This window comes from Lathamus discolor, chromosome 3 (assembly GCF_037157495.1).
Source record: "Lathamus discolor isolate bLatDis1 chromosome 3, bLatDis1.hap1, whole genome shotgun sequence".
Taxonomy (NCBI): Eukaryota; Metazoa; Chordata; class Aves; order Psittaciformes; family Psittacidae; genus Lathamus; species Lathamus discolor.
In genome coordinates, this window is record NC_088886.1 from 46,577,311 (window position 1) to 46,711,815 (window position 134,505).

Consider the following 134,505-nt stretch of genomic DNA (forward strand, 5'->3'; position numbering starts at 1 on the left):
AACGAAAAAACCCTCAAATGATTGCTTTTGATTTTGAGTAAATTTGGTCCTCGCACCTCTAACAAGAACTGTATGTTTCTAAACAGCAAAACAATTTTTTTTGTGGCAACACTATGCAGTATGAACCCAGTTGTTGCTCACAAATTGCGAGCCGCTGAAAGTTGCACTGGTAATTAGTGAGCCATGACTCTCCAAAATCCATGATATGTCAACAGTAAACTGTCATCTCTGTATGTGTATGCATGTACACATTATTGTGATGTTTAACTGAAAATATGTGTTCGAGGTCCTATAGTCTCAATACTTGCTTTCAGACCACCCACAGCTTATGCACACAATGTCTAAAAGATTATTTAGCTCTTTTAAGGAGGACTATGATCAACATATTAATTCCCTGGGCATGGTGGAGCTCTCTATAAAGGCTAGAGTTCATCTTCTCTGAAGTCACAAGCCCATGAGGAACAAAGACCATGGAGAAAATTCCCGTAGGAGCACAGGATCATCACAAGGTTCACTCCTTAGTTTGGCCACTTTTCCTCATTATTTCTTGTTTAACACAAACGTGCAGCAATATGTGTTTAATAAGGACAAACACAACCAGGACACTTCGCATCATAGATGTCTCCCTTTAGGGAGAGGATAACAGACATGTGTGGCAGATGGTTGTCATATTATTTACCATTCTACTGGAAGACACTGAGATATTCCTACATATGGTAGGATAAGCTATGAAGGGAAGCACTACTACCATGTAAAATGAAAGAGGGAGATGCCATTACTTCATGCAAGGCCATTCATTTTTCTCTTCTCTAGATCTGGCATAGTCTCACGTGCTCTTTTCCACTGACAAACCAGCACAAATCAACTGCAGAGAGAGAATTGTCTTTAAAGAAGTGACAGTTCAGACCTCTTGCCTACTGACTTGCCAAATTCTGTGGCCATTATTTGCTTTGTGTGAATCTTCCCCAGCTACTCAGGCATAGTCTGAGACTACTGAATTCCAGACAAGTACAGCCTGCTTGATGATAGCAATTCTAACCACTGACCACCTGCTCAATGCAGACTATAAATCTACAGCTTATTTTACAACTTGTTGGCAATGTTAATTTTTGCCTATTATTTTACTTACTTTACCAACTCTAAACCAACTCTCAAAATAAGGCTAAAAAACCTGTAACTTTACATCCCACCCAGATAATACATTAATATTATTTCCAGCAGTTTGACCTTCTCTGATCAGGGATGAGTGACTTGTGGATGGGAGGAGCATTTTAAAAGCTAGCTATGCCTTTAGAAGTAATTAATAAATAATGTTTACCAAAGGAAGAGATGTGTTTACTGTACAGTCAATACTGCTTGATCTTCGAGGAAAACAACTTGTAAAGAAGGAGATTAAATGACTCATTTAAAGTTGCAATATGGATTTTTCCTATTCCCAGGGAATAGGAATTTCTCTTATGACTGATACATAAAGTTCTGGACATGTACACTTGGTTGCTAAATCTGTATTTATTTATTTATGTATTTTATGCAGACAACAGATCTGAAAGTGAGTTTCTATCTTTACTGCATAGATATAAGTATCCAGAAACAGCCAACCCGTATCTCAGTTTCTGATAAAGAAAACCCTCTAAAGCAGAGCTTTTTTCCGGGTATCAGTTGCAGTAACAAGGTACAACTGTTGTTATAGAATCTTATTAGACAGAAGATGCTGCTTTATATTCAGGTCACTTATTTGCAGAACAGTTCTGACTGGAAAAAATGTTTGGAAAAGGTGGAATGCTAAACTTGCCTTTTTTTTCACATTCGTGATGGCTGGAATTTCAATGATTAGCTAGACCATTCTGCCACCTTATAAGGGACCCATGTTTAAACTTTTTTCTCACAAGACCAGGATTTGAGTGGAGTATTCTGGGCTGTTGCGAGTCTGGGTAAATTTGGAACGGTAAGTAGAGTTAGCCTTGTTCAAACTAGCTCAAAGCTTGGTATTTTCTCTATACCAGTAATTTGAACTGAGTTTAGGTGGTGAATGTTGGGACGTTTTAAGTCCAGAAATAACGCCTGGTGCAAATTGAAATTGAGAGTTAAGACTCTGTGAGGATATTTTGGAGATTCAGTGTAGGATGATGATTAGGTCCAAGATTCTTGTTTTCCTTAAATTTCATAGACCTCTTCACTTTCGGAATGACGCTCTAGAATAGGGCAGTGCTTCAATTTGCTTACCCTAAGTAACTCCACTGGCTTCCACACAGGTGGGGTGAGGTACTTTTTAGCAGCAGCAAACACTTTTCTGCACTGAGATTGGCAAGTTTATGATGAAGAAATTTTCTTTCTTACCTTTCATTAAAGTTGTAAGTAACAAATTACGGTGTAAACCTTTTCCGAAACAGAGACAAAAGTTTCATAATTCTAACACTGAAAAATAGTATCACTTTTTCTTGCTCAGTGAAAACATTTTATGCAAGAACCAATCAAAATACAAAACTACAGCCAAGAAATCAAATGTTAAATCATGCTGACAATTGAGTCAATTTTGCATAGTTTCACTGAAATCAAGGACATGAGCTACTTATTTAATTATACTTAAACATATATTAGTATGCTAAATAAAAAGTGCAGCCTAGGTTATATAAAATAGAAATAGAATTTCTGAGACAGCTCAGCCATTTTTTTTATCATTTAATTTTTTGATTTTTTTTCCTGCCAGCTATTTAGTTCTGATATTTCTTCAAATACTTCTTTCTTACTTTATTCTCAAGAAACACTTCTTTCTTAGGAAGCTGTAAACAGGGATTTGAAGAAATTTGCTGACAGATACCAGTAGGCCTTATGTGAAAAATCTTTACTTACCTCTGGTTTAAAAAATGTAAAAACACATATGCACCCAATCAAGAGACGTGGAAGTCAAGCCCTGTTATTGACTCAGGGTTAGAGTGTAGTGTTCTTGTCTCAACTGTATTTAATACTAGTTTTAGCTAAGCCTGAAAACGCAGATAACGTAAATATATAAAGAACACCGTTTCTGTAGCGCTACCGCATGAAACTTTTCTTCTTAGTTACATTCTTATTCACACACCTGAGCTCATGCACTGTTGCCAATAAAAATAATCAGAAATCAGCCTGGAGCAATTTCTTAATGGAGGTGAAGTTTCCTCAACTGGTTGAGCAGTGAAGTTTTGCTATTTCCATCTTAAATTTTAGATGTTGTCTATGTCTATGTTATAGAGGGGAAAAAGATATTAGAAAAGGTTGTACCATGCTAGCTAGCTCTCCTGAATATACAGTAAGACAACCGACTCAAGTTTTAATTAAGACAAAATACATTAGTTAGTGGATTACAGTCAAGGTAAGAGGGAGGCAAATTTTAAAAACACAGACAATCTTGTCTCCTTTGCCAGTTTATCACAGACTTTTTCCCCTGTATGATGTAGATGCACCTTTTCATTCAGGTTTCGAATGAACGAATGCAAATTCATTCACTATAGGACAGCTTAATTTAAGCATTACTTTTTATCACTAATCAAGCTTAGAGTCTAGTCATAGACCATGATTTCAGATAAGCTTGTTTTTCTAGTCAGCAGTAGCTAACCTAACTGAAGGGTTCCTAATTGGTGGGCAACTCAAGATCCAAAAGCAGGGTCCAGAGAACCAAGCACAAAGCAACAACTGAACAGCTTTGGGAAAAACAGCCACAGGCAATCATAAGACACCAAAACCAGAAGAGAAGGTGTGCACAAAACAACTGATTCCCAAATCTACAGACTATATTGATTTCCTGCCATAAAAAAGTTTGATAACTAGTCCAATTCAAGATAATATAAAAATAATTCTGCTTTGCTGCAGTGGCAGATTAGCTCATTTCACTCTTACCTGGAAATAGGAGAAGGATATGTAATGTGCTCACAGCAATACGCAACCTGATGAGGTTTTGTTGCTCACCTGCCAGACCAAGCTTAAATCTTGTAAGCAGACTGATACCCAAAGAATGCCCAACATAGTACCAGGGTAATTACTGCACATGCACGACTCTACTTGCAACTCTTCTGAATGACAGTGTGTCAGTCTTGGGGTAACCGTGGTTATGCGACACTTTCCGAATGCATAGAGAGTGCTTATCTCATTTCCTATTCCAGTTTTACCGTGAGTGTATGCATTCAGCCTCTGTAACACCTTTTGTTGCTGAATTTTAGGACTCTGGTCAGAGATGTAGCCATACTGCTGAGAGGTCACAGTTTTGGAAAAAAAAATCTGTCTTCCTAAGTAGATTAAACAAAAGGAAACTATTCTTCACATGAAGAATAGTTAAGCAGAAGAACTCTACTGTGGGATATAGTGTATGCTAAATATTTACAAGTGTTTAAGGGAAAACTGGTGATGTCCATGAGAAGGAGAATGTTACTAGATACATAGAAGTTCTCTCTGGCTCAGGAAGTCTCCAAGCTGAAAATGGTGGGAGCCTGGGGGAGTGCTTGTAGGGAAGTTGTACTTGTTCATTTTGCTCCCCACAGTCTTCCCTAGACAATCATCCATATTCAGTCACTGTTGTGATGTTGGGCTGGGTAGGTCTTTGGAATGAAATGAAGGCTCTTATGTTCTTGTTCTGTTTAGACTGGGATTTCTTCACCTTCCGTTTTCTTAAGCTCTTGTTTCAAAAACTAGGTTCCTCCCAGAGGCTTCTACATTTAACTGTTGGATATATGATGACCATTGGGTATACAATGACTAGTGTATTATCAAACTATTTTACAGACTTATGCAGGAAACAATGAAAAAGAGTATCTACAGATGTTATTCCTGGACTTTATTTCAGACAGTATACACAATAAAAAGTTATGCATGTGCTTTTCCAAAACTACAGAAAATGGAGCTAGCTGGTAATGAAAGATTCAACTATACAGTGTCTACAACAAAAGCTAGACGTGCTTCTTGTTTTGCACAGTACTTTAGTTCATTATGCAATTTTCATTACTATCACAGTAATTCTGCCTGAGAAGTGTCAAAGTTCAGTTTAGTTGTCCCTGGCAAAAGACTGTTCAATTCATTCCACAACAACAGTTGTTTATTTCTCCTGCTTCCTAATAACATCAGCTGCTTTCAGCTCTGTTCAATGATGTAAATTAGTTATTCTACGCTAGAAAGTCAGTGAGAAAATTGGCCTTTGTTTGCAGCAGCCTCTTCAGCAGGAACCATTTGCCAGAGATCACAAGATGAGCAGCTAATTGTGGCTTTCTAAAATGCCTTTCATTTTCTCCACTACAGAAGTTCTATTTCTGCTTTGCTTAACTGATAAACAGTAGCAGAACTGTTCCTGTAGAGATGGGGTGTGCTTCAATGCATTGATCTGAGCTTTCTCAAGAGCTCAGGCATTTTCCTATCGGAGACCTTGCTTCTTTTAATTTGCAGATATTGAAGTCAGCTTCAAAACTTTAAACTCAGCATGCAATACTTATTAGATTTCAAACAGGGCATTATATTTCAGAAGCATTTTTGGCTACTATAATATTAAGTGGCATGTTTTCTAAGGGTGATAACAAATCTTCATAGTGGGGGAGGTCACAGTATATTTTAAGCAGTTATACAAGTCAAAGAAAATGGGTGCTTCCATCCATGCCACAGCACATCTCTTATTTAAAACACTATTTCTATACAGACTTTGTCAACTTGACAACTTTGACAATCAAAGTATAGGTCAAGCCCAGTCAGGATGACAAAAGTGACTGCAGAATGGTGTTGAGGATAAGAGATGCCACAAAGTCTGACAAAGTAGGGAAACTTCAAGTACCTCCATACTGACTGGATAAAGCTCATGTGGTGGCATGATTCAGAGCTTTAAGTAAGTTTAGAAATAACCTTTTAAATAACCTCAGCAAACTCATTAAAAATTATTCTCAATTCAGCATGAGATCAGGTTCAAGATGAATCACAGAAAAATTGCTGTTTGATGATGACAATATAGTCAATTCTAGTAACACTGTAAGAGAGAAAACACTTCAGAACTCCACCATGGGAATATTGAAGTTTATAAAGGAAATTATGGAAAAATTGAAATCATAGTTAAAAGAAAATTCAAAAGAGCAGCTACAAGAGTAAGGTGATTGCACACAGCAGAGAGGCTATTCAATAGTACTACATTAAGGCTCTTGGGTCACAGCCACCTGACAGAAAAAGACTCTGAAAGTAGCAGTAAGAAGAAAGACTGTGTGGTTAAACATCTAAGTAAGGACTGCTATTAAAAATAAAAAAAGACATTTCCAATTGTGGAAGATATGGTCAGATGAAGAACACAGAAAAAGGAATTAATTCTGTCAAGTTAAAAGCATATTAAAAGTCTTTTCCTTGTTGGCATAAAGTACAACTTGCTATACATTTAAAGACTACTAATAAAAACTTTTTCAAACATACTGAAAGCCAGAAGCCTCCCAGAAAGTTCCTGAAACCAACAGATCACAAAGATATAAACACTTGAGAAGATAAGCCCGTTTCAGAAAAGCTAACGAATTCTTTCCATTTGTGTGCAGCACAGAGGAGGTCAGGAGGGTTCACTGCTTAAGCCAGTCTGCCCAAGGAATGAGTCTGAGGAACTGCCTCAAATCAAAGTGTTAAAGAGGCTGCTTTTTAGCAGCTGTGCTAAATGAACAGCCATAAATTGGCAAGACCAGAGAGTTTTCACCCAGGAGTTCTAAGAGAACTCTAGTACGTAATTTTGCCAAAGTACTACAGCACATAACTTGTCACATAAATCTCCCTCACCTGCAGAGGGGTGCAGTTGGCAAGTGTATCACAAATATTGTAAAATGCCTCAAAGGTGTTCCTGCAAATAACAGACCAAGGAGTTAATCTTCTGCTTATGTAGGCCAGTAAAATTATATTGTAAAGGTCAGAATCAATAGATACTTGAATAAATATGATTTAATGAGGAAAATTAGTGAGCTTTCCAAACACAAAGTAATGCGTAGTAAATCTTTCAGAATACTTTGAAGAATTCAGTGTATTAATAATAACAGCCAACTAGGCATACTAGGATTTTCCCCCAAAGATGCTGACTTATACTTGCAAATGGCTTTGACAGCCACTACCTTCCTGTGGTCTCTCTGACTTTGCTATAGGATAAAACAGTATCTTTCAAGAATTAGTAAGATTAAAGTGGCAGAAACAAAGATTTAGTTTTCAGATTGAAAGAAGTTATAAGACAGGTCCTCTAAGAATCTGGGCCCTGTGGTATTTCACATTCGCTTAAACAATCTGAAAGGTGAAATGGAGAGAGAAACAGAGCAAGAGTTTGCTGATCCTAAAGCAAACAAAAAAGTTAAGTAAATCTTCATCCTGGATAGTTAAAACCTGAGCCTAACTACGAAGGACCACATATTTCCCAGTTAACCTAATTAGGCCATTAAATGGAAAATAGAATTTATTGTCTATTAAAAGAACGTAATGCATATGGGGGAAAGCAGCTTTAACTGCTCCTGTGCAGTGATCATCTTTGTGTTTGCTGTTAGTATTCATATCTGTTATCCAAATTCTGCTGCGGGTAACACCTAAAATAGCAGATAGATTGTCAATACCCAAACAACTGTTAGAACTTTTTTAGCATAAAGAGGTAGAAAACGTGTTCTGTTCAAAACCTTCTGGCCACATTGCACATGATATTTAAGTCAGCATTCTATTCCTTTTTTAAACTCCCCTATCTCAAAAAGGAGATGGAAGAATTAGAAAAGGAATTGTTAGGCATTTCAGGAGAAAGATCACCTGATATATGCCTTGTTTTGTTGTTGTTGGAGGTTTTGGATATGGTTTTGACATTGGTGGTGGTTTGGTGCTTTTTTAAAGTAATATTTCAACAAACCTTTATTCCCTCCAGTCAGAAGTTATCAAAGCAAGGAAGACTGATTCCGGTTCTTCATGGCATTTCCTATAGCCTGCTTTCAGTTTTCTGGATTATGCAGACAGGTATGGCTGGGTCCAGAGTCCTGGTCTGGCCAAATGCATCTTCCAGGGGAAGGTTGGTGTGTGTGCATGTATGTGTGTGTGTGTGCAACAAAAGGAATTTCTCTTTTTTCTTGTTCTTAATTTGGTTTTGATTTTTTACCAGATTCCTACATTCCTGCTGACTGAGCAAACGAAAATACAAGTTTCAGACCAACACCTCTCTCTGACTCAATGCACTTTGAAGCAAATAAACATGCCTCATCTATTATGAGATTAATAAACTCGCACTGCATTTAAGTAGGTACTCACGGCTCTTTGATATAATCTGGGAATTTTATTATTTCTCAAAAAGACAAGAGATTCATTCCCTCATCTATTAAGCTTGAACAGGTTCTAAAAGGCTCTTTTCACCGTACCAAAGTGTTACTTATGACTAGGGCAGACAGCCAGAATCTGTAGCCTTCTGAAAACATTTCTGTAGTGGCTGCACTGTTGACTTCCCTGGGACTCGCAGATATTTTGTAAGGGGAATGAATGCCTTTATATATAAACAAAGATTTATGAGAGGTCCTCAGCAACACCAAAACCAGTACATTTCAAAGGTTACCATCTTTAATACACACACTGCAACTCACCCTACAGACTAAAAGTAGTTACCACCATCTCTGTGGCAGCGGTTACCACCATCTCCAAACAAACCAACTCCTGGAGCATTTTGGCATAAACAAAGCAAGCAGTGAAAAATACCAGCCAAAATAATCTTGGAAATCACAACAGCACTGTCCACAACAGCTCTAGCTCTCTGAACAAGGTCAGTAGTTCTAGTTCATAAGCATCTTTGGACAAGGAACAACCACAGAAATCTTCAGTAGGGGAAAGGGAGCACAGCCTTAATTTTGGAACTGCAGCAGTACAGCAGATACACAGATAACTTGTGCTTTCCTCAAATAACTTGGCAACAGGCTTTCTAGCTGTCCACAAGCAGCTATCCCTGAGCCACATGACATCACAGCCCCATCAAATCCCACTTAGAGAAGTACCAATCCATGCAATTCTTCCCAGACCCAAGACAGCTGTTTGACCACCACCAAGACTGAGGAAAAAAACCCCAGGTTTATTATGGTCCTCAGAGACGATTTTGTCATCTCATTCCTGCACTGTGAGCGCTCTCATGCTGGAGCCAGAAGCACTCAGAAATTTGATCAAAACCTCAAGAACCTGGAGCAAGCTCCTTCCTTCTCCCAAGTCTCCCAGTAAATCCTCATCTCAGCCAGCTCCAAGCTGCAGCACAGGTCCTGTGACTGAGCAATAGCTCCTCTTAATCTGAAGTTCTGTAAAGCATCACTTTTCCAAACCACCAATAGAATGAATCAAAACGCACCAGAGCTTCTGAAGTTAGTCCTTTTGCCAGACTGCAATTTTATTTTACCTGCAAACACCACTATAACAGAGGTAAAGTAACACAGAATACACCCAGCTCAGCTCCCTCCCACTACACACCAAAAACAAGAACAGGAGACAGCAAATAAGAAGAGTCTTATTGCTAAAATATGCCTCAGAGCACTCAAATCCTTGATGATTGGTATATCAAATCAGATTTGAAACACAAACAGCACAGCTTCTAGGAAACAGCACCTGAAATTTGCCATGTGAAGGCACAGTTTCATAACCAGCTGGTCCACGCAGACCATCAAAAAGATACTATTTTCCTGTTGGCTAATGTTCTTCGGAAATTTAGGGGATTTGCCCAGGGAACTTCAGAAAAAAGAGCAGTAGTACAGGTTTCCTCAGCCCAACTCCAGCCCCATTGCCAAAGACTACCTGGGAGGGCTGCCACCAGCCTGGAAAAGCGGCTCAGCTAATCACACTTACTAAAACTCCCGCTCATTGTCTTAGCTGCATTCCCATCAACATCATGCTGAGCATTCAAACAGAGTAGATTAAAACCATGTATCAGATTCTGTTCCCAAAGATGGCAGATCCAATTACTCATCTGTTTTTGATTTCCACAGCTGCTCATCAAGTTTCTAACCAGAGCACAGATGAATTTTAAGCTACCAACTTAAAACATTTTCCATGTGGTATCCAACTACACAGCTTGGATTCTTTTTGTTTGAAGCTGGAATATTCAAATATTTTTAGGAATAGCACGTAGGAGATAAAAGTTAATTTCCTCAAAATTCAAGGACGAAGCACAGTCTAATTAATCACCTGCCTCAAAAAATCTGCACAACTAGTTATGACTAGTGTGCCTGAAATCGTTAAAAGTAACGGACTCTCCGAAGCGTCGCTGCTACATGCCATTGCCGTATATATAAAACCACCATTACTATCTGAAGATTGCAAACCCCCCAAGTTCACCCATGCTTAACTTTTTTGCTCAAACAACCTTTTTTTTGGCTGAAATTTCCCATTTTTGGATGTTGAGGCAGAACTTTCTGCAAAGTCTGAGAAAATTCGTTTCAGCTCTTTCAGAAGAAAGATGTGGGAAGGAAATTCCTCTCTAACAAACAAATAACTACAAAAAACAAACAAACAAACAAACAAACCACAACAAAACCCACAAAAAATGCCACACACACTCAACTAACTGCCTACAAAAATACCCCTCGTAAGGTATGCTGAATACAACAGCAGCATCATAGGCTACTGAAAGTTCTTGCACATTCTTCAGTAAATACTTTATTATTAAGACAAATAATAAGATTTTGGCATCTTTGTGGTGCTGGGCCTCACTCCAAGGATATACATTTCAATTTATTTATACCCAAATTATAAATTACTTTAGAAACCAGCTGACAGCATATTCTCTCTTAAAAGAACATGATACTGCAGTACTGCAAGAGGAAACCGTGAAGCAAAAAGGTTTGCTGTGCAGCTGCTGGACTAAGGTAAATTCCACCAGGCTTAGTCTATTTTATCACACCGTATTAAGAAACCAAGAGGTGAGACAGGAGACCTGATAGAGAGCACTGAAAGTCTTTTGCAGAAAATAGGAAAATTCCTATTACCCTCTTGTCTTTACATACATCCAGAGGAGTGAGACTTTTACAGGGCAGAAATCTGGATGAGGACGGAGGCTTCCTTGGAATATACCAGGGAGGTTCCCCAGCAACACTGCATGTAGAGGGTCAGGTCAAAGATCCATCTAATCTGATGATTTTTCCCTGCAGCAGCTGGGATGCCTAGTGAAAGCAGCACAAGTACACAATAATATTTCCCTAGTGTATCCTCCCAGATCTGAACTTCCTCAACCAGGGACTATATCCACTGTTCAGGAGTCCTTCATGGATTTTTTCTTCCATTGATTTGTGTAATCATGGTTTGAATCACAACCTTCAAAACATCCTGTGGCAAGGCATGCCATCATGTAATTGTGTTTCTATGGAAAAAGGAGTGGGGTTTTTGTTTGTTTTAAAGTTGTCAGCTGATTATTTCATTTGGTGGTTATAGCCCTTGTGTCATGAGAAACACTGAACATACCTCCGCTAGTCACCTTTTCCATACCTCCTTCAATTTTATAAACTGCTCTGATCTGCCTTTCCCACCCTCTGCCTCATATCACATCTTCTGAGTTTAAGAATTGCATGTCACCACTTCCTACAGACTTCTGAACGCTACAAGGGGACCACAACCACACAGACTAAGCAAGCCAAGAACAAACTATGAAGTTAGTGTCATGACAATGCTTTCTCTTTCATTGTCCTAGTATTTTTCCTAATTTTAATTTTTGCATTTTTATTACTCTTTACCACTGTACTGTGAAAAACTTACTTTTTACTCCCAACACAATCTCGGTGAGGAATTCTGAGTGTGTGTTTTGGGGCTTTTTTTTTGTGGTTTGGTTTTTTCTAGAAGTTCTAGTGTTCTAATGCAAGTCAGACTGAGAGTCAATTATTGGGATCTTACAAAAATTAGATATGTTTGAGGTAAAGGCTGCGTGAGCCTCTGCTCTTCAGCATACCCATATGTCTACTATTATTTATTGTCATTGTCTAATAGTCTTCCTCTGTGGAAAGTTATCCTTGCCCATCTTAAGCTTCCCATATCCCCTTAAGAACTGACAGACATCTGCTATCCCTTTGGCACCAAGGCTCGTGTAAATCATATATTATGCACCCCAGTTAACAGCTCAGTTATTTCATATTTGAATTCCTTCAAAACACCTGGGTTACACCATTTGGACTTATCCGTTTGTTACTACTCATTTGTATGGGTTTGTTCCCAAAGCTTCTACTGATATCACAATTTGAAAGCATCACAAAACCTCTGTGAGAAATAGTTCAAGTCGGACCATGTCATACCAGTGCACGCACAAGAAAGAGCGGAGATTGTCCCACAGAAAAGGGTACACAGAGAGGACTTGGAGCCATGGTGATATATTATGCAATTAAAAGACAACATTAAACTTAGAAGTGTAAATGCCAAATTTTAAAGAGTCAAAGACCTTTCCCTCCACCCACACAAATATTAATGCTGACACCACCAGTTACTACTCACCAGAGGAAATTTCCAAGCTGTCCGGTAAAATTTTTTGCTAGTCCTCATGCTATAAAAGTTTGACGACTAAACATTACATTTTGCTATAAGCAATACCTAGGATGACCACATTACTTGGGGCTGGGGAAAGTACAGAACAGACTGGATACTGTATCTTTCCAAAGGTAAGCAAACAACAATCTGGATTGTCCATGGGGTGGGGGGGATGTTAAAAGGTTGCTAAGCTTGAACGCTGCATTACCTAAAACAATGTGGCAAAGCCAAAGACCACACATTTTCAAGTCTAAATGTATGTTGTAACATAAATGTCTTATAATAAAAAGGGCAAAGTTTGTTAAGATTATATAATGGTTATTTCAGACAAGGTGGGGGAAAAATGAACTCAGTTCCCACAGGCACCCTTCTTTTCCCTACACCCTATTCCTTCCACCTCCCCCTATTTTTCATTTAAGTTCTCTCTGCTTACAAAGACATCATAAGATTGTTTCTTTTACTTAGTCATAGGGTTTGGATGGAATGAACCAACAACCAGGAAAATAATTATGGTTATTGCAGAGTTTTTATTAATGGAACAGTTCCTCTTAAGAGCTCCCATTTTCCCAACCCACACTCAAGTTCAACCCATGCTCTCCCGTTCAGTGCTTTTGCTGCCATTTAACTGATGTTTCAGTCACTTACTAATACTGGTGTTTAAGTTACTTACACTGGTAGGTATCATGCTCCTCCTGGACAAGCACAGCCTTTAGCTCTGCCTTTGTATGAGACTAAATAAATGCCTAATGAGGACAACCTAGCCAACAGGTAATTCTTGAGTATCTAGAAACAAGAAAAGCTTGAAATTTTAAGTGGGGTTTAGCCCTTAGCATACATATTTGCTCTCCAGATGTCATAGTATCCCCGCACAAAGCAAAACCACATTCAAGCACTGTCCCTCTTCCTACTTCCATGGGCAGTAATACCTAGTCTCCAGAGAAAGGTGACTGCCAGGAAGGGCAGGAAAGAATGTGTTGCCAGCACTGAATAATCCTTTTTCAATTATCATCTTAAGGATCACAAGTAGATCCATGCAAGCAAGCAAATAAACCCCACACAAACAAACCCCCAAACTATCTCCACATGCAGAAAACTGCATAATTTCTCCAAATCTAGAAGTCTCAACTCTTCGCAAAACAACTTTTTGCTAAGGTGAAATGACATTTGTTTGCCCACAGGGGAGGCTGGGAAAGGGAGGATTTCACATCCTCTGACTTATGTTGTCAGGTTGAATTTGATCTTACCCCCATCATCTGTTCAGACAGTGAACACAGAGCTCCAAGGGAAAGGGAGACAGACAGTTCATGAGAAGAAAAAGGGTCTTTAAAAGAGGAATATCACAGAATATTCCATCCTATCAGGCATGTACATATGCCAAAGGTATTTTCCATCCTCATCCTGATATAGCTTCTTCTAAATCACTGCTTCTTAAAAAGCACTGTCTCCTGCCCTATTTCATAGTCATCTTCCCTGGTGGGTTTCTAAAACCTAGAGCTCCAAATACATTGCTTCATATAAGGGTTCACAAAACCCAGAGCTAAAACTACAGCAACTCAGCATTAACCAACATCATATCTACAAGCAGAATCTATCTCCTTTATCAGAAGGGCTGTAAAAGACAACCATCATGGGGCACAGAGTGGAACAACCAACCAGACTTATTCCTTCTCGTTTCACTCATGCACCAGGCCTGGTGAACAGAAGGCTTACGTTTGACTCCACAAGCATTACAACAACCTGAAGAGCTGCCATTACAGGCTCCTTAGAAAAGACAGGCCTGGCAGGCGGGGAGGGGGAGTTGCCCTTTATGTTAGGGATAGGCTGGAGAGTATGGAACTCTGCCTGGGGGCAGGTGAGCAGTTTACAGAGAGTTTGTGGGTCAGGGTTAAAGGGAAAACAGCTATGGGAGACATTACTGTGGGGGTCTGTTACAGGCCGCCTGATCGAGGAGAACCTGTGGATGAAGCACTCTACAGACAGATAGGAAAAGCCTCATGCTTGCAGGCCCTTGTTCTCATGGAGGATTTCAACCACCCTGACATCTGTTGGAACGATGGCACTGCACGGCACAAGCAATCCAGGAGGTTCCTCGATTGTGTGGAAGACAACTTCCTTCTGCAAGTAATAGAGGAGCCGACAAGGAGAGGTGCCATGCTTGACCTTGTGCTCACCAACAGGGAAGGGCTTGTTGAGAATGTGGTACTCCAGGGCAGCCTTGGATGCAGCGATCACGAGATGGTCGAATTTGAGATCCCCAGGACAGTGAGAAGAGCGTGCAGCAAGCTCACTGCCCTGGACTTGAAAAGAGCAGACTTTGGCCTCTTCAGGAGCCTGCTTAGTAAGGTTCTATGGGATATAGCCCTGGAGGGCATGGGGCCCCAAGACTGTTGGTTGATATTGAAGGATCACCTGCTACAAGCTCAGGAGTGCTGCATCCCAACTAGAAGGAAGTGCGGCAGGAGGGCCAGGAGACCTCCTTGGGTGGATAAGGAGCTGCTGAGGAAAATTCAAAGGAAAAAAGAGGCTTATAAAAAAATGGAAGCAAGGACAGGCAGCCTGGGTAGAGTACAGGGATGTTGTCCGGGAAGCTAGGGACCAGGTTAGGAAGGCTAAGGCCCAGTTAGAATTAAACCTAGCCAGGGATGTTAAGGATAACAGGAAGGGATTCTACAGGTACGTAGCAAACAAAAAACAGGCTAGGGACAACATAGGCCCCCTGAAGAAGCTTTCGGGAGAACTGGCTACACAGGATTTGGAGAAGGCTGAGGTTCGGAATGACTTCTTCACCTCAGTCTTCACTGGCAGAGATTCCGACAGCACCACCCAAGTCTTGGAAGGTAGGGACTGTGAGAATGAAGACGTTGGGCCCACTGTAGGAGAGGATCTGGTCTGAGACCATCTTCAAAATCTGAACGTGCACAAGTCCGTGGGACCTGATGGAATCCATCCGCGGGTCCTGAAGGAGCTGGTGAATGAAGTTGCTAAGCCACTGGCCATCGTATTTGAAAAATCATGGCAGTCAGGTGAAGTTCCCAACTACTGGAAAAAGGGAAATATAACCCCTATGTTCAAGAAGGGGAAAATGGAAGACCCGGGGAATTACAGACCAGTCAGTCTCACCTCTGTCCCTGGTAAAATCTTGGAGCACATTCTCCTGGACAGCATGCTAAGGCACATGAAAAACAACAAGGTGCTTGGTGACAGCCAGCATGGCTTCACTAGGGGGAAATCCTGCCTGACCAATTTGGTGGCCTTCTAGGATGGGGCTACAGAACTGATGGACAAGGGTAGAGCAGTTGATGTCATCTACCTGGACTTGTGCAAAGTGTTTGACACTGTCCCACACAACATCCTTCTCTCTAAATTGGAGAGATATCAATTTGATGGATGGACCACTCGGTGGATAAAGAACTGGCTGGACGGCCGCACACAAAGAGTTGTGGTCAATGGCTCGATGTCCAGCTGGAGACCGGTAACGAGTGGTGTCCCTCAGGGATCAGTGTTGGGACCGGTATTGTTTAACATCTTCATCACTGACATGGACAGTGGGATTGAGTGCGCCCTCAGCAAGTTTGCTGATGCACCAAGCTGTGTGGTCCAGTTGATACGCTGGAGGGCAGGGATGCCATCCAGAGGGACCTTGACATGCTCGTAAGGTGGCTGATGCCAACCTTATGAAGTTCAACCACGACAAGTGCAAGGTCCTACACCTGGGTCGGAGCAATCCCAGGCACAGCTACAGGTCGGCCAGAGAAGAGATTCAGAGCGGCCCTGTGGAGAAGGACTTGGGGGTGCTGGTCGATGAGAAAATGAACATGGGCCGGCAGTGTGCGCTCGCAGCCCAGAAAGCCAACTGTATCCTGGGCTGCATCAAAAGGAGCGTGACCAGCAGGTCAAAGGAGGTGATCCTGCCCCTCTACTCTGCTCTTGTGAGACCTCACCTGGAGTATTGTGTGCAGTTCTGGTGTCCTCAACATAAAAAGGACATGGAACTGTTGGAACAAGTCCAGAGGAGGGCCACGAGGATGATCAGGGGACTGGAGCACCTCCCGGATGAAGATAGGCTGGAGAAGGCTGCGTGGGAACCTCATAGCAGCCTTCCAGTGTCTGAAGGGGGCCTATAGGGATGCTGGGGAGGGACTCTTCATCAGGGACTATAGTGACAGGACAAGGGGTGACGGGTTAAAACTTAAACAGGGGAAGTTTAGATTGGATATAAGGAGGAAATTCTTTCCAGTTAGGGTGGTGAGGCCCTGGAATCGGTTGCCCGGGGAGGCTGTGAGTGCTCCATCCCTGGCGGTGTTCAAGGCCAGGTTGGATGAAGCCTTGTGTGGGATGGTTTAGTGTGAGGTGTCCCTGCCCATAGCAGGGGGGTTGGAACTAGATGATCTTGAGGTCCTTTCCAACCCTAACTATTCTATGATCTTACAGCTCTACAGAGACTAGTCAGCAGTGAATGCGTGACCAAGCTGTTGCATCAGCAGTGTGTATTCCTGTGGCATGCACAACACACTTCTCTATCTCCCTCCACTGAGAGCCCAGCAGTCAGGCTAGGAACTGAGCAATCAATGAAAAACTCAAAATACCTTTCTATTCTAACCTGGAGATAAAGAAAGGCATCATCTAGCTCCTTTCATTAGCACTAAGACTTAGACCTTAAAATATGTTGGTGTGCTTAATTCCTATTGAATTCTTCATAGTTTAGGCATTTAAATACTACTATCAGTCTTGATTGACTTGGGTGATCTATAAGGTATTTTTGGACATTTAATCAATTCTGAGACATAGTACAATAGGAGAAAAACATTTGTAGAGATAGTTCAGTTTTAAAAGGCAACAGGAGCTAGCAACCCTAGAAGCAGCGTCTATGCCAATAATAGGCAGCAGCACCAATGTACCTGTTAACGCATGCTGTTTTTGAACCCTGAAGTATAAAGCTGCTGGGGTATTTTGTTATTTTTGCTCAGACTTTCCAGCTAAGAAAAAGTCAGACAGGCATAAACTACAAGAATCTTCAAAGCATAGCCATAAAATATACCAAGTGTCTCAGAATGCACAAATCACATCACACAGGTCAGCAGCATATAAAAATCTATGTATACTTAGTCTACTATGTGACTGCACAATTAGGTTGTGGGTCATTATTAAGACTAAAATTAACGGCAAGATTTTTGTATAGTCAGAGAAAAAACAATGGAAGTGTAAGGAGCTTTAACAGACAGGAGTTCAGAGTGCTCTGGGGTTAAATTAGAATGTTAAGATTAGAGTTACATTTTTAATGGCCTGATAGCACTGCAGAAAATGCATGTTAGTGTTCCCTACCATTGAAGAAAGAAAAGCACCAGGAAACCAAGAAATCCATTCTCTCAACACCATCTTTACGTTGCATAGATCTGGGCTTTCAATACCCCCTTATTTATGGGGAATACTTGAGGCATTTTAAGAGGGTATCTGGCATCCACATTTGTATATACCTGACAAGTGAGAAAGGTGCTTTTCATTGCACAGAGTGAACCCGATTGCTCTCCTCAAGCACTGAATGTCTGCAGTGCCTGCTTTGCTACTCACACGCAGTGACCCCATCCCACAAGAACAGGAAAACGCGGTCCTTGTCAGATGCACATATCAATCAGAGACACACTTGTCAGGCCCAGCAAATAGAATTCTTCAGGAGTGCTGCACATGAGCAGAGCTATTAAGCAAACACTGGTTTTGGGGCAATTTTAGAAGTACTAAACTAGCATATCAGGGACCTATAGCATAGCCTACTCTTAGGGAATACCACTTTGAGTGGCCATTCCCCGATTCTGCTTTGAGCTTACACAGTGCACAGTCAGTGTATCCTGCTTGTTTGGCACCACTTATACCCACAGAACAATAAACTGTTGGAGCTATTCAGAGCTTGGATATCACAACCACCTAAATTCAACCCCTTTGCTCACTGGAGAGCTTTCCCAGAGGACCACACAGAACCTGTCTCAGCATGACATGGTTTGCAGTGGTGCCAGGACATACCAAGCACTTAGCAAACAGACCCAGACAACATGAAAGTTGTGACCAAGGGCAGATTTCAATATCCATTGCTATGGTAGTCTAAGCAAGCCAAGAGCTTCTAAAAATAACCTGACCAGCAATTCCAGAGTCTTTGTGGAGGCAGAGCTCCTTAAATTTTGTCCTTAAACAGACCTGAAGGTTTTGACTGTAGTGGTATAAACCCCTTTTATAGCAAAGACAGCTATTTAGGTCCTTTATTCACAGGCATATGTGATGCAGAAACCTAAACAATCCTCCTCACTTTTAAGCAATGATTTCAGTCACACTGAGGTCAGTATGCTTCAGTAATTACTTATGACTTGCACTTCTAGGAAGTGACCCACTTTTGAAGATGGCACATCACAAGGAACAGCATCCCTTTTGGGTGCAAGGGACTGAAAAGGAACTTAAAGGCTTAGACAATCTCCATAATACGGTGAAGCTAAAAATCAGTTCTTAATTCAGGCAGTATTCTTCCCACTTTTAAAGTTCTCTGTCTAAAACACCTTCATCCACAGGCCTACCAGTGGGCTAAACTCTAGCAGTGGTACGCACTACCTGTGTTCACTACAAGTGCGACCACCTTTTTTTCTCCCCATGACTTATTTTTCAGTGTATCTACACCTGTGAAAGGTGAAACTGAAAGTCATAGCTTATTCACATAAGCATCCATTTGCACAGCCAGTAGAGCTTGCAAGTCTGGCTCATGCACAGCAGTGCTTGTGCAAGCTATTTTCTTCTCATGGAGATATATTTTACTTCCTCACGTGTGTTGAGCCTTTAACGTTTTTGAGATAGACACAAAGGTCATTCATTCTGTTTCTATTTGTATCAGCTCAAGAATTTCTGCCACCAACTTTTTCTTAGCTTAGTAGCACTAGATGAAGAAAGTTTCCTTCCACTTCTGCAGAATACAAGGATGCAAACTGCACTAGCACAGAGTAATCCCTTTAAAGTCCAGTGTAATACTGTAACATGATTATAGAAGAAAATTTAGCAGCTTACATCATCAGTAACACAATACCTGACCCATTCTTGTAAATATTTTAATAATAATCTTTCTCTGTGTAAGCATTTTTTCCCCCTAGATATGTCTGTAAACTTTGGAAGCTAAAAATAGCTATTACCTGATAGACCAGAAGAGGCATCCAGAAGAGTACAGTATCTCTAGGAATACCTTCTAATGGATGCATGTGGAAGAAAATAAAAGGGAAGCACAGAATACTACTTGCCCATAATAGTCCCTCAGCATCTTGACATTTGTTTCTCAGCACCTTTCTCAGCCAGACCACAGTAGTCAGTTTAATAACTTCAAATCTTCATAAAAATCTGACTACAAGAATAAACCAAGGAATGTGCCCCTATCACAGTGGGATTTCAGCTGAGATTATGGTTCCCAGAAACTATGCAGTGCCTAAAAATGAGAGGGAAAACTAGGCATACAAGTCAGGAGGAGCACAAGGACCTGCGTTGCACCTGGCCTCTACAAGAAGCATTAGTTTCCCAGACTGCAAGTAGTGGCATCTACTTCAGATAGGGACAAAATACCAGCCAGGGACGTGCTATCATTACACAGTGAAGGGGAAGGAAGCAGGGAGGTCACAACAGCAGCAGCCAGTTTTACTAAATCATCCCTAGCACACCTTGATGCCAGCTTGTACCTGCATGAAGCAGCAGCTCTCCCATCTGCAGGTATTCAGGGACAACAGGGTAGCACTGTACTCACTCACATCAACAAAGGCAGTACTGCATGCTCCTTTTACCTCCACATGCTGCTCCAGTGCTATGGCAACACGAACAACAAATAAAAAGCAAGGCAATATGAACTTTGAGCAGAATTAGCCATTTTCATGACTTCTGATGAAAAATAGCTTTGGAATATATATATTTTTTTAGTAAATTTCCACATTTCCTTGAGCTTCCTTTGCCAGTAAATCAATAGATCCTGAGACTTGGACTCTGCCTACTCATTGCTTTTCCCAGGCAGATCCCCAGGTAATAATTATGCCTTGAAAGTCTCTTTTCCAGGGAACTTTTCGTTCATCTTTTGTAAAAACAGGGCCCAACAAAGGCCAACCCACTGATTATGACAGTTCTTTGCAATTTCTCCTTCCAGTTCCAGGTGCAGGCTGCTGCAAGCCTGGGAAGCAAAGCAACAGGAAGAACCCATTAATGTGCCCCATAGTTTCCAAGGAACACATATTTGGAAAATTAAGCTATGAATTCTTTCCACCTTCAGTTTGCCACATCGTGGTGTCTCTGCTCTTTGTGCTCCAGAAGGCTTTTACTTGCAACACCTCCCAGAGGCAACATGGACTAGAGACTCAGGAAACTTGTGCTCTGCTGCAGAGCCACCATTCCCACGGATGCTGGTGTTCCATATGAAACACCAGAACAAAGCAACATATTTAAGTTGCCAGCTTAGTTCTCAGGTCACCCTTCAGGTTTTTGATATAACCATCCCTGCTATAAAAAGGTGTTGTTCTTACCGCACATGATCATACATAGAGATGAGCACACACACGTGCATATACAAACATATAAGTCAAATCTACCCAAGAATCTGAAACCCAACTGTAACACCTTTCACAGACTTTTCTGCTTAGAACATTTAATGGCCTTTCAAAGACTAGTGAAAAAAATTACACACAAAGCCTCTGTCCAGGTATAACGATGATGATAACAGGGACTGTCAAAGAAAAGGAGCTCCTGTCAGTGAGCTTGCATGTCTTTCTGACTCTCTAAAAAGCCACAAACAAACAAAAACATCACAAACCCACTCAAGTTTATCTTAGACTTCTGGAAGCTGGACTTAACCTAGCTCAGTTACAGCAGCAGGATTATTGTTCTTGTGCTGTGGTGTATTCAAGTCTACGTCCTGCTCCCTCCTTCCCTATGCTTCACTGCCCAGCTGAAGCGAGCCCCAGAGATTTAAGTGCACCACCTGGAACGTGTTGGTCACATCAAGTATCGAAGCAGTGAGCCATACAGCTCAAAAGCATGAGCTCTTCCTGCTAACACACCAGGCTCTCAAACAAATGCATCCCACATGCATGCATCCTCTGTGAGCAGGGCACAGCTGGGGCTACACACCACATAACGCTCCCACACTCTGGTTCGTAGGTCACTTAGCAAATCTGGAACATGCAACTGAATGCAGCATTTGGATGTGGTGAGTCATATCACAGTTTCAAATCGTGGGTTTGCAGCACAAAGAACATATTGCCATGCAGAACACTAAAAACTTCCCAGCCACCCCAGGCAAACCAGCTGTAGAATCTAAGTTCCACAATCTCCTAGGCTTGACCCACCCTAAAGAAGACATCAGGATAACTCATTCTACTCCTTCTGAGCAGTCCATGAGGTGGAAAGTATGTTTTCCTCATGTGCTACAGACCTTGGCAGACAAACGTTTCTAAAGCTGAGCAGGACTGTGAATTTGCAAAGCTCTTGTCCCACAGAAATAGGTTATTACATGTTAAGGTACTACAATACATGTCACGACTCTTGAAGGTTTCTGCAGAAGAGCCTGACTTCTTTCTCACTGTAACATGCTATTTCAGTCTACATAAAACAACATTGCAAAAGTAGGATACAAGCAAGAACCAAAAACATACCCTCCATAAAGTCACACCTTCCTCCTTTCCATCTTCTGAAAGCAAACAGGAAGGGTCTGGGAGAAGATCTTAAGACCCTGAGGGCACTAATAAGCCTTCAATGCCCTCACCAGCCTCACCTGGGGCCTCATTCACACCTGCATCCACGGCCGAGGAGCTCCCTCCCAGCCAAGGTCAGGACCATCAGTCCCTGAGCATACCGTAGGAACAAGCCCACATTGTTGTTCCAGGGCCCGAGTCCAGCATCCACAGCCTGGCCCAGAGCTGTGTAGGGACTGGTGATGCCAGCCAGGGCTGCCCTGAGGGGCTTGGGGAAGGCTCCCAGAGGCTGGTTGGAAGACCCTGGAATAAGAAAAGCTGTTGTGGCCTCTGGAAGGGAAAAATAAACAGGGTCTCATCTGTTGATGTTTTTTCTGAGCCATGTGTCTTAGTTAAAATCTTCTGTTCAGATTGATCCCATTAAAATACCCCTTTGACTACCTTGTTATTCTAGGCTTCATTTGGATTAAAAAAACAGCCCTGTGCAATCTCTGTGCTGCATGTGTCAATGACTTGTCCAACAGGGTTTGTACTTCTAATCACACAGGAATATTAGCTACACAGGCTAGCAGGTAAATGCACTTAGTGAACTGACATTTCTGTAGTGCCATAGCACTGGGGCCTGTCAGTGGTCTGCAGCTCATATGGCTGTGCATTTACAAGAATATCTCCAGTGCAAGCTACTGCTTTTCCTTTGCCTGTATTTGTTTGCAGAGAAATCCTGGAACTGCCGATTATCCTGGCTCCTGCACTCTCTCTGTCAAGCAGCAACTAAAGAAAGCCACACATCCATTTACACATGCAAAGCCAGAATATTACATGTTTCCCTTCAAACACCAGCACATCCTAACATACACAGGAACTAGAGTTCAGTGGCTGAGCATTAACCTGAAACAAATCTGAGTTAACAAATGTGAGATACCAATTAATAAATACAAAATACTACACAGAATTCAGGCAGACACCCATGTGTAGAGGGGGAGTGATTAGGCACCTGTTACTTCCACTAAGGCTAAAACTGTGTAGTAGTTTCATTTATATGTAAAATACCCCAAATCATGAGCTGTGGACCACCTTAGGATCTCAATGAACTGCTCATATCAGATACATACTGCACACAGCGCGAATAAAACAGTTCTGCTCCTGACACGTAGAGATGATCTCTGTCTCTTGTTAACTATCAAGGACAGATCAGGGGCTGTTTGTTTAGATCAGACGCTACTTCTGTTGGCTCTGGTTCTACTTCTTATTTTTTCTAGTGATCAGACTCAACTTTGACAAGAGGCTGAGGTGTTTCAAAGCCAAAATGTCTCAAAGAAGACATTTTCATCAGCTTGAGAAGATCCCTTTTTGTTCTGATCGCTACAGCTTCATCAAGCTATAAGGGGTCAGAACTTGTAGAGGTGACCTCAAAATGAGGCAGCATGTTGTAAAAGAGAGCAGATTTCCTAACTACTTCTCTCACACTTTCACTTGTGTGTTATGCCCTGCCATCAATTCACAGTCATGGGTTCCACCTCCTCACAGGTCATAGGTGCTCAATCTTCTTTCTAGACTTGGCAGCTCAGATCAATGTCTTCCTTTCTATCCCTTGGCGAGATTGAGAGTCCTTGTCCTTCATACGGGGATGCGGAGTACATAACCTGAAATATAGTGTCCTGTTTTCTTTACCACCACGTTCTGGGCCATTCTGCCTCTTCCTTCATTATGACACTGGACAGACAGACCCTGCAGGGATGAACAGTCCTCTTAAAATCTGCTTGTGAAGTTTCCATTCAGTCTTTACCACACCTGTCATGGGCAACAGGGATCAGATTGGATAAGGGAGAAAAGATGTTACTGCAGCACTATTAGCTGACCCAATTAGCTAACTAGAACAACCTGTAGAGGTGCATCTGAAATTCAAGCCTTCTTACAGGTTATGGCCAGTATTTTCAGTTTTCCTGACTTTGAAAGGAATTTCATTTTTGCAAGTAAAAACAGATGCATAAAGAAATGAATAAAACTGCAGAGACCATTGGGAACAATCTTCCTGCACTAGTCCAACAGCCTGTGCTTAACAGTTGGTGTTTCCTAGGACTTTTCCCCTGGCACTGTCCATTGCACCTTCACTACCAGCTACTAAGAAAAAGACAGGACATATTCTCATCAAAACTCTTAGGTCTGTTTCCAGTTAAGGGTGCAGTAAAATAATATGTCATTTATAAAACCAGATGGAAAAACCCAAAGAACAATTTAAAGACATGCTGGTTTCTTCTCAGAAGGATAAATGTCAGCCTAGCCCCACCTCTTTTTCTATACATGGGACACACTGAGAAGAGGTCAAATGGTTCTTTCTGTCTCATGAGCAGAATATTTCCCTTATGCTTACACTATAAAAAATGGTAGTAGCAGCACCTTTAACAAGCACATTGAAGTGGTGAGATCCAGTTACTCTCTGCAGGTTGTTTTTAAATCACCACATGACTAATACCTGCCTAGAGTCCATTGCCTACATGACCCGTGTCACACACCAGATTACTTTGTCCCATCTCCCTGTTTACTGCATCTTCCCTCCTACACTACAGGCTCTGGGAGCTGAGCTGCTTTCTTTATCCCTTCCTGCAACAGCTAGCAAAAGATGCCCAACCTTGACAGATTCATGAGAGTAACTGCATTTAGTCAAAGAGATTATTTAGAAAGTCAATGTTTCCTCACTAAAGTAAGCAAAACCAACACAGCTTTGACTTGAAACACAGTCATTTCAACAAAACATTTGCTTCTTTTAAGCAGCAAAAGAGAGGACAAGGTATTCAATTCCCTGATCAAATCCAAAAAGCAATGGGTGCAGGCTGATTTCTACCCAGGCCCTGAGGGAATCCACGTCTCATATGAGAGTACTATGGTTGCCAGGCTACAGGACAGCCAAATCTTACAGTGCCCTGATGTTTTTGTTTTATACAAGTTACGGTCAACGAAGAAGGAACTGAAATCCAATATGTTTGTGCCTCTGTGCGTTTGCTAACCACTGGGCTAGGGAACATTTGTAATTCCTTTTTCTCTAGCTCAGAAAATACGTATTTTATACTGTGCAGACACAGGTCCAACTGCGGGTGTACAGCCTTTTTCTTCCTAAAACACTCAAAAGTGCTTGTAATTTAGTGGGACTGGATTATCCAGCTCCACCCAAGAATAGACTGGAACTGGCTGAGGGATTCCCAGTTTCTGGGCAAATGCGTTAACCCCTGAGTTAAGTAAAAGGGAAAAATGACTGTGGAGAAAAATCCACTCCCGGAAAAAAATAAAATCCCAGGAGTACTGGTTAGAGAATTTGACCTGAATTCATAAATAGTTTTGGGATGACCTAAATATAGTTTTCCCAACAAACTCGCTATTCATCAAGACTTTTTCTTCTGATTTTGCAGGCCAATGGGCTCATTTGCTGTACCTCACTATAGATATTAAACGGTAAGCTTAAGAACATGAGGTTTTCTTTTTATACAGCTTGGATAGAAAGGAGCTGCCTACGGGCTTCCTTAGTCCACACTTAGAAAGCTGCAGTCTGTTTTTCTAGCATGGCCATCATCATGAAATTATCATCTTGAATAACACAAGAGAAAAAATTACCAGAGTAATCTTCAAGAACAGCATTCTCCCAAATTAAAGGACACAAAATGCCTGACAGAATTGCCCTTTTCGTAAGTCATTGGAAATACTAAAACTCCTGAGAAAAGAGGAAGACATGGTATCATCCTCAGGAAAAAAGCAAAGTGAAAGGGCACCTCATTAGAGTGAGGTTTCACAAATATCAATGAGGCAAAGCTGAAGCAGACCTCAGTCTATGGGAAGGAATCTCTTTTTGATTGAGACCATGGCTGTGATTGCCACTACCACAGACTGACCGCATCCCTCCTCACCCCAGGGGCATGGCCACCATGCAGTACAACCCCACTAACAGGAGGAGGCATTCACCAAGCTTCTCCGCACTCATTTTTATCCTTCAAAAAGGAGCTTTGTGAAGGATGACTAGACGTCAGAGCTATTTGAGGCAGCAAACGATGAAATATCCATTCGATATCCATTTCAGCAGGCTTTTCAGAGCTGGAAGGCAAATGCTATTCTGCTAATAGGGCTTGACAAGCCTAGCAACCATAGACGTTACTCAGAGCAGGGATATGTAATTAAGCAATAAAGTGTACTGTGCTGCTGCTGCTGCTGGGGAATAATGAAGAGCCTCAGGGGGTATGAAAAAGTGTACAGATATGAGCAGCAGCACCTGAAAGGTGAAATTATGGAGAAAATCACAGGCTTTGTTATTCTTCTTGTAAGCATGGCAGCTGGTGGGCCCTCCACCCCAGCCTGGCCTGGCGAGACCTTCCCTCAGCCTCATGGGGAGGGGTCTTTCATTGCCCCTCATTGTGGTCTTGGGTCCACCACTGGCCCCAAGCTCCCTCAGTGCAAGTGGTCTCAGGTGGAGACATTGGGCTGCTGCAGGACCAAAGGCCCACTGTCTCAGGCTCCGGCCCATAAAAACAGAGGTTCCCCATGGATCTTCTGCATGCCACTTGCTACGCTTGCTCAGAGGCAGCAGTTCTCATTTTATGGCTTTTATCACCTGATAGTTTCTTCTGAGAGTCAATCAGTGTAATTGTTTTTCAATAACTTCCAGTCATTCAACGCATGTAAACAAAATAGCTGGCAGGCTGCATGGAAACACTATGTGAAGGCAACCGCGTGGCCATGACATGTGTCTGCAATGGCTTTATTCATCCCTGACAGAATAATCCCCCATGGTGGGTGGAAAGGGGTGTTGGGTCACCCCCGAGCCCCCAGCCTGCCCAACACAGGGCAGACCTCTGCTGCTGGGTGGCCCGATCCCTGCCTTGCTGAAAAGGACAAACAAAAGCATCTGTGAAAGGCAGGTTAAAGGCAAGCTGGAGCTTAACTCACCCTCAGGGATAGATGTGACTGAAGGCAAGGAACCTGGTGGAAATTGGCCAAAAAAACATAGGTTCAGTGTGGGGAGACACCGCTGACATGCCTGAAACACTGGGGAGATCCAGGGCTACTAGAGCTTTCTTGGGGCCATTCATATAGGAATGACCTCCGGTGAAATGAACCAAAAGCAAACCTCCTCCGTTATCAGGTTGACAGGAAGCATACAAAGCTAAAGAAAGAGGGTTTATTTTACTATTCTACTTCTACTACTACTATTATATACAGAAAGATCCATGGTGCTGGGGAGGGTGGGAAAGCCCATGGAAACTGGAGTACTGTGGGGAAGATGTTGGATCAAAGGTAATGAAGAGTTATGTGTACAAGGATGAGTTGTCCTAACAAATCTTCAGAGTTTCTATTTTAAACCACTAACCAGAGAAACCCATTCCTAAACAAGCAGTCTGTGGCATTACAATACTAGCAATTCATTTTTCAGCTCTGTCTGTGCTTTAACATGCGCATCCCACAGTTGCAAGGGGAAATAGTGAATTTCAGACAATCTTCGGTAATTAGGGGAACAAGGACAGTAACTGTACATGTTAGCTGCATAGGTAACCTCACAACACTCGGGTATATATGAACTCGTTATTTCCCCACACAAAAAATCTCACCAATAATGAACGTTGTGAAAAAGAGCAGGAGAGCAGGGGGAAAACAAAAGGCTGACAGAGGCAGCTGACATTAGAGCAGGGTACTGCTTTCACTGTGTCACAGCTCAGCTGACTGTTTGCAACCCAGTCTTTCCCTAGAGCTTTGCAGCATAGCCACTTTTATGGACCCATGCTTAAATGGAACAGTTTGGCCTTCAGATGCAACAATAGCTTACGTGCAGGACTCCCTAAGAGCGCAGGTCCCTGGAGAGGAACATGAGGATGTCTACAGGAATGAGCTGGCTGTGGCCCTAAGCAGCAGAATAGATTTGTGTAATCTTATCCCTTATAGACCAAAGAGAGGAGTTAATCACTTTCCAGGCAATGCTTCAAATTGGATCACTAGGGATATCTGAGAGGATTCCAAAAGAAATGTTCCTGACGGCCATTGATGTGTTCCCAGTGACGTACAAGATGCACACGCACAAAGAAAGCAGCAGCTAGCCTGGAAAAAAATCGGCTTGTGTTCAAAGGTGCACCTAAAGCAAATTACATCACAAGGGACTCATTAATTTCCAGGACAAATAATGACTCCCTCTGCCCTTCCACGTGTGCTCCCAGCAAAGGGGTGCAGGAGCTGTATGCAGGGCATGTGCACAAGCCCGGCTTCCACCCTTGAAAACTGCAAGGGGCCACGCTCTGTTTCCATAACACTTTTTGCATGCTTATTTTTATGGGTCTCCTGATGACAATCTAAATCCTGCCTGTTTTTCAATAAGCCATTAATCTTCCAGATAGAGTTCAGGGAAGTTGCTGTGTAGCAATAAAATGCATGCTTCCAGAGCCCAGAGGGAACAAAAAGAAAAAAGTGAAAGGGAGTGACATTGGTTTTGAGAAACAGTTTCCTGGCTTGGAGGGGTTGGGGGCATGCAGGGTTATCTCCCCATATCCTACCTGGAGCCTGCCCTTCTCACCAAACCCTGATGCCACTTCATCTGTAACATTTGTGAGAAGGTCTACCCTTCCAAAATCAGGGTCAGTACAAGAAAGGGGCTGGTCGCCCTCTGTGCCTTTCACTCTGATGGCCCAGGAGACTTTTGCCAGCTGGGACTGTGCTTTGGTGAGCAGGTAGGTACTGACCGGGAGAGAATCAGTGCTCATCACTGCTCCCACCAGACCTTGCTTAGAGATCAGTGATGAGTGGGTTCCACTGGCTTCCAACCAGCCAGCAATTTCAGTAGCTAACTCATGTCACCTAATTTACTTGCTGCCATTTTCACTGACTGAAGCATAAAATGTCTCCTCTTTGTCTTCAAACTACTTCCTTTTGTTGTGCCAAGAGTAGCAATGTCACAGAGCCAGTGTCGCAAAAGCCACCAAATCCCCATGCCAAGCTTGGGAAGTCATGTCCTGAGTTTGCATTTGAACTGGTGACCCACAGCAGAAGTAACAAATTCTGTACCCCACTTTATAACAGGAAAAAATAACACAATCCTTTGTGCTCTGCCCTCTAAAATTGATGTTAACCATATGTCAGTGTGTATAGCTGTTAGGAAAGCACGTACCGTGCTACTCAAAAAAGATGGTAACAGTCAGCATTAGAAAGTCACAAGGAATAGAAACCATCATGTTCAGCCTGACTTGCATGCCCTAAGATATGTGTTCTATGCAGAAAAGAAAAAGAATATAAAGGGAGGCCTTAAAAAATAACTTCCCTGGGCTACAGTTCTCTAGAAAAATGGTGGTGAGGGGGGCAAAATAGGCACATCAGGAACATACATACAGATAGAAGTCTATTTATTGGACTCACCCAGTTCAAACTGGCACAGCTCTCAACAGAATAATGAGGGAAAATTCACTGTCTGTCTAGACATCATAAATACAAGGACTCAAAGAGTCTAATACTTTTACTCTAAACTCCTGAGTCTGTGATCCTTCCCTGGCACACATGTATCTCACAAATATTACTATACAGGACAATTTTAATCCCAAAGCTCTGCCTATTCCATATGAACATGTTTTCTTTTTTTCCATATGAATATTATGTTCTCATTGCTCCTGATGCTAGTACTTCACAAGGCAAACTTAAGGTCATGGAAGAGAAGCTGTGGAAAAAATTGTTTTGACTGACACTAAGAATCCTGTCAAAATTTTATGTCTTTCGTGAGTCTTAATATAATAGTAATGTGTAACTGAGTACGTAAGTACCCACCCAAACACTAAGTACTGTATCTACAGATCACCTGCTATAGCAAAAATCTTGAGCAGCCAGCCCTAAGGCACTTGCTTGCCACTGACCACGGGTGATGGCTAGCTCTGTCAACAGCCATCTGCACCTCCTGAATGATGCTCCCTGCAGAGGCAAGCTGCACTGTCCTTTTCATCTGTCATTTCATTCTTGATGCATATTGGAGAAAAAAAATACAGTGAGAATCCATTGAAATACACATCCTGGCCAAAGCTTAGCTAATTGGATGTGGCCAAAGTTAATTATGCTTAACACTGAACTGCTAGGCCCCAGCCAGCAGAGATTTTGCTGCAGATTCCTTTGGTGAAGGCACAGCAAACAGTTCTTCCGTAAGTAGTGGTAGGTGCTACCATCACATCACCCATGTATCTCGCTGTCATTTCTTGGCTAACACTCACCCTTCTAACCAAAATCAGCTGCATCATTAGGTGTAGAATGATGCGCAGTTTATTAAAAGTAACACAGGGTGAGCCCACAGCCCCAGACTTCCCACAGTGCTCTCATGCAGTGCTGGGGGTAGAAAATTACATCTGCAGAAATGTCCCGGTGGTGCTCAGGCTTTCAGCAGTCCCAGCACCACTCCATGCTTCTGCAAGCATCAAGAGCCTTCCCTGTCTTTCAATGTGGCCGAAGCACAGTGCTAGCACACTGGAAAGCAATCACTGACACTCATTAGCCTGCTGTTACTGCGAGGGCCAGCAATAGCAACGGGTTATTTTGTAGCATCAGGTATTTGTAAGGAAAATGATGAGATGGGGTTCCATTAAGGCCTTGAAAGAGGCACCCTGAGGCTTGTCTGTGTAACAGTCAAGGGCAGTCTGTCTGCTACTACATATAACTAACGTTAAAAAATAGTAGCAGCAACACTTTTTCTCTTCCTCTCTTCGCTTACAGGAAACCTTGCTTGATCAGTTTGTCACGTTCTGAAGAAACAGAAGGCGTATATACATATTTAGAGGTGCGCAGTTTATATTTCCTCCTGAAGAGAAAGGAAGACCAGTCTGCTGAGTATTCACCAGGATGGAATTCAAAATCTCTTGCGAACATTGTGTGCCTCACTTCCTCTTGCCTTCACTGTTCAGCTAACATTTTCATTGCTGGGATGAGACACAGCTGTTCCAGGGAGAGCTAGGCTGGGAACAAGCACCACAGCAGGATTGCTTCAGGCCCAGCATTTATAGGTAAACTGCAGGGGATGGAGGCGTCATATACTGGCCATGACTAAACAGCTGGAGTTCACATCAGAGGAAGTTCTTTTAATTGTGTGGCTCCTTGTCCACGAACAAAGATTAAAGACTCATCTGCCTTTTCACACTTCCTGTCAGAGCTCAGGACCCTGAAGCTCTCAGTGTAGTTACTCTCACATCAGCCTTAGGCAGTGAAGATGTGCTCTTCTTTATAGTTTATAAATGAGAGTCTTAGCCAAAGCAAGTAATTTTCCAGAGTACCACAGTGAACCTGGAGCGAAAGAGAAAACTCAATTTAGCCTCCCATGTCACAGGGCTACTGCTCTGCTCACCATCACCTCCTCTCCCATATCAGCCAGGCAAAAAGGCCCTGTTATGTGGTTTCTGTTGACCTGAGGAGATCAAGTAGGAAGAGCTGTATTCTTACAGATAGTCACAGATGCTAGCAGTTGTCATTTGTTGCCAGTGGCTACCCTAGCACTTAATCGTATTAAGGAAGACAAAAGAGTTTATTGTTCCTAGGTGGGCAAATGCTTTGTCTTTCTCTAAGAGTCACAAGCATTTTGTGTCTATCAAGAACACATCATATTCTCACAGATGGGAATATAAGTAGCATCATCTAATAATCAAGTGAAGCACAGGACAGATAAACAGATTAGCCAGGGAGAGAGATGGGAGCATAGCCTGTAATGCACCGTTCAATAGCCTTTATTATCCCTCTTCTAGTCACTTATTTAGATGGCAAAAGCCTCAGTCTAACCTGGCCTAATACCCAAACCCGAATCGAAACAAAATTAAGCTTTAAAAAAACGTGCTGCTTATTGATTTTGTATTATTTACAATTTTCTGTCCCAGCTGAGATGGATACAGAAGTGTCAATACATTAAGAAGGTGACTCATCTCACGGTTATTTTTGGATTTAAGCAGTAGGAACTGCAGAGGTGTGTGAAAATGGAATGAATACAAAAGCAAGTCAACCTAATACACAGAGGCAAATATGATCGGTGCTTTAAAAACAATAACATAAGCAATTTCATTAAGTTTTATGCCTTTCAGATCCCAAACTCTTATTTTAAATCAAAAATGCAACTGTGACTGCAGCGAGAAATCATCTTTGTACGAGAAAAATAAGTCCCAAAAACTTTGTAACATGAGCATGATAGGTTGACAAGCATAGGAGGCCATGGTCCAGCTTTGGCACAATTACATCTAGTGCAACCCACCATACTGACCATACTGTCCTGCACCTCACTTTGAGTACCTCTGAGAATGCTCATCTACCATCTGACAGGGACTCCCACCTCTGTAGGGTCTTGAAAGCTTGAGATTAGAATTAAAGGCAAGTGGTTTAATCTTCTGTTGTTTGAAAAGGCTGTGACTGAAGTGCAGCCTGTGTTGGCGACCTGTGTGCTTCTTGTCCTCAAGCAGTACACCTACCCTTGTCCAGCATCATGCTCTGAGGACTTAGAAAACAAAATGACTGCTAGAGTTTATCCATTTCCTTCTTTTCCAGTCCTGTGAGAATTACTTGATTACTTGAGTAGGTGTGGGTGCATGTCTGGGAAAGGGACAGATCCAGGAGAACCCACTGCTAGAGGGCCAAGATGTGGAAAGAAGTGTTGCAATGAGTTGCAACGCACAAGGCTCCTGGCCTTAACCAGTCAATTATCATTGCCCTCAAGCCAAGATCTATTAGCTTTGGATCTGATTTAACTCAGTTCCTGAAGCACACTGGAAATGTCTGTCATTAGAAAAAAAAAGAAGTAAATACAATAAATACTAATTATTACCTTTCACTCCTCAGTAGTCAGAAGGATTTTGAAACAAGCCTAATGGGGGGGGAATTTTATTCTTTCTATCTGTAGCTTTTCAATATTAACAATGCTTCTTTTATTTTGGAATAATAGCTACCTGGTAGTTCTGGGTCACCGGGCTATCTTCAAGGCACCCTTGCATTCAATTGCACATCCAATTAACTTTTACAGCTAAAACATATTTTTGCTTCTTTTTTTCCCCTGCTGCCATCAAAATACTAATTTGAGCAAAGACAAATGCTGTAGGGCAAAGACACATACATACCAAACTATCAGGCTTTCTCTAATCCCATGGGTCAAGGATAGCTGCATCACAGTCTGCAAGAAGGTGGTCACATCTTCATGCTTACTAGCTCACTTCAGTGTAGCTAGACACCAAAGCACACAGTGTTTCCCTTTATAGCTCAATTTAATACAAGAAGCTTGGAATAAGCTAGCTTTTTGATCCATAAAGCAGCACTGTAATTGACATTTCATTCTGGTTTTCCTTCTTATCATCGGCGCTGTCAGAAGTCCCTTGAATCATTATTGCGGCAATGGAAACACCGAAACACTGAGACAGCAGCATGGGTAAATGTGGAAGATACAACATTACTGACCCACTATTCCAGGGCACTGTGAGTGTCCCAGGAGATTAAATTGCTGGAGGGAAACTCAGCCTTGCTGATGGGTAGCTTTAGATCCATAGAAACTTGTGAATAGGCTCCAGAATTATTATTAGGGGGTGAGTGAAGAGAGCAGAGCACAGGGGAACAACTTTTGTGGGAAAGCAAGCAAACACAACTTTATAGCACCCGGATTTTTTAAACAACCTCAAATTACCCCATGCAAGTAGGTCTCAGACAGTGTCTGTGACCCTATACATACTGCCACAGCTTGATGGAAGTGCAAAGCTGGCTCTAAACATTTCTGCCCTGCGTTGGGAGCCAGAATCCCAAAACCTCCCCTATCCCTAATGTTGGATATGACACAACAGGGTCAAAACTTGTGACAAAGCCAGCTACGTACCAAGGCCAGGTACTGGAAATCCAGTGATAACAGAGACCCATGTCAGACACTTGCTCATAACCTTAAACCTAACCAATTTGCTACAATGCAAATTTAAAACCAAAACTCAAAACACAGACTTATCAAGAGGTTGGGTAAGTGACAAGAAAGGTTTCATAGCAGCTCATCAGTTTTGCCAGCCTCCTCAACGGCTCTGCAGCACCACCAGCTCTTTGCAGGAGGACTCTGGGTATCCCTGCAGCGCTGCCTGCACATGGGCAGGAGCTGAGCACTGGGAAGTTGCCCAGCACAGAAGAGCCAGCGTAGACCCAAAGCATATCTGGAGAACCTGGCTCGGCCCTGTGTTCAGCCCACAGTTAAACACCAGGAATCATTTCAAAAAGAGGCTAAGGATCCTGGAGAAATTTTGCCCAGTCTCACTACTGTAAATCCACTTGAGATAGTGAACAAACATGGAGACTTTTCCAGGAACCGTGTTTCTTTATTTAAATAAAAAGTAGTGCCAGTAGAAACAATCAATTTTAAATACATGAGACAATTATATACAACTCAACGTTAGGAATTATGTACATCAGGTTTTTACAGATACAAATACATTTATACCAAAAGTAAAAGGACGAATGAGAAAGCAACGGAAAATGTGACAACTCGCGCATGTCAGTCTCATTTGGAAAGTTTCAGGATTCAAGTGATTCCAGGCAAAGCGCCAAACTTAATTTGGCTTCTTTCAAACTTAAAACAGTCCCTTTTGGAATAAATCTACCGAATAGCTTTATATGGTCTGATCCAAAGTTCACTGAAGTCAATGGAAAAACTCCCACTGCCTTCGGTCTGAACTGAATCAGGCCCTTTCTGAGCACAATGGAGCCTTTGTTCTGTTGTGATTAGGCAGAGACAGTGATATCTGTGCAGGCTACATCATATTAACTCTTTGAGCCAAAAGCGGAGCTCTTCCTACTTAACGGCAGAAGTACATTAGGATCTTGCCTCAGTATGTTTCTGCTGTTCAGCACTCATATTTTTCAAGCTGTCTCTCAAGCTCTACTGCAAATGGGAAATCACAGAGCCATTATAGCGCAGGAAATACGTGGAGACATTCTGCAAACATCTTGCTGTGCAAAGCTTTAGATTCAGGCTCTTCAGCCCTCATGCTTCAGAAATAATCCAAACACTGTAATAAGTTATTATAAAATATAAGGTACAAGTGAAATAGTATTTTTTTCATGTTCACTCTTACTTCTTTTAACAGTGCAATAATTTAGTAACTAATTTCATGAGCATTTGAAAAAAAAAATCACAGTACCATTAAGTTAGGAGGGGGAGTTTGTGGTGGTTTTAAAAACTAGTTACTAATGACCTTATAGAAAATGCATGTGTCACATGCGAGCTGTTAAAAAAATGTAATGGTAATGCAATGTTTATCTACACTGGCTTAAATAGAGCAGAAAGTCTAGATTCTTTAACAATGTAAATGGGTACAGTTGTACTGACCTCAAATGGAGGATTTAACTGCAACGGAGAAGCACAAAATCTTATGCATGACCTCTGAAGTCAGGAGGACTCAGCTGATGACTTCAGTGGGGCCAGGATTTCTCCCTTGCTAGGTTAAATTCCATTCTGAATTCCACCTATTTTTCAAGGGGGCGTAACAGAGCAGCATTTGTTCAAGCCTTTCTACATCTTACACCTTGTAACGAAGATCTTTTAATGTCTTCTTTAACTTACAGATGTATGCCTTTAGTGATCAAATGTACACATCTTTAAAATTACAAAAGACAAAAACAAAACCACTCTTCCTACCAGAAACTCAGTCAAAGGCTATATTGCAGCAGAAGCTGGTGAACCTGACCCAGCCGGTACAAGTACAACTAAAGCAAAGATAGATATAATGGCATGGATCTGAAACTGGGTTTTACAAACCTCCCAGGAATTTGATGCCCTTTTTCTTTTCTTTTTTCCTATTTTTCTTTCATTCTTTCTGTGCCTGAAGTCAGTCTCCAGCCATGATGCAATCTTCCTTCAACTACAGCATAGACAGATTTTCAGCCTTTGAGGCCTCTGAGCAAATCTCCTGTTGGCTGTGGTTTGTTATAGGAAAAAAACACAGTAAATGTATTTCTAGTCTATCACAGTTTTGTGTGAATAAACATTATCCATCATCTCTAACAACCAGGCACTTGCATTAGGGTAACTTCCCTAAACATTCCCCAGATATCTGCAGAATTCCAAAATATGAAGGAACATGCCAGTAATAGTTACCTTGTTACAAAATATATATATTCTCCTTGTTCTTAGCTTTTATGGTAAGAAATAATAATGGAAAAATTGAAATTAAGCATCCCAATTATGTGCAAGTTACACTTTGGAGTTGGGTACCACTGCTTCCTTGTCCTGCCAGCTCTCAGGAACACCTTGGGCCCAGAGGCACAGATACCTGGTTCAGAGTTCATTGGAGAACAGGAAAGTAGAACCAAAAGTTCTCAGTGGGAGCTCCACTCATGCTCTGGCAGCTGATCAAGGGAGCCCTGCAAGTGCTAGGAATTCTTATGGATGTTTTCCGCAGATCCCTCGCTGCTCTCATTGAGGAGCGTTTCTGACACTTCTCCCTGTTCAGCATCCAGCACTTCCTCCTGGATGGTGAAGTGCACATCTGGAGAGGAAGATTCAGAGCTCACACTGCTGCCTTCCATTGAGCAGATGGCACAGGACAGGGATGGCACCATGCTCTCCTGCAGCATGTTCAGCATCATGGGGATCTGGACAGATTTCAGCCCTGATATGGTTGGTAGAGGCTTCACAGCTTCTCCCCATTCTCTCTCCTCATCTTTGTAGAGCAGAAGCAAATTGGACTTCTTCTCTTTTCTTTTTGATTTCATGTAGCCAAGCATTATCCCTATCAGGAAGATCCCATAGAAAGACATGACGATCAGAATGTAAAAATACTCATTGTTGCTGCTCCTGTCTGTGTTGCGGGATTCAGCATCAAGCATGGCTTGGGTCACGTTTGCATGGTCCATCTTCAGCATGGGGAAGCTAAAGCCTGGAGGAGAATGTGCATGCATGTGTAAGGTCAAACTTCAGATCAAAGATGCAAAAGAAACATCTGAAAAAAGATACCCCAAATTATTCCTTTCTACCTGTAATTTGTAAGCTTGCAAAACACACACCTGACTGAAGCTTGCAGTCTATCTTAACTCTGCTTTACTACTGTAAGTGAATGAATTGTTCTTCAGACACAGAAAACATTAGAGGAAAGAAAATGCATATTAAATCACATAAGAGTTCTGTGCTGAATGATAAAACACCCAGCCCACACGATTAAAGGGAAAAAAAAAAGCCTATATAGAAATACTCTGCTAGGCATTTAAACATAGTTTTGTTCTACTTGACCATTCTTCCATAAAGCAGAGAAAAGTTAGAAGCATTATTTTATTCAATGATTCAGGGTAAAAAAAATAATCAAAAAGCAACTTACGTCGGTATGCAAATAATTCCTCCTTGTGCAAAGCTCAAGAGACCTTTCCTCTACCAAATGCCGGGTGTTCTGAAAACTTTCCTCTGCTGCAGTTGGAATAAATAGCTCTCAAGAAATGTTTCATCACGTGTTTTAGAGGCATAGTTTATAATAGTTTTGTGTTGGAGTCAACAGATGAACTTGAAGGATTGCAGTTCAACCCACTGAACCCTTAACAGCTGTGAAAAGAAAAAGAGTTGGGAATTCAGATTTTACTCTTTCCTCACCAGTTCTGACCTTCTGAATCTGACCTGTTACACTGAATATCCTTTCAGTACTCTTGGGTACCGCAGAATGGAAAACCTGCAGACCATCATTCTGCATTTGTCATAAAATATAGCAAAATATATTGTGAATTTTATAGTAGCCACTGTCAAGTTATTTAAATGGCTGCTCTATGTAGTTTTCCCTAAGTGATGGTGGAGGAAACAGGATTATTTTCTTTGCCTGGGACTAGTGACAAAGCTTTACAAAGTGTGTGCAGAATGAAGAGGTGACCTTCAACTCATGATGCAGCTCCACTTTGCCACAAGGTTTGGGACTGTGGGAGAGCTACACCTTGGGTCTCACGTGAGTTTTGAACGGAGGAGTGCTGATGCCGCCTAACTTTTGCCATCAAAGCAGTAACCATGGATTTTGGTTCTCCACATAACCAGTGGAAAGGTGCAGACTCCTCCAGGGAGAAATTTGGAGCTCCTAAAGTTGCCAGCCCCTTATTCTAACTGCAGAAGCAGCCAAGAGCTATGTGGTCCACATGCTGTTTATGCATAAATAAGACCAGGACTGCTGAGTTAATGCAGGTTTTAGTATGAAGGGATGTTAACAACTTCCGAGCAGAGGGATGCTCTCTGAGTGACTGCTGGAGGCTGTTGCAGCTGGCTTCTGGGCTGAGCAGGAGGCCTCCCAGACTGCTAGGGAGGGCAGAGTGAGGATGCAGGCTGGGTTTTGGGGCCCACAGAGTTCCCAGTCATCAGCTCAGTGGTACAGGAGGCAGCAAGACCCCTTTTCAACACGTAAGCAGTAGCACAGGCCATGGGAAGAAGGAGGCCCAGCTTGCACCTTGGGGATTTCACTTCCTTATCCTCTCCATCCCCATTCTTCACACACAAAGCCCAATTAGTCAGGCTCTACATATGAATGTCACCCCTTCTGCATAGCTTCAAGGATGTTTATGTAACAGAACACTCCACTTCCAGAAAGTAGTTGACTGGTGCTGGAGTTTCCCAACGGCAGGTCTGGGTTTTTTTTCCCTTGCAATCACTTGTGGATTCTTTACATAGACAGCAAATTCTTTTCCAGACTCTGCCCTCACAATGCCTCTGAGGTAAAGGCACATAGGATTAACCTCTCTTCACATGAAGGAGGAGGCAAGAGAGAGGAGTTAAGCAACTTTAAATGAAGAATCCAAGAAAAGACATAACTGTATCTGTGTTTTGAACCAGCATTTTCCATCATTTCTCTGAACAACCCCACAAAGAAAAGTAAAAAGAAATTACATTAGCCAGATTCCCTTCTTTGCCCCTTAAAATAGAGGATCCACCCCTTCGGATGTTGGTTTTATCTCCTTGCGCATTCCCATGTGATAGCTCAGGAGCTGTTGATGTTGGACTAGTGTCTACTGGGATTTCATGTGACAAAATCTGTCTGCAGCATCAGCTTGCCAAGTCTGGATTCTTCTTCCCGTTCCTGACAAATTACGAAGCAGGCAGCAAGAGCATGTTAACTGTTAGGCTAAAGCATAACCCAGAGCAAGTATCTGGATTTTCTACCTGACTTCGGGGAAACTTTATTTCACGTCTTTCTCAGCTCCATGTGGTATTTTTCTCCCCCATTTATGCCCGGGAATTCAGAATTTGAAAAATTAAAGACAACAAGTCAGGTTTTACCAACACCCATCTGTGCAGGACTGTCGCAGAATGGTGAGGAAATGCCCAACATTGTTGTGTCATTGAAGATTGGCTCAATGCAAGGAGAAATCCCAGCTTTGAAGCTGGTTGATCCTAGGAACAAGACCACCTAAAGCCTGTTCTCCTGCCTCCTGTGGTCGGTGTTACACACAGGTCATCACCCACCTCGACGGGAAGAGTGCTTTCAAACATCTGGAGGCACTGACACACAACAGCTCCTACCTGTGAGCCAGCAGAGCAGGGCCAGACCCTCTTCTTCAGGTGCCCATAAGTGAGAATAAGGTCTCATTCGCTCCATTCACATTCTTCATGTAGGTGCAGGTCTGTGCGAGGTTACCAAGATGCAATGCAGCACACAGGAGGAACACAGGAAGGCTGGTCAGGTACGACCACAGGTTTATGCAATCCCATGAAATTCAACTGAAAGATGACTGAATTGCATGATTATGCAGAGTTACTGCCTAAACTCTTTTCAGCTATGTTTACTTTGGTTAGCTGATGACAACAGCTCCTCTCCATCTGTTAGCCCACGATTCTGAAAAACAATTTCATTTCAAAAAGGCCTGGAAGGAATCCCTGAGCCTTCTATAGACATGAAGAGGAGGGATAGGAAGACACTGGGGAATAACCACCTGAAAAACATATGCCACTTGCTTACTGGCGCCATAAGTAAGATTTTTCAAGCGGTGGCCTGTAGAAACTATATTTTAGTCTAATGACAAGGCCAAGAAAATAGAAAATTGGAGCCTTTTGAGTCTGTGTTTCAAAACTAGCTTTGCTGCACATTATACTGTAAAACCATTGATCATGGCAAAAATACTTGCTTAGTTTGAAGTACCTTTTTCTTTGTTTTAAATTAAGGTTTTCAGCTCTTTCTTTATTGATGTTTCTTTCTTCCTTTCAGGCCAATTGTTTCCCCCAAGCCTCACAGAATTTCCCCTGAAATTTCACTTACAGATCTTTTATGCAGTTGCCTTTCATGTGTTCCTCTTCACCTTCTTTGCATCAATCCCAACCTAGGCTATAACGTTTAAGAATAATCCTCATGCTGTTGCTCCCACCTTCCAGATTCCCCCTTTGGAAGACATTTAGACTAACAAAGCAGAGCAACTGCCAAGCACTCTAGTGATGGGAAGTTCACAACATAGTTGCTGATGCCAGATGTTTTTTTCTCAAGGTCCCTGTCTCCTAGAGAGCCTTTTGTGGCAGCAACCTCCGTCACCAAAGGACGCAGAGCTTGAGGCTTGAGGCATCCCATGGTGCAGGAATTCTTCACAGCATGGCTTAAGGGATAGTATAATGTGAACCCTTTCTCCAAATAAGAATGCGAGGACAGTCAGAAAACTAACCAAAGACAGAATCCATTATGAAGACAACATGAAATGTCCTCAGAGGCTCGGATGACTCTCTGAAGGCTGCCATGGAAAATACATGCCTAACCCTTCACTGCAGGCATAACCATGGTGTGATGCTGCATTTACCTTTTTCTTTTTTCCAGTTAGTGAGTTAATAAGACTAAAGGTACAAGAAACAACTGTTAAAGGGCTAACTCCTATGGGAAGCTGAGTCTGTTTGGTAATTGCAGGCTAACAGTATCACTCTAAACAGTATCTGAGCACATGCATTTTTGAAGTACTCACCTGAAAACATGAAAAAGAAGAAAAGAAAGAGAAAGCAAATAGAAATGGGAAGGACAGAGGGGTTGGGGTTTTTACTTCCTACATGTAGACTTTTGATGGAAGTAATTGTTGGAAATTCACCACTAGGGAGAAAAAGAAGGGAGAGTTTTGCCGTGCAGATATTGATTTAGTTATGATTCAGATCTTCCAGACACTGCAGTTGGGAAAGGACAACAAAGATGATCAATATTTTTCACTCACATATATGATTTCAGTTAAAGTAAAATTAGAGATCAAGACCTGGTTCTGACACCGTAAAGGTAGACACAATGGAAGGGATGTTTCTGCCCTGGATTTGGTCTTGTGTTTAAAGACCTGCCATGCTGAGATGTACGCACTGACTTTTGGGCCAGCTGCGAAACACACACCTTACCGAAGACCTGATCCAAAGGTCCTTGAAGTCAAAGCCCCTTAAAAAGTGCCTCACCTGAAGGCAGATGCCTCACCTTAAAAAATGCCTCACCTAAATGGCAGTGCCTCACCTAAATGGCAGATCAAGAACAGCACCTTCTCTTTTCAAGTTCTTGTAACTCAGAGTCAATTTTCAGTGAAGCCTGTGAGTGTGTTGGAATAAAAGAGCAAATTCAAAAGCAGCAAGCAAGTCATGCGCTCATTCCCGGAGTAGAGAATGAGTAGCAGCCGACACAAGCCACATGTCTCCTCGCTAACAAGCCTACTTACAGTATGAAATCTACAAGCTTTACTACACACTTTTAACACTTCTGTGCTTCAGTTCATCCACTTGTGGAATGAATCTAAAACCTACAAACTACATGTGCTGTGAGGCTACACTAGGGTAACGTTCTTACAGATCACTACATGAAAAGGTAACAACTATTGTGTTTGCAAGTGCGACAGCATTACCACGTGGCTGGGCTGGTATCTGAGCAATTCTCACACAGCTCTAAGCTCACTGTCACTTTCCATCACCCTTCCTTATTTTTCATGCTGCAGAAATAGATGGCATTTTTTCATATACTTCACACAAGCAGTTTCTAGAGGAAGGTAGCAATTTTCTCAGTGTCATCCACAATACACTGTGTTACCATCTGGATATCAAATCGAAGTAGTGCTCTGCCCAGTTATTAACTGCAATAAGCTTAGTAAAATGCTACACTCTGCCTTGATACCTTACAGTCTTCACTGTTGAAAGCATGCAAATGTAAGTTCAGAAGATTGCATACATTAGCCTTCTATACATCTTCAGGGTTTAGCTTGCTTTAAATCAAATTCTATTTAATTTCCACAGCAGATCCCCATATCATGAAGCTTCAAGTTTCTCAGGTGTTCCCTGAACCCAGAACAGCAAGAATTTTCTGTTTTCATCAATAGTAGTAAATACCTGGCTCAGAAGGTGGCCATCTGCCCTTGTGTGATCAACTTTAGCCATGGCAAGAGCTTTCACAGAAGTCATGTCTGGATCATCATAATTACCCTCCAAGTACACAACAAAGATCACTACAGCAAATTGGTTTCTGATCTTGAGAGACGGCAAGCAACAAAAAACCTCAGTGATATCTGTAATAACCATTCACACTAAATTTAGCATCTACTGTAAGGCTTGTGTTGTGGGAGTCTTGGGATAGGCATTTCTTCTCAATCTTCAAACTGATTTTCAGAAAGCTGTGTGTGACTGGAAACAAATGAAACAACCCTCATCATAGTAACAATAAATTACATTTAAAAATCAAAGATTTTTCAGTGGCTGATATGAGAATCCGAGTCCTCAGTTCTCTTTCCTGTGGCTAAGACAGGTTACAAAGTTATTTTATCAATATGTATTTCTATACAATAAAATTAAATTAATATTTCATATTGCCTTACATTTTTCCTTTGACGTGGCACGGAAGATGTAGGTGTATTTGATTTGAAAATGCTTTTTTTTCCCCCCTTTTTTTTCTGTTTTTCCCAAATAGAATTATCTGTTGGATCTAATAATTTTAAAAACAAAATAAGTTAAAAGTTATCTTTGCTCTCAGTGTCAAGTGTTAGATTTAGCTACACAGTGTGAGATCAGCTGTGTTTGACGTACTTGCTTCTATTTGGGATTTAAACCAGCTAGCAAAATGATACATTTTGGATGCCATTGAAAACTAAATCAAGAACCTCTAAATTTGATTAGCAGTATTTAGAAGAAATTCACTGACAAATCAAAACACACATTTCTGTTTCTTCAGTGAAGAGTCAGTGCTTACTTTGCCAACTATGGAAATGTGCCTTATGTAGGACCATTCACCCTCTCTCTGAACTGCTTCTGACTGTAATCTGATGAGAATTAACACTTGTATTTACATTAGAGCAGGCTTCGAACAAACAAATCATAGGTGAAAGGACATGAATGTTTTGAAGGTTTTTGGAAAATTCCTCTGCACACAGCATGACCTCAGTTTTCTATTTTATTTCTTTGCTCGAGATTCTTCATGATCTGAAAAATTCAGTACACAAGAGTAACTGAGAAGGGTAAGGAATAAAGGCGACAAAACCCACTGAAAACATTCAAGTGCTCAATTTGAATCATCACCCGGCTACAAATCAGAAATTAGAGAAAGGTCTTTGGGAAAGTTAAGAGATGCTTGCACAACATAAGGCAGAAAGCCTATAGAGACATTGACGAACATCTAGGTATCCAGTTAAACATAACTGATATAATCACATACAGAAGTGTACCTTCATTCCCTTGTGCTAGGAAACATTTTGTTTGGTTGCATTGACTTTAGTTGTGACTCTCCTTCACAAGGAGCAGCTACCCACGAGCTATTGCCAGTCATGCAAGTTCATGCCTCCATCCGGTTAATCTCTTCCTGCTTCTCAGTTATGCCAGCTACATGGAGACCCAGCACAGTTTGGTTATTTTGCTTTGGGCTTTTTTGAAAGCATTTGGAAACCAAGGAGAACAGGGGAGCAGGGTGCTCTCTCAGGAAATGAACAGGGCAAGGTTCTCACACACCCAGTGACTTCACTTGCACTGGCGCAGAGGTGTAACAGTTCTCAAAGTCCACTGCCCTCCAAAGAACTTGAGAAGAAAAACAGACAAAAAATGAACCACTTAGGAAACCACCGAATCCAAACTCTAGGAGGCAGCTGTTGCTTAATCTTACTAACCCATAGCTTTGTGATTTTAATTTTCACACATCAAGAAATGGTAAAGACCCCACCATTTAGATAAGCAAATCCTGCCTCAGATACGCGCCCGGAACTCCCACTGAAACCAGCAGGATTTTGGTGAGTGTGAAGAGTGCAACTACTAACACAAAGCACAGTACCAGTCTGGCTTCCTGCATGGACTATGTCTGCCTTTCTGCCTTGAGATCAAAGTACCTGGCCAGTATGTAAGGGGTTTTTCACATTAACACTGCTCTTGAGGACAGAGTTGAATACAGAGTATTCAAAAGAAATCGAAAAAGGGGAGGAAGACCATCATGACTTTTACCACAAAAGCGATTCTACCCCATTAAGAACTCATGGCAGCACACAGTCAAGAATGAGACACAAGTGTCACAGTGATCTTCCATCCTCCTGAGGAGAGAAAACACATGCAAAGGTAAATTCACCCTCTTCTCCCAGAAACAAGTGTAGAGCAGAGATGAAAGGCACAAGACAGTGCTTTGTCAGTGGCACACATCCAGCGCAGCTGAAGTGAAAGCATTTGCAATGCCTTAGAGGAGCAAGCCAGATTTCTCTCCATTATTATTTCTTCCAGTCCTGGATACTTGTTCACAAAGTAAGTAGCCCAGGCTGTTTCACAGCCATGAGAGCACAGCATTCCAGCTCACCATGACCTTCAGCACATATGGGATTTTTTACTTTCACATAGATATCAGATGTTAAGCCCTCTCTCCCTCTGATGTTCAAGGCCTTTGGACTTTTGTACAACATCAAGCACTCAGCATCATGTGTGTTTGTAACACCCCCTTTCAGTTTTTGTTGTGAAATCTCTCATTTACTGTAACTGTTGCAGCAAACATGACACTCCATTAATTTCTGCTCTCAACCCTGTTGACCTGAGCCTTCACGGGATTTCGAATGCAGTTTAGATTTCATTGCTGCCTTTTTCTACAGCAGTCCCCTTCCAAGCCGAAGCAATTAAGACAGAACTTTAGTTTGATTTGTTACATCTTGGCAGCCATTGACTGTACTCACTTTTAGAGCATAAAATACTCGGAGCAGCTATTTGCTTTCCTTTTCCAAAAGTCTGCTTTGGAAAACACAACACAAGGCACAAACTAGCAATCAGGGGCATAAATAGCATCAGCTGGATGAACTGCAGGTGTACAGCAAAGAGCAGAAGTTGTACAGAAGAGGCAGCAATAGCGAATGCATCCTCTTGGGTTCTGCAAGGCAAAGGAGGAAGAGCACGAAGCCGTGATTTCTGAAACTCAACACCAAACTCCCAGTCTCAAACGATGAACCCATCTGCAGTTTGCCTTTGGTTCCCGTAAAGTCTGGATTTCCTCTTTACTGCCTGGATACAAGAACTTAAGATGATTCCTGAAAATCAGCTGTTCCTATATTTCTGCATTTCGGTATTAGTCCATGGAGCCACAGCTGTGAGTATGCAGAGGACGAGTCCCTGAACGCATAACGCAGAGAATTTGCAGCACACAATGCAGGGTCATGGCAGCTTTAACAGGGGATTTCTTCCCTCTCAGCTGATAGAGGAACTTAATTTCTTTCAATTAACACAAGCACTCATAATCCAGCCTTGTGTGAACAACTGATGGAGCTCAAATGATCTAATCTTCCATGACCAGGATCCTGCTCAATGTAACAGCCCGCAACATCCTCCTATATTGCCTGCATGAAAGAAATTTCAAACAGTTCCAAGAGACTTGGAAAAGGCCAAGGAGAATTCCCTCGGACATTTCCATCATCAGCACAGTGAGTTCTCGCCCTGCAGATTAGGGGCACCCTGTGGGTGCACATGGAATCAAATTGAACAGAGAGAAGGTGTGCAGCCCTCTGGGAACCACTGGTGTCCATGGCCATGCCATCCCGTGGAACACTGTCCCCCTGCCATGTGTTGAACAGGAAGAGAGGAGAGAGCATGCATCAACAGTGCAACAAAGTCGATCAGAGGAATCAAAATTAACTGCCCAAATTAACTTCAAGAAGTGATACCAAAGAAAAGAAGCTCTACTCTGAGCAGGGATGGCTCACTTGCAAATGATAAAGGAAACTGGAGGGGACATATTTTTCAAGTGTGAGCATTTATAGCTCAATGGGGAGACATCATCCCTTCTTGAACGTACTTTGTTAAAGCAAAGACAACCATTGGTTTGATGGAATTATGCTTTTAGAACTTAGGGGAAAACATTCTTCTCTGTTGGCTGCTCGTAACGTTTGAATAAGCAGCCCAAAGTAAACAACATGTGGCCTTGTGTGGTCTTTTTGCTCTTCATATGAAGCTGGTATTTCACTCTAATCTAGGAAGCGACAGGAAGTGGGGAATTCTGCAGATACAGGAGATCCTGTGCTTTCTTAATAAGCTGTAGACATACAGCATGTTTGGGAAAAGTATTATTGCTATTCCAGATGGAAAATACAAAAAGATACATCTAGACACATCAAATGAATTAGTAGTACTTTAAGTCACATAACAGAAGAATTTTGATGTAGCCGTATTCACAGATTTTCCAGACTCTTTCATAAGCATTTGAGTGTTCAACGTCAGTGAAGTACTAACCAATTCGTACACTGCAGTGTTAAAGGAGCTCCTGAAAGCAACGTAACTGCAGGAGTATTTGTAAATACAGATCATGGTGTGCAGTGGCTGGTCACATAAATCATCTACTTAGGGAAGAGAAATAGTGCCTCAGCAGATGAAAGGGCTCAGCACAGCAGGGTCTGTGTTCCCTTTGCTGTTGCACTGCAGGCAAGGAATCCATCGCTGCTTTCCTCAGCAAGGATCCTGAAGAACGACTGTTTAACACACTGCTACCCATTTTCAAGTGGTACAGGGTGTGGAAAGTTTGTGTTGGTTTTCTTATTTGTCTCTTGCTCACTTGACCCCAACACACCCTGCCTGCACCCGTTATGGTAGGGGACACATACAAACCATTTACTCAGTGTGTTTTCTAACTGCCCGCTCCCTTTCGCTACCATACAACTTCTTTGCCACAAGCCCCATCCATGTCCCTATCCCTCTGACCCTTCCTCTGCATGGTCTTGATCTCTACCCCTCCAAGCCACTCAATCCAGCTCAGCCAAAACCTGCAAGAGGTTTGTTACCTCCTCAGGATTTGTTGGCTCCTTCTGCCCCACAGGCTCAGCTTTACACTCTGTGAATTGCAACAACAATAGGACACTGGCTACTCTCATACATCAACCCCTTCAACTGTGAACTGACAATGCAAGCTGGAAGCCATTGTTTTGAACACTGGAATGCATGTAATCTTTACCTACATTCCTCCCACCACCTTATCCATCCATGACTCTTGTCCCTCTCCTCTGATTTCTCCCATGTTATCTCATTTTCACCATCAATGTGCTTCACAAACCGGGTTGCGAAAGCATCACCTCCAATCCCTTTCTAAAATCCACCTGCCTGACTATAGGGGTAAGGAAGGATGGAGACAGAAATGAGATTTTCAGAATATAAATAACACTAAGACAATGTATAATACTCTTGTACACATATGTTACTCAGCACCAAATGTCCATATTAATTGTCCACATCCCCTGTGTCTTTTCTCTGACATTTCTTGCTAAAACCGTAATGTGTCACATCAAACCACACTGCTGTGTTTGTGCTGGGGCAGGACTGTGTCTGGCTGTAGCGAGACACCTCGCATTTTTCTGAACCCTGAAATAGCAATCACACCCCATATTTGTGAAGTGCGCTCAGCTGGGACAGCTCTGCAAAGCTCCAAGTGTTTTCCCAATACCTCTGTGCAAGAAAGAGCTGCCAGAACCAGTTCTTTCCTTCTCCCAAAAGATAAACTCTCTTTGCCACATCTCCCTGGGGCTGCAGCTCAGCCCCTTGCCCCCTGTAAGACGCATTCCAGGAATGCTTCCAGTCAACACACCTCATGCTTCTGACTCTCCTCCTTCTCCTGAATGTCCAGCCATGGTTCAGTTGGACTTAACTCCTTTCTTTAAATAGTCGCTATTCTCAAGCAGGGATGGGGGCATCTATTCTGGAAGGTTCCCTTCCCAAGTCCTCATTGCCTGGTGTATCTTACATGGATTGGAGCCCAGACCTAGAAAATGTTCACCTGAATTCATTTTTGTTTGTTAATAGCAAAGATTTGATAAGATTAAAATGAAAAAGTGGATGCAGAATGAATGGATGTGGGTGTAATAATCTCAGCATCAGGATTAGCTCGCAACATAATAATAGCAGAATAAAAATAATAAAATAGAAGAAAAAAAGTACAAAACAAAACAAAAAACAATCAACAAAAAAGCCAACATGCCCCCCAAAAAACCCAACAAACCAACAATAACAAAAAATCCCCAAATAAACAAAAAATCCCCCAAAAACCACAGTTCCCTAGGATTAAGGCGTCTTGACAGTTAAGCTTTATGATTTGCTGCTGAACCAACCAACACATCTAAACACACTTTTATTTTTTCCTAAACCCAAGAGCTAACAAGTCAAAACAAAACAAATTCCCATCAGTAATTTGGTTTATTATAAGTCTTCTTTTAAATATCAGGCTGACTATTTGAAGACTACTGCGGAAGGTAACTAAGGAGTAGGTAGCACAAAATCACCAGGAAACTGGGTGGTGAGTTTGCCAGGCAGCAAGTTCGGGGCAGCAAGGTAAGAACCATCTTGTTCTGGTCTCCTGCATGATGTGGGAGCAAAGGAATCAAAATCAATCCCTTCTAGTTATGAGAAGGGTAAAAAGCAGCTGCACCATCATCCAGAGCAGGGCATAGATCAGAAGCCCTGAGAATGTCACAGCACTTCTTTTGAATCACAGATTCTAGGAATTCTAGGTTTGTTTTTCTATAAGGTAAACCATATTCTGCCCTTTGGGCTTAATACCTAAATCCTTTTCTTGATAAGATTCCCACTAACTCATCTCTAAATTGCCAGCCTCGTAACCACATAACCCATCAATGTCAATAGCAGTGAGTTGGTCACCTCTCCGCAGTGCACCAAACCACCAGATTTGTGTTACTACAAATTTGTCCCCTTTGCAGACACAGCTATAACACTTCCAGGTCTCATGGTTTAATGTTTGCTGGTCTCTGGTACAACCCTGCCATTACCTTCCTCTCGAATGCAACTCATTGGACCCCTCTTCAGTACCCAGCAAGCCACAACAGGCTTCAATACTTCATACAGAGGAAAGGTGTAAAAGGTCCTATCTCATCACTGGTAAGCTCAGTGGGGGAAGCCAAGGTCATCACCAAGATACTAAGTTGCCATTTTAGGGTTTTTTGCATTTGTTTAGGGTTGGTTGTTTGTTCGGTTTTTCCTTCCCCCATCATGACTGGTTTTAGGGTTCGATGAATCTCAAAAAGAAAGAAAAATACAGACATTATTCAGGTACCCAGTGCTCAGACACTGCAAGTAAATTGCCCAGCTCCTCTCTGTAATTTAGCTCAGGAAAGCAGCTAATTTGCTAAATGAAAGGTTTAAGAAGTCTTACAAGTAAAGACCTACTAAGCTTTTCCCTCTAATCTATACTAGCACTTGTATTTCATTTCTCTTATCTACCTCAACCCTTCCTTTCAGAACCGGTCAAGTTTCAACCAAGTAGGTTCAATATCACACGGAAACCCCACATGCCAGACAGTGCTATAGCCTGCACTAATGCCCTTAAAAATAACAACTACAGCAGGAGCGAGCTGCCACATCCCCAGCCCGGACCAGCCCGGACTTCCCTGTCACTCCACATTGCCGTGGCTATGAGTGATGCTCACACACCAGCCCTGCCACAGAGATGAGATTGTCATGACACCAAGGCAAGCGGGAGGCTACGCTGGGCAGGTGACACACTCCAAATCTGAATGTCATCTGTTTAATTAATAAGGGAATACAATGTATCCTCTTACAGGTATTGCAGAACTTCAGTAGTATTTAGGCTGAATTAAATTTAGGAGAGGTTTCAATCTAGCTTTAAAAACAAACAGCAGAAATTCAAGATCTTGTTAAAAACAACATACAGACAAAATATATTAGATTTTTACTGTTATAACAATAAAGTGAGAACAATTATTATGCACTAAACATAAGTAAAAACCAAACAAGGATCCTTTAACTACTACTAAGCCTATATTAACTGCATATTACTGCTTTCTAAAGATGAGAAAGATAAAGGATTCCCAAGAGGCAATTATAGTGCAAGAGAAACCAAGCAAGAAGCAAACTCCTCTGTATCAGGATTTTTAATACTGGAAATTTGTCCATGACTGGGGGTGTACAGGACTCAGCCTGCATGAGCCACATGCACCCTTAAGCAGGACCCATCAGCTCCCCTTATTTAACTAGGTGCCTGGCAGTACCGAGATACTCATCTCTTGCTCTTCCGTTGTTGCCAAGACACCATTCATGCTTCCAGTTCCCCATTAGTATCAGCTGATGATCTTCTGCTGGTTTTCAAGGAGCTCTAGAAGGATTTAAGAATAAGAAAGGCATAAGAAGTCATTCTTGCTGTAAGAAAAGGCAAGAGAGAAAAGCTGCTTGCTGTTGCAGTCAAAGGAAGAAGTTCAGCCTATGGCTTTGCATGCCTCAGATAACCAGGAAACCAGAAAATGAACCCCAAATCCACTACTTAAAGTATAATCGTTTGGGGACCTGTCTTGTTATTTCTGAGTCACAGCTTGCTTGGAATTAGCAAGAGCAATGAAGCTTTAAAAAGCAGACACGACCACAAGTTCCCCTGTTTCCACCCTCCTCTCCCTCAAGTGTTAAGCAAGCTCTCTGCTCACAGTCACAGCTGGGTCCCTCCTGCTTCCTTGGAAGCCCACAGCACAGCCCCTACATTTCTCAGCTGCTTTCCCATATTGTTCAAACACAGACGATTTGAGCAGAGGTTCAGGCAAGGGCACAGAAATTGCTCATCCTGGGCAAAGCTGCATGGAGCCGGGTCCCAGTGCCAGGGCTGGGGGAAGCCCTGCTGCAGAGCCCAGCCGGTGCTGCTGCAGCACGCAGATGGTGTGGTTGGCATGGATGAGGGCAGACACACTGAATTGCAGCCTGATCTCACCCCATCAGTTTGCTCTGACTGAGACAGAACTGCTGTTATCTTTGACCCTACTCTCCGTCAAGGATGCAATCAAAGCACTTCTGAAACGCTGCTGCTTCTGCAACAGTAAATCCACGCTGGCGAAATCAGTCCCACAGACCTCAAGAGCCTGAGCAAAAGCTAAACACATTTAGTAATCACCATGTTTATATTCTAGCTGTATATTCTAGGTTTTGCATTGGTGTGACGCTCAATACATGTGTTTACCACTTGGCAAGGAAGGTAGAGGTGGCAGAGAAAGATTAACACCAAGGCTAGCAGGAAGCCAATGACAGAAAGCATGTCCAACTGCCCACCCTCTACTGTAGCAACAAGACTATCCTTAACCTCAGGTAAAGTTTTGCTTCAGATTCTACTTCAGCTTAACTTTATATGAGCCTTCAAAACAGCTTTTTTAAAAAATCCTTATTATCTACCAAAAAAAAAAAATAATACTGCAGACAAAAAGGGTACAAGAACCGCAAACCAATACACATCGTTCTGAGGCTGGTGTGAAGATACCTGGGCTTGAGAAGTGGAGATTTCTGTCGGACCTGTGCCCTTCCTCCTGTCTCTTCTGTCTCAGTCCTCCAGGACTGAGAAGCAAAGCATGGCTGAGTCGCTGCCCAAGAAGGAAACAGCCTCCAGGGAGGTCAGGAGTTCCTCATTACAGCAGGAAAGCGGTGCAGGATGGATTAGAAAGGGAGAAAGATCTAATTTTTATATAGTTTTGCTATTGTGAAGATACTCAAAATATTTTCAAAATAAAGGAAGCAGGACTGAGGAGAAAAATCTTTGCAGCACTTGGAGGCATTGCTTTTTTCTAGATCCAGCATGCGACGGAGTCAGGTCAGGACCATGGGTCTTTGCTCTTGTACGAGCTTCTCAAATTCACAGGAAAACACATTTCACTGCTGCTCACTGAACCATCTGTTGCACACAAGTGTGACTGTAACCGAGCCGCTGACAAATTACAAACATTTCCCACAATTCATTAGTCGCGTAAGGACTGACTTTTTTCTTCAAGCATCTGAGAAGAAGAAAACCAAGTCAGCTCCAGCCCAAAAATCCACTCTTCAAACACCAGTGAATTGGAGGAGACTCGGGCACTGGTGAGGTTTTATTCTTTACCCCGAGGAAGTAGGTGTACGGCTCCGTAAAGGCAGGAGCCGAGGACCATGATCCCTTTGCCTGTTGGGCTGCAGGCACTGGCTGATTGCAGCTTCACACTGGTGATGCAGCATGCAGATTTGGCTGGGGAGAGAACAGAGCTGCCTGCGTCCATCCACACAGCCGGGCAGAGCTTGCTTTACTTCCCTCTGCTCCCCAAAACCACTAAGGATTAGGTTTTACAGATTGGGCTGTAGTGGCACAAAGCATCCTTCCTCTGCAGGGGATGCTCTCCTAAGCAGACCCACCTAAGTGGGACCTATCAGGTCTGGGTGAGATGATCCTTGTTGGGCATAAGAAAGGGGAGACTCAGGCATAACATGGGGACAGCTCCACAGCCTGTTTCCACCAGCCATGGAGAGAGAATCATGCTCTGCAGGTGTAAACCTTCTTTCTGCCTTTATTCATTCTGCTTGCTCTGATGGCAATTCTCAGAGCCAATTTTTCTATAAGTGATTAAGTTGTTGCCTGTCTTGAGGGCTCTGTCTCATAGGCAGCTTGCAATTATTGGAGTATTTAGCTTATAGGCATTTAAAGCTGAAGTTGAACACAAAGACGTCCTTGTCTTATTTACGTATGCATAAGCCCTACTCAACCATGCAACACAAAGTTGCTTAGGATCCTAAATAGTGTGTGTCAATATATTAATAAATAAATAGGTAACTTGTAAAGATCCTACCCCGAAGTGATATTAGCAAAGAAACTGAGACCTTACCCAGAAGAAAAGCAAATATTGTTTGAATAGGTCAACAAGGAAAGTAGGAATCTTTGTACTCAGAAGCCAGGGTCTGGCACAGGGACACCGGTATGTCCTGATGCTTATATGCATGCACACCTCCGTTCACACAGCCCAGGCTAAAATCAAGACACAGCTGTGAAGAAAACAACATGAATGTTACTCCTGAGTAATGGTTTAAACATAACTTAAATACTATTTAACCAGTATAATTATCTCTCATACCTATTGACAGACACGTTTTCTCATGCTGCACCTCCAGCGTATGAACACACTCAAGCTGTGCCCCAAGATATTCATGCAGCTCCCATTTAAGATCATCACATGGAGCAACAGAGAAAAGTCAGAGACTTTTTTTCTTTGAAGCTACCAACTATTCAGTTTATCAGACTGGGAAATAAAACCCCAGTAATTCACGTTATCCCAGCGTCACTGATTTATAAACTATGGGTACAACACCAAAGGTGGAGGTGCTACAAGCACTAGAGAGGTACTAATCTTTAAAGCTATTTGTCTCAAAAACCTATGAGAAAGGTCCTGGCAACAAAATCAGAAAACTCAGGAGGAAAAAGGCTCCAGATGTCAGGAGGAAAAGCTCCCTTTGCCTTGCTGGGCTTTGGCACAAATCCTTACTCAGTAGCTGGCTGCACGTGGTGACACGGACCACGGCACTTGGGATGGGGAAGCACACCACAGCTCTGCTCTCCCTGTCAGAAGGTCGGTATTGCTGCTGCCTGCAGCCACTCTCAGCAGTAATGGAGGGCAAACACATGGGCAAAGTCCTTGAAAAGAGAGGATCAGGAGTCCATCCAGCACCTGCATTCCCTGTGACATTAAACAGAAATTGAACGAAGCAGGGTGTATACTGTAGTCTCAGTCCAAGGTGGGAAAAGAAGCATGAAATGGTGTCAGCCTGCAGTCTTGAATAGACTTCCTAAGGCTTTGTTGCACTGAATCAGCACAGGAGCCTGCAAATCACAGTGGGGTAGAAATTTCCAGCACAGTAAAACAGTTCTGAGTACTATTGGAGCTTTCATGAAAAACAAAACAAACACACAGATGGAAATAACTGGAATCCACATGCTTAGCATTGCTGGAGTGCACTTTTCAATTATCTCAGACTGGCCTGAGCCCTAAACCCCATCCAGACAGCTAAAGCTCTGAAACCGCTCCTGGCATACTCAGGTGTGAGGCTCCTGGGCTCTCAAACGCCAGCGGGGCCTCTGCTATCAGCAGTGAAACCCACCAAGTGTGCAGGCAGGGCTTGTGTGCAGGCACCCATCGCGGCACGCAGGGGGCTCCGGAGGAGTCCGTGTGACACAGCCCAGGACCCCGGCACCCCCGGCTCTGAGTGGGGCTGAGCTCACGGAGCAGCGTGCTGCTCCCTGCACGGGAGGTAAAGCCACTGCCAGCCGGCAGCACCGGGTACTGCAGGAGTTCTGGCAATGCGCGCTGCGTGTGCGCTGCCCAAAGGTGCTCCCCGCTCCTGCCTGCTGGCTGCTCCTGGGACGCGGCCACTAACTTATCTACCTACCTCTCCTTCAGCTGCATCAGACAGGGAACTCTTACTGTTAACTCTCTGCTTTTCATTTCTATTTTTTTTAAGTTAAAGCTGCCGAAAACCACCATGAAACTGCATTCCAGGTGTGATTTCTTCCCCAGACCAGTTACCCACACAGTACCCATTGTTGTGGCTGCTGTTGCTAATGGCACCAGTTCCAAAAGGCACCTGAAGGATGAGCAGTTCCATGCGGCAGCTCCACGGAAAATCACAGCTATTGTCAGGTGATGAGCAGCCCTGAAAGGCAGAGGGAACGTGACATATTCCCGATGGCTCAGCGTTTGCTGGTGATCAGTACAGGGATGGGGGGTTGTCTCATGATACACAAACAGCTGTGAGCAGCACCAAATGAGCAGAGCCGTTCTGCTCCCCTCAGCCCCCCAAGAGCTTTCCAGCGCCCTATGAGGAGCACGATGTCTGTGAGCCCCGGTGAAGCTCAGCCCGGGCTCAGCACTGCTCCTGCAGGTGTCCCCACACTTGTTCAGGGCAGCCCTGGCGACAGCTGAGGCCCCACACAAGTACCTGGTCTAGGGCAAGGTCACACCACGGGTTCCAAAGTACATGCCCAGCATGTGGGGTTAGGCAGGTTTCTCTGCTCTTCAAAGTATTTCAGCTTCTGTTTCCCTAAGGAAAAGAGAGATGATGCAAATAAAACACATTTCCTGTTGTGCTTTGGCCAGTCCTTCCATTGAGAGAGCTCTGTCACGGTGGGTAATTTCCAAGCTGCTTCAAACTGGATAACTCCTATCTCCTGATAACTCACCACCTTCTTGAAAAACAAACAAAATCTCTCCGCCCAAAACCTGCGGCAGATCTAATTATAAATAGTGCAAAGTTTATTTAGTCATATATTCCATTGTGGGAAGCAGAGGAAAGCTCTGAGAGAAGGCCTGGGGTGCAGTGTCTGATTTACCAGCATATGCTGGCTACTTATTGCAGCTTAACAATTTAGCATCTTTTGCCTATCCTTTTCCAATTTGTCCAAAAGCCAGTCACGTTGCAGTGATTTAAATAAACAGCACCCTGTGACAGCAGGCCCAGAGACTCAGAGCACAGTGGTTCTCCCTATATACCATTTTTGGCTAGAGGAAGAAAAAGCGATCTTCATGTAGAGATGGCAATAGCAGCTCATATCTGGGATATATCAGCAGCTCCTTCTCCCAGGGTGTGATTCATGGAGGAGCCTGCCTGGCTGTTTGAATCCCCGGCTCCCTTTGCAGCCACCAGCAGCACCCCCAGCCCATGCCACAAGTGCCACAGGCCAGGGGAAGAGCGTGGCTGAAACCAAAAGGGCTTTTCATGATAACCCAGTCCAGGAGAGTGAAACACTGGTGTCAGCGGCGCCCATCACACGTGCCCTGCGTAGACACTGCAAAACAGGCTGATAAACATGGGCTTTGGGTACTTGCTGAGCATTAATTTCCCATGATGGCATCTGAAGACACAGCAGCCTCACTGGCAGCCCTCTGGCTCACCTGCGGGAGCTCCATGAGGAGGAGCCGGGCTGGCATCACACCCTGGCACACTGGCCCAGGAGCGGGGGAGCCCAGCCATCCTTCTGCGCCCAAGGCCGCCTGCTCCTGCTGAGCAGCGCCCTTCAGCTGACAGAGATAAAGCTAGACTGCCCTCTGCTTGCTGTGCCCCTCCTTACATACTTACTGCGCAGCAGAACTCAGCGGAAAAGCAGAAGCGGGGTTGCAGCAGACTGGTACCACTGCCGAGGCCCTGCGCACAGCAGGACAGCCCCAGCTGGGACATGCTCAGGGCAGGAAAAAAGGAGGCACGTTAGTCCTGCGCTCTGTGGCAGATGTGTTACAGTGCTGGGAGCAGGGAAGGTCTCCGAGGAAAAATACACAGGGTAGCAGAAAGCCGTAAGCCAGGGAAGTCAGCAGGTCCCCAGGAGCACGGGCAACGTCCTCCCTCCTGGGCACCCAGGGAGCAAACCAGCTCATGATAGGATCAGGAGGTGATTAACCGAGTAATTAGTGTTGTAGGGAAGGGCAAGAGGCAAGTGCAATAGTTTACCAAGCCCATCATGGCTGCTGCTGTCAACAGAAGAGGGAGATAGCTGCGCATCCCCTCAGCACAGAGAATAACAGAGCAGGGGCAGCATCCTTTCACCAGGAGCACTTCTTGCAGCCAATGAAACTGTAAGACATCACAATGCAATTCATTGCCTTGTTTAATTTTAACTATGGAACATTTAGATTAATGCAGAAAGGAAGGTGTCAGGATAATGTAAAATTTTGTTATTTTTTTGTTGTTGTTGTTTTCCATTTCCCACTGAACCAGGGGCTGCTGCACTGACTATTCACAGATCCTGAGGACAGCGAGCCTTTGCTTCCAATGCAGGCACTACTCAAACCCAAACTAGCAGTGGGCCCACCCTTCCAGAAGGACCAGCAAAGGCAGGGTGGGATATACACCTGCACACAGGCTGCTCCAAGCAACAATCACACGCTCACTGTTTCAAGACATCAGGAAAAACTGCATCTAGAATCCTCTACCAGTCAAGACTTACAGAGAGCATCCTTGCCTTCTCTGCAAGCAATCCATTGCATCTTCATCTACTATAGTCCAAATTTTGTGAAGCAATTCACAAAGACAAAACATCACTTATTGAAAAGACCACACCAGAAAGATCTGGTGTGATGAAAAGTTACTGGCAGAAAGTAAAGCTGACAGAAATAAACAGAAAAGTTATTTAGAAGCAAGTATCCCTTTGTACTACTGGGAAACACTCTGAAAAAAGTCCCAAATCTCATCTATTTATGAAAGCATTAGGAAAATTATTGCAAAGTATGTTATCAATGGCACATCAATGAATATAAGCAGAAGTAAATACAAAACAAGCAGACTGGGGTACTAGAGGGCATGTGAGGGCACAGAACCTTTTCTGCATGCTCAGAGGAAACGCCGTATTTGCAACTGGAAGGACAACTACATTTGAGCAAACTAAAGTTAGGCTATCCAGAGCCAGCAGCGGCTCCTTGGATTTAGCGCTGGAAGGAAGCCAGACATGTGGGATCGCTCACCATTGGCAACATTGCCTATAACAAGACCCATCACCTGCCATTCCTGGTAAGCATCAGATAATCCACTATTAAACACATGGAGGAATAACTACATGGGAGATGCTTACAAAGAAATATTACCAAGTTTATCAAGACTTCAAATAAAAATAGGTCTCAAATATTAGGACATTTTGCTCATAACATCCTTGGTGAGACAAAACAGGTAGGCAGAAACTACCCTCCAGAAGCTCCATGCTGATCCACACCAGGTAGGGACAATCTAAACCTTTTTAGCCCTAAATCCTGCCCTTTTGCAGGTCACTTACACAACATTTGCCTGCATGTGTCAGTGAGTGTAAGTGCACATGCAGATATCCCAGTGGAGTTGCACTAAAACACAGTTCTATTGGACCATTTTGATACAGAAATTATTCTTTAAAATCTATCCCCCCCCTCCCCATTTTTATGTGGCTATTATGTGACTTTGGCAAGAAGGGGCAGAAAGAGAACGCGGGGCTGAATAGGCCAGATTGCTCACTGGCATTCTCGGTCTTCCTGCTGCTTTTGTTACACTACTTTGGCTGGAACAGACCAAGTTCTGAATTGCAACAAAATTAAGCAAAATTGTTTCATTTCCAAGAAGCCTGGCAGCAATACCCAGTAAGCATGGGCGAGATCCAGGGAACTGATGAGACGTGAAATTCTTAATGAGTTTTAGCAACTAGTTTCCTTACAGCTTGTTAAACATCCACAACCTGCCTTCCAGCTACGCCAAACTATGGAAACGATGCTTTCCAGGTCATTCTTAAATCCCATCATTCATGCACTGAAGCTTTAATAACAACTATGGATACATATGGTACTAGGAAAGGTATCAAAATAGGGAGTTTGCAGCAAGACTCCTGATGCAAATCCTCTTAGGAAAAAATGAACTGCATCTGATCAGCATCATTAAGGTAAATGTCTAAATAAGTTTATTAATCAGCCAAGCACCCAGGACTTTTACCAGGCTGGTATACAGTTAGTTTTATGGGAATTCTATACACTTTCTTTTGCTAATAACACCTCCACGTTTCAAAATCATTCTGCTTCCTCCCCACCTTTTATAGGAGCCCGAAGCAAGAGAAACTCTACGGAAACATAAGGATCTGTGTCAGTATCTTGCCATTTCAGAGGGATTAAGGACACCACCCACCAGGCCTGTTGCTGAACAGTTACTGTCATTACATACCAATCAAGCCACATGAACCTTCCTGTTAAAGCATTTACATTCATAAAGCTGTCTCTCAACTATCCGGGGGGGAAATACAAAAAATCCCAACCCCCAAAACAACCCTGCCACTAATAGCAAGTTAGAGAAAAAAGTAAACACATGCTCATAATCAAGTGGGAAAGGGCACATCAGAAGAGGGATTAAAACATGGCATGTGCCTTTTTCCCTGCTGTTGGACTTGGCAGTGCTGCATAACCATGCAGCCTGAAATAAAGCATTGTTTTGGTGCTACATGCAAAGAATATGTTATTATGGACAGCCGCACCACTCCTTCAGGCACTTCAGAACCCATCTGCCCCACCAGGGACACACTGCGTTTCTATGAGCCGTCTCACATTGGGGACCAGGCAGCAGTCAGGGGATGCCCATCCAGGACCACACACAAACACAAGTGGTTCAACTCCCAGCCCTGTGGTGACGGCTGCAACATCCTGATGTCAGGCAGAGAGGCAGGTGAAGCTGAGCAGCGGTTCCCTTGTAAAGCAGGAATTAAATGCTCGGTTTAAATCAGTATATAATGAAATTTGGAATTCAAATCTTACAGAGACTATTTGCTGAAAGTTACTGGTGTTTAAGTTACAGGTTTGAGCTACCTGCACTTGCTGCCCCTGCAGCCACAGCAGCTGGATCCCACCCAGATGTGCCCATCAACATCAGTTCTGGACCAGCAGTTTGGCTTCAGTTATCCATGTACCAAAGCTACCCCTCCTGGGAACATGCGCTGATTTCCCAATTTTCACTGTCCCCTCAGAAGGCAGGCGAGAACTACAAACCCTTTCATTCCTGAAAAGTAAGTATTTCTACCGCTGCCTTCCCAGCACAAAGTAAAGGCTGACCCATCACCTGCTCCCTCAGCTTGCCAAGGGATGACAAATCCACTTCATGCACATAATTCCTAGGGAAAGACAGTGGTAATTTTCCACACCCTTCACCTTTCATGTGCTCTCACCTTTTACAAAGGGAGGGCCTGGTCACCCAGCTGCAGCCCTCTGGCTCCAAGGCCACTTCTCAGCTATTACCTTGTGGTGGCACGTAAGAGCAGGTAATTTAACTTTTCTTGACAAGATAGAAATTGCATATACAAAGGAACATTAAAAGATATTAAATGTCTCATCTGCCCCCCCCCCCCCCCCCGACTTTTCTGCTGTAGGCAACAATAGTAACTCAAGACTGCAGCGTTTTCATTTGTATTTGGTGTCTATTATTTTGGATACTGTGCCTCTCTAATTGCTTCCTTAATATTTTCTGAAAAGTAAGGCTAAGAAGTAAATAAACCAAAAATGGTTACATGCTTATCCTTTCTGAAATTAGTTGCTATCATAAATCACCTACTCTAATAATTCAGAACTTGTTCGCTTTTAATTTTATTAAGGAGCCCCCTAAAGGCATTTTAGTGCCTACAGATGTCTAAGGGCAGGTGAAGGGGAAATCAATTAAAGTGTGTCATACTGCCCTAAATTAATGGGGGGGGGGGGGGGGGGGGGGGGGGGGGAGTTTTAGTCTATAAAAAGTCAGTATTTCTTAAGAAAAGAAAATAAACCTTGAATGTAATTGAAAATCAGGAGGAAGCTGAGGCCTTCTCATGGCTGATGAAAGGGATACAAATAAGGATCAGCTAGACCGCAGGGAAGGCTTGACATTTGGCCAGCACTATGCAGACCTTATGCATCTGGGGAACCTGTAAAGACACCCCCCCCCCCCCCCCCAAAAAAAAAAGAGGCATTTGTAAAGTGCGATGCCTCCAGGTTGGATCGTTTCCAGTGACAGTTTGTGTGCTTGTAAGCAAAACCTTAAATGATCAAGACCCCTTCAGCCCACAAACTTAAAAATTACACACCAAACGTAAGCCCTAGTGCACTTAGTTAAAAAAGTATCAGAAAGTTGCAGCTTGACATAATGTATTACCATAGCTGGTGCCCTTAAAGGGGGTAAATGGATCATATGTAAATAAAACAGAATGGAAACTTTTATCGTAGTGGCAACCCAGGTTAACCTGATAACTAATGCTCCTGCATTCATCCAGAAACAGTCCCGTTTATTTTGAATATTGGACAAGACTTGAAATAAGAGATTCAAAAGGCTCTATCGGGTATCATTTCTACTGCTGAATTAGCAAGCCCAGCACATAAGGGTCCAGCACCCAGTCCAGATGTAAGAACTCACTAACAACAATATTTACAGAACACACACCAGCAACACCTGTATAGCACAAATGGCCAAGTAATCAACCAGCACATTCGCTCTCTGAATCACACAAGCTTGTGGCTGTTTACATAGCAAAGTGCCAAGGTACCAAAGACGAGCAATGCAGGAATGGAGCCTTTTGCAAAGGGTTACCAGCAATATGAGGCAGGAAGCAAACCCAGACAACAAGCCCACCATCAGACAGGTTCCTTTTTGAACTGTCCTAACCCACAACCCTTCTTAAAAGAGCCATGATTTCAGCGAATGTAATTTAAACTCAGTAATTTATGTAAATTATGTAGGCTCAGACAGATAAACACAAAATGGCACTTAAAAAACTGGACATACGGGACCCGATTTGTGAAATTAATTTTATTTTTGTAACATGGTACCCAATTACAAATAAATAATTAATACAACATAACTCGATTAGGGATATACAATGTTCGGGCAGTTCATCGTAACAACCAAGATCCCACTAAAAATGAGTTTTAAATAACCAATTCAATAACATACAACTGGTCATTCAATTAACTTTTCAGCCTGGTCCAAGCTGTATGCAAGTTGGAGATTGTTCCCCCTACCAGTGAAGAAACAGATGTACAGTTTTACACTGAGTCCAAAGTAGTTAATACATCACATTAATAAAAATTAAATGCTGCACTGCATCACCGAGATGTAGTTTTAGTACAGAATAAAAGCTTGTGAACTTTAGCAAGATAAAGGTTATTGCAAAGGAGTCTTAGGTCCTATAGCGATTTCTGCTCAAACTTGCAAGCTTTACAGGATGTATTTTTATGTATAGTTTCAATTCCATACCCGTCTCTGCATCCTACCTATAAAACCAGTAGGATGAAGGCATACATCATATTCTTAGTTTTAGCCGCACATAGGTTTTTGCTTGTTTCAGCAAAACATTTTACTACTGGTACACAGCTTCTCACTGAGATACAGTCCTGCTTGTGTATGATCTGCAACAGCAGCATCAGTAAGTTTGCAAGGACTTTTGACATGTAATTTTTTAACTTCCTAACCTATTCCAGAAATACTATTCATTGCAAAGAACACTTATGACATCCACATTGAATTTAGCCTCAAGTCCCAAAATATTCTTAAAGAATGGTAGGAATCTGAAGAAGATTCACAGCACCCTTGGAATTTCTCAGTCATTTTTTATAATTAAATATGTAAATTTTCACAACAGAGTACGTAGTTACAATTTCCAATGACTCAGAGTCCTGGGAAGTTTATAAATATAAAAGCTTTATTAAAAATCCCCCCTGTTGGGGACCACTCAGGTGAGGTATATGTTCCTAGTTTGAACGCTAGAAAGACTTAAAAATTGCAGCTCTTTCCACTACAAAATCCCCCGTGTGATGGAGATCATGACTTCCAACCATGCACTTATGTTCCTAATTTACTCCACAGCCTTTGGGACACATGCTACACATTCCAGCAGGTACTTCTGTTCTTGTTACACTGGGCAGGGGAAGATATAGAGGAAAAAAGGTAAGAAAAAAAAATAGAGATCGGGTAAGTTCCTGCCTGATGTGTAGTGCATCTATACAGGGTTGCAACAAACTCCCCTTAAGTTGTCTTGCTGCTCATTGACAAGAGCACTGAGTGAGAACACAGTGGTGGCCAAAGTATCTGACAGGCAGAGCAGACTGCAGGCCTAAGAATGTCAGAGCAAGGCAGCTCAGCACCTGAACAGCAGCAATAGCAGCTGTGATTTACTATCCCATTATAGCCCTGGTCAATTAGTGAGAAGCATGGGCACCCACAGGACAGGTGGCTTTAATGGGACATGGAAATACTCAGAATCTTGCACTATTAAAGTCAGCCTTTTTTTATAAATCAAAGGAAAAAACATACTCAAATATTTGAAGCCCATACAAATATTTCAAAGCCTATTTCCAGCATTCAGACTAAAGTTAATGAACTGCTTTATTTTCACATCCTGTAGAAGAGATAAAGGTCCGTAATGAATCTGACACCTAAAGAAAGAGGAACTATATATATTGATATCCATTTTAAATACAAAACCCCTGAAATGTAAAAACAAAAGCACAGACTGCAACCCTATCTTGTGACTGGATTAGAAGAAAAATTACAACTATTATTTGCAAAACATTTAAAAAAAATAATTTATGCAATTTATCCAAAAGTGGATCTAAACCCTTCGCAGAATACTAACTTCAGATTGCTGAGTTAACCAAAGACAGATTTATTTTCTTAAATCTGCTGCACAATGTACCAAGTGATATACATAGTACTTCTGTAATTTATTCATTTTCACTAAAATATTCACCAAAAAATATTTGAACAATGTACATCCTATGTTGAGTGTGAACTATTTAAGAACCTGTTGATGCAGCACAGATACATACTGAAATATTAGTCATGTCTAATATATGGTGTGACATTTCCCTACAGACTTGGCAAGTTCCACATCTGGAATCTGGATTCTTCAGTCATTTTCCAACATTAGTCTTAACTGTATTTCCCAGGTCTTAATTTATGATCTAGATATAGCAAGGCATTAATCTCAGGAATGCAGTTCCAATTTCTCTTTATTGCTTCTATTTCCATTTGACAAGTTACACCTGAATTCACCAAATGGTTAACAGTTTTTCATAGACAGCAGCAGGGGAAATCCATGAGCAGTGGGATAGATGGTAATGTAACAAAATATAATACAAACTGTATAATGTCATCAAAATTAAAATAAGAACCTGTTTGATAACTTTCAACTCCTATGAAACAGCTTTCTATGATCGATGGATCATAGGAAGCAGTTAAATACTATTTCAGAAGATTTTAAAATGAAAGTATGTATAGCAAACATCTCCCATAGCTCCCATGTCAAATGCTAACAGCAGGAGCTCCCCCCCCAAAAAAAAAGCTTCTGCCATTCAGAATTGCTACATGCTACCATAGCTGGGTACTTAAGCAAGCATCAAGACCCTGATTTTTAGTACAAGTAAACAATACACATGAAAGAATAATCTCCAAATTAAAGCCATTTTAATATTTGCTCCATCAAGAAGATGACTGATGTATGCCTTTTCACATTCTCATGTAACCCCGCTTAAAATAGTCTTTCTAGAAATATTTTGAAAATAAAATTCACATCTGAAACAAATCTAAACATTCTCTGAAGAGGAAAATATTCCCCGTTAGTCTGTCAAAGAATATTCACGTATCTATAGTAAAACAGGAATTGAAACTCCTTCCCAAGGTAAGAACTGGATGTAACAAACCAAGCAACATAAGTAACTCCAGCTGACAAATACTTCAAATATGTGTTTTTAAAGCAAAAAATTACAAATAAAAGAACACAGAATTAAAGGGAGATTTTTAATGGCACAAAGGGCAGCTAGGCACTGTGTGAGCTGAGAACATAACTGTCATTATGACTTTAAAAATCCCCCCAGTTAGATTTGGGTTGCAGCTAGGCAGAACAGGGGTTTTGCCAGACTCCCACAAACAGTGGAAGAGCAAACCAAGTGTAATGTCCAAACCTAATGAGGAACAACAAAAGCTGTTACAGTCCCTCTGCTAAAAGGAGAGGACACTGTCAAACTTACCACGTGAAATTAATGCTGAGATTTCATATTAGTTTTACACAATTCAACCACTGGATGAAATGGTTATGAGCCATGTCAAAAAGGAGTTTCTGTATTTGAGAGATTATTCTTAGGTTTAACTTCTGCTGTGTTAATAGCATCTTTTGTATTAAAGAAGCATCAACCAATACCTGCAAGAGTACCTGCCTTTATGCAGAGCTGTGCCATGACCGCCTTTTCATTTTCAGATAAAAATAAAATTAACCATTAGGCACATATTAGAAGTGTATTACAGAAGCTGGAATGTCAAACATTTTCTCCCTCAAATTCACACAGAAAAACAGCACAGCAACAAATAACATGGTCCTCTGTTCGACAATGACCTTGTTACAAGCATTTTCAATGTATATAATGTCACAACATCAATACCTTCTTATCTTTAAATAATTAGGTAAAAAAGGCCTCTAGTATAACCATTTCTTATATAGCCAAGTTCTCTTTATATACATCCAAATTTTAAAGATACAAATAAAACATTATACAGGATTTATAAGTGTTTAAAAACGAGGCTTCAGAAACATGGTTTCCCAAAAAGACTCGGGGAAAATCCGCAGACTGACAAGGTAGCGGAGAAGACTGGAAAAAAGGAGACAGACACAGGTTTGCTGCCATAACATTTTACTAAAGTTGCCAGTCATCATGGTGCTGTTATCAGAAATAACGGGTTAAGCTGAAAATGAGGAATGGTAGTTTCCTGTGTTGATCTCAAGCGCTGAGACAGGCAATTCAAGTATTTCCTATTTGATCCAAGCTCACTGTAGCAAAGTGGTGCAGAAAAAAAGGAATTATTTTACATTTTTTCCATACAATCGATCAATGTCCATCTGATAGTACGCCGTGAGCTCTTTGCGTTTTAGCTTGAACGCATCTGTCACCAGACCAGTCTCAGGGGTCCAAGGATCAGGGCTCAAACGAATTTTTACTGGTATTTCAAACTTCTCCAGATTAGCTGTAAAAATACAAAACATAAATGTAAGCATGCTTCTACAATTACGAGCACAAAAGGAAGAACTGTATTCTCACATAGAAAAGCATGCGACATAAATGTAGTGTTCCTCAAACCCACCATTAGCTTTGCAAGCCCGTGTGGGTCACAGGTAAGAGTGACAGGGCCCATCAGAAACTGCTCTCCAGTTTCCATGGAAATAGACATAAACCACAGCTGTTTGGGTACCTGTGCTGTTCCTCAACTTCAGAAAATCCCCACTGTGTGGAAGTGACAGCCTCAAAATATACACTGTTATATCAGTGTTATGATCCCATCTTCTGGAAATAGTCTTAAAATCCATATTACTTAAGCTTGAAAAAACAGGGTTTTGGTTGGTTGGTTTGGGTTGGTTTTTTTCCCTGATAGTTCTCAACTGTTCAAGGAAGGTAAGTTCATTTGGCAGCTGTTCCCCTCACTGAAACAGAATAGTGCTCTGCATGGTACACCTTTAGCAGAAACCAGTATCCTTTGCAAGAGTTTCTATTATGCTTTCAGACATAATAGAAGAAAAACAACAACAACAAAAAAGACATCAACAGATGGGCAATATTAAAATTATTTTCTGGTTAGGAAAAACCCCACAAATATGAAATTATTCTGTGCTACCTGTCAGTTTTAGATTTCCCTGTGCCTTTACTCCTCTTGACATTAGGTCATTGGGCTTGGATTGTTGTGTTGGTTTTGTGTTTTTTTGCAATCTAGCATTAAAACTCATTAAATTACTTTAAAAGTATATAATACCAGACTGAAACAAAAACCAAATATGAAGTAACAAAATGTGTAAAAGTGCCTCAGGATTAAATCAAATATTCCATTTAATTAATTTTAACATATTTAGTTCTCTTTTAAACAGTTACTGCTACACAAAAAAGAAGAGGAAAGTGACCTTGTACATGCTCTCCATCTCAACAGCTTCTTAGAATGATTTGGCCCATATGCTCCATGCCGTGAAGAAAAACAGGACTGGAGACATAGGGCAAGATAAAAAAAAAGAAGTCTGCTGCAGTACTGAGTCTACATGCCTCGTAAGAGTATGCTCCTATAACAGAAGTCTGCAAATACGCTTATCATAGAGTTTAATACAAGTAATATGGAGGAGAGACAAAGATTAACAAGATAAAGATAGCTGGAAGCATGAAGTTATCCAGGGTAAAAAAGATGTGGACAAACTGCAAAGAGGTGCAGGACATCATGATACGAAGTGAGCGCAAAACACAGCAGAAAACATTCATTGCATGAAAGTGTAAAGAAGAATGTATAAGAGAAACAAATTTAACAATGGCCACTTAGAAAAACCCAACATTTTGTGGTCATAACCAACAGCTTTACTGAAAAAGCTCAGAGCTTCGTAATAGTCAAAAGCAAAAAACAAGGCAGAAATTATTATGAAAGAAGGGACAAAATGTCACAGTGCCACTGTTTAATTCTGCACCAGCATCATTGAATAGACTATGACCAATTAGCATGAAAAAAGATACAGCTGAGAGGGGAAGTGGCTGACACACCAGAGGACTGTGCTGCCATTCAGCGAGACCTGGACAGGCTGGAGAGTTGGGCGGGGAGAAACTTGATGAAATTTAACAAGGGCAAGTGTAGAGTCTTGCATCTGGGGAAGAACAACCCCATGTACCAGTACAGGTTGGGGGTTGACCTGCTGGAAAGTAGTGAAGGGGAAAGGGACCTGGGGGTCCTGGTGGATAGGAGGATGACCATGAGCCAGCAATGTGCTCTTGTGGCCAAGAAGGCAAATGGCATCTTAGGGTGCATTAGAAAGGGAGTGGTTAGTAGGTCAAGAGAGGTTCTCCTCCCCCTCTACTCAGCCTTGGTGAGGCCGCATCTGGAATATTGCGTCCAGTTCTGGGCCCCTCAATTCAAGAAGGACAGGGAATTGCTTGAAGGAGTCCAGCGCAGAGCCACAAAGATGATTAAGGGAGTGGAACATCTCCCTTATGAGGAGAGGCTGAGGGAGCTGGGTCTCTTTAGCTTGGAGAAGAGGAGACTGAGGGGTGACCTCATCAATGTTTACAAATATGTAAAGGGTAGGTGTCAGGATGATGGAGCTAGGCTTTTTTCAGTGATATCCAGTGATAGGACAAGGGGCAATGGGTGTAAACTGGAGCATAGGAAGTTCCACGTTAACATCAGGAAGAACTTCTTTACTGTAAGAGTGACAGAGCACTGGAACAGGTTGCCCAGGGGGGTTGTGGAGTCTCCTACACTGGAGATATTCAAGGCCCGCCTGGACAAGTTCCTGTGTGATGTACTCTAGGTTACCCTGCTCTTGCAGGGGGGTTGGACTAGATGATCTTTTTAGGTCCCTTCCAACCCTTGGGATTCTGTGATTCTGTGAAGTATAACAAACAATGGGGGAAAAAAGAAAAAGAATAAATCACAACTACCATTGTGACTGTTCACTGCTCTTCCCATACAAGAGCTCAGCAGAAGGAAATTGAACTAGCAGATGGCAGAGTTAAAACAAACAAGAGGCACTTCTTCACATGAACATAGCTGAGCTGTGCAAGTCTGCCACTGATACAGAATACTTACACAATCTTCAAAGGTGACTAGAAGAGTTAATGGAAGAAAAGTACTGAAAATTATTAACTAAAGACACTGCTTTCAGTTCAGGGAACACCTCAGATACAAACCACTGGAAGCTAGGAGAGCTCCTGTCACCACGGGCTTATTTCAACTATGCACTGCCACGTAGCGTGTCAGACAGTATGATCCGTAACACACATAGATCTACAGATGACCCACATTCTTTTGGGCAAGCAGCTAAAGCCAAAAAGCTACTACAGGACATCATAAAGAGAACTAGACACACATGTACACGCCAGTTTCTCAGGAACTTCATACATGTTTTATGAAATATACACTCTCAAGGAAATATTTTTAGGCCTCTGCTTATCTGTTTCAGAGACATCACAGTCCACAAGATTAATACTATCTGCCCAGCTACTCACCTGCCATGGCAGCCTCAGCTAGCACCTTCAGTACCTCTTTTTCCATCTCTGGACTGTTACAGATCTCTTCCCAGGTTCCTTTAAATCCTTTCTTTCGAGCTAGTTCTGCAAGCTCCTTTTGATTTGGCACAACAAATCCAATGACATAAGAATGGAAACTGAGAAATATAATGTACTTTAGTATGAATTTTGTAAACTTAACAAGTCTTCAAAAATAACATTTCAATTTGAGGGGTTTGCAGTTAACACAGAGATATTGCTCTTAACAGTTGGCTTTTGTTCACCTGATAATTTTTCTCAAGTAGTACACAAATCACCTTTGCCTGCTTAAAAACAAATAGAAAGAGAAGCTACTTACCTTACAGCAACTGGATTGCTTCAAGGTGTGCTGTCCATATGCATATTCCACTGTGTCTCATGCTCAAAGCTTTGAGGAAGCAGTACCCATACGATGTCAATGCGCCCTGCCTCTCCTCATGTTTTGCATCCCGGTATGAAGACTGGTGTGCGGCTTCCCTACCTCAGATTCCTCTCAACTGCAGAATCCAGTTACTGTAGAGGAGTAGAGGACTGCAGTGAAGAGGGGTTGGGGAGCAGGTTGTGGAATGAGCATATGCACAACACATCTCAAAGAAAGCCTGTTTCTGTAAAGGCGGTGACTTCTCTTTCAAGTGATTGTCCATACGCTCACTCTGCTGTTGGCAATCTTTGCTCCTGATATGCCCAGCACATATGAAGCTGTGATCTCAAAAAGTCTTCAAAGAGCACCAAAGTACAATTTGTCCTGAAACAGGTATTCAAGATCTTTCAGATGGCATAAAGTTCAAGAAAAATGAGAACCTCACACAGCAGAATCAGAAGCTGAAAGCAATCTCAGAAGATTATCTAAATTCATTTGCCTACCTTTACATAAAGTCAACAACATATACCTCTCTGATTCTGCCCACACACACCTCCACTCATGCTATACTCTGTACTTGTAACTTGTCTAGGGTCTGTAATGCATGCATTATGCATGAAGGCATCCAGAACACAAAGGACTGGCACTTCAATCACTGGTACCCATAGTCTTTTGACAAGCTTAAGGTCATGTCCAGCAATATCACCAGTGTCTCCAGGGATAAACAGTATATAAAAGTAAACTGTTTGAGGATTAGCCTCAAACTCTTGGTTCATCCAAATTTCAGCCTCCTGAGTAAAAGCATACTTCCTCTGGACAAACTGTTTTATCCAACTATGCTTTTTTCCTGGAAAGAGCACCTTGGCACTCACAGCTCCTGAAACGTGTAGCTTTTCATTCTGTACTTCTAAGTTAAATCCTCACTTGTTGCAGTTCAAACGCTAAAGCACTGTTTGTTTTGAGAAGTAACCTGAAGACCACATCATCTCTCTGGAGCAGCTACTTCCCTCTACATTACTGTTCCTTCGGCAGATCTTTTGAAGATGCCTGCAGCTTCAGTCTTAAAGAGATCGTAACAGCACAAAGGAAGAAGTTCTCAGAATTTGGCCCCTAGGACCTCCTCAGTCATCTCCTCCATGCTAAAAGATTTTGTCAAAACATCTCTCCTACACCAGACATCCTCATTCCCCTCCTGTGCTTGAGATCCTACCAGAGTACAGCCCTCAGGCCTAGGGTAAGAAACATACTCAATGATGCTATATGTGGATATCACCATCTCCATTCTGTAAAGTCTGGTCCTTACCAGCTGTCCTTGATCTTCATGTTGAGAACTCCCTTGGCTTTTTTGCCATGTTTGCTCATTCCTCTGGTAACTGCTCATTTTCTTGACATTACACTTGAGACCTACTGAACACATCTTGGATAGGTGAAGTGCTGATAAAGCAGCAGCAGTCTCCTCTGAAGGCACTCTAATCATGATTCCTTTCAGAAAGCATTTTATTCCTTATCTCACTGAGTATTTTGGCTGAAGTGGTCAATTAATACAGCTTTTGAAGAAGCAATATTATGCAAACACTTCTGATTCCCTACTACCATATTCAGAGGAGTTTTGCACCCCAAGATCTAAGGTCAAATCACAGATATAACCCATTCCCAGAAGTCTGTCCTCCTTGTCCTTTTGCATGTGGGAGATAGAATAGCTACAAATGGCCTCCTGCTGCATATGAGACTGCCGCTCAGGCAAAAGTATAAGGAGAGACAGGATATAAGAGAGGTCACAGGCACTGCTGATAAGCCTCCAAGCTCACATTTGCTGAGGTGAGTATATACCCACAATGAAATGTGCATATGGACAATCATTCAGAGAATCTGTAGCACATGGCTACGTATGCCAAATAACACACATGAAAGCATTAAGAAGAGATACAGCAGCATTAGAAAAAACAATCTGGAATGTATTTGTACTTACTAGATTACTTTTAAAGACTGCTCGTAAGTTTTCCTACTTTTAGGTAATAGACAACACACAGACTGCCAGAGACAAGTGCCTGTCTGACAAGTACATTTTAGCCTCCAATATTAGGCTGGCCTGACAAAATTAATGCAAAATTTGATAATATAATTTCAATAGCAAATTTCAATCCTAGACCAGCAGAAATCACCACCTGTTGGAACTTCCTTCTCCACAGACTACAGAGGTTGCTCAGAAGAGGCACATAACCTCAGGCAGTCCAAGCAAGCAAACATGAGACTCACCTAGTGGGTCAAAACCACAAATAAAGCTTAATATAACAGAACTTTCCTCAGCAGTGGTGTGCCCAATGCATGTTAGGCTATTGAACCACGACTATCAAAACTGAAGTTCCAGGATGAAGTTCCAGGATGACTACCATTAGTTAACACAAAAAATATCACAGAACCAGGTGAACAAACCAAAAGTTAATTTTCTATTTATTACTAGTGAGCAATTCTCTGGTATATTTGTCCTGGCCTCTTTCAAAGTTATCAAGTGGGGCTTTTTTTTGCCATATTGGAAATCAGAGTATTTCTGGATCATTCATAAGCTCCAAAATTACTTTCCAAACATTTAAATGACAACAGGAAACAAAGACCACCTGAAGTATATTTATATGTTTAAGTTTATATGATGCACAGGTAGGGAATTCTAGAAATAAACTTTAGACATATATGGGCTCAGAGATGTCAATTCATTAGTACACAGAGAAAGCAATAGAAAGGACATTTGATATCACTTATTAAACGTGTGTTTGCAAAGTATTTACAGACTGTTTTCTCTCAAGCTGCAAAGCTTCTGCTGGTGTTAAAGGAAAGCACTTTCAATGCACAAGCCAGCTTCTGAGCTGTTAGTGTTTCCCCCCTCCCTTCCTGTGAAGAAGACATCACAGCTAAATACAGCAACGAACAAGGTGTCCTAGGTCTTCTGTAGGTAATCATCTCCAAAATGCTTGAGTGATATCTATCATGAATGCAGTCAGAGCTTAGCTGCTTTTCAGACTGGGGAAAAGGAAAAAGACACTAATTCTTAGCATTTTCCAATAAATGGTGAAAAAAAAGATGGGAAAATAAAAATAAAGACATACATTATCAGATGGTTTAGTTCTGATAAAGTTATTCCACTGTGCAAGTAAGAATTTTTCAACTGGTTTAAAAAATTCCATACATTGAGTGAAAAAAAAATTTTGCTTATGGCAAAGAATACAGCAATGATAAAGTAGCAGCTGCCTCTTACCTGCTTGCATATGCACAAATATTATCTACCAGTGGAAGACTCTTTAGAGCTGCTTCTACTTTGCCAAGAGAAACATATTCTCCTGCCTGTAGTTTTACAAGATCTTTTTTACGATCTATTGAGGAAAAACAGGAATTAGACATTAAATACAGAAGATTTTAGACATAGAATTTTATACTTTCCTGAAATGTATGTATAAAAGCCAAAAGGTGACTCACATTTGGTGAACGTATGAGAAACATTTAATACTAGGTTTCCAAACTTTGCGTTTTATCAATCTTTCCCTATCACAAAAATGAGACATGATTCAATTTAACGCATTTTGTGCCTTTAGAAAAACATTTCCTGCATGACAGCACTGTCATGTGAATGGAAGACTACTAGGACTATTCAAAAGCCAGTTTTTGTCTGAAAACACACTTTGTGCTGTCTGGTCCAGATGCTTAAGGTAGGAGATGCTCTATTTGGTGTCATTTTGTTACTCATTACCAGGCTAAATCCATATTTAAAGACCAACTGTCACCTGTAACGTGAACCACAACAGGAACTGAAACTTAAGCCCAAATTACTTGATCTTATTGTACATAGCCCAAAGGTGGCAAAGGTCACTAGGACAAGGTGGCTAAGAGGGCCTTACCCACCTAGCCGTGAGGGCAACCAGAAGCACCTCTCCTTTATTATGCATTTTGATGGTGCTTCGTGCAACCAGGCAAGGTAGTTTTGCAGCTGAACAGTCTGATCAGTGCAAGACAGCTGCAATGGGACCTAAGATTTTTCTGATACAATAAACCAAATATACTTAGTTTTCAGGATTAAAGAGAATCCTGAATCATCCACTACCTTCAAGAGACACATCTGGTAGTTTATATGGCATCATTCTTGTGCCTATAGGTATCAAAGGATTATGGGTCTATCACATCCTTATGTATAACACCTTTACCTTGCTATATTTTTCTCCTAGATATTATGAAGAATGACAAGATTAGAACGCGGCTTAATTACTGAGCACATATCATCAAAAGAATCCTGTCAATGAACCAAATTCTAGTTACAAAATCATAAAAAACTAAGGCTCCATTAGCCTATATTTAAGTCTCTAATTAATACCTAGCCTCATTAGAGAGGAGTCAATGTTAAGACTGTTTTAAAAGAAAGCAACTGTTCCAAAAATCAGCTTTTAAAGCACACAATCAAGTTTATGTTAACATATCAGAATTTCCCTGTGATACATGCTATGGTTTTAGACTGCATACAAAAATACTGAGATTTTGGGGGGCTAATCACAATATTTAGCAGAATCAGAAATATGCTCGCCTGAATTTATTAACTCACCAATAATTTTTAGACATCCATCTTGATGAAACTCTCCAATGTCACCAGTATGGAGCCACCTCTGCCCATTCTCATCAACAGAGAAGTCATTTTTGGTCCGTACTTCATTTTTGTAGTAGCCCACAGTCACATTTGGCCCTCCGATAAGAATTTCACCTCTAGGATATGGTTTATCAGTGTTGTAATATCCACCTAAAAAAGCAGGTTAAGTTAACAAGAACTGAAATATTCCAAAGCAAAGATTCCTATTATTTTTACAATTTAAATATAGAACTAAACGCTTTACTACGTCCTTAGACAAAAGTTTCCACCTGCCTCAATAGTTTACTTGCCTCTAGTTCAGTTTCAATTCTATGAACCTTTCTGCCAAGCTTGAATGAGATTAAAAAAAACAAAATGAATGAACACACAAAATCATAAGAGACAACAAAAACCTACAAAAGAGATTTCACCTCATATTTTAGGAAACTAAAAAAAAAAAATCCAACTATAAAGTTTCACATTAGCCCCAAACACCTTTAAGCATTAAGTATTTCTACTCTACAATACATAAAAGCCTACAGAGAAAGGAAATCACATAAATGCATTTCAAACTTCATTAAATATATTTTGTATAGCATCCTTTAAGCATTCCATATGTCAATTTTAAATGAGTTTATTAACAATAATATTATATGGACTACTTTAAAATAATTTAATGGCAACAGAAGGTATCACACATGCACTTCGTTTCAAGCCTCCTGTATCCAGCATGTCTAAGGCACAACATACACAACCTGCACCCTGTCCTGCAAGAACACTAATCTAGATCAGAAGGAGGTACAATGCTGTATACACTTCCACAATACGCATATACAAGTACAGTGAATACAAGATAAAGAGTCATAATACAGTCGAGGCAAAAAGCCATTCACATTGATTGCTCTGTCTAGATATTTTAAAACCACTGAGGAATTTACCTTTTTTCTCTCCCAAGTTCAAATTTTTATAGGTAAAAGTAGCCTTTAAAAATTAAAAGGCCAAGAAATAGATTTCTAATTACTACTACTTGGCAAAGCCCAATAGAGAAATAGCCATAAAAAGTTCTTATAAACACACTATAATTAAATCACATACAGAAATTCTCACCTTCTTCCCAGTTCATTAACTTGATTTCACAACAGACCAAAGGTGCTCCCACCCTCCCTGTCGTGTAGTCCCAAACTAAAATATAAAACAAAAGGTATTTTTCAGTAAAAAAAAAAAAGTCAGAGTAGGAAGAAACAAGGTCTTTGTTGTCATGCATCTTATTTAGTGAAAATTAACATTTATTTCTAAACTTTAATTCATAGAACAGAACTTCCAAGAAAACCAACAGATCTATCAAGGTCACACAGCTAAAATACTTACCCCGCAAACAGAACAGATTGCTGTATTTACAGATACTTCCAGTCATATCAATACAGCTTTCACAGTAAGCTACCCATGTGGATCACACTTCAGAAGTGGCACAACACCTTTAAATAGCATTTGCTGGACTAAGATAAGTAGAGGTATTTCATAACAATTCAGGGATACTGTATTATTTCGATTCACCTTCCTGAAGTCTCATTTCCAAACACTTCTGCATCTAGGCATGTTACTGAAGAAGTATCACTGCAGACTACATTTGTATTACAGTCCCATGTTACAGACACCATTAAGTTCTATGGTATGAAATTCAAAGTCTGGTGCAGGCTTTTGCATTCAATTCTTTATTTTCATGAAGTCTCAAAATTATTTATTCAGTTCAGCTGCTAAGTACAATAATGACAAGATCCCATTCACATTATTATGAGTTTCTCAATTACAAATGAGAATATTTTTTATATTTAAGTCGCCAGCTTTAGAACAATGTATCAAAATTAGTATTCCTACTGCTTTATATATTTATGATTATAGGTAATTTCCAGGATTCCCCAACTAAAATTTGGTGGCATATTCCAAATGAACAGACTGTCAAAGATGATACACACAGAACACCCAGGATGGAACACAGCAGTCAGTGGGATGCGCTGACACCAACCTTCCATGATTGTTCCAGCTCCAGATGATTCAGTTAGCCCATACCCCTGTCCTACAGGGCAACAGAAACAAATGTTCATAAACCGCTGAGTTGCTGCAGAGAGTGGAGCTCCTCCACAAAGCAGGATGCGAATCTTTCCACCTAGCAACATTCGCACTTTCCGGAAAATAAGGCTAAAATGCAAAGATTAAGAGTATGTATTTGTTGCTTTAAAACAAAACAAGAGTACTTAATTCTGTATCTGAACTGAAAGTTTGCACCATTTTCAAATACACTTCTATGGTATTCAAGAAAAACTCCGAAGGCACACATTTAAGTTTTCAAGAACACAGGATTTATAATCTTGTTTCCACATTCTAATTTGAAGATGGTTTAAATGTTTGGAAACTGCAGATTTCTTAAGACAGCAAAATTTTGATTTTTTTTTTCTCCTCAAAAATAATTTATAAAAGCTGTATAAATTTTGCAATTACATTATGCTTTAGTCTCACTGAAGCTGGGAGTTGCATTCCATGATCCCTATGGGCTCCTTCCAACTTCAAATACTTTACCATTCACTTCTGTGAAAATGTGAAATCTACAGTTATATATACGAACAGACTTCACCTCTTACCCAGGAATTGTATAAATCCATTATTAAGCTTCTGATGAAGACAATGCAATCAATATAAACCTCCATTCAGTTTCAAGTCAAATAACAATATCGATAAATGTTTTAAAGCATCACACAAACTACTGAATTTACATTTTATTACAAACTTGGTTCATGTTCAAAGTGTCAACAATAAAACAAACTGGAAAAATCAGGTAATGCTCATGTGGTAGGACTTTGATAAGCATTTTTTTTGGTGCCACTGAAAAATAAAACTAAACTTACCTATCGCAGAGAGGGGTTGTGTAACCTTTGGAAATCTGTTCCATTTTGTAGTTGTAGGCCAATATAAATAGATTCCGCTGGAAAGTAGTCATTTCATTCACTTTATTCATGACATTTTTGTAGATACGATCCATAATTTCCTAGTTACATAAAAAGACTACCTTTAACTCACAGAAACAGAAATACTAAATTCAGTACAAAAAGGAAACATGATCTAGAAATTCCAGTACATTTCAGATGATAACACACTCTCAGGTTGTTTCCTCTTCCACTAATGAGATAAAGATGTTCAATTTCCAGGTTTCTGTGAACATCTGAGCAGGAGCACTAGTTAATACCAAGCTGCCTGCAGCCAACTGTCTTTATTCCACTCATTTGAACATAAACTTCATTTCCATAATGAACAATAGATGACTACTTAAAATTATGATCTAATATCCATAGCTATTTAAACTTTGAAAAATATTGACATTTGTATGATGAAAGTTTATCTCCAACAAATACAAAAAATATTATTATAAGCTAGCTTAACATCGGAAGTTCTAACATTTTTATTTAAATGATCATTGCATTGATTTTGTTGTTAAAAATCTGGATTATTTTTTAAAAAATACATTAAAAATATATTTATAAATATTTATCCTTCAGTTACTTACCGGGACAGCTGCCATTAGGGTTGGCTTAAGCGTAGTAACATCACCTTTGCTTCCTTTCTTTATTTTAGATGACTAAAGCAAAGAACATGTTTACTAGCAGACACATTCAAGGTTTTTAACAAGACAAACAAAATGACACAGCACATCTTTCAAACAATCGTTTTCATTTAAATTATATTTGAACAATTAAAACTAGTCCAGAGTCCCAGCCATAACCACAGATACCCTGTTTCATGAACGGCAGGAAAGACTTGTTGCAATGTTGCTCAAGAAATATTACAAAGATCTGACTTCGGTAATTATTTATGTTTTGGTTTGGGTTTTTTTTACTGCAAGAGCTTACGTCTGTAACATACCTGGTCAGCTAGTGTCTGAGGTGAAGAGTAACCGATACGGCATCCATGAGACAGACACACAAGTTCAGCACTCAACTCCAGAACATGGGCAAGAGGCAAATAGCCAATATAGATATCTTTTTCCCTGTAAAAAGATTTTTAAAAAATAGGTTTATTCTGTTCCGTAAGAGTAATCAGGAAAGTCATTAAGCTAAATTTACACAGAGCCTACTGCAGAACAAAAGAAAATTGAAAACTGCCTTGAGAACACATTTCAAATATGGGTTTTGTTTAAAAAGTCGCATACTATATACTGTAGGCTTATGGCATGAACAAAGTGTGGGGTTTACTCATCCCAAGACAACTAACCGTTGCTATGGTTGCAAAGGCAACTCTGTGTGAACAAGATTAAAAACGGCACCAAACAGAAAGAAACCACAGAATTTAACACTAACCAAAGGAAGTACTGCTTAGGGAAGCTTTCAAACACATTAGTGCAAAGCAGCCTCACAGACTTGTGTGTACCAGTCTTGCCCATATACAGAAGAGAACAAACAGCACATGAAGTAGTCATGTTATTTAATGCAGTACTGGAAGATGCTCCGATGTCAGTGCAGAGTATGATGTGTTCCAGACAAAGCAATATAAGATAGATGATCTTTTAAACAGTAATTAATCTAAAAGGATATGCAACTATGACTAGGTTATTTGGGTAAGAAATCATTGGTACATACCCCAGATTTGGAATCCTCTCAGCCATTCCTGTTATCCCAGCAATTATGTTGCAATGGGAGATCATAACTCCTTTGGGAACTCCTGTGGATCCACTTGTGTACATGATCACTGCAATATCTGAGGGTACAGGCCTGGCCTGCTGTTTGTTTCCTGTAATTTGTATTAAAAGAGAGAAACATATAATGTGAGAAGAGCCTATCAGACTGATTTCAGCAGTCATTGCAATATACTACTACATGACTACTGTTATTACATTTTGCTTTCAGTTAAAAAGATTGTGGTCAAGCTTAAGTGCCTTCACAAAGAGCAGGAACTTCTTTGCATTAGCTGAGCAATGCTTTAAGTCATTGTCCTAGTCCACCACAACAACACTTTTTCTATCATGCTTCCCATATTCCTGGAGAGAAGAGAAAAAAGAGAAGCTTTGGCATCTCCAAAATGCCACCGAGCTTTAACATCCTCAGGAAGATAGGCTGCACTGGTTCCACACTGACACAACATTAATCCCCATACAAAAAACTAGTTTCTCCTGTGTTCCCTGGCAGGGGAACAACATGCTGCCTCATTTACAACACCTGAAGCAAGATACTGCTGAGCCAACATGAGGTCCAATTTCTGTAAGTATTTAAAGTATGTTTAGCAGCTTTAATAGGATTGATGTGTTTTTAAACTGCTTGCTCTGAGAGAAGGAAAATACAAAACCAAATGTGTTTATTCAGAGGAAAAACTGCATAATCACAGAATGGTTAGGGTTGTAAGGGACATTAAGATAACCTAGTTCCAGTCCCCCTTGCCATTTCCCTTACACTAGACCAGGTTGCCCAAACCCCATGCAACCTATTATTTTGATATGATGAATTAAGAAAAGAGTAAGAATAAAGATGGAATAACAATGACAGCATTTTCAAAGCAAGATTTGCTTCACAGTTCTTTGCAGTTAGCGAATTGTTTTCTTTCTCAGAATTTTGTAGGAAGACCAGTAAGATGCTACAGATAACACTGGAATGCAGTTGAGAAGTAAAAAGTTAACCTCCCTATCATGCTGACTCACTAGCAGATTAGGAAGTCTAAAAGAGCAGAAAGCTTATGTGGTAAGCAACAAGCAGGCACATTATCTTCTATAATATCATGCCAGGTGAATATTGTTTTCTTGAACTGCAATGAGCAATACGTGTAGCACACCACACGTACTGAATGAGGGAAAACATTTAATTTTCCACTCCCTGAACCCTGTCCATCCTGCAAGATTACCACCACAGAGGAAAATAAAGACGTAAGCAGCAGCTCATATAAATATATATATTAATTGAACATGCTTGACCATAAAAAAAAATATCATTGTAGCATTCCACAACTTATGAATGGCAAACTTGACCAAGATAACATTTTTGTAGTGCATAGTATGTGATATTTAGAAGACCAAAGAATGAGGTATTAGACCTTTTTACACAGCACAGAGATTAACAAACCTCAAGGAACTAATGAACTATAGCTATCATTTTTTATATTGATGTTTTCTGAAACAGTTCTGAGAGTACACAAAACTGGTAAAAAAGGAAAAAACATCTTTTAAAGAAATTGAGATGTCATGATGTTGGAAGTAACAATTTCCATTCCCCAAATATCAAAAGCAGAAGGATTACCCACCCACACTACTCCCAAAACAAAATTCAATCCAACATCCACGTGGTTGAAAGATTCTGAAAACATGAAGAGTAAGAACAGAAGAAAGCAACTACTGAATATAATGCAATCTTACAATACTAGGTTTATCAGGTTTCAGAGCCAAGAACACCAGTTTGTTATAATAGTTAAAACAAGAACAAACAAACCAAAACCTCCTGAAATTTTGAATTTTAAGTGTTACATAGATTGGAAATAGATTTCCAGAAATGTACATAGTAAATTGGTATTTCCAGAAATGCAATAAAAGCGACCAAGTTCTATCAGATTTAAATGGCTATTTTACATTTTCTTATTTGTGAATTTAACAAAACTTAAGGGTAGAAAATACTGATGCATTTTGCTTTAAAATAAGCAATTGTATTCTCCATGTGCTCTGAACAACTTGGTTTTAATATGTCTGACCATAAGAATGCTTCCCAAGTTTCTATCCTGGCCTAAATGCTTGTCCTAAAAATTATTCTCCCTTGTGGGAAAAAAAAACCCAACAGTTCTTTTTGAAACCATGTTAATCTCTCAAAAACAAAACAAACTCCCCCCGCTACACCCCAAAATCCAATCTCAACCAAAACAAAAAACCCCACAGATTTCATTTAAAGAAAAAAGCAGATACTAAAAAGTTAATCACTGCACCGTTTTTTTCAGATCTTCAGTTTACCCACGTTTACTCAACAGGGTCAAAGTAGGACAACAAATGAGATGTTCCAAATAGAAAGAAGAGATAACCTACCAGTATCTGCCTTGGCCCCCATAGCTTGCACAGAAGCCATAGTATGAACAATGACACCCTTGGGAAACTCTGACCATGTTGTTGGTTTGCCATCCACTGTAATAATATGTCGCAGCAGTGGAACTTGAGAAACAATTTCCTGTGGAAATAAACATGTGCTCAGAAATCATACATGAGACTTATGCCAACAAGAGGGAAAAAAAATCCAAAACAAACCACAAAAAACCCACCACATTAGTGTATATGTTAAAAAAACAACATTGATATAAATTAGCTGAGGATTTGGACTATCAGAGGGTGAACTTGTCTAAGCTTTGTCTAGCTCAAATGGCTGCAAAGCTTAAAACTTTCCACATTTAGATTTGCAGAACTGATTGAACTTTCCACTTACAACTCCAAAAACTTTTCCAACCATTTACTGATCTCAGTCTTATTTCAAGAAAAGCCCACAAATAAGGCTGCAATGATTTGTAGAGATAACTGACTTTCCACTCTCATTGATCACAGAGAAACTGGCAACACTGAGCTCACAATAATTCTTATGTTGCTCCTTGATTACTATGCTATTTAAAATCAGCAACAGCCAGCAAAAATACAGAAAATTATTAGTTAGGCACTAGTTAAGCATTTCAAGCGAAGTAAGAGTTCTAAAACATTTATCAATGCCCTAGCGGAAGAGGATATTATCATCTTCTCAAGCTGAAGAAATTTATTCTCTTAATGAGAGCTGAAATAAAAGTGCATTGTATATATATATTCTCATTCTAGTAACTTAAAAATGGTTTGGAAAAGTCTTATTCGAAGTTCAGCAATAAAGCATAGTTTTTCATTAAAACAACTCCCTTATGCGAAAGGTCTAGTTCCCCCAAAACACATGATGATGAAATCCATGCAGATAAATTGATCCACTTGTGTATTCAATCTGGGTAAGTCAAAAAAGCTTTGACTGTTAAAATGTTTAATAAGCTCTTCCCCACACTGGAAAACAGCTCTAACTCTTCAAGTACACATCTTTAGATTTAAGAGCCATTCTCTGTTGGGAAAACATCCTACAATAGATCAGGCAGATGATCACATTTAGCTATTCATCTACAGTCTACACATTTTTCTGTTCTTCCCATTTGCTTCAACTGTTAAATTTACAGGGACTAAATCCATGCAGGAACTATAGCAATTTCTTGTAAAGGTGTTATTCCAGGAAACACTGCAGCTGCTCAAGAGTTATTGAGGAGCCTAAACCCCTAAAATGAAGGCTATCATTTTTCTGTACATGAAGACAGATATATAAACATTACTCTAAAATAAGTATCTCCCCTACAGAAAGGCAATAAATCATTGTTTTGTACAATGGAACCAGGCCTTTTAACAATAATGAACAGACATTGGAAAGATAGAGACAACAGTTTTCTGACCTTCAGCTTTGTTTGCATCAGTTCTTTACTAGTAATGATGGTGGTCACCTCTGTTTCATTCAGACCATGTACTATTGCTGGGCCTCCCAGAGTAGCATACAGAGTAACAACTGGAACAGAAAATGGGAATAAAAATGCTGACTTTGTGTTACACTTTCAAGTATAGTTTACCGCGAAGGGCTGAGATTAACCTATTTTAAATTAAGCAATACAGTAAACATTTGTTAAAAAAAAAACCAAACCACCTTACAGAATTAATTTAAATACAGCATAACTTTCAGTTACTCTCAGAGGGAAAAGAACAACCATTGTCTATTCAAGTGTTTGCTATTTTTCAAGGTCTAACTAGAGGTAACAATACCACATTACCCTATGTAATTCTCTTCTAGATCTATTCTTGTACCTTCATGGCTTTTACCATTTTAAAAGCAAGCATCTGTTCTCAGTTTAACAGAATCCTCTTACGTACAGATTTCATTTATATGACTTCTCTCTTCAGAATTCACATGCTTTGTTACTAACCTTTTACAACTAACTGCTAATAAAACATTTAGAACACTGCAATACTGATCAGCAGGTTAATTCTTATACTCAGTAATAAGCCTGCTCCCATCTATTTGTAACAACATAATAAAGTTTTAATCATCACAATCATTATACATTGAACTGAGAATACAGAATACCAAGGAAACAAAATATTTAGGAAATTGACTATTAGAAACACTATTTCCTGTATTTAAGGACAGCTCATTAGATGTAGTGTTAAACAACAATTACTTCATATTAACAAATTAAAAATAGTATTTAATACCTTGCCATTTTTATGGGAAATGCATGAGAAAAGACCAGAAGAGACTGGGAAGAAAAAGGCAGCTCAAAGAGGTATTGCTCTTAAAAACAATAGAAATTCCTACTTTCCAAGCAGACTGTTAAACAGGGGCATCTCAAAAAAGTTGCAAGGTAAATCACCACAATCATTAGTAACTACAGCATCAATGTTGGCGGGTTTGCCACATTAAGTATTTGAGTTTCTTTTGTATTTTAGTCTGGACCTAAATGAATACTTAAACAATGATTAAAACAAGACACCTACTGTATATTAGGGCTAGAACTATATTATGTTCACTGCAGCAAAAATTAACAGTAAAATTACATCAAACTCTGCTGTATTCTAAGATGTGAAATCCAGGGAGTGACAAACCCAGTGCCGCACACTGAGGAAGAGCTCAAAAGCAGTTTTCTTACACAGATGAGTAAATAGTTGACCTCCACTTATTTTTTCCTTGTTAAAACAGTCCATCATAGTTCAGAACTGTTGCAGGGCAAATGCACATGCACTGTGTTTTCTTTAATTTGGTGGGAGCAAAGTCCAGAAGAGTGCCTCTACTAGTTCCCACGAGCTCTCTCTACTTACTGCAGTGACCCCTGTTATATAAACATCTAGCAGAAATTCAGCTTCCCCAAGCCAACAAGCACAACCAAGACAACACACTGCCCGGAAAGAAAAGCATAATCTCTGAAATAACCATTTATGTAGCTAATTACTCATCTACATCAAGGGCAATTTAGAGCTATATGACAGAGCCAAAGAGAGCTATGCCATTTACATGATGGTGTACTGATGTCATGGAGAGAAAAAAAACTGAGCAATGACTGACCTGTGAAATTCCCACTTCTCCACACTGGCACATAAGACTTTTTCAGGCAAATCTGAAAGTTTGGGTAATTTTTTCTCTCTCCTTGTTCTCTTGAAAACTGGCTGAGAACAGATTCTCTTTTGAGTTCATCTTTACACATGCAATATAGCATGAGTGTTTGATACCTGAACTTCTGTTAGGAATATTGCTCCAACAATCGATCAACAAAGAAAATCTCAGCACCACTAAATTTGTCAGCTAATATATGAGAACAAAGCCTTGCCCTATGGAAACAAACAGAACTTTTGCCATTTAGTTCACTGTAACCAAAATGTTACACTGAGTATTATAGCATTCATCACACATCACAAATAAAAAGCAAAATATACCTTTAAAGGCTTCAGGCAAATCAATTCTTACAAAACCATTTCTGCTCAAGCCTCTGGAATGCATGATTGAAAAATGAAACATAACTTTTCCTATTTATCTGATTATTTGGTTACACACTCGGGTGTTTTATCTGCCCATACTGGTGAAGAGCTCTTCCCACAAATGAAGAGATACTATGGAAGAAAACATGTTTTCATGCTAATACTCTTTTTTTTCCCCCATTTTGAACTAGCAATCCCACTCTACCTCCTGAAATACAAGACTTAGACAGCTTCAGTGTCAAGTTTACAACCAAGCAAGTATTTCTAATCATAAAACCAATTCTTTATGCAAGTAATCCATAAGATAAAAATTATTTTCCCCATTTAATTCTCTCCAGCACTACACATGAAGCAGATGAACCTGCCCTCTTGACATCAGTTCTGGGCACATACCATCAAATTTAATACATTTCACATTCAGAAAGCATGTCACAACACTACCACAGCAGTGAACTCTTGCAAAATTTGTAAACTGAGAAATGCTAATATAAGTCATTTAGCAATGTCTTGCCATGCTACTTCTTCAACATCATCTGAATTTTATACTCAATTCAGCTAACTGACTGTGAATGCTGCATGATAATATCAGCATCTGCCAGTACTCAAGTCAGCTAAGTTCACACAAGATGACATAGCTTAGATGAGACAGTGTGCTAGAGCACGTCTCAATAAGGGAATTTAAAACATTAATCCAACAAACCCAAAACCATATGCATACCATTCAGGACATGACATCCATCCATTATCTCAGATACATTTTTTTGCCCTCAAATTTCAAAATCTTCCTAGGACTTCTACGTATACTGCACTTCCAAAGAAAAAAATAATTGATACAACAAGCCTTTGCATTTTATTCCCAGGACAGCCACTAGGCATCTAGCAGATACCAGAAGTGGTAAGAGGGAACTGACACATTGTATTAAGAGACACACAGTTTAAAAGCAACACATCATCTCATCAAAGAACAGCCTGAGCAGATCTCTGCCCTGGTAGAGAACTCAGAAGCCAGGGAACAAGGAACCAAAAAATATCACCGAGTTTAGGCTAGAAGGCACCTTGGAAGATCACATCCATAAAACAGTTCATTGCAGCAGAGTGCTCAAGACCATGGCCTAGTATGAGGTATGGGCAGGGGGGGTTGAAACTAGATGGTCTTAAGGTCCTTTCCAACCGTAAGTATTCTATGATTGTATCTCCAAGGATGGAGATTTCATAACCACTCAGAAGTTTGTCCCACTATCTAGTTTTCCTGTGTTTCAAGTTATGCGTGTTGACTCCAGTCTTCTCAAACCACACCTTGAATAAAGTCTGGCTTCATCTTACCAATATGCTTCTATTAGGTAGTCTTAAGTGAAAACTGCTATATATTCATGAACATATGGATTCTCAAATTGAAACAGACTCGTAGCAAAGAGGGACCATTTAAGATTCTTAGGCTTGCTTCCAAAATCTGAATGAAGTCTAGCTGATATACATCTTTAGTGTAGGCAGGTAGTACATCAGTAATTTCTCTACATCTGCCTTGTACAGCCCATCTCTTACTGCAGGAGAATAAGTGCAGCATGGGAGAGAAGAGGCCAAAGCCAGTAAGGAACAGCAGCTTTTAGAGTGCCCTTGGGAAAGTGAGAAATGTGCCCCTGGGAGCACCACAGAACACAGGCACAAGCTGGGCTTACAGTTAGGTGAATGACCTATTAAGGAGTGAGGATGAAACAGACACCTGAATACAGTTTCTGTTTCAAGTTAAGATCAGCATTCAATCCATTTCTCTGGAAGAAAAACAGGCCCAATCAAAATCAAAACTGAAGAACTGACAAAACACGCAGTTAAAACTTACAGATGAAGGTTTGAGGTCAACTCCTGATTAATTCAATTAATTCATGTGTGATTTTTGTTTGGTTTTAGAAACTCGGGAATCTGTACCGATTTGAGAGTAAAGGAAAATAAGCCTCTAACAAATACATTAAGCAAGTTATACTTACTGAAACCATACTCCATCTGCACACAGACACAGGTTTCTCCGTTCAATAAAATAAAACACCACAAAGTGCAATCTCTATCCTATGCAGCATTTTTTTATTTGTATATTTAAATGTTCTACATAAAATCTATATAACGTTTTCTTAGTATATGAAATAGAAGGTTTATTTTCAGATTGCATTGCAAGATCAAGACAATTTTAGGAAAGACTCATACTTACGCTGGTAGTTGCACATGAAACAGGCTTGTGCTGCAATCATCCACTCAGCTCTAGTCTCACAAAAGATAGCAATGTTAGTCTTTGGTTGCTGACCCAATACTGCTAAGCCATTTCCAAAATTAACAGCTTTAATGTATACATCTTCATATGAAAGCCAGGTGTACTTGCCAAGGATGACCTAATGAGAATAATAAATTCAGTTTAGAAAATGAAAATCCTTAACACATGTCCAAGTCTATCCACATGAAGAAACCGCAGATGTTTGAAGTAGTACTTGCCTGAATTGTAACAGCAGTTTACTCAAGATAATGAATAATATTCTTGCCAAAAACTACAGGGACTTTGGAAGTTCCAACACAAATACTGCAACATCTCCACATACTTTACCACCTCAGTTGCTATTTTCACATCAGGAAAGCATATGATTCCCACTGTATTTAGTACTTTCAGAATCTTTTGAAAGGCCACAGTTATCAAACCCACATGCCTTTAGCTTTTACAAAGGCTTATTTTAAGCAAAGAGTAACAAGCACTAGCTAGTACAATACATTCTTTATATTTGCTTTCTTGGATAATCAGACTACAATTCTACACAGGTGTGATATTTAGGTATTCATTCTTATTTAAAAACAAAATCATGCATAAAACAAGAAGAAAGGGAAACTGGAATACAGGAAGCAGTATATCAATGGGTCTTCAGTCAGAAATTGTGAAATCCCTTTCCCTTTGTTTGCTCCAAAAGGAATGTCAGGAGGGAGAAGAATAATCTTCTTGCCCTGTTTTTACCATTAAAACAAAAGTGGGACAGAAGACTAGACTGGAAACCACTGGCAAATCTCAATACTGAGAAATTATTTGGAAAAACATTAAGCAATCTCAGTTTTCTTCTCTATGGGAAAGCTGGTGCACTACAAAATTGAATTTGAATTTACAGGTCACTATCCATCAATTTTTTTATCTTTTTTTATGTGTGCACTTGCCCCTTGCAATACTACATTCTCACTGAATGACAGTATTTATTTGAGGACATCATAGATGTTTTCATAGACAGATGCAGTATGAAGACGTTTTACACTGAAAATCCAGACTACATTCTACCTTACTTATCTAGTTATACAAGCACCTTGACAATTCTGAAAAACATAGTTTTTTTATTAGTCAAGTATTTCTGACATTTCGTTTGACTACACAGCATTAATACTAAATACAAGCTAACACTAGGAAAGAAAAAAAGCTAGAAAAGCAAACTTCCTCCTCTCCCATTCTGTTGTCAGTATTTCATTTATCAACTTTAACTAGATTTCAAACTTGTAGGCTGTAAAATCTAACAGCTTTTTGGCATGTAACTGCATTTCTAATGAGTCCGCACTTCCATATTCACTTCCTTAATACAATGGATTTGAAAATCTCTTGACCTCCAGTAGAAAAATAACATCTAATAGATTCCTTTCACTAAAGCATTTTCAGACTGCTGAAGTTTGCATTGAGCAACTGAGATGTACCTACACATGCCTTGCTGCATATTTCTCATTAACTTACATGTTTAGCAGGACAAACCTTTCTTAACTGAGGACAGGTATATGTGCAGCTGCTTGGAAAATTCATAAGTGTTTTCATGGGAAAATAGAGTTTTATAAAAACGAAATATAATACTTGCCAACAATAGCAATACTTTGTGATTCCATCAGAAAACAAAACATTGCTCACACAAATATCTGCTCAGATTTTCCCATTTTATTCACAGCAGCTCACCTTCACTGGCAAATAGGCTGTTCCAGAGCCCAAAACCTCACTGGAGAAGATCACACTGAATTTCTCTGCTGTAACAAGTGACAGAATCACAGCAGAATTGCCAGCTGATCACATCTGCAGCACCGCAGGGCAGAGGGCTCGCACCACAACTGGGGCTCACAGCTACAGCCCCCGCAAAGAGAAGGACCTGGGAGTTCCTTTCAGTTTCATTACATTAAGATATTTCTGGTGTGGAAAACTTCTACTGCTTCCAAAGAAAACACTGTACGTCTTCCTGTCCATCCAAATTTTACTAATTTCAAATTAGAATTCCAGTTTGGGTCCAAGTACAGTATTTTTGGCAGACCCGGCAATTCCCGACAAGCTCATCAGTTGAAAACAATTTATAGCAGTGAATAGGAGACACACTTTCCACCATTATACTCTACCTACATTATGGCCTCAGGAACACTGCTCTCAAATAATTCAGCCAAGAAATACAAGTAGATCCCTGTTACCATTTCTGACAAGTTTACCAATTGGTAAATAAGGTTTTGGCATTTTCACCATTCACAATGTAACTCACCAAGGCTGGAATAATAAATCATTGAAGGGTCAAGAACTGATCTTTCTGAATAATACTTGTGATTCTGCCTTTTTTTTTTTTGCCTTTTTTATTCTATTAAATAATTTATCCTGATTGCTCAAGCACATTTGATATAAAGTAATGAAAAAAGGCCTCACTGGTGCTTTCCTTTCTGCAAAGGTTAGAAAATCCACAGGAAGTAAAGCACTGTTCTAGTTATTTTTCTATACATAGAAATATATTTATGAAGAACACTGATATGTGAAAATACACAAGATGACCTTTTTCAATGCAGCTCTTTTGATATTCATTTTTCCTACTGCCTTCAATACTTTTTTATGTTCCCTCCCTCCCCATACCCAACATTTCCTCTCTAGTCCCTTCCTATGACATATATTAATATACTGCTTATGTCCGTATGACCTTTATTTTTGCATTTCTCTATATGATTCTTAACTAGGACACAGAGCTGGTGATGGTTTCTCTCATCCTTCCTTATGTTTGAGTATGCCTCCAAATCCATCTCCTTAGCCTTCCCCTCAGCAGCTTTTGCTTATATTTTCCAATGCATGGTTTCTGCTATAAACAGCTGTTAAGACTGATGTCAAGTGCCATAATCTTTTAAACATTCACACATGCTTAATTTTGCGACTCTCAGAACTTATTTCTGCTAGATAACTACTTACGCATGTAAAGAAAGCAACTCCAAGAGTTCTTGGGATGGCTAAAGAACAAGATTATTGAGAGCTGATTAAACAGACAAACCCAAACACTGAATAAGGAGGCCGCCAACCACTTACTTCAAAATGCTACATTAAATAGGAAAACACTGCCCTCTAGTGCACCCGCTTTTAAACATACTTCAAGTTACTAAAAATATTTGAGTTGCCTATTTAACACCTTGGAAAATATTACTGAATACCACTGTATTAGCACTGTATTAACATTTGGAAATCCAGCGAAGTATAGAGACTAAACACTTGCTACACAGTAAACATTTATTTAGTCTCGAGTTTAGGGCAACCACATTCAAATTTTTAGCATGAAGGTGTCATAAAACAGTCTCAAAAAGCTGAGGGCATATGTAGAGTCATTGAACTAGCTGACCCCAATTACTTCTCAAGTCTTCCTAGAAGTAGTTTAAAAGGCTTGAAGAACTTTGACTACACAATTAGGAAATCAGTGATCATGAATTAAATACATTTCCTTGTAGAAAGTATATTAAAAATAATACAATGCAGGTTATTTGAAAATATCTAATTCTTTGCCTTTTTCACATAAAAACATGGATTGCGACTGAATGCTTCTAAAATATTATTTACATAGCATTTGTTTTTCAGCATCATAAGCTACTCTTCTATTGCTCAGTCACTTGTCATGGCAAGAACCTTCCTGCAACCTACCTCACATAAGTTTCAGTATCAGCTATAATGAGTAATGTTCTGAATGCCCAAGTGCTTGCCCATGTGCTTACTGTTTCATACAAGTCTCACAAGCTTTAGATAAATTTATTTCCCTTACCAAAACCATGCTTAGTTTTCCCTACTATGTCTTACTATTATGTTCACATTAATTCTGTTCTTGGCTACAAGAACAGAATTTGTTCCGTTTTTAAAAACGGACCAACCAACCAATCCCCAAAACAGCTATACCACCCAAAAAAAACACCCACACAAAAGTCCACATACCAACATAATTACAGTTTATATTGTCATGTTCTTGCTTTTAAGATGACATAAAATAATTAACCATCAGAAAAAAGTTTCTCTTTTGGACATCATAAAGTTTAAGCTCTGATTAAATTATTTTTTCAATTAATTATACCTTAATCTCTGAAGTATTTACAACATTATTTTATCCTGACTTAAGAGCACATTTTATGATATTAGTATTACGTATGCCCTCCAATCTAATCATATTAAGTAGACTACAGAAGGAAACAGGAAAAGCTAACTACATATGAAATATTATAAAACACAAAGTGAACAGAAGCAAGTATGTGTATTTTAACATTCACAAAGTTCTGCTACTTTGGCAATTACGAAGCAATAAATCTTTTGAACACTACAGTATCATAAAATTTCAAGAAATTACAGAATAATGGGATATCACTGCTCTCAGAATAAATTTATGTAGTATCTAAAAGATGTTCAGTATCGCACTTTAAACAATTTTAGCTAGAAGCATGAGCACATTTAGCTTTCCTAAGAATAGAAGCTTATTACTGGAGATATATATTTACTCTAATGATTTAATGTATCATTAATTAGGCTAACTTAGCCCATAGCAATTTGCACAGAGACACATCTTCTAATATGTAATGTAACTCGGTACATAGATCTACATTCAGATCTGCCCTGACTCACATATGACTCAGAAAAATGCATCGATCATTCCCACCGTGTTCAACTTTTGAAAGTGAAAAAATATTGAACAAATTTCGCAACTCCTGCAAGGTATTGAAATTCTATGTATTAGACCAAAGAACTAAAATTGTTGTGACCCTTTTTGAAAAGTTGTACTAATTATACCCCAATAAGTTGTCGTTAGTAGAAGAAAACAGGCAATAAAAAGATGCATGGCATGAAAAACAAAAATCACAGGGAAAGAACCTTGACATTCAGAATCAATAAGGTATCTTGTGAAACTTTCCAATTTCCCTGACTTGCTAGAACATGTTAAGGAATACAGTGTTTCTTAATACCTCATAACAAGAAAAAATATAATTACAAGTAGACTTACGTGATAATGCCACAACTTGGAACAAAATACAAGGGCAAGTACAGCAATCAACCATAACAAACTGCTGTGACAAGCTTAGACAAAATTATCTAACTTAGGTAATTTCCAAATCTAAATACTTAGAAACAAAGTAATTTAAGTAGGTCACAGCAACATTCTTCAGCTTCCCAATACTCAGAACACTCTTGCTTGCATAATGGCAAACGCTAAAACTCCTAAGTTCTTAAGACTTACATTACTAATTATGTTTAAAAAAAACACAGGGCAGATCACAAGTAGCCAAAATGCTGATTTGTGCTCAGAAGCACACTTTATACAACATGAACTTCGTTTCTGTATGGGGTAATGAAACAGCAAAACATCCATCAAGAAAGATTCCATGTACCTATTTCTTACAGCATTTCATTCATATTGAAAATTTAACTCCGTAGTTGGGAGGAAGTTTCACTAACAATTAAATCTTCTATAAAGACTTTAACAGAAATAGCCTCACCATATACAGTGGTATTACCAAATTCTATTCCCATATTAGAATTAAAATTAGCAGTATTGAATGAATCCTTTATTATATGAAGATAAGTTTTTCTGTTGCAGGAAAACTAATCTAAACTAAAAATTGGGTTTACAGCATATAGGTAATTTCCAATACAGAAATGTAGACCTTTAGCACATATCTGCACATTTACATGTATCCTGTTAATAGTATCTTGACTTGCTTCTTCAGGTATTTTCAAATGCCTCTGACCAATTTTAAAAGATTTTAAAGTCACAAAACTGCAACTGGCAACACAGGCCTGAATTTAAGATTGAAAAAATAAAAAAAAAAAAAAAATCAGTCCCTTGAAACAATGGAGTTTTACATAGAAATTAAATCTCCCGCACATACCTTGGTAGCGGAGTACTAATTCACCTTAAAGGAGATAGTAAGAGAAAAACATCTCTCTCAATTAAAGTCTGTGCAACCCTTTTCCAAACAAAAATTTCATTTAAGCCCTGAATTCACAGGGCAGAACAGTAAATCGTTAAATTACAATTAAATTTACTGGAAAGGCACACCTGAGTATAGGTATCTAGTAACTTTTCTATATTTATCTAATTATAGTTCAGAATAACACTAAGGGAGACTTATTTTTTCATTCACCCAGAAGGAAAACTTTAAAGCCAGTTATGTCATCAGCTGAATAGTAAAAACAAATACCTAAAACACACTTGCATTTTTTCTTTGTCTGAAATCATACAAAAATGGATACCTACTCAAGTGTGCAAAAAGGTTTAGATCTGGTTTAAATGTGAAGTAACGAAAGGCTGGGAATTAGGTAATTTAACTCTTTTTATCACTACATACTCCTAGGTAGAAAAACCTGGTTTTTAGCCCAGATGCACTTTACTGGACTAGAAGCATTGCTAGAGAAAGTAAACACACTTTGAAAATAATTCTTGAAGGCAGTCTGCAAAACCACTTACCTTTTTAAAAACTTTTCCTGATGGCTGGATTTCATCTTCCTCTTTTAGGATCTCGCGTGTTCCCAAGAGCTTTCTGTCCTTAAATTTAGTTTTAGCATATTTAAAAACTTTGTCAAGTGTATCACACCCAGGATATAAAACTGAAGCTAAGCAATGTAGACTGTTAACAGATCTGTACGCAGCCCCAGGCTTGTTATTCACAGGTTTAGCTTTAACGTGCTTGGCTTTTGCTATAGCCTGCCTTGACCCTGAAAATATGTACCACGGAATGTATGTTACAAAGGTGTACACCAAAATTACAAAGTTTATAAACTGTAGAAGAATAGGGTTGATGTTATGCTTCAACTTCATTTTGTCTGCTTGCGAAGGTTACAAGGAAGAATTCAGAAACATGGACCAATTAGACAGGGATCTGAAAAGATCTGAAAAGAGAAGAGAGAATGTCAGCTGTTGGCAGGTGGCTTATTTTGAAATGTATTCTTACAACCAGTATCTGAAGAGGTCATTTCATGCAAAAATTAGGCTGGCAGTCTTAACACAATGAAACAAGGCACTGACAGAAGATCTTTAAGGTCTCTTCCAACCCAAACTTTTCTATGAGTCTACGACAACACATTTGAGAAGTTATCTGAGTGAAGTGTAAATTGCATTTACAGTTCATTCTGCTTTTATGCGCAGAACACTAATAATTATAACTGCCGGCTCACTCAGCACTGCAGAAATTCATAGTCAGCCATTATGACAAGTGTCCTTGTTTTCCATAAAAACTTGGATTATTTTGTTGATTTTTAAAAAAATCTTTTAGATAGATGGCATAATTTCTTGACTCCACAGCAGAATACATTAGGAATTTCCATCACTGCGGTGTTTGATAGGATAAGTAATGCTTATAAAAGAAAAAAAAGTTGAACTGAATACCCTGGCATCATAGGGATCTTGGAAAAAGTTACTGTTCTCTTCATAGTGCTGTTGCTAGGATTTTGGGAATATTTCCAAGCTATTTTCCAGTATTTACTAAATATTAGTTAACTGTCATGTATTTGCATAATAAGCATGCCCACTGCATACTGGTACTTGGGCTAGAAGTGTAGGACAGATGAAAAGTCCCTAGGAATAAAAGAGCCAGCGAAGTTCTGTCACATACAAGCCTTCAAGGAGGAAGGTTAGTGTTTCCTTCCCTCATGTAGGTGCCCCAGTCTGTATGATCTTTGGAAATTATTTCAACACACTTACTGGTTTTGGTTCTTATGTGGTATCATTACTTGTGTTCTTACAACCATATGAAGGTTGATGATTTACAGTCAAATGTCATAAAGACTGCTAGTGAAGATAGGCACATAGGTATTCTGATGTGGTTGGAAAGAATCTTTTAAATTGTATAATCACACAACATTTTCAGATAAATGCATGCCAATCACACATCATTTCTATGTTTGTGGTTCTGTTATTAATGTTGTGTAGTGTCCAAAGAAATGACAGTACGAGTAGGTATTGCAGCCTTTTAAATTGGAATGGATGAGTTGTTCCTCCTGTCATAGACCTGTAGACCCATAGAATGGGTTGGAAAGGAACTTAAAGATCACTTGGTTCCAATCCCCCTCCTATGGGAAGGGACAGCTTCCACTAGACCAAGATGCCCAAAGCCCCGTCCAACCTGGCCTTGAACACTGCCAGGGATGGAGCATCCACAACTTCTCTGGGAAACCTGTTATACTGTCTCACCAACCACACTCAAAGACTTTCTTCCCAATATCTAAAATCTACCCTCATCAGTTTAAAGCCATTACCCCTTGTCCTATCATTATCATATCACTATGATGCAAATGTATGAAAAGCAGTACCACAAACCAAGCAACTAATGATGTGAGAGATGCAGAACTTTGATAATTCTTTCTAAATTAATTTTTATTCATAAGATACAATGGCAATACCATATTCTTCTTTACTGATGCCTTACATCCACTGACTCTTTGAAAACCCTAATGAAAAGAAATTTTAGTTGAAAAAGTAATGTTCAAATTATTTAAGATCCTTCAGTAGCAATGAAAAGAAACCTTGCTTTATGGATCTTAGATTTGTAGGTCCTTTTGGGAACTGATCAGATAGCCTTCATTTGTATAACAGAATTAATTCCATCTCCACCTAAAGTATATAATTTTTTTAAACTCCAAAATGATTTTACCACCAACTTCTTCTCTAACAAACTGCTGTAACCTCATCAATAACATTACATTAAGAGGCAGTTTGAAGGAACCAAGTGACATCAAAGACTATTCTGTAAAGCACCCAGAGACATGTACTCAAATAAAGCTTAAGAGCTCTTCACAGTGAAGGCTTACTGGATCAAACAGCAGAGGGGTAAAACGGATGTAAAACTTTAATAAAGAAGGGAAGTGTTTATATTTTAATTTTCACAAAGACAAAAAGCTATGACAAATTTAAAACAAACATAAAAACAAAAAAAAAACCACAAAACACTTAAATAGACTTAAGGGCAAATTCAGTAATCGTTTGAAGAGACTTATGTTCTTAGGCTGTCACTGAAAGATGCTTAAAGGAAATAATCATGTGCCAGGCAGTAAGTTACCGCAGTCAGAAAAATTATGTTGTTGCTGATAGCAGCATAGAACATGATATTTTAAAGCTGAATCCAGAGTTCAAGCAACAAAATTTTACCCATTTTTCAGAAAGTTGTACTATAATTTTGTGTGGCCAGATTCAGGAGTGGGGACACTTTTTTTTCTCCTTATAAAGCTGAAAAACTTCTCTGTGCCTACGAAGTAAAAACATAATTTAACCAAACACTGTTACAAGCAAAAATTAAAGCAATTGATACAATACATTTTGGAAAACTTTCTCCAAAGAAATTCCCTGTCTGACAAACAGTGGAGCCTGTTCAAAAGTACTCCCTCTGGGCTTCATAATTTTTGAGAGGCACTGAGCCCTTCTAGAATAGCAGCTTCTCATTTGATTTTGTAGCTATCCCAAGAGAAGTTGTTCCTACCTTGGAAGAGCAAGCTTCCCCACCATTTCTAAAACAACCACACTAAGGTCTCATGTTAAGCTCTCTGTTCTGGCTTACCTGAAGCCTCCCACAGAACCCTCAAATACGGAACTGCTTGCTCTGAATTGCAGATCATAATTATGCTGTATCCACCATTTCATAAAGGCTGCATCACTAGAAAGGGTCTCCAACACAACAGAGTAAGGGGACATATTTTGGAATGTCACTCTGGCTTAGAAAAGTATGCATCTAGCTCTAGAACTCTGATGTATATCTGTTGCTCTGAATAAACTGCTAATTATTTCACTTTCTGCTTCAGTAAAGTGAGGCTATTTAAAGTCATCTGTTTCACACAGCTCCTTTCAAAAGTTAACACAAAAATATTTTTCCATTTAAAACTTTTTTTTATTATAAAAAAGTATCATTTGCTAATACAGTTTCTTGCCTTAAAGGCCAATTAAGCCTCCATTTTTCTTGCTTTACAGTCTTGTAACCAGGAGGTACCAAACTTAGGCAAGAGTATGCCTGTGCCAGTGTCTAACAATGTGGCAATTGATTTCAAACTGAGATATTTACAGACCATCTATGCTTGTAACTAACTGTAATTAACATTGTAATTACTACTGTAATCGGGAAAGTACAATCCCTTTTTGAACAAGCAAGAAAAGTGTATCCTAGTATTTTCATTACAAGGATGCACTCTAGTGTCTTTGTAGGTTGATGGTTCTAAGGAGAGCTGAACCACAGCATAAAGGAATTTCCTTGGTGGCAATATAGAAGCAAAACTCCACCCTAACTTGACACTGGAATGCTGGCAGTAAGACAATTATCTTTTTCTGCAAGCAAAACCAACACAGCTGAATATGACAGTCAGTTTTGAAGGTTTTGGTGGGGTTTTTTTAGGGCTGTTTGTTTTAAGTAAAGGGTCAATTAAGCTTCAAGAAAATCCCAGTTTTAAGGACATCGTAAAACAAATTTATTTTTATTAAGATAAAATGTTTGTACACACATTTTTCTCTACAAATGCTATTTTGAACCTTTAGTGTATGGTATTTTAAAAGCTCAAAATGAAAATAAACTAATAAATTTGCAGAACTAATCAGTAAATTGAAAGTTTTAGGGAAATTTTCAAGGTTGTAGCAAGTTTGAAAGGGGGGCACTATTTACTGTTTAAAATTCTGCCTTTTAGAAAGTATCAAGCAAACAAACAAAAAAAACCCACAAAACTCTGAAAGACTTGGTAAAATACTATTGTGGGAATTAAAATTTCACTGAAATACCATTTGTGGTCACCTCAATTTTGGAAGTCCATGACTGCTTTCGACCATAAAAAGAAAGTAAACCCCTCATTCTGGGGCAGGGAATGGCAAGCAGAGGACAACAGATCCCAACCCATTTTCATAACTATTAGACTATGACACTGCAACAAAGTCACTGCAAATACTGAGGTTCCTACAGAACATGCATCCATTCTGGTTTCACATAATCCCTCTGGGGTTTGCAGAATTGGTGTTCAAATCCCAACTAGCAATGCATGAAAGGTTGGCAGGTTAAATCCTGGAGGCAAGAGCTTCTAATTTATGCAAGAATACAACTTACTGTGCAAGCAAATGTTTCTGCACACATACAACAGCTGTTCAGTTTACATGTAATTCTGTTTCATGAAGCAGTCAAATGGGGCAGAGGAAGACCACAAGGTAAAATTATCCACTTTTTCAACAAAGAGAAGCATTAACCAGCACCTTCATTCATAAAGTCCGGAGAAGTAAACTGGCAGTTTTCAGGACCCATCCCGGTTAATACATAATCAGGGATTTGGCCTGATACACTACTTACGCTAGGAGTGTTATAACCTTTAGCTGTAGAAGAAAACTTTTGTTAATTGAGAAAAAAAAATCCTGAAAGGAATGTGTTAATTGACCTTCTTAGAATAATCACTACAACAAAAGCATGAATTAACAAGAAAAAGAAACCTTATGCAACTTCTCATTGTGGCAGGTACAGGTGCAACAGTTGATACCAGATGTTCCCGTCTCAGTTTCCTCAACAGGAGCTGTCACAGGCAACTGCGTGAAATCTGAAAGATGGAAAATCCCCATTAAATGCTGCAATTATAAAACACGTCCTCCATTCTTTCGCTTGTCTTTTATAGTAAATAAATAAAACCTTTTATTCAGCTAATACTTCACTCTATCATTTCAGAGAGTCTAGGCCCACTACATCCAAGTTAAAATAAGACCAACTGTAACACACAACACAGTCGTGGTTCATATCCAAGTCCACGATAACTAAGGTAGTTGGAAAAGTGCTAGTTAAATTCAGCAGCTCATGCTTCTTGTCAACTTGACTAACTCCCCACTGTCTTTCAGCGTAACTCTGGTTCTACCATCTGGGGTGGAAAACACATACCTATCTTTGTGCATCTAGCAACACAAAGAATGCATTTCAGCCTAATAAATACTCCTGGAAACTTTTATAAAAAGACTATATGAAATAGTAATCATTACATTGATTGACTTTGCTCTACTACACACCAAGGTTTTATTTATAGCTCATTCCAGAAAAAAGTCTTAAAAACCTGTGCCAGCAAATCATATTTAAAATATTTTGTACCTATTACTTGTCTGCAAGCATTATTATTTGCAAAATTACTTAGCTCTTACACAGATAATCTTTTTCAGAAAAGACTCAGTGGACTACTTGCTGCTTGAGGCAAGCCCCATTTCTTCACTTCCATGATTTCACACACACTATTTAAACAAAACCTAACTCAAACAGGGGGGGAGGGAGAAAGGGGGGTAAAAAAAAAAAAATAAACCACACAATTTACAGTGGCAGGAACACACATTAGATTTTTCTTATCAGCAAATCTTGCAAAAAGAAACTGATTTGTTAACATTCATGGAAAGGATAAAAAAAGCTATAAGGTTAGGCTTTATTGGACAAAATAAAAGTATCCTCATGTATTACCTCACACTTACATTATAACAACTAACAGTCTGAGTACTCAAGCCAATATAACAAAGCCCATAATATAAAAAGCTCACTGTTATCTGAAACTAGCCTCTACTAGTTTACTTTTTAAGTCCAGATGTAAACATTAAATGAACACTAACAAAAACATTAACACCACATACAGGGTTTTTATTGCACCTGGAATTCACTATTAGAGCTCTAAGTGAAAACATTCAGCAAGCAAGCTTTTCCTTAAGAAGATATATTAAACAAATTTCTATTATTCCTTTATAAACACTCATGTACTCATCTATATAAAAATAGAAAAGAAAACCATATGTGCACAGATGCAACAGCAAGGAAAGTCCCTTGCCTATGAAGTGGAGCCTGAGGTAATGAACAGCACTGAGGACAGAGTCCTAAATGTATACCCATCTAAGCAGAAGATTTGCTGAGCAATATGGGTTTAAGACATAGTTACATTTGAAAACAGATGCTCCTCACAGCTACAACAGAACTGCTTTCACACGCTTCCTGAAACAGAGGACAGAAATCCCAACAAGCCCTACGGAATGGTGGAAATGGATGCCTTGGGTCCCTAGCGAAGAGTTAGTGCCCAGCACATTTTCCCAAATCTGAAGTGACAGCAGAGTGAGCACAAGCACCCACCTCCCGGCTCACACACATCACCTGCTGCTTTCTGCAGCAAGCCTCTTCTCCTCACCACCTCCTGTATCCCCAGACAGCTGCTGCCCTGGGACAGACTGCTCACATGCCACTCCCCAGGGTCCAGCTCTCTCCAAGCCATCCTGGTGGTTCTCTCCCTCCCAGGCCCAGTGGTTTCCATGCAAGTGCAAATGCTTGCTCGTTTTCCAGCCTCCTTAACCTGCTGCCTGGGTCTCAGCATCATTTCTAGAGCAAGGGAGACAGGGAGAACTTCCACATGCCTCTCATCAAGCATCCACAAAAGGCATCACCAGGCAGACCTGAAAACCTGTTCCAAAACAAACTGCCTCTACTGTGGCAAGATAGGAACTGATCAGCAGCTCTGTCCAAAAGGACATCCGCTTGCAACAGGGAGGAAAAAAGTATGCTTGGTGCATCAATCCTTTGGTTACCACTACCCACTGGAAACAAACCTAGCAGCAGTAGCCTCCTCAACAGCTCCATGTGACCACGCAGGGCATGTTACAGTTATTAAATAGCCTCTGCTAAAGAAAGATCTAAAACAGGACTGCATGGCTGTCACAGTCTGACCTACACTAACCCAGAGGTAGTCACGAAACTTCTTCAAGTAAGCAGACACAATGAAATTAATTCCCATGTCACCCACAGTCCTTGATGTCTCACTCCAAGTCCTGAACACAAGACAATGTGTCTCTCCCTGGACATTGCTCTCCTCACCACTATGCACTGTGAACTGCTATCAGCTTGCACAGAGGTATCGTGGGAGACCAAAAATACTTTCAATACTTTTGATTATTCTCTCAAAAAGACGCAGGTTTTCTGGATGTGGGGAAAGTAACTACTCTCTGCAAGTGCATCTAGGGTAATTTTGAGGTAACTTTTTCAGATTACGCTATAGCCTTTCACTGTGACCACCTCTGGCAGAACCCTGAGTGAATACTCAGGCTCTTTAAATACTTCTGTCATCCCAAATGCAGACTTGGTACCCAATGTGCAGCACCAATTCACACACCAAGTCAAGGTATTCCTACTCTTTTATTCTAGTTTGCACAAAGTAGGGATAGCTCTCCAGCTGTCAAAATTTATACTATTTCTACATTTTTGAAAGCAAAAAACATCAGCCTTCATTGATTACAAGTCACATAAACTCTGAGTTATTTGGTTATCAGTTTCCAATTTATTAAGTAACTCACTTATGTTATTTGGTCTGCATGCTCAATCTCTACTTCTCTTTGGGTCAGAGGGTTTCTTGAGTTGGTGGTCAATGAATTTGTGCTCACCATGTCCCCCCATTAGTGCTTAGTTTTGCTGTAAGTCAGCTTATCCATCCTGTGGCAGGACTTCCTTCTCGGAGCTCCTCTGTTAAACAAAGTTCACTGGTGCTTGACAGAGTGCTTATCAGAGCTTATTATCTGAACTATTATCTGAACTATTAATAAATCATCTGTTCTTAGAGAAGCTACTATGCATTTAAATTTTATTAAGCTTTTGATATCACTTCCAGTTACTCTGATGGAGGTCATAAACACACGCAGGCAGACTGCTGGAGCCACCTCAGCAATTCACTCCTGCTCACAGAATTTGTCCCCCACAAGGCTTCAGCATAAGCAAATCCAAACTGAACTTCAGTCCTGATGGCAAATCAGGCACTTCTGTGCACAACTGTATTTCTGAAAAAAATACATGAGGGCGTGCACAGACCACCAAGAAAGACACCACCACCTGGACCAAACCAATTTCCAAGGCAAGTGTTGAACAGGCCACTGGGGCAGCCATTGAATGAAGTGCACAGCCTGGGGGTATGGTTTCAGTATGGCTCAAGAAGATTTAACACTTGGCTGCTAATAAAAACAAACTGCTCATTTCCAGAACGTAATCCAGCTCTTTCCTTCCATTGTACCAACACAAGTGCATGTGTGGCTAGGAATGAGCCAGATTAGCTTGCTGATCCAGTTTAAACCCTCTCCTTCTCAGGACAGAAGGGTGGATTTTCCTTTGTATCAACTTTGGCATTTACTTGAGCCCAGGGGAGTCACTGCAGACACCTAAATCAACAGAAAATTAGCATTACAAAATAAGTTATTTTTTCTGCTATCTCAAACCTGGATAACCATGAATAGACAGGAGTTAATGCCATGGAAAAGAGGAAATACACCGTTGGACGAGTAAAGGCTAGGAGCCTGGCAGTCATGCTGTAAATCAAACCTCCAGTTGGCTGCTGGACAACCAAGATCAGAACAGACCAATACACAAAACACCTTGTGACTTGGTCATCACCAGTACACTGTGGGATGAGAAGAGCTGTGGTCCAGAGGATTAACCTTCTGCTCACTACTTACTTTTTTTTTTTTTTTGTGGTTTCAAGTGCTACTGCCTAAATACTTTTGAACTTTGGATGCAGGCTATTAAATATTCCTATAAATACAAAGGGGTTTAATTTATGTCCTTTACATTTCAACATTACATTTGTAAAATGATACTCCCATTTGCTTAGGAGGCAGCCAAAAGGCCCGCTATTAGGACAAATACATTATATTATGTACTTGTTAGACACCAAGATACTATAACAGTAGGAACTGCATGAACCAAAGTAGTCCTTTACTTTAAGAAAAGGACTTTCTACTATATTAACTAACTCTTGATACAAAGGAAATACTTCTATTACCTAGAACAGTTAGCAAAACATCAACATTTTCTTTTCTTCTTAGTAGGCTCATTTACACCAAGACAGAGGAAAAAAAGTCACACCTAGTGGTGGCAGAGAACAGGGAGACAAATGGGGTAGCTCAGAACGAAATTACAGAGAAGCAGTTGACATTTGAGGGCAAATATCTGTGCTTTCTTTTAAATGGATCCTTGGTACATCCAGTTAAAAAGGTAATGGTTAAATGGTTTGCCACCAACCTCTTCTACATAGTTCCATGCCCCACCTGTATGAAATATCACTGCATGTTGCAGGAGAGTAGGAGGCTTTCCTTTGTAAATCTATTCTCTACTTTCTATGGAAACACAGTAATACTTATGATGACCTGAATACTAAAGTGACAATCACAAAAGTAGGCAGCTTTCTTTATAATAACCAACCAACCAAACAAGCAAAAAGACCCCAAACTCAGAACTATAAGACTTTCAATCCACAGTCTGACTGCATGGGCTACAACCTGAAATTTAAACCTTTGCTGCAGATGAAAAGTAAAACTAAATCCAAATGGGTTCTGCACTAATTCAGTAGCAATACTTCAACAGGCATTCCTAAAGCTACCTTACATACAACACAAATACCCTTCCAAGACAATAAAATCAGCTGAATACTCAGACCCCATTGCAATTCTGAACTCTAGACTAAAGTTTCCTATTCTCAAAATACCTTAAAACCTATTTGAGGAAAATAACTTGTTGGTCTTTCTTAACTTACACAAGACAGATTAATACATCTTTTATTAATAAGAGTAATAAAACACAGCTCTAAGGTAACAATTGTTGTCAGCAAACCTTAAAGCACTTTCCAAGAAGTTTACATCACCGTTATTACTAATGCAGAGAAGAAAACATTGTGATAAAAATAATTATTTGAAGTAATTTAACAAAGCAATGGCTACGCCAGGAACACAATCCAGTGCTGCTACATCTTTTGTCTCTTTTTTTCCCCACTACATAATAGTGCTTCACGGCAAACAAGTGTCTTAGCTTCAACCACTTTATCAGATACTGTCAATACATTGCTTCCATTCCTTCTCATAAGCAGTTATTAGAGCATTTAGGAGATGTATTTAATTCCAAACTAAATTAAGTGCTTTCACATTTGTATCAGAGAAACAAAGAAATTAATGGAAAGGAAAGTACCTTACTACTGGAGAAGGCCTCAGATTAATTTTGGATCTGTAAATTAACTGCCAAAGAGATACAAAACCACCAATTTCCCAAGAATACTGCTTTAAACCACAGATACAAATTAAACATGAGAGAGTACCTGAAGCACAACACCAATACCACTGCACACACAGTATGATAAAGCCTACATAAAAATAAACCACATGCTTCATCACTACCCTCAGCCTCTGGCTACTGGAGAAGTGGATAACAGCCCAGTTATGGCCGCCAGTTTATCACTCTCCAAAGTCCTACAATAATTTTCCAGTTGTACAGGACAATCCTCACAACTACTTCCACTGGGAGGCAGACTCTGCTTTGCATTTGAATGGAAGGGAACGACCAGAACAGTTTGATGTACCATTTTCTGCTACAAAATACAGCTTTAGTAATACAGTTCTCTAACTTCTCAGAAATCCAAAATCTAAGGAGTGAACAGGTCTGGTTTGTTTGTTTCTTAGTAATCAAACCAGAAATAGATGTTCTGTTGTCACGTATTTAAACTGGTTGTGTGCTGCATTCTAGTCATGTATTTGTCAGACCAGAACAAAGTAACATTAACAGCTGTCAGAAATTTTTAGCAGTGAAGTTCTTCTGTTGTTTCTTTTTTCCTCTAGCAGAAGCTAGATATAAAAACGTACTCATTTACTTTTAGATGAATTAGGGTTCACGTAGTGTGACATAAAAATTATTACCAATTATCATATACTTATTTTTTTCTAAATACCAGGTGGCCAGCTTCAAAATCTGGTAAACCCATGTATTTGTATTGCCTCTGCATCTTTTATGATGGGCTTTAATTAGGAATACCCTTAAGCCAGAACCTCTTTAAGAAAAAGCAGCAAATGAATAAACTCAAGCAACAAAGCAAATCTGAGAGAACACCACAATGACATAGACTTGAGAAGAAAAAGGACTTATTCCAAGTCTTTAGAGAAGCTCCTCACAAGAAAAATATCACCCAGCTGAACCACACCTTCCAGAGAAACTTCACAATACATTTCAAAGGAATAAGGACATCCACAGCATGATCAAAGCTATCAAAGTGATAAAGAGCGATGTCTCACAACTTAATTTGAAAGGCTGAGCTATTGACCTTTTCAATACACTTGCTCTTTTGAAGGAGAAATGGATATTCAGGTTCTAACCTGCTTGGATTTAGTGTGGTTTTGTGGTTTGTTTTGTGGGTTTTGTTTTGGTTTTGGGAGGGTTGTTGTGGGGGTTTTTTTGTTAGGTGCTTTTTTTGGTTGGTTTTTTTTTTGGGGGGGGGGGGAACACAGGGGTTGAAGCAGGGTTGACTTTTTTTAATGACTGGGAGAGGGTGGTTTGGTTTTTGTTGGGTTTTTTTTTTTTGACAACAGTGTGTCCAGTCATCTATGGTGATTCATAAAGAAATTAATAAATAAATTCATACCAGAACATGTGTTTTTCTCCCCCCTCACTTTCCACTTGGTGACAACACCACCACAACAGGAACAATCCCTCTCCTCTAGCTGGAAATTAAAGTCACAAATCCTTCAGAGAGGACCACTACACCTTGTCAGGGAAAGACTACTTACTGCTCCCAAACCCACATGCATGCTTCAGACAGTGTTTAGTAACATACACTCCCAATGTAATTAAATTCCCCCCAAGCAATGCAGCATAAAAGCAACAGGACCACAATTAATAAGAATCACAGCCCCTGGAAATGTTGCCTCAAGCCAACACCTGCAGAAGACTCAATGGCTGTTTCATACCTCACGAAGCAAACCTCTCCACAAGGACTAAGCAAGTATCAGAGCAGTACTGTACTCCAGCGACTATAGAAACGCAGAAAATAATTTCTGGAGCTTTTCCTGAGCACAAATAGAAAGGGAGAAATTAAATTAGCTCAAAGTTCTGTGATTACGCAATTTTCAAGTACACCTTAGGTAATCATACCTCTGCCACAAGTTATTAATTTCTGTTTCTTAGACTTGCTTACATTGGTATCTGTGAATTCCCACCTCCTAAACACACACACCTTTACAGGTGACTACCCTCAACTCCTGAGCTGTTTTAAGATTAGTTATAATTGAACATATACCCAAATTGTAGTGCAACACACAGAAATGGCCTTTCTCCTAGTATTCTTTTAGAAAATAACACTAAAAAATTACCCAGCTTATTCAACTCCAGATTTCAAAAAGGCTCAAACTACACTTAACTGATTTCTAAGACACTAGGAACGCTGCATGCAGTCAATCAGTAGAAATAGGACTTAAATGCTCCTTATGGATGTAAGCACGGCACTATAAACGCCAAGTTACCAAAAGGAATGTCACCTGCAAGCCACTTAGGAACTTTACCTCAGATGCACAATTCTGTTCTCTGCAACATCAAAGCCGGCTAAAACAGCCTCTGAACTAAGCACTTCATGAGTTCCAGGGAAGGCTACCACAGAAGCAGGTTTCAGCCATTACTGCTTCAACCTCATTCCCCCATGTATTTATGGGCAGACATTATTCTCTGCATTCAAAAAGTGGGGGATGACCCACAGGGTGTCACACAAAAGCTGAAGTTACAGAAAGGCTAGCAGGTTGGTTCACTGCAAACCACTTTATTAGGCTTTTTTTCCCCCCTCTTGGCTGCTCTGAAATTCTAGGACAGTGGAGAATAAAGTATTTCAAAAGAAAAAAATAGCAAAGAAAGAAGAAAATACTTCAAATTCATCGTTTTCCTAAAGAGCTATGTTATCTACATTTTATATCTACTTTGCTTGGGGAAATTACACTTCTGTTCAAAATCCAGCACTGGAATCTATTTAAGTATAGCATAAAGATGCCCACCCATCTCATTTGAGTTATCATCCTATTTTCTAGCATCAGAAGTAAGAGTATAATGACAACCTCACCTCCTCCATTAGTTATGGAGATGCCCAACAATTCTGTAACACAAAACAAATGCAAAACAAAGACTCACTCAACTAGAGGCCATTATAATCTATGTGAAGAATTAAAGAAGCATAGTCCTAAACCTCCAAGTCTTTATGTGTCACCCTTAAAAAGAAAACAAACACAGGTGTTGAAAATTGCAGGCTGTTTTGGGTTGGAAGTTTCATCTAGTTCCAACACCTAAAATCAGAGGGCAATATCCAGTACCCACAGGTACAGACTGAAGGGTATGAAGGTGAGGAGGTAACTAACTCCTCACAGTATATAATTCAAGTCAGTAGTTCAGAAACAGTATGCAAATGTTGTGCAGGTAGATGCAGGCTTTGGCAGAAGGGAACCCCAGTTTTCTCTTCAGGGAAAACAAACACACCCTTAGCCTGTGATTATGCAAACAGGGCCAAGCAAACATACCAAGCTGAGCAGACTCCTCACCATTAAATTTTAAAAACAAGAACACTGACCTTTTTTATAAAAGGAAGGTACCAATCACATTTTCAGGAGTTCTGTGAATATTCTTAGGCAAAATTGTCTTGCCTGTGTTACACAGATGGTCAGATTAGATTAACACAAATTGACAAACTGGAAGTCCAAAATAAACTATCAAATATTTCTATAGAAGAATATAAACAACATATTTTATCTGTTTCATGATGAAAGGCACTATCATTTCAAAACCCAATTACATCTTGCATTTAAAAAAAGAATCCCAAAATTAATTTTGCAAGATTAAGCTAATGGTATCTTTATATTTTTATATATAATATGTATAATTTATAAATATATATAATTATGTATAATTATAATAATTATGTCTCATTTTTATATATATTTTTATATAAATATATACAAAAAAATCAACCACTGTACCCATACTCCGTTATCTTAGGTGTATACACATCCACAGATGCATACACATTTACAGATGCACAAAGAAAGTCAGGACAGCAGATTTTTGCATTCTTTCACACCCTGGACCTGGCCGCAACTGTGAATGTGAATACATAATGCAGGATGGGGCCAGATTTTCTTTTTTGTTATATAAAAATTTATTGGTGAATGACAGGTTTTTGAAAACAAAAGTTGTCAGAAGTTTCTTTATGAATGTCCATTTTAGTCAGTGTTCCTGATCAAAAACCTTCACACCACCTTCCTACACCCACTTAATAGCCTCGACTTTGTGGCTAGGATACACACATACTAGCTACTCCCGATTGGGAAGTGGGTTTGTACCTTGCTCTTCCAAGTATTGGATATTATCAGATTAGTGCAGACTGTAAGAGCACTAGATAAAAATCTCCATGAGGATCTTCCCCTCTGCCCCGGGAAGCAGGACAACAGGGACACAGGAAATAAAATCTACACAGTTGCCAGCACTGCAGAACCGGAAAATACTTCCTAGGCACCTAAAAGCTGTTCATTAGGAAAATGATTTCTCTACTCACACCTTCCCTAGAACAATACAGTGCAGCAATAATACTTTATCAGAACAACTAAACTGCAGCTACAAATGACTGACAGGCCCTGGTGACAGAACTTTTCCAGTAGTTTGTGGACTTAATGCTGCAGAACAGACTGAACCCACATTTTGCCACATAGGCAGTCAAGCTCCCTGCCCAGGCATTAATGGGACCACTGTCACCCTCCTATGCCTGTTGCCTTACCTCTCGCTCCTACAGCATCCGCCACGCACATAAATCCTTACGAAATCTACAGATAAAAAAATGTAGATGCATCTCCCTACACTTAAAACCGCCTGCAAAGCTGCCACCTCCTGCCTCTTCTGTTCCCTTCTGCCCTTCTTCATACATACATACTACAGATACACAGACTACAGATGTCTTTACCAAAAGCATATGACACATACACCTAACTTCTACAAGCTAACCATACATGTTTCACTCTCCACATTCTTCACAGGTTTTCACAGAATAAGCCCTTAAATTTTGATTTTAATAATGGTTTGGTGAAGCAAGCACAAAGTAGGCTCCACTGATTCACAGACTATATTCTGATATAGTCTTAAAGCTTTGGTTGGTAGAAATCATACTGTATGTCCAATCCACAAACCTGATACCATCATGCACACAGATGTATGATATTGCAGTAACTGCTTTGAAGTATTCTTCTAGAAGCAAAGAACCCATGCAAAACCTTCCTGTGTATTGTCAAGGTGGCTCACGGGTCTCCATAGTCAGCCTGAACAAAATGAGATTCATTCCATACCAGCAGAAAAACTCGTTTTATATAGTTTTTAGGTCGCAGTACCCCCACAAGTTTATCACAGGAGGACAAAATATTCTACATGGACAGTAATGTAACACAGCAAACAGATGGGGAACTCGATTTGGCAGTACAGTACTACTGCTATTCTGCTGCTTAATCTTCAGCAAGTTACTTTTAATCTTTATTATTATCTATTTTCCCCTTCCAGGTATCATACTGGTTTCATCTAAGATACAAGCAGGGTAAGGATGATATTTATACAGTACCTAAAAAACCCAAAGCACTAAGTTTCCAATTTTTAACTGAAATAGGAAAAGGCTTGCAGTTTCTTATTGCTGTCTTCCACTATCAACAGTGTAAATCTTTAAGTCAAGAATTTTCAATAATCCTATTCTCCCTGCTTTTCAGGAAACAAAACTGAGAAGCCAGCCTGTCCCATTTCAGGTGTTGTAATTAACTAGCACATCTGTAATTAACAAGACTCATGAACACTGAGGGAAATACAACTTCCCAATGCATACATGCTGACAAATTGCCACCTCCTCTTCCTCTGGATTACAGAAACTAAATCAGCACCTTGATTTACTGTGAGCTGCAGGCTCACCTAAGGAATGACAGGACACGTGTAGTTAATTCCTTCTCAAGAATCACTAAAGACTGTTGCTAGCACTGAAACAGGCTGATTCTAAAAACATTTTGAACAACTTTTCTCCAGTTGATTTAGAAGGTAATAGAGCATAATATTTGAGCTTCCTTCAGAGAAATGCACTTTTCATCTACCCTCTCCCCTCTCCAACAGTCCTGAATTTAGTAATAGCCATTCAGGATGTGAGATTAGGACATGGCCTTGTCCAGGTGACTTCCTTCAACAAAAATCATTAGATTCCAACCTGTACCTCAAATCAGAGTACTTAACCCTTTGAGAGCCCTTCAGGCCTTACTACATGGCAAGCCCTGATGCAGATCAGGATCTCAGGATGAAAAGCAGTTCCAACTAACTGCTCTTTATTAAACAAAAACAGTCCTGCCATTTGAGAGCTGCTTAAAATAGGCTTGAGTGCTTGCTATATTCCTCCAAGTATAGTGAGTAAACCTGCATTGCCAGACCACATGCAGTCCTAAATAAGCTGCCTCAAAAACCTTCAATGCAACTGCTCTGTAGGCAGAAACTTGTTAGAGCCATGGGATAACTCAGGAGGGAAAGGACCTCAGGGGGCCTCTGGTTTCCCTTTCAGCTCAAAGCAGGGTCACCCATAAGATCACTCCTACTTTCTCAGGACTTTATCCAGTTGAACTCTGAAACCTTCCATGGAAGGAGACTGAACCACCTCTCTGGGCAGCTAAGTCCCATTGCTTGACTGACCCTATGTTGAAAAATGCCTTATAGACATAGACCTTTCTGACTTCAGTTCACCTGCTGTCTCTTATCCTCCCACCACACACCACTGTGAAGAGCCTGGCTTCACTCTCTTGAAAACCTCCCCAGTAGGTGCTGGAAGGACACCCCAGACCTCTTTTCCAGGCTCAACAACAGGCATGGTTCCTTCATCTCCCTTCAGGATGCAAACCAGCTCACAACTCCAGACAATCTTGGGAGCTCTCCACCAATCTCACCCTTCCCTTGTCCTGGGGGGCAGTACAACTCGATGCTGTATTCTGAATGTGGTCTAACAAATGCCAAGTAGAAGGGGATAATCAGTTGACCTACTGGCTGTGCTCCTGTTAATACAGGGCACATGGCTGCCCCATGCTCAGCTTGCTGCTCACCACCACCCCCAGGGCCTTCTCAGCAGGGCTGCCCCCCAGCCAGGCTGGCTCCAGGCTGTGCTACTAACAAGGAGTTACTCCTGCCAAGAAACAAAGCTAGGAAGCCCCCACTCTTCAATAGCTGTTCAAATGGCAAATTTGCTCAGTAGTCAGCAGCAGATGAAATGGACAGAAATTGAAGCCAAGTCTTCTTAGTGTTAATACACCTTACTTAGTACTACTAAGTCGCATCTTAGGGCCATATTCAGATGGCCTAAATTCCACATAAATCCTTCTGCCTTCTATTTCTTATTAGCTGGCTTTCAGGCAGCTCCCCATTCAGCGTCTTACATAAATTCTCTAAATTGCTCTTCAAAACCACTGAGATTTCTCCATTGATTGAGAAAAGGGGCTTGACTGGAATTCAGGCCACCTGACCTTAGTCTTTAAGGTCTGGTAACATGGTAGCATCAACCTTTATCACTCCTTTGGTTTTATCACCATGGCAGCAAGCAGCAAGTCATCTGTCAGGACAGATCTTAGTTACTCTTCCACTGGAACATACGTTTGGAAGGAAGATTTAGATCTCTAAACAATTCAGAATTCAATTCTTCCTGCTACCTTCTGGAAATTTACTTCATAGCTGGATCTCCTTGAGTAAGAATGCTTTCTCCAGTTTTCTCATGTTTTGTCCTGAGCATATATGATGCTTTGTTCCAGATGTCTTAACAATTCACTGGTAAAAAAATTTGGTCTTTAGTATGATTGTGGCTCAAGCCATCCACACAAAAGAGGAATAAAAGCCCTACATCAGCACTAAATGTGGGCGCAGGTCATCAATGGCTTAAATGCTCATCAGTTCAGGAAGAGCACACCATGCTTTAAGTCAAGCATGAAGAAATTTCCTCTAGCTCTTCAGAGACTATCAATTTTCAAGAAAATACCATTATACCATTCTGATTTTCTTAGGCTTCAGGCTGAACCAGAAATTATTTCTCACAGGCATTATGGTTTTATAACCATGCCACAAACTGAAAAAAGTCACACGTATCAGCATACTCATCCCAACATGCTCTACTCAGCGGTCTTACATAATCAGGACCCTCTGAAAAGAGGAACCAGATTCAACACACCACAGCCCTGATGCCTCTTTTTTCAGGATATTAATAGTGCCAGAGCACTCCAGATGCACATGTACGGACACCCAACCCTTGTCCACAGCTGTACACTAGATCTCTCTAAGTATCACACTGCACCAACAGATACGCAACTGTGAAATTATACAGGATAACACTGAGGCTGAGGTTTATTACCTTCACAATTGTGTTGACTGGAATGGGACACTTGGAGATAGCACAGCTTTCAGACTCAAGTAACAGTTTGCTGAGAATCAAACAGGCTATTTCAGAATAAATTCAGTAGGTCTGTTTCTCTCCAAGGAATTCTGTTTCCATTAGTGAAAAGCTTTCTTAATCAGCCAAAAGGGACTAGATTCATACCACATGCTGAGTGTGTTGTCAGAAGTTCTGACCACACAGATCAACAGATCCATCAGATTCAGCCAGGTTTGTCAGCCAACCATCCTACCTCCTGTTTCTAGGCACTAATAATAACAAACATGCTGAACAACTACAAAGAACAGTCACAATGTTTAGCTTCAACCATTCCTGAAGCATAAATGCACAGGACAAAAAGGAATCACCAGTGTTAACAATGTCTTTCCTTAACTTTCAAAGCACACAGGACAGGCAAGCACTATGAGATTTGCTTGCTCTTCAAATGGTGCAGAGAGTTAAGAGTATAAAGTCTTATGAGCGCACCCAGATGCTTATCTTCCTCTTAGGACATAATTAAGACCTGATAACATATCAGCCATTTCTGACTTTTACTTTTTACCCCCAGAGGGAAGAGGGGGAAAAAAAAAAAGAAAAGAAAAAGATCAAGTCACATGCCACAGTGAATTTTTGCACAATGAGATGCTAAGTCCACTCTGGAGAAAGACTATTTCCACAGCAGAACATAACAAGACTAAAATTCCATTAAGTCCCTTTTTGTTTCATTTTGTGCTTTCTCTTTACATGATACTTCAACAATATAATAAAAAACCTTCATACCAACTCGAACATTCCTTAAGACTTCTAGAATATCCTAAGATATTTTGAATAAGGTGTGTGCCCTTACCCTTAAAAGCCATGTTCTAAACAAACTGAAGCAGTTTTCATTTTTTTAAATTTATATATTACTTGTGCATAATTATTCCCTGTTTTGTGGGGGTTATTTCTTCAACAAGTTAATAAAAATGTCATAGCAGTGCTTATAAACTACCTTACAAGTATTCTCTTTCAAAAGGCCGTTTTATTTTTTCTGAAGATTACTGTTTGTTTATCTGCCAAAGACTTTGTATGGGTCCCACGAACCGAGACTCATGCTGTTTACGGAACTGACACAGTCCTTTAATTCTTGCTGCCTTCTCATGCACTTCGGCTGAAGAATGCCCCTCCGCTCTCCTTCCCGAGCGCGCCCACTAAGGGAACGTACCTCGGCACTAAACCCAGCACCGAACCCCTGGAAATCGTAACGAGACAAGTAACACCCGACTAGGAACCCCGATCGCACCTCCCTCAGCTCCGCCGGTTTCACGTTACACGCACTCACACACCACAAGCTACGCGGCGAGACCACAGACTACGTGCAAACGCACTTTCGGAACCAACCCCCCAGATCTGGGACGCTCTAATGCGGCGGCGGCACACGGCGTGTTCAGCGTGTCCCCTCAGCGCCGGGTACCCGCCGGGCCGCCCGCCCTCTCCCCCAGCCCCGGCCGGCTCCGTGACTCACGCCGAGCTTTCTCCACCTCCTCGGACGCACAGGCCGAAGCACAAAGGAGCGCAGGAGAACAAAACGCCTGGTACCGCCGGTTACTGCGCTCATTACCTCCTGCGAACGCGGCCATAGCCTGGCTGAGGCGGGAGGCCGCCCGGACACCCACCGCATGGGGACCCGGCGGCGCGCAGCCAGGCCCCCCTCAGGGCACGCCAGACCGAGGGCAGCTTGCCGCCGCGCCCCTCACGCCGGGCCGCTCCCGTACCACGGCGGCCCTGGAGGCCCGGCACGGTGCCGCCACGGCGGGGCTGGGCGCGCTCCCAGGGCCCGAAAGCCCCACACTCACCGGTACCCGGGCCCGAGCCCGCCGCGCTGCGGGCCAAGTGCGCGCCCCCGGCCCCCTCTCGCCTCGCCGCGCCTCCCCCGTGTGTGCAGCGAGCCGCGGCTGGGCAGCCCGCCGCCGCGCGCCCTCGCTCCGTATGCGGCACGCCGCCTCCTCATTGGCCGGAGCCGGGTGGCGCGCGGGGCTGGGCTCACGAGGAACACCGGGGTTACTACAGGTCACTCACGGCGGTGGGCGGGGCCAAGGCGCGGGACCAATTGTCGGAGAGGGGCGTGGCTGGGCAGGCCCCCTCCCCGTGCCGTGCCGCTCCGCGCATGCGCGTCAGCCGCTCTGAGTTGAGGGGTAGCTGCGGGCGTTGGGGTTGGGTACGGTGAGGCTCTGGGTCACAGCAGTCAGACGTTACCCCGCCTCCTCCCACCTGCACCTCGGTGTCGTGTCTTTTGTCTCTATTAAAACGACTGTTAATTACCTGTAGTCCGCTGTTAATTGCATTACTTTGTGAGGAGGCCCCCCAGCAATGCATGTGTCAACAGTGTAAGACAGAATCATACGATCACAGAACATCTCAAGCTGGAAAAGACCCGTAAGGATCATCGAGTCCAACACCCGGTTCTTCACAGGGCTATCTAACACTAAACTACGTGACTAAGAACATCCTCCAGACGCTCATTGAACTCTTGACAGGCTTAGTGCCATGATGGCCAAGGACCACAGGCTCCATGAGGAGCCTGATTCAGCCATGCACCACCCTCTGTGTGAAGAACGTTTTCCTAAAGTCCAGTCTGAACTTCCCCTGATATAGCTTATATCCATTTCCTTGCATCCTATCACCGGTCATGAGGGAGAGATCAGTCCCCTCTGCTGCCACCCTTGAGGTAGATCTCAAGGCAGATCTCTTGCTGTTCTCTAGACACACTAATAGTTTGATGTCCTTCTTGTATCGAGGTGCCAAAAACTGCACCCAGGGCAGTGTAGAGTGAGACAACGACCTCCCTTGACCAGCTAGCAATGCTGTATTTGATGCACTCCAGGACATGGTTGGCTGTTTTGGCTGCCAGGGCACACTGTTGATTCATATTCCACTTGCCATCAATCCAGACCAGCAAATCTCTTCCCACAGGGCAAATGGACTCAATCCTGAGTGCTGATTTTGCCCTGGCTGCAGGAATACAGTTACCTGATCCCAGCTGGAGATGCATCCTAATAGGTATTTTTTTGACAAGTCTCCTGGTCAAAGTGACTTCGGTTGAGCACAGAACTTGCTGAGCTCCCCCTGAGGAGCCAGCCGACTTGCCTGGGGGCCCTAGGGAGCCCGGGGGACACTGGCTGCCATGAGGGAAGGCACCAGAGACAGCCCCTGCCCCTAAGTGCCCCTACATCCCCGCCAGCCTGCTGGGGTTAGTGCGCTAAAACCCAGAACTTCAGGGTTTGAGACTGACATTAAAATTATACACGGTTTGAGGTTTTAAATGAAGGTGTCATTAGTGGCAATTGCTGCCAAGGTTTGTGACGTGACGCTCTGCCCAAGAGCTGCATGTGTTCAGTGCTGACAGTCATTTCACATCGACTGTCATCAAAGCTGGCATCACTTGGAGCACGTTTTGATCAGTAACAGTTACTGAGGACCCCTTTTATCAGTATTGACTCAACCAGATCCTGCAAATGTCACTTCAGAATTAAATGGTTTAATTTAGCAGTGTAATACGATACTGAAAGACAAAATAAATAAGCACCTGCCAAATATAAGCAATATAAAAACAACAAATAGGAAGAAAGTTTCCAAGCCTGAAAGATTTAATTACAGCGGGTTGTGTGGCTGCGACCGCAGTGGTGACAGCCACCATTGCCGCAAGGGTAAGGTTTGTTTTCCTCTGTTCATGCACATCAAGTGCTTCTGTCACACAGCCCTTGGGGCTGAACAGCCCAGCGATTGGAGCGGCACAGCACAAGAAAGGGGAGAGTAGGATTGCAACACTAAGGACAGTAATCTGAACACAACCTTGCCTACACATCATCAGGCTGTGAGCTACTTTATACCATTTATGGAGCTGACCCCCACACTTGGCATACATCCCACAGATAGTCCTGTCTCCTTTCCCCTCATAGATACCATATTTGAGGGGAAGACACACTATTTTCATCTACGATCATCTGCAGAGTGATACTCAGTCTGCAGAGAATATACTCACTTTTGCTAAAGCAAATTAATAGGGTACATACTTCAAAGACCAACTAAGTCAGTCATCTCAGTTACTGCAAAAATTGCTTCCAAATGTGGAGAACTGGAGCAGAAGATGTGGCCACGGACATGAAAGCAGGAAAACATTACCCACAGGAGTTGTCTGAGCTAAAAGGTCACAAGCTACCCAAGCAAGTGGTGCTGCCTGAAATAGGGGTAGGAGTATGGAGACATTCTATTGAAAAAAGTTTCACACTCCCTGGAAGAAGTTAACAAGGATAAGCAGACTTGTAAGGAGAAGAAGCTTGTTTCTAAAAGGTGGAAAATGTAGGTATTTCTGCCATAGGAGGGAATTCAGGAGGCTTTCTGCCAAAGGGCTTGCTTACATCGGCAGAGGCAAAGTAAATTTAATAGATACGCTGTGAATATTAACGCAAAGAAAGGAGTCCTAGATTTGTGAGGAGCTCCAAGAAAATCTTTCACATTTCATTCAAGGCAAGCAAGGTTCAGGATAAAACTACAAAAGTGATTTTATGTAAAGGAAGATGGGAGATAAAGCATCCGACAGCACAGGGCTCATCTGCTCAGCATCGGATATCATGTTGAACTCCCTATTCTTGTTTGCTCCTGGGTTAATCACCAGCAACTGAGCAGTAAAACATTTTGGCAAACGCCTCACTTTGAGAAATGCCTGGAATCCACAACTTGAAATTAAATGTGACCCTTATTAAACTGCTAGATCTGAATTCTGTCTAGCTTTATGAGCAGGAGATTCCAAAGAAACTTTAACTCCAAATATGGATTTGTTGTTAACTTTGTATTTCAGCCTTACCTTTATTACAGGGCGCATGTTTTGAGTTTGCCTGAACCTTTAAGTTATTTGCAGTCCAAAAGCTAACTGTGTAACTAGCTGTGTTGATTCCAAATACCCATGGCTATTGGCTGTATCCCGAACAGTCTTCGGGTTGAATGATGACATGCCACCCCAGCAAGATGGTTTCTGAAAACTTGCAAGGCCTTTGGTGCTGATGACCCCCAGTTGTTACAGACTTTGTACGGAGTGAGATAGATAGCAGCCACGTCATCCAAACTAGTACTCCTTGCCTGTAACTAAGGAGTGTGCAAGCTTGTTATAGACACCAAAGCAGTTCAAGTACTTCCATTTCCCTGCAAATACCAACCGCCCAAGCCCACCAAGATCTTCCTGTGTGCAGGTCAGATATCCATCACAGAGCATTTGTTATGTCCCAAAGAGGTGACCAGTGCCTTCCACATCTGAAGGTAATTTAGATAGGAGTAAGCTGTTCAAAGGATAAAAATATTTAGAATCATAGAATAGAATCATAGAATAGTTAGGGTTGGAAAGGACCTGAAGATCATCTAGTTCCAGCGCCCCTGCCATGGGCAGGGACACCTCACACTAAACCATGTCATCCAGGGCTCCATTCAACCTGTGCCCAAAGTACAGGGGCACAGCTACAGGTTGGGCAGAGAAGAGATTCAGAACAGTCCTGCAGAGAAGGACTTGGGGGTGCTGGTTTCATGGTATCAGGGATCTGAACACACCTTTTTTGCTGAAATATATACTTTAGAAGATACTGGTATAATGTGACATTTACACTCTAACACTTCTCTTGTATGAGCCTATGCTGGGCATCCCATAAGGAAACCAAAGAATTTGGGGATTTATAATAGGCACAATTGTCACCTATAAAGTGATTGATAACCTATGTTTATAATTGGAAATTCAAACTGCACAAGACACGTACACACATCCACTAGTGGCTGTGGGAGACAGTGACCTTTCCTGCACAAGCTAAGCACAATGATAGGAAGTGACAAGTTAAAATAGTAGCTGATTTGTATTTTCAATAAAAAGGCACAACAGCACAATTAAAGGCAGGAACAAGTTCTTGTAGCACCCTAGAGCATTCAGGCAGGGAAGGAGTATCTGTGAAAACATTCACGACTCCTACTAAGCACAGTCATGTGTTCACAAATGCTGGGGTTTGGGTTGTTTTGTTTTTTTATTTCCAGAAGGAAAAGCTCATTAACTGTTCTCACTTTCCCTTTTTAAAAAGTCTCAGGCATCCATTCAAGGGTAAAAAAACACTGCCGTATGTTTTGATCAACAATGAAGAATGAATAGCAAGTAGTAAATAGCGGAGAAGATTGCAAGTGATCCTATGACAATACTGATTTGGAAGTACAGTCAACTGACTCATCAGGAAAGAGAGCAGTAAGCCAATGTTATACTTGGCCTGTTCTAATATCCAGGGAGGATTAATGAAAACAAAACCACAAGCTTCATTGAAAGAAGAGAGTCTATGAATGGGTAAATATGTGTGGAAAGTTGGCATTAATCTTTGATGAGCAGGCTGCTGCCTACCAATACTTCGGGAGAAGATGGGGGAAGGCAAAAAGCCCAGTGTCACAGATATAACAGATGTGAGAGCTTTTAGCTAAAAATCCCTGGAGGGATACAAACAAAATTAAGTACTTCAGGAAGGTACATATGGTTAAACTAAAACCAAATTGACTTCTTATGTGAAATAGGAGAGACAATTAAAGAAGGGCTTGGGAAGGACAAATCTTGTGGTCTGGATAGAATATATTTTATTGTACATCTTCAAACTCATGAAAAATAAATTAGCAGCCTTTCTTCATGACTCATTAAATAACCGAATATTATTCTAAATTAAATGAATTTTAACTAAAAAGAAAGGAACTTTTTAAAACTGCTTGCGTAGAACTTATTGTGCTTTAGCTACAAACAACCAGCTTAGCAAAGGGGCTCATATCCTGTACATTTTTAATGAAACAAACTAGCATTGTAATGTTACGTTTCTAAAGATACCCTGGTAGTGTGTCATTTTGAATGCCCTCTTAAAACATAGAGAGGTCTGAGCTATACACCAAAGGGGCAGGGAGAGCCAGCTGGGATGCGAGCTCTGGCAGCAGAAACAGCTTGTGTCCCTGAAGTGATCATTCGCAGAACTGTTAATTTTGGGGTGTTGGTTTGAAACATGAAAAACCATTTCTAGAGCAAGCAGCATGAGGTTTCAATGCTAAATAGTCCCCGTGTACATATCAGTGCATTTGATTCATATTTATCCATGAAGCTTTTTCTTTCCAGATAAAGGAACAAATGAATAAGGTTAAATTGAAAAGCAACAAACTGGCAACATGCCACAAATGATTAATTATTTAGTAGAACATTTGGTAATACAGGCATGCCCAGAGCCACATTTCACAGAGAAAGATTGATGACATCAATAATAAGGTAGTCAAGAATATAGTGCAAAATTTATCACCACTTGACACAGTTCAGCTTTGTTAGTGCTTGAGGAATACTTTAAATTCCTCTCTTGCATTTTGTCATACCACAGATATGTTGCCAACCTTCTGCAATAAATCAGAGTGACATTCAGGTATTAATAGTATGATACCTCGCAAAACTGAAATTTCCAACTAGGGGAAAGCATGTAAACGGGTTAGGATCTGCAAAACAAGCTGCAAGGCACACTGCAAAACCGCTGCACTCTGGTACAGCCGCACTGGGAGGAATTGTGTCACCCATGGAAAAATCAGAGAAAGGATTAAAAATAGAACTTGTTTCTGCTCTTGAACTTTCTTGCTCAAAATTTGCCTGTCATTTTCTAGGCCAGTGAAATGGTACAGTGAAGCTGACAGCGTCAAAGGTAGCCAAGAGGAATCAAAAGCATCGAACAATGAACAGTGACTAGTCTGTGGAAAAAAGGTGATCTCTATGCACTCCAAAGATAGTGATGTCCTGAGCAACCACTACCTTACAGCACAACTGAATCACAGAATGGCTGGGTCTGGAAGGGACCTCTGGATATCATCTAGTCCACCCCACCGCCAAAGCAGGTTTGCTTAAAACAGGTTGCACAGTCATGTCGAGGCAGGTTTTGAGTATCTCCAGAGAAGAAGACGCCACCACCTCTCTGGGGAGCCTGTTCCAGTGTCACCCTCAAACTAAAGTTCTTTCTCATGTTCAGATGGAACTTCTGGTATTTCAGTTTGTGCCCATTGCCCCTTATCATGTCACTGGGAAACACTGGAAAGAGTCTGTCCCCATCCTCTTGACACCCACCCTTAAGATATTTGTGTACATTGATAAGATCCCCTCTCAGTCGTCTCTTCTCCAGGCTAAATAGGCCCAGCTCTCCCAGCCTTACTCATAAGAGAGATAGTCCAGTCCCCTAAACATCTTTGAAGCCCTCCGCTGGACTCTGTCCAGTAGCACCTTGTCTTTCTTGAGCTGGGCAGCCCAGTGCTCCAGATGTGGCCTCACGAGGGCAGAGTAGAGGTAAAGGATCACCTCTCTCTGCCTGCTGGCCACAGTCCTCCTGATGCACCCCAGGATACCATTGGCCTTCTTGGCCACAAGGGCACACTGCTGGCTCATGGACAGCTTGTTGTCCACCAGGACTCCCAGGTTCCTCTCCACAGAGGTGCTTTCCAGCAGGTCAAGCCCCAGTCTTGAGCTTGGAGGAGGTGAGGATTGAATATTAACTAGCTCTCTTGGACCCTGCTACATTCTAGACCCCTAACCTATGGGATTTCTCCTAACTGTCATTGAAGATGCCAAAGCTCACTCTCCTGAAATCCAGGGTTTTAATCCCACTTATTGCCCTGTTTCCTCCATGAAGGATCTGGAGCCCCACCATTTGATGGTCACTAAAACCAAGGCTGCCCCCAGCCTTCACATCTCTAACCAGTCCTTCTCTGTTAATACAAGATCCAGCAGCGCACCTCTCCTTTTTGGTGCTTCCACCACCTGTGTCAAGAAGTTACCATCAGGACTTTGCAGGAAACTCCTGGTGCTTACCTATGCTGTTTTTCCAGCAGATATCAAAGTGGTTGAAGTCCCTCATGAGAACCAGGTCCTGTAACCGTGAGGCTTCTTACAGCTGTCTGTAGACGGCCATAATTAACTTCCTCTTCCTGATCTTCCTGTAGTAAGCACTGACAACAGCATCACCCGTGTTAGCCTGTCCCCCGATTCTTACCCATAAATTCTCAACTCATTCTTCTCCATCCCTAGGCAGAGATCAGTACGTTCCAGTTGTTCTCTCACATAAAGAGCAACTCCACCACCTTGCCTTGCTGACCTGTCTTTCCTGAAAAGTACACAGCCATCCGTGACAGCATTCCAGTTACGTGAGCTATCCCACCATGTCTCTGTAACTGCAGTCATCAAATAGAACATAAAACATCCAAGCCCAGGTCCAGGTCCAAGTCCATGTCTGAGGCCTTGGGCATGCTGCAGCCCAGTTACCAACCCAGTTAACAACACCAGCCTTGGCTCTCCTAGACACGGCACAGATTCCAGATTGCTTCTTCATTAAAGCAGCACTGGTTGCAAAGCCCTTTTGCTTTTGTAGACCACCATCGTAAGACTCACCAGGTTTGTCTGGATAGCTCTGTGTCTGCCTGGTATTTGAGAAGGAAAAAAGCCAATTCTAAGGACAGGCTTGCTTTTCTTGCAATCCTGAATAAACAAACACCATGAGGAAGTACTGTTACAGATAGAGCTGGTAGTTATAAACCCTATAATGCAATAGTGAGTGGCTAAAACAATCCTTTCCTGCTTTCCTGCTGTAGCAGGTGAAGGCTGTAATGGCTTCTGATAGTTTGCTTTTATTTAACGGGTTTTGTTTAGACAACCACTGTGCAACGTTTTCATAAACCAAAACCATTTTACTGTCTAAGACTTCAACCAGGAAACAAACATGGCCAAGGGTTTCCAAAACAAGCTTAAACTCAGGCTCTTGTGCAAGTCAGATGTTTGGGGTTATTTGAGAAAACTGAGGTAAACTACCAAGTGTTTGGCAGTTTGGGAAACACCATGACTTCATTAGGTGTCTGAATGCACCAAAAACACACTCTAGAAGAACAGCCCCCGTTTATCCTGTCTCCTGTGCAAACTGCATTCATGGGAGAGCTACTACTTTATATTTGCAGTGTGCTTTGTTGTTTTGAGAGGGTCTAAGTCTGTTCAACAATTTCATTAAACAAATCACTACTACCCCATCATATTTGTACAACATTATCTGCAATATTTCAATCTGAGAATCCTAACCAGCCAGAAAAGTTCCAAGCTGGGAAGCAGAAAGAGTTTGAATGAATGCATTTGCTTCATCTGGGATGTTAGGGTGTGATAAATAACAAAGATGCTTCAGAGCAGACCAAATATCACACACAAAGTTGTGCCTAGGTGTAACAGTACTGAATTAATTCATACTGAACTTGGTTATACTGGACATTAATACAAAATTATAATGATAGGAGTGAAAGGATTTAGAATCTTTCCTGAACTATGAAGAAAGCTGGGAAATCATTTGAGCTATGGGTTCATCAGAAGCCAATCAATCATTTGAGCTGCAGGTTCATCAGAAGATGAACCTTTAACTATAGACAAGTTATGCCTCGAAAAACAAAGGCGAATTCTGTATAGGAACAGGCAGTTAGGATGTGTAAGAGCAACAACTATAGTATACATTTTGAAAAAGAAATCTGTTGCAGTAAGCCCCAGGTCTGGGGTGTAAACTCAAGTGTTTTGTGGCACACAGACACCAAGGTGCTGTTGATCGATATACTCAAAGACTGACTATTCAAACTGCATTAAATTGATTTTGAATCCAGGGTTGTTTGAATCCTAATACCTGCATCCATTTTCATTTTGGCATAGCAAAATGATCATTTTAATACCCCTAAAATTTGGTCCATAAAACTTACGTTCATTGCACACACCTGGATTTCCTTTGTAATGCAGTACAGCAATGCTTCAATAACATGAAACTTCAAAAGAATGGCTTTCAGTGTGCTCACTTTGTATGGGAGGGAACGACTCCTTTCTCCCTGCCAGAGATTTGGAAAGGAAGCCATCCTACTGATTTCACTAAGCTCAACTGGGGAATCCTTCAAAAAGTCAGGGACATAGCAGAGGTGTCCAATTTTGGAGGCTGTGCTGATCCCTGGCAAGCTGTCTGCTGCTTGATGCCTACAAGGCAATGGTTTGTTGTATTTAGTGCAGTTTGTCCATCACCCTTCTGCAGAGCACTTTGGAGACACTGCAGTGATGCAGCAGAGGAGTAGTAGACCTGAGACGTGCTGGTAGCAGATGGGAGGGGGAAAAAGTTACCTCTTTCCTTAAAGCCTCATTTATGACAATTGTGTATGCGTGAAAGCAGGGGTTATTCAGGGGCTTATATATCCATGGGTTCTTTTGGGCAGTGCTGAGCAGAATGTCAGATCTGCTCAGTTAACATTTAGGTTTTCCTTACTGATTGCATCAGACAATCCATGCAACCTATTGCTGAAGGGAACCTTTGCTCTTCAAGTTCCTCCTCAGTAATGCTAAGAGGAGCTTTATTTAATTCTGACTGATGGACATACTTCTTTGCTTGGTGACAGTTACTTAGTGATCGAAAATCTGGTACCTGAAAACAGCATGAAAATAGATTTTTTTTTCTAACAGGTAGGTTTTACATGCTTATTAAATTAATTATATGCTACATAAGGTGTTTGCAGAATTCATTAATTTAATAATAGTAATTGCAAACCTCTTTAAGACTCTCCCACTGCAATACTAGAGAAAGGGATAACTTTTCATAAAAACAAAGGAAAATAAATTCTACATCAAATATTAATATATATACTAACATTCCATTCTATGCTATGAAAATTTAGTAGAAAGCATATACAACTGAGCACTCACAGTAACAAGTAAAATCAGAAAATATACAGGGAATTAAAAGAAAATATGCAGATAATAAAGGCAGGAGGATTTAAGATAAAGGTCTTATTCAAGAATCCATAGCTAAATGTGCAGTAACCGAGGTATGATTTATAATCCTCCTACATTATTATGAAGTTAATTATTATGAAGTAAATCTGCAAAAGCATAAATAACTGAAGACTTTGTGATTACTTTGATGATTAAAGGAGTACAACACTGAGTTCAGATACAGGGTGGTTTGGGTTTAGAGAAAATAGGGCAGTGATATCTGGGAGCACATACAGCATTCATCCTCATCTGACACAGGAAAGGTCTAAGGATTAGAAGGATTAAGATTAAGGAAGACGGTTCATGTGTGAGGAAAACTACAACTAACACTTGCTTAACAACACAAAGAGGACATCTACACGTCATGATCTACCTCACTGCAAAATGTTTGCTTCATTGGTTAATGGATCATTCATGTGTTCTTCAGACACTCCATTCTGTACCTCTTCACTCCTCTGATATTTCAAACACGTGAGCACTTCTAGGAAATGAAAGTAGAATATATGCAAATGTGCATAAAAGTTAGAAACAACAAGTACTTTGTATGTGCAGTAAATGTGTTTTAAGGGATTGTTCCCCTAAATCTTTCCCTTGGGAGACCAAAACTCTATTACATTTGCATAACACAATAATTGAAAGACATCTAAAGTCCTGAAAGCATGGTCCAGCTTAAACATGAGCAGTATTTCCTCCTGAATATTGTATGCTGGACTTTTCTAGAGACAACCCACACCAAGAAGTTCTAACCCGGTTATGTTATGTTAACCAAATATCCATTACCTTTGCCAAGAAGATCATGAATTTATCCTCTGAAACTACAGACTTTCAAAACATATTTGGAGCTGGTCTTTGCTAGCCAGTTAAGTTACTAAACCAACATGCTCAGTACTCAGTGCAGACAAGGACCGTTGCGTTCTGTGCAGGCCAGCCAACAGCACCATAGTACAGGCATTTACAGAGACTCTGTCTAAACAAGAAACCACATGTTTTTAATACATTAAGCTTTCATATTTACCCAGCTTGGGAAAAACTGAACATACTTTAGCTAGTGATCACCCAGTTACTCACTAGTAGTAAATTGTATTTGCACTTTGCTTAGTGTTATTTGGGTTGTTTTTAAAGGCATTTTGTCTCATTTGTTTCTCTAGTTGAGACAAAAGCCTGGCATTTTAAATCATAGTCATTAGCACAGCTCACCAAGGTCATGTTCTCACATAACCTGTTTTGCTCTCATTTCTGAGAGCCCAATTGCATGTGCTGAGTCAGCTTCATTTTCTTCCAGAATAGGATGTTAACACAGGCAACAGCATTATTTTTGCTTGTAACAAATTATTGCTGTTTGCCATGGAAGGGTTTGTCAATAATTGCTTCTTATGTAAACAAGTAGAAATGCAGGAAGTTTTCTGGAGGCCTAAATTAAAGTCTTGTTAATGCCTTGAAAATATACGTGAATGTAAAATCTTGGACCTAATAAGTACTGAATCATAATACACTTCCATTTCTATTTCATCTCTTATGTTGAAGTAATAAGAGCAATAGTTTTGTAGTATGCTGATGTTAGAAACGTCTGAAAGCTAGAGGGCTGGTTTAGTGTATAGTATTAGAGAAAAGTAGAGCACTCTTTTCTCAAGATTTGAAGTCTGTAATAGATAACTAGACTTCTGGTGATACTGTAATTACAGTGATGTAAATGTACTAATGAACAATGAATGTAGTTACTGAAAGTATACAGTAGAATATCTAATCAATGTGTGAAATCTGGATGCCTTTAGGATATGATCAGCTAGAACTGCCATTAGGTGTCATTCGCTTGCTCCTGCAGGGGTGAAGGAAGCATGATACAAACTGCTGAGAGCTTAAAGTTTGTATTAGTTCTGTTGAGAACTAATGTTTATTAAGAAACTAAATTTTAAAAGCTTTAAACTCTCCTTATTACCTCATTATTTTTCTCATGCAAGGGATACCAGATTTTATAGCAATATTAATATTCCTCTGTTATCTCAAAGAACAAAACTCCTGGAAAAACAATACTAAACTGATCCATCTTTGTTTCTATCTTTAGCAGTGTTCAACACCAGTTCATGAAGTCCTTCATACTTCCGCATTACTCCATCCATCTCCTCAACAATACACAGCACAGAAGGCAACGATCAACATCACAGTCATTATGCCAGGAAAAGAGCAGTTATTTTTTTAAGTGAGAAAATAAATCCAGCTTGCAGTTTGATTTTAGAAATTCATTAGTACTATTGTGAAATATACAAAGAGCCATGCCCTGTGGTACAGATTACACCCCGTCACCCTTATTTAATAGTTTGATATTATATTTAGTAATATCTTTTGCCTGGAGGAGTACTAAATAGTCATGCTCTTAATTCTAAGGCCTGAAATGATCTCCCTATCTGCCGAAAAGCATCTCTCCCAAAGCACTTCTAGTCCTCACAGTCAACCTAGGGGAGCCTCTCATTTTCCTACATTTAATTTACAAGAGTCAAGTACTAAAGAAAAAGTAGTCTTCATCTAAGAAAAACCCCAAACGATAAGGACAACCCAGCAAATAAAGACGTTGGTGCTTTCATGAGCAAAGCCTGACAGGTTCTGAATCCAGAATGCAAAGGATGCAGTCTTTGAGAGACGCTTACTGCCTTCACAACCCAGTCCTCAATTCAGGAGATATATATGCTCTGATATCATGGGAACTGGCTAACATATATCCCAAAGAAGTCACGTCTGAAGCTGTGGAGCAGCCCAGCTTTGCCCAGCTGGAAACACAGGCAAGAGAACTGCCACTGACATTTCAAGATGTTATATTTCAATGACAGCTCTTTTCAAGGGACACAGCATTGCTGGTGCTGGGGAAGGAGAGGCCAACACACCTGTAATCCTCCTTTTGAACTAAACTTTTGGGTTCCCTCAAAATTCTGACTTTTCCCCTTCCTGCAAGAGGTGTAGCCCTCATGTACAACTTTATCTGGAGCAGGCTGTTGCCAGGACATAACTCACATGCTGCAACTCAGCTGCTGCAACCCCTGCTCTCCATCACCTTTGTCCTTTGTCTTTATCTCTTGTTGTGTTCTTGTTGCAGTCCTTGATCTTACAGCAGATGCACTAGACTAGGATCAAAGTTTAGAGGCTGGTAAATTAGCATGGGAGACTCTAGCCACAAGGAAAAGGCCCTTTCACACTTGAACAACAACATGCATGCTTCTGCTGCCATGTAACTAAAAACATAGTTATGTTTGGACACATGATGGTGAGTAACAAGGATACAGATTACTAGCTCTTGAGCTCATGGAGATGTGTTCACGCCATCCACAATGCTGATGGTGCCAGGATTCATCACTGGCTTTTAGTGACACCTCCCCCACGAGATTTTATTTTTCCATTATGGGCTAAAATTTCAGACTGTAGCAGTAAGAGCTAGTTGTGGATGCCCTGAGCTGACAAACTAGTGCGTAGCCACAGAAAGACAGGTATTTGGAAGTTCATGAATCTGAGCCCCATGTGGTGGCACTAACTGTAGGAATAGCCCCTGTTCATGGCAGGTTTATTGGTCACCTCTCAACATCTGCACTCCCTGTGCCTCAGCTTGGCTACCCATTGGGCATTTGCACTGAAACGAGATAGGGAGGGGACATAAAACCAAGCCCGGTTCTCTAGCTCTTGGTGGCTCAGAGGAGCTCTTGCTGCTGGTATTCATTCAGTCCTTCAATGGGTACTGGAAAAGACAGGCTAGTGAGCCTTTGAAGTCATTCTCAGTGGTAATTCTGGGACCTGCAGCCATGTTGGTGGGAGAATGATTCTCACTGAGATCAGTGGAGGCACTGCTGCTCCTCAAAGCCAGTTATTTTAAGTCACATCTAAACAAGGAATTATCAGCTTAAGATCAGCCTTTCTCCCCTGCAGCAGGATCACTTAGATGCAATACTTGGTAACTAAAATGCAGAATTACATGCCTCTTGCTTGAGCCAGATTCCTGTTGGCTTTGGTGGGTGTTTGCTTCTGCTGAACTGAGGAATTCACAGCCTGACCCTAGGTATGTGGGTAAATACCTGGGAGGATGACGTGCCTGTGAGCCTGTTTGCATACCTGACTATCATCCATGGAGGCACAGCAGCCTCATTGCAGACACTACTCGGCATGCTAATTGCTGGCATCCTTGCCGGCAGCAGAGCAGGTGACTCTGTACCATTTCTTGTACCACCTGCCTGGCACCTCCTCTCTTTCTGTTGGCAATTATTTGCCTTCTCTCTAGCTCAACCCTTGAGCAAAAATAAACACACGAACAAAAACTACCACCCTGTCCCATCCATGCTCATTTTCTTCCTTACTGTCCATACCCTGCATTTTCAGTGGGCATTTGCTGCTCCAGCCATCATGTATTTAGTAGCAGCCTATCTGCACCAGCAGTTTGCATCAGGTACACTGTTGTAATCCAAGCAGAGGCTAAAAAAAACATTGCAGACAAGGCCTTAGAGACATGAAGAGGCTTGCAATAAGGAAAACAAAACAAAACTGCTCTTAACATATGTGTTTGGTTATTTCTTCTATGAAGCTCTTTTATGGATGTTTTTTTTTAATCCATCACTGTGTCACCTATACAGTATTATTGCCCATTAAATAAAAAGACTTACATACCAAACCAAAAAGACATACTGTATTTGTCAACAACCGGATCCCATCATCTTTATTTTTGCTAGGCCCAGCTCAGGAGCCTCTTGCTGGGATGAACAGCTAAGCACCAGCCAGCAGACATTAATGTTGGAGATACCACCAGACAGCGACCGCTGGCTCCAAAGTGAAGCCAGGCCTTTCCTTTCTCGCTGCCAAATTTAAGAAAACAAGGGTAAATGCCCTTCCCCCACAAGTGAGAACACTTCTATTGACATCAGTCGCAGGAAGACTTCACTCTATACCCAAATACCTCTGGAGCTCCGGCGGGTGCAGATCCAGGGGTAACGCTCATGTCTTATTGACATCCATGGTGTTGCTCCTCAGCTTCCTTGAAGCTCTACTGGCCCACATCTAAGGTTGTGACTGCACCAAGCTTCTCCTTCGGCAAGGGGTGCTCAGCAGGAGCCCCCTTCCCAGCTGCTGTGTCCTCAGCCCTGGTTAACCGCTCAGCTCACTCTGGGTACGTCCATCCTCTCGGCCAGATTTCAGAAATGATTCAGTTTACGAAATAAACCAAATGGAGCTTCCTCCCTGGGGAGAGGTGTGAGCAACCCGAGAGCAGCGAGAATACCTGCAGCCTGCCATCACGGCCTGAGACCGTCATTACCTCACATCCCATGTAATTAAGGCTGCAATTTAGCCTCGCTGAGTTCGTTTGTTCAGTCCTCATTCACGTGCTTGTATTGGAGGGGAATGATCTGAAAGCAGCTGAAATCCCGGCATTCAACCACACACAGGTTTCTACATATGGAATCAGGTTCCAGATCTGCACTTTCCAAACTTAAATCCAGAAAACTCCCATCCAGACTTCTCTCTTGTTCTTTGTGCCTGCTTCTTTAGTTGCAAAGATTTGTTTGAAATGGATGATGAATCAGAAAACTTTTGAAGAATCCAACCAGAACAGAAATCCAGGTAAATTTTGTGTGTGTGTGTGTATATATATATATATATATGTATGTTCTGAAAGATACATTTGATTTCAACAATATTGCTGCAGCAAGCACAATACTTTTGAGAACCCAGGTACACACTTCATATGGAAAGGTGGAACAAGCTTAGGACTGATGGTGAGAGTGCTGCTGGAGCTAATGCACATTTAAAACATAAAACTTTTCCCGTCAGTCTTAATTTGACCTGGGGTATAGTAGAGTGATGACAACCTTCAGACTGCTTTATACAACAGTGAATCACACTTCAAATGCTTTATGAGAGAACTAAGAAAGTCCATTAAAGAAAAACCCTCATTCAAAATTTCTAAGAGCTGTCAGGAGGGGAAATTAGCTAAGGAAAGTTCTAACATTTTATTACATATGTACACAGAAATGAACGTAGAACTGCTTATTTACTTATTAATTAGCTTTTTACATCTCACATCCATTGTAGCTGCTCCCATCCATTGTGTCTGCAAAGCCCTTTTCAAACATTAATAGGTCCTGGATATTATGTTCTAATCCCTTTTATTTCAAGGGTGTATAAATTATTAAAATAGGAGATCTAGCTAACTGTGCTGTAGAGAAACCATGTTTTACCTAAGCTCAGCCTGCTTTTTAACCATACCTTTTGTTTCAATACCAGATGAATTCAAATGCATTCCTAGTGCATACCCAATGGAAAGCTATTTTTCTGTTGAAAATGTAGTTGAAAGTTATCCCGAGTAATAATGAGAAACCACAGCAGCATTGGCTTACATCAGCCTCCAGTCCTGGTGCATCAAAAATGCACCGCTCTGTGGTTTGTGATCAGAGGAAAGATTAAACGGTACAGAGGGCTGGCTGCTGGGTTTTTAGTAAGTTCTGGCACCTGGGTTACAGCTCTGGACAGTGGCCAAGGGTGCACTTCTCACATGCAGTCGAGGCTACAGCTTAAAACAGGGAAGGACTCACATGGCCCATGACTGGGGATGGTTGTACATCACACTCCAATTAGTTCTCATGTATTTTTTAATGCGAGCAATTAAAAACTCAGCTGTCCCTCTGCACTCCCCAGTAACAGCCGGTTTTGCCTTCTCACAGATTTAAGTAAAGCAAATCAGTCTCCATAACCCTTTGCAACCATTGCCCATAGCTGTCAGTGCCTGGTTCAGCCCCATTTTCACTCCATATTGACTGTGAGCAGCAGGTGACACCACCATGGCAAGTGCAATCTAGATGCTTTAGTAGATAGGCCAAGCTGGGGAGGCAAGTGCCTGACTGCTTCTCGACCACCATGAGGCAGAGCAACCCTCCCGTTGCATTGATGGGGTCAGGAGTGGCACCAAGCCGAACTGTGAACGAAGTGGAAAACATCGTACCCAAGAGCCTCACCTTTGTGGGACATCTTAAACCTCCGCACACAGCTGAAATTACGCCCTTTTACACATACCACTCTGCCTTAAGCAAAGAAGTTGCATTTATATCACAAGGTGTCCCAAGGGCCCTGCAATATGAGCCTTCATTGAAAGCAGAATCAGGGCTTTTTTGATGCACCTGTACAAAAAGTGAAATGGCACATGATTAGGGATTTTACATGGAAACAGCCAATTTCATGCTCTTCTCTATTTTTTCTAGCTCTTACCATCTTTCTCTGTGAAATCCTACACAGCAGACATAGCAATATAAGCAAGTAATATTAGAAGAATACCCTTCCAATACTGAAAAGGATTCATCCCGTATGTTACCAAAATCAGTAGTAATGGCATAAAAATAGTAAGCATGTCAACAGCAATATCCAGCTCCTGCTGTGAAGAACTGTAGACAAATAGTGTAATAAACATTTTTAAACTGGGGATTTCCATGCAAGTATCCAAACCAGTAACCTTTTTCCAAGGTTTAGAGTGCCGGGCTATCATCATACAAAATCAGGTGAGGAGATTCTTGTAGAAACAAGACGTGGGGTTTAGGATTCCAGTTCATAAAAGAATTAGTTGAACTTCAAAGTCATTTGTGTTGTTACGTTCATATTTTGGTTTTGTTCTTTCAAGTGGGGATCATTTTCTTACGTACTTTGTTTTTTACTAATGGTTTCATTACAAATAACGTCTGTTCCATTTTCCCATGTCCTATAGGAAAGATCAATCATAGAATATACGCCAGCTTTTAAAACAAAAAGTATTGTCTAAAGGAGGAATCCAGGAACTGCCTGTTCTGTGAAGGTAAACTTCAGTGCTTAAAAAAGAAGACCCAAGCTGGTGGCAATATCACTTACTAGTTTTACCTCAGCTGCGCGCATCTCATCATGCCCAGACTGAAATAAGAATCAGAGCTTTTCACACCCTGCAGTGGTTTTCTTCAGAGGGAGGTGAGCTTCTCAAGATACCCTTGGTAGGGCTACTCACCTTGCAGTGAGCATCAGGTTTACAACACTGCATTTTGAGAGACAAGGAAATTTGGCATTCTCTGGGATCATGCCACTAGAATAACTTATTCTCTTCTACTTTTTACACCAGTGTTTGTACAGATTGGTTGTTAGAAGTGGGGCTCCCAGGTGCCACAGCAGCCCGTGACACAGCCATACCCTCCAGTGAACATCAGCAGGCTTTGGTATCTAGCTGCGCTTTTACCAGTCAGTTTTTACTGCAGCAGTAGGCACCTGGGGAGGAGTAATGATGCTGTGGACAAAGGGGTGCAGAGGATGAGGGCCCATCCTGAATCCCAAGGCAATCAATTAATGAAGTCGTATTTGTTTATTCCAAAAAGGTCAGCCCTTTGTGAACTCATTCCCTGTTTGCTGCCCCACCAGCCTGAACCCTGGACCTCATTCAGACTGCTGAATCGGACTCACTTTTACCTGGTTAAAAGGACTGAGAAGCCAGCAGAAGATTGATTTTCCCATTTGAATTTGGTTTTAAACACAAGGGAAGTTGTTGCGCTATCAGTACCTATAAGCGGAATCACCTGTAGTTCATTATCCGTGGGCACAAGCAACTTCTCCCAAGGTTGCTACAAGTTAAGACTGAATCAAGACTCTCTGAAGTGCTTCATTCCCATAGGGTTTGTGCATAGGGCTGAAGTCCATAATATCTAAGGTTTCTGTTTACTTCAGGGGCATGTATTTTCTCAGTGGTTCCTAAGACACCTGCAGTGGTATGGGATTGTCTGGGCAATGAGAAAACTTCAGGGGCCTTACTCTGAAATGTCCAGTCTCTGAAGATGACACTTCCTGAAAGGCAGAAAGGTCTTGAGAACACATTCCTGTGAGCCTTGCAAGAGGACCCTGAGCCTGACAATCAAACAAACAAGCAACCCACATGGACCACGAGGCAGACTGGATGAGCCCTTTTCCCTTGAGCCATGCAGATTTCAGCTGCCCTGCTGGTGACTCCTCACTTTTGCCTCGTGTCGTGGTTTGAACCCAACCACAAACCTCTTTTACTCACTCCCCCCCTTCTTGCCCTCCCCCTGCTCCTGGAGGGACGGAGAGGAGAATCAAAAAGAATGCAACTCCCACGGGTTGAGATAAGAACAGTTTAGTAACTAAGGTATAACATAGATCACTACTGCTACCACCAATAATAATAATGATAAAGGAAATAACAAGAGGAAAGAATACAACACCTTAACACCAGCCGACCAATAACTCGCCCCACTCCCCCCAGCCGAGCACCGACCGATACCTCCTCCAACCCTGCAGTCCCACCAGCCCTTCCGGGTCACTCCCCGTTACATCCTGGGCATGACGTGCTGTGGTATGGAATACCTCTTTGGTCAGTTTGGGTCAGGTGTCCTGTCTCTGCTTCCTCCCGGCCTCCCCTCCTCCCTGGCAGAGCACGAGGCTCAGAAAGTCCTTGGCCACACCAAACATTCGAGCAGCAACTGAAAACATCGGCGTTATCACCACTGCTCCAAGGCCAAAAGATCAAAACACAGCATTGCACTAGCTCCTAAGAAGGAGAAAAATGACTGCTGCTGCTCAACCCAGGACACCTCGCGTGAAACTGGAACCAGTTTCACGCATAAGGCCCAGGAGAACACGCTGTCTACTGGGGGAGTCAGGAAAGGTTTTGACTTCAAGACCTTTCCCCTGGCACTGTCTGTTTTCAAAGAAAGAGAAGATGCTTCAGGCAAATGCGTTTCAGCCTTCCCTGCTGTTTGTCTGGTTCGAAGCAGATCTGAATTAGCTGCATCAGGTATATGTAAGAGTTGCCATACACTGGTGAAAAGACACGTTGCTCTGGACTTATTTCTGTAGTGTTTCTCAGGATGGCTGCCCTAAAGGCTACAGTTGCTTGGTCACTGAGCAGAATCCTGAACCTGAGGATGGCAGCTGGAGAAAACTGTTGACAAAACTACATTTCGGTTCAGCTTAGGGATGCACATTTGAACTGAATCTCCCAAGCATAGCAGTAAGAATCAGTTAAAGGTATGATTTTTTTGGTGAGTAAACAGTATAAAACTGACGTAGTAAGTTCTCAGGTAAATTCTCACCTGGGAATAATACTTAACATAGGACAGGAAATGGAGCCATTCTTCTATGGTAGTTTGGATCCACAGACAGCTGTGGATACCAGTCCCTATAGTGTAATACCTGTAAGATATTCAGCATATCTTGACTCCTCAAAAAAAATGACAGTGTGTATTTCAGCTTGTCTATGTGTGCTTTCGCACTCCTCTTCACTGTTGGTGGCTGAAACGTCAGCTTTGTTTTCTTCTCCCCGTCTTACCATTGTGCTGTCCCCACCTTACAGAGGCTGTGCACCTCTATGTGCAGGACACACTGCAATTCAAAGGGCAAAAGTTGCTAAAGCGCTTATGCAAGTTAATTACTGTTTAATCCCATGTAATGCAGATTAGCGCTGTCAGGGAGCAGTTGATGTAACAGGCTGGCCCGTCAGCAGGGAAACCTCTCTCTTCAATAGCAGCAGAGTCATCCTGTTAGTGTCAGGGTACGGGAGGCAGACACAAAAGCTAGACAGGACACACAGGCAGGTTTAAGACAGGTCTCACACCCTTTCTTCCAAGAGAAAATCGTCAGCTTTGACCCCATGCCCCACTTCTGATGACAAACTCACAAGTTTCTAAGAGCAGTCCCACAAAAGACATCCTTACATCAAGACATGAGCCACAGTGAAGTCAAGCCACAACAAAGCTAAAAACCTAATACATGTTTCCATGAAAGTGAGGACTGACAAGCCAAAGCAAGCCATGCAGTTTGAACAGCCAGCCATCCCTACAGGCAGGAGAAGGTGACAACCTGGAAGGCTTACTGGGAGCTCCACTTCTCATGGCCTGAGTCCAGTCTAATTGGATTAACGTACAATCGTTACTCAGGTAAAA

At 41.0% G+C, this 134,505-nt stretch overlaps 2 protein-coding genes across 6 annotated transcripts; both read right to left on the reverse strand.

Moving 5' to 3' along the window:
* Nucleotides 1-34,432: 34,432 nt before the first annotated feature.
* On the reverse strand, nt 34,433-37,581 carry KCNE4 (potassium voltage-gated channel subfamily E regulatory subunit 4). The gene is made up of 2 exons (XM_065672672.1): nt 37,448-37,581; nt 34,433-37,012 (listed from the first exon to the last, which is right to left on the reverse strand). The coding sequence occupies exon 2, from the start codon at nt 36,996-36,998 to the stop codon at nt 36,507-36,509; it is 492 nt and encodes a 163-aa protein (XP_065528744.1). The 5' UTR covers nt 36,999-37,012; nt 37,448-37,581; the 3' UTR covers nt 34,433-36,506.
* A 25,817-nt stretch (nt 37,582-63,398) lies between these two features.
* ACSL3 (acyl-CoA synthetase long chain family member 3) lies at nt 63,399-113,766 on the reverse strand. Of its 5 annotated transcripts, XM_065675018.1 has the most exons (17): nt 113,589-113,766; nt 97,997-98,100; nt 93,020-93,441; nt 86,497-86,674; nt 82,229-82,338; nt 80,817-80,955; nt 78,403-78,553; nt 77,690-77,813; nt 77,334-77,405; nt 76,678-76,817; nt 75,801-75,973; nt 74,885-74,959; nt 73,757-73,948; nt 72,425-72,539; nt 68,775-68,932; nt 66,695-66,771; nt 65,682-65,769 (listed from the first exon to the last, which is right to left on the reverse strand). In XM_065675018.1, the coding sequence occupies exons 3-16, from the start codon at nt 93,368-93,370 to the stop codon at nt 66,725-66,727; spliced, it is 2,025 nt and encodes a 674-aa protein (XP_065531090.1). In that variant the 5' UTR covers nt 93,371-93,441; nt 97,997-98,100; nt 113,589-113,766; the 3' UTR covers nt 65,682-65,769; nt 66,695-66,724. The 5 variants fall into 5 exon arrangements, 4 of the variants coding, with proteins under 4 accessions (XP_065531088.1, XP_065531089.1, XP_065531090.1 ...); XM_065675016.1 differs by lacking the exon at nt 66,695-66,771 and having other exon boundaries at nt 63,399-65,769; XM_065675017.1 differs by lacking the exons at nt 66,695-66,771; nt 113,589-113,766 and adding an exon at nt 105,275-105,353 and having other exon boundaries at nt 63,399-65,769.
* Between the last annotated feature and the right edge of the window lie 20,739 nt (nt 113,767-134,505).

Excerpts from the sequence above, each read along its gene's own strand:
- KCNE4 (XM_065672672.1), bottom strand. The coding sequence starts at position 36,998 with ATGCTGAAGATGGACCATGCAAACGTGACCCAAGCCATGCTTGATGCT.
- ACSL3 (XM_065675016.1), bottom strand. The coding sequence starts at position 93,370 with ATGAAGTTGAAGCATAACATCAACCCTATTCTTCTACAGTTTATAAAC. Across the intron at positions 77,406-77,689 it reads CTCAGACACTAGCTGACCAG|TCATCTAAAATAAAGAAAGG; the intron begins GTATGTTACAGA and ends TCTTTGCTTTAG. Across the intron at positions 72,540-73,756 it reads TGGATGTCTAAAAATTATTG|ATCGTAAAAAAGATCTTGTA; the intron begins GTGAGTTAATAA and ends TTTCCTCAATAG.